A 144179-nucleotide genomic window follows, 5' to 3' on the forward strand; every position below is an offset into this window, starting at 1 on the left:
ATTCCAGTTAGACATGTTCCATCTTCGGAAATTTTCTCACAGATCTTGGATGTTCTGTTGTGTTCTTTGTATTTTGGTTTGAGTCTGCTTTTCAGTTCGGGAAGTTTCAAACAACCTGTCTTCAAGATCACTAATTCTATCCCTGGTGGTATTCAGTCTACTGATGAACCTATCAAAGATGTTCTGTATTTATGTTATAATATGTTGTTGTTGTTTTTTAATTTTAACTTTCCCTCTTAATTTTTTTCTTTGCATTTCCATCTCTGCTTACATTACCCTTCTGTTCCTGCATGTTGTCTGTCTTTTCCACTAAAGTCCTTAGCACGTTAATATAGTTATTTTAAATCCCCTATTTGGTAATTTCAATGTCTCAGTCGTATCTCAGTCTGATTCTGATGATTGCTTCATCAGCTCAGATGCGTTTTCTTCTTGCCTTTTGGCATGATGACTTGTAATTTTTTTGTTGAAAGCCAAACATGACATATTGGATATTAGGCACTGAAGTGCACATAGGCTTTTAGGGAGAGATTTTATGTTACTTTGGCTTGGAGTTGGACTGGATTTAATCTTGTTGTAATTGAAGTGTCAGAAGCATCAAGTTCTTCTAGTGTTCTCATTTTTGTCTTCCCTGTTGAAGTTGGGTTTCCCTGTTATTCCTCCTCAGAGAGAGTCTGTGTCTTGCAACTCTTTCAGCTGTTATCCCTGTGAATATCCTGAGGTCCTGTTGGTGTAGTGGTAAGGTTCAGGGGAGGGGAAGTGCCCTATCATGTTTTGATTAAATCTTTTATTTTAGTAGGCCTGTCCCTGGGCTCTGACCTTTACATGTGTTTCCTAGTCTTTTTTTTTTTTTTTCTTTCCGTCCTTCCCTTGCATGAGACAGGAAATCTAGAAGGGAATAGAGTATTCCCTTCAGGGATAAGGTCCTGGGAAGGTCGTTTCCCCCGGAGAACAGGCATTTGTTATGGGAAACACACTGGGTGTCTTTTACAAAGATTAGTTTTCCCCTCCTCCCGCTAGAGTCACTTGGGAACTTTTTGGCATCATCATTATGACAGCCCGGCAGGGTTCCTATTGCTAAAACTCATGAAAGTATGGTGTCCCACCCCCCAAGAGAGGCCCCCAAGGGTTTCTCATTCTCACACTAGTCAAAACTCAGCCTTCAGCAATTTTAGCAATTTTCCATTTAAGTGTTTCTAACAGCTTATGGCTCCAGCGGCTTCTGCCCCAGGTAAGCAGATGTCAGCTGTGACTCTGGGTTCACTTGTCTATGCAGCCTGGAGAGGGCTAATTTGTCATGCCATCTCCATTCTCTGATAAATCCCAGAAAAGTTGTTCAATATCAGGTTTTCAGGGTTGTTTTTTTTTTTTTGGTAAGAATCAGACTGATGTGTTCTAAACTCTTTGCATGTTGGAATTGTGTGGTATATGAATTATATCTCAATAAAACAGTCAGTTAAAAAAATAAGGACTAGAAAATAGTCTCAAACAGGGTTGATATTATTTCAAGTACAACAAAATGTCTTAAAAGACAAGGTTGTTTTCATTGCCTTTATGCCCTATGATATTACAATTAAGTGCTTTATGGCAGGTCGTGCTGATTTTCCAATTACGGGGGTAACATCAAGTTTACTCTTTTAATAAAAACATTTAACTAAGATGCAAATAAATAAGAAACACTGTAATGAAGGTCGTATCATAAAGACTGTGCGTGGATTGAATTTGGGAAGCCCTCATCCATGCCACACTGACCTGTCCCATTGGACAGATTTTGCAACATGACCTGTCTGGGATATTTCCCAGAATCCTGTCCACTTAGAACAGCTACTCCGGAACCAGGATAGGCTTAACTCAATCTTGATATCTAAAACCTGAGAAGGCAGTCCCATAATTCATCCTTTATTAAAGGTAGTCCCATGCCTGCCAAAGTCCCCAGGACCTCCTGTGGGAGCCGGGCCCGGAGGCAGCTTCTGGGGGCGTAGAAGCGTAAGGTTAAGAAGATTGAGGCTTCCTTTGCTTTCCCTGGTTAAAGTCTCCTGGTCTCTTGCCTGAAGGTTGAAGACATCAGCAGTGACACAATTTTCAGAGCTTGCCTTTAAAGTCCCAGCGCTAGACAGAAATGTCTTCCTAGTGCACTAAAATCTTACCTGTGACATCTCAGAAGAGCACATACCTGCTGGCATTTTGAATATCGTATGATCTAGTATATGGAGTGGGAAACCATAGGGTACAGTAAGAGGTATGGAGTCCACCGAGCTGAGGACATGCTTATGCAGAGCTTTATACTTTGCTTGTTAACCAAGAAAGTAACATTAAATATCGGCAGTCTTTATTTTGGATTAATAAAACAATGAGGTACTTGCAAAACAAATTATATTAGGAACAGGATGCTGAAGGTATCATATTTCATAAGGGTGTGGTCCCAAGATAAAATAAGTACATTAAAGGGACTCTGTATTTAGGAATTGAACAGTGGCTGTCGTTAGGACTAGGTAAATGATTTCTCCCAGAGCGCATCAACTCAAGGACAGAGAAATTGCACTGAACCAAGATACGAAGAAATGTCATTTTCAATAAATATGCCAAATCTGAGGACTTGGGACAAACGGGATAAATTGTTCATTGAAAGAAGGTCAGTTTGGACCCAGTGATATGTTGAAAGGATCTGTGTGTGGAGTAAGAGCTACAGAAAATAAAAAGCAGCGATAATGTCATGAGATAATTGCTAAAGCAGTGTGTTATGGGCTCTGGAAATACCAGCTTGGGAGTCAGGCAGGAAAGCGCACTCTGGGTTCTGCTCTCCTGGAGTGCTCTGAAGTTGAACACATGCAGAAGGCGACACCAGCCCAGGGTTATCAGGGTCACTGAAAAGGCTGGGTTTCACTCCCACCTCTGTCTCTACTAGACCTCTGTTCACAGGCATGGCTTTCAGTATATCTATGTGGCCCAATTTATGCTTGAGGGGTCCCAACCTGCTCATCGTTATTTCCTCCCTGCCTGTGTGCCTGTGGACTTGGAGCTGCAGGAGAAAAAAAAAACACCTTCAGAGACTATTAACCAGCTCCGCAGTTGCATAAATCCAAACCCCTATAACAAATAAGAGAGTGTGTGTGTGTGTGTGTGTGTGTGTGTGTGGTGTATTGTTTCTGCTTCTCTGGTTGATCCCTTACAGATAGGGGTGATTAGCTTAAATATCAATGAAAGGAATTTGCAGCAGTGCCAAGCATTCATGGGAGAGGGAGATAATTCTGGAAGGTGAGTTATCAGGAGCCACAGAGAAATGAATTGATTCACTTCAGCACACTGGGCATCGTGTTCAGCCCTGGAGATAAAGCAGTGATACGACACGGTCCTGTCCTGGCATCAGTGCATGTGATGAACAGGAAGGACTGAGTTATCATAGGACATGCCAGGTAGCTATTGATAGAGCAAAGACTAGGGTCACAGAAATAGGATCACAGAAGCAAAGGCTGAAAGATGATGATAAGTTATAGAAAAATTACATAGAACTTTATTTTTCTTATAATAAATTAAGGAGGAACCTGTGGGTATCATAGGAAATGTATGCCTCTAGTGTATATAAAACACTGAGACGTAAGAAAGACAAACCTTTTGTCTTTTCCAGCTACCTAACCCTGCCTTCATAGAAGGAGGGACCCTGGGCTATTAAAAAACCTTCAGAGAACCTTCAGAAAAGCAGTGTCAGGTGGGTAGAGGGTCATGAACATTAACTGGCACCTACTGTCACTATGCTGCCCCTTGGCAATGATGCTTTTATTTAGGGGCTATCTATAACTGCCTGAATTCAGTGGTTTAGGAGCTGGACTTAGTGTAGTGTGCTGCAACGGCATCATATAATCTGTCACCACTAAATCTACATTAGCAGGGCTTCTCTGTATTAAACCTTTGCTTCTGCCTTACTATTTCAACTCTTTAAAGAACATTTGCCCTTTTGTGTCCTCAGATGTTTGTCTTTTTTTATGGACGTTGGAAATATGGGTATCATCGTTAACCCTTCCTCTCATGCTGATTTCATCTCCTTACTTTTACATAGGCTAACGTAAACTGTAGGATTTAATAAAATGCTCATTAGGTATCAAGCACTATGTTAAAGTGAAGAAACTCGAGTTAGGTTCACATGCATCCCCATCACTTACAGAGCTTGAGCCCTCAAGTGTATCACAAACTCTGAGTTTCTGTTTATTGACGTGTAATTTAACATAGAGGATGCCTCCCTAATAATAATGCAACGGCCACATTTGCATGGGACAGAGAACTGGGTACCTCTTTAAGCGGTACAAGGGACATCTGAGGACGATCAGTGTCCTAGACATTTGTTCATCGTGAAAGCAACACAAATCCTTAGATCCCTGGGAACAATGATAAATATAACAGCACAATCACATTGATGGTAATCCGTGTAATGCTGTCTTTTATTTTTACATGATTTCTCATCCACAGCTGGAATGTGGACTTTAGAGTCTAAACACATCAGATTTGATTTCTGCTTCTACCACTTCATTTCTAGGTGGATTTAGAAAACCTCGATTAACTTTTTGAGAATGATTTTCCTTACCCTTAAATCTAAAAATAAATACTACCTGCTTCACAAGGTTGTGGTAAAGACTGAATGAGTTAGTGCATGCAAAGTACTTAGCACAGTACACACGTACCGTAAGCCTGCAAGGAGTGAGAGCAATTATTAGTTTTATTTCACTAGTTGTCGTTATTACTATAAATTCCCACTCTACGGCCATGAGCTAGAGGTGATATTATTACTCCTCTTTAGGGAAAAGGACAAGAAATGAAGTAAGTTTCCGAGTCACAGCTAGAGAGAAGGTGGTGGGGTTGTGGTTTGAGCCCGTGCCTTCCATCTGTCGGCATGCCGTGTGCTGATTCCACATGGTCCTATAAAGGACTTGAGATCTAAGTGAGATCAATGAATGGTAGTTCAGATTATCTTGAGGGTTAAAATTTGGGGTAATAGAGGTACAGGGTCTTGGCTTTCAACTTTGGTAAAGTTGTTAATTTCTCAGGATTCTCTACCATCCAGCCCAGTGGTTTATTTTATTTTATTTTTTACACCACAACTCTTTAAGAGATAACCTGACCTCACAAGCCTGAATTCATAGCACCTTCTTACATTAACTGTTTTTCTGAACCCTGCAATTGCCCTCTTCTTGATGCTTTTTTAAGAGTACCTTTTATACAGAGTTTTTTGGCTTGACCTGACCCGGTTAAAAACTACCCTCCCCCCTCCCCCTCTATTCACACGCTAGGAAATAAAGAAGCAGCAAAGTGTCTTTGATTGAATACTATACATTATAGGGGTTATCACTATTATGGTTGATCCAGATGCCTGATTTAAAGGTACAAAAGAAATAGAAATAAAAAAAGAAAAACAAAGTGCTGAGTAGCAGGATATCCTTAGGGTCTCGCATGGCTCACCATGCTTGGAACATTTCTGTCTATGCCTCTTATCCTGGTATAATTTTTAAGAGTGTCCCCTTTCACTTTCAAAACTGTTCTGGTATGGTATTCAACTGAAGGATATAGAACATATGTGCAAAAGAGAGACAAAGACTATTTTATGGACCGTTAAAAATTTCTTCAAAGAAAATGGAACAGAGAATTAACCAATCAATATACAATTGGAAATGAAAGGACTATCGGCAAGGTAATGACAAAGTGATTACCCTGGTTTGAACTCAAGGTCTAAACTTTTCTAATTTATTTTAATGAAACACTATGTTCTGCCTACGTAAATCATATATTTCTATTAAATGATTTGTTGTAAAATGTCTATTTAAATAGTTAAAAAGAATGGCAGCAAGAAGGTGCTGGTGGGGATAATTCTGCGTGCAGACTTACTATTTGCATTAACAGAGGAAGAGGATCTGTAGCATTTTAATGAAAATTTGAAATGAGACTAAATTAGGTATTGAAATTAAGTGTAATTTCTCAAGCTAAGGATAGAAAAAATATATTGAGTGGAGCTCTTTATAGCTTAGAGACATGAGAATAAAAGTTTAACCCAATTTAGTTATTCTTGATGTTTCTCTCTAGCTGGAGATATCATCTCCTTCTTATCCTAATTGAGTTTCCCTGTCTCACTCCCATTAACAACTGTTAGCATGAGATATTGGTCAAGTGGAAAAATGACTATAAATGTTTTCTTGTTCTAGAGAAGATTAGGCACTTCCAATATATATGGGATGATGGTAATTATGACCCAGTTGAACTATTCCTAAACAGGAAGATGAATAGATTTTTTAAAAAAAATAATTCTTTAAGTTTTGGATAAACATTCAGCTCGCTGAACAGTCCTTGATTAAACATTATCATGTTGAGATATTCTGCAAGTGCAGAATGTAAAAAATCAGGGAAATAAATGTCAGGATAGAACAAAATTTGTCTCTGCCTACCCACCTCAAAACACACAAACTAGTAAGAAAGACACGTAAGGCAAGAAAGAAATAATACAAATGCCATACGTTACATGATCTAGTAGACTGTGTCACAAATGAGGGAATGACCAGCTTTTCCAAGGGGCTGAGGGAAGGTTTCAGGGAGGGTAGCACTGGAGCAGGTGTCTTACAGGGTGACCAAGCTTTTCAGCGGACAGAATAACGCACCAAAAGTATCTTCTGAGAATTCTCAGGGAATGTGCAGAGTGGGTAAAAAGCACGATAAGCCCTAGGCATGTTCAGGGAATCCAAGAGGCATGGTAAATCTAGAAAAATGATGAAACAGTGTGGCCAGCACAATGCTGTAGGTTCCTCACTTACTGTGTCACTTTTTTGTGCTTGACCATACAGGCAACCACTCCCAGCTTCCTTTCAATTTGATGAGACCACATAACTGATTCTATCCAATAAAATATGTTTTATCTCTGAGCTTGTTTGGATAGCAAATACACTAAAATCTGAATATCCTTTCACTAAGAATGTCTAAATGTAGAACATGATGAAACCCTTTGAGGATTAAAAAGGAGGAAGATGGAACAGAATGGAATTTTATGGTCTGTGTTACATGAGGAATTCAACTGTAGCTTTTTGCTATTCAGTGAAAAGTCAGCTTCTTAGGCCAAGTTTTTCTTCCATGTATTGTATTTCTTTTTATAGCAGGCTTCAGAGGCTCTGCACTGACCCTTTCTCTAGGACTAGGGGCTAGAGAAGAGTTAAAGCCACAACAGTGCTACCCTAGAGAAGTTGAAGCCTTAGCCCAAAGCAGGGTTTCTTAAGCACGTATGCAAGCTCTGCTATCTCCACAAGTAGTACTTTAGCCTAGTGTGGACTAGAGTGAAACACAGCAGCCTGGTCCTGCAGTGTTTCAGATGATCTCCTCAGAGTTCCATGGATGGTGTCTAAGAGCCCCATAATGGCCAGCCATGCAAGCATTTGCTAAATTGGATGTTTATGTGTGTAAGCATATATATAGGGAATTAGATTCAAAACACACGCCGAATACTCCAGACCGTGGTCTACTTCTCCAAGTGCTTACGAACCACTTTTGCAGTGGGAGACAGACGTATAAACTGCGATTTTCAGTCTAATGTAGTAAGAACAGAGAAATTTCTGTGGTTTCCTAGAAGAGAGATTATGAGATTACTGTGTAAACAAAGGTCACTTTCTAGAGTCTATATTTTTATATATGATAACATCCTTAAATGTGTTCATGTGGAAAACATTTTATTTAAATGTTTTTTAAATTAATTAATTAATTAATTTATGGCTGTGTTGGGTCTTCATTTCTGTGCAAGGGCTATCTCTAGTTGTGGCAAGCGGGGGCCACTCTTCATCGCACGCACAGGCTCAGTAATTGTGGCTCACGGGCCCGGTTGCTCCGCAGCATGTGGGATCTTCCCAGACCAGGGCTCGAACCCGTGTCCCCTTCATTGGCAGGCGGACTCTCAACCACTGCGCCACCCAGGGAAGCCCGGAAAACATTTTAATACTTGATTTTATTATTTGACGTTTGGGCAGAAAGCAGCAACACTCGGATTTACAGATGACGCATTTTCAGTTCATTTAGGATGCCTACAGAATGATCGGCTTCTCATCAATCGACAATGCAAAGCTCCTATAGGAGGAGCTCTGCCCCGCACGCAGTGAACTCTTACTGCTCCCGACATTCACAAAACACGTGCAAGCTTCGGCACAGGTGTGATTGTTTTGACTTTTAAATCGAGGTGAGTCCCTGTGTCAAATCAGTCTCATTCTCTGCTCTGACTTATATTTCATGCTGTCCAGGTTTCCACATGAAAATAAGATATAAAGGAATTGGCAAATTGTTATCAACATTTTCATCTTCGAAGGCAGGAGAAGCCACACATGACTTGCCACACTGCAGCTGATGGCATCTTTATTCCAGCCATTCCCCTCTTCTCTGTGTCAGATGCCCCCCATTCAATACCAAATCCTTTTATTTCTGCCTTCAAAATAAATCCAGAATCTGACCAATATTCAGGAAACCCCAACAAGAACCTACAAGTCTGTCTTAATCCTCTATACCATCCCTCACCTCCACCCCATCAAAAGCTGGGTTCTGGATCTTCTCTCTTCAAGGACGTGACAAATCAGCCATCTCCATCCACTTTACGGTGGCCACAGCCCAGATCCGAGCCACCATTACCTCTCACCTGAACTGCCATAGCTATCGCTTTGTTATTCTTCTCACATCCGTGCTTTAATGTATCCATTCTCTGCAGACATGGAAAGAAACATGCTATTAAATGTCGATCTACTCCAATGGCACATGTCAAAGGACTTAGAGTAGAATTGAAAGTAATGCCGTGACCTGCAAGGCTTGACCCAATCTTTACCCTGTCTGTGTTCTCCCTAGATACATGTCATGGCAGACCTCACTATACGCAGTATACTTCTGTAATAGTGGTGTTTTCTGTGGTTTTTAAAATATTTAAACATGTTCCAACCTTACAGCCCTTGTATTTAGGATTTATTCTCCCTGGAGTCTCTTCCTATAGAACATCCCATAGCTCACAGGTTTTTTAGTTCTCAGCTGACTACACCATTTAAATTACTTCTCAGATCACTCTAAAGTGTTTCTGATTCCTCCTATCACCAGGAGGAATATTATTCTGTTCTTTTATAAACATTATTGCTATCTGAAAAGATTGTTTACTTCTTTCTCCTTTTATTCGTCAACTAGAATTTAGATTTCATGCAAATACAGACCTTGTCCGACTTCTTCACTGCTGAATCTCTACAAGACAGTAAAATGCCCATCCACGTTACAGCAGCAAAATAAGTGTTGAACAACTGAATGAGTTAGGTTGAAAGGTGAAGGATGGGGTTGAGGGAAGAATTAAGGGACTCTGGGAAGTCCTTTCTGATTTCAGCTTCTACAGATAAAGAGCGTGGTGTTCTTATAACAAGGAAAAAAAAAGCCGAGCCAAGTGAAAATGATTTTTCTTTGATCCATCAGAGAACTGAGGTTACAGGACAGACCATCACATCGAATCTGGAGAGACAGATGGATACACAGAGTAACAGCCAAGATCAGAGGCCGCTGGAGCTACTAACTGGTAGGAATATGCAGGTGGCAATTTTGATGAATTTCTGGATCCTGAATGTGAACTTAGTTTGAGAATTTAAAACCCCTGGAGGCCCAGTCTTAGAGAGGTCCACACACTTTCATGGAATTTTTCCCACATAAGCCCTACCAGGTTTTCATGGGAAAGATCAGAGAAAAGTCCCCACCTGTCTTGGGAAAAGGGACCAAAAACAAGGAAAATAAACAAACAAACAAAAACACAAGGAAACTAAAGGAAACTGAAGCTTTTGGCATCTATAGCTACAGCAAACATTAAACACCGCCCAACAGCTAGCCAGATTAACGCAAAATTACAGTAAATAACTAATTATCTCAGTTTCTATTACCCAGTACATTGTGTTGGGCTTTCAATAAAATATCCCAAGGTTTGCTAAAAGGCAAAAAAAAGAAAATTGAGGAGACAGTACAAGCAGCAGAATCAGACTCAGGTATGGCATGTATTTGGGGGATTATCAGATAAGGAATTTAAAATAACTATGACTAAGGTGCTAAGAACTCTAAAGGAAAAAGTATACAGCATGCAGGAACAGATGGGTCATGTGAGCAGAAATGGAAACTCTGAGACAGGGTCTAGAGGAAATGCTAGAAATCAAAGACACTGCAATAGATGTGAAGAATGCCCTTGACTGGACACAACCCAGGAAAGAGTCAGTGAGCTCGAAGACAGGTCGATGGAAACTTCCCAAACTGAAATGTGAACAGAAAAAAAGGGGGGAGGATAGAGGGAGAACAGAACATCAAAGAACTAAGGTATGATTTCAAAAGACAATTTAGCAGAGAAAAGATAGTCTTTTCAATAAATGTTGTTGGAATAATTGGATATCAATATGCAGGAAAAAAATCTAGACACAGACTTTAAAACTTTCACAAAAAATAAACTCCAAATGGATCATAGATCTAAGTGCAAAACTATACAACTCCTAGAAGATAACATAGGAAAAAACCTAGATGACCTTGGGTTTAGAGATGAGTTTTTAGACACAACACCAAAAGCACACTATATCAAGAAAAAATAAAAAAGATTAGTAGGGCTTTATTAATATTAAAAACTTCTGATTTGCAGAAGATACTGTTAATTAGTGAGAAGACAAGCTACAGCCTGCAAGAAAATATTTGTAAAACATATATTTGATAAAGGACTTATATCCAAAATATAAAAAGAACACTTCAAACTCAACAATAAGAAAACAACCCAATTTAAAAAATGGTCAAAAGATTTGAACAGAGCTCTCACTAAGTTGCATAGATGGCAACTAAGCATATGAAAAGGTGTTCAACATTATTTCACATTAGGAAGTTGCAAAGTAAAGCAACAATAAGATACCATTATGTACCTATTAAAATGGCTAAACTGGGCTTCCCTGGTGGCACAGTGGTTGAGAATCCGCCTGCCAATTCAGGGGACACAGGTTCGAGCCCTGGTCCTGGAAGATCCCACAAGCTGTGGAGCAACTAAACCCGTGAGCCACAACTACTGAGCCTGTGCTCTAGAGCCCACGAGCCACAACTACTGAGCCTGGCTCTAGAGCCCGTGAGCCACAAATGCTGAAACCTGTGCGCCTAGAGCCCGTGCTCCACAACAGGGGAAGCCACCGCAGTGAGAAGCCCGTGCACCTCAACGAAGAGTGGCCCCCGCTCACTGCAACTAGAGAAAGCCCGCGCACAAAAACAAAGACCCAGCGCAGCCAAAAATAAATAAATTTATTTTTTAAAAAAATGGCTAAACTGACGGCACCATATTGTGGTGAGGATGTGGAGCAACAGGAACTCTCATTCATTGCTGATGTGAATGCAAAATGTTACAGCCACTTTGGAAAACTCTCTCGCAGTTTCTTACAAAGCTAAACTTAATCTTACCCATTTGATCTACCAGTTATACTCCTAGACACTTACCCAATTGTGTTGAAAACATGTGTCCACACAAATAACTGCACACAAATATTACAGCAGCTTTATTCATAATCACTAGAAACTGGAAGCAACCAAAGTGTCCTTCAATACATGAATAAATATACAAACCATGGTACATCCATACAATAGAATATTATTCAAAGATAAAAAGAAATGAACTATCAAAACAGAAAAAGTTATGAAGAAATCTTAAATGCATATCACTAAGTAAAAGAAGCCAGTCTGAAAAGAATACATACTATACAATTCCAACTACATGACATTCTGGAAAAGGTAAAACTATAGAAACAGGAAGAAAAACAGTGGTTTAGGGAGAGGAAGGGAGGGATCATGATATGGGGCACAGAGGATTTTTAGGGCAGGGAGACTATTCTATATGACACCATCATGGAGGATACGTACCATGATACACTTGTTTAAACCACTGAACTTTACAACACAGTGGGAACCTTAATGTAGACTATATAATTCAGTTAATGATAATGTATCAACATTGGCCCACTAATTATCACAAATGTCGTACACTAATGCAAGATGTTAATAATAGGTGAAATTATTTGTAGGGGGTTGTATATGACAACTGCACAATTCACTTAGTTTTTCTGTAAATTGAAAACTTCTAAAAAATAATGTCTTCTAACTAAAAAACAATAAAAGATGCCAAAGCTCTGAGTCTAAAAAACTAAGGGAAAATGGTAAAATGATTTTGCCATTTACAGAAAGAGTCAAAGAAGGAGGAAGAATTCATGCATTGTTTATAGTCCCTTTTTCTGAACTGGATGCTTCAAGAATCAGAGCACAAGTCATTTTAGATACAACAGTTACATTGACAAGATGATGACGTGGTCTGATGCTTCCTTTTAAGATATTAATCCCGGGTCTTCCCTGGTGGCGCAGTGGTTGAGAGTCCGCCTGCCGATGCAGGGGACACGGGTTCGTGCCCCGGTCCGGGAGGATCCCACATGCCACGGAGCGGCTGGGCCCGTGAGCCATGGCCGCTGAGCCTGCGCGTCCGGTGCCTGTGCTCCGCAACGGGAGAGGCCCGAGTACCGCAAAAAAAAAAAAGATATTAATCCTGAAATGTCACATATTTTCATGCTTATAAATGCACTCACTCTCCATTTGGTTCACACGTTGAAAACTTTTTCTGAAAACCTTGACCAATGGAGAGCACAAGAGTTTTCCAATGGAACATGGTTAACAAAGGCTAAGAGGTTTTGTATCTTGAGTCGGACCTGATCTGGGCAACTATAATGAGAAAAGCTGAATGTAGTTATTGAAAAGAGTCCTGGAAGAAGGACTAGGCCTGCTCAATCAAGGGATACAGCACTGTGAGGTGGGGTCCACCAAGATGGGGCGGTGGGGCAGAGTGTGCCCCAAGCAGGAAGATGTTACGTTTTGATCACTATCATATGCAAAGAGTTGTAATTATCTCAGGCCACAGCTGCTTCCTCCCTCAGACTTTCAGGAGGCTGGGGGTTGGGATGGGGTGATCAATAGAAATCACGGCCCCTTTGTTCGCCTTTCTGACTCTATAGCAGACTCTGGCTATGAACAGCTACGGTGCAAGTGCTAGAGGAGATTGTAGTAAATGATTTCCTGGGAGTTGTGCATAATTTGCTCTGCCTCAGAAGACATAAGCTAATTTTGAACAAATCCCCTTGCTGTCATCTAGTATAACACAGCCAATTTAGATAAGTCCTTGAACTGGGATTCCACATACATAATATAGTCTCCTAAACAAAGACAGACATACTCGGGACATTCATAGTATCCAAAAGGTTGCTTAGGTTTAATGCCAAGCTCCTTTAAAAAAGTCCAATTTTTAATCTCATCTGTGCAAACGAAGACTCAGTCAGAAGATTAAGTATGTTCAAGAGACTCTTAACAGTACAAAACGGGCCTGTATTTTCACCAGCAAGTGGTGCCTATCCTTCTTGCCTGTTTTGACCAGATGATCTGGCTACTAATTAGACACGTATTAGAAGGAAAGATTCGTTTTAATGAGTTTTCCTTCAAAACACAGTGAGAAAATATACCTTTGCTAACTTTATTATCATGGCCCTGAAAGCATGGATAATGGGCCAATGGCTGCATCTTGAATCCATTTATGACCACATCTTTAGATTTAAATGAGACTGGGCTTCAGTCTTCCCAATTTATCCACAGAAATATCTCACAATCCAGTTCTTCTCAATCTGCTATATTATGCTAGTTAAGATCAGGGGGTTCGAATTCTTATATTTCTTGATTCTGGTCCAGCTTGTCACTCTGGGCAGGTTATGTAATCTTCGTGAGCTGTAGTGTCCCATCTGAAATATGGAAATAATAGAACAATTTACTTTATAATGTAAGTGGAAGAACTGAATCAAATATGCACAGAAAAAGCTTTAGCACTGAACCCACACACATACACATAGGAGCCTCTCAGTAAATGCCGGGCCTGATAAGGATGCTGATAATATGCTAATAATGGGAGCAACGTACTTAGAGGTCATGGTGCTAGAAGCTAGAAAGGCCCAGGAATAACCGTGCCTGGCTCCTTTCCCATTAAATACTATGACCTGCTATTCCCTATACTTCCTTTCCTGGCTCTTCTAATCATTGGTTCCTTCCTCAAACTCTTGATCTTTAGAAATAGAAGTATAATTGTTAAACATTTATTGAGTGCTTATGATGTGCGAGACCAAGTGCTGGTCATCGGGGGTATAGGGCTGAAGAAGAGAGATATTTGTGTTCCCCTGTGGGGCTTACAATTTGTTAACGGAAGCAACAACCATGTCTTGATGTCAGAGCAGGCTGTGCTTTATTCTGAGGACCTTACATGCATTGTCATTTTCTACTCATTATCAGGTAGATACTGCTATCATCATCTTGTACTTGAAGAGACCAAAATGTGAGTAACTTGCTAGGCTGTAGGCGAAAGAGACTTAGACCTTCCTTGCTTTGATGCCTTATTAGTAAGTGTTTAGATTTTGACATGTTGAGTTTAGATGCCTATTGGACATACAGTTGAAAACGTCAAGTAAGTCGTTGGAAGTATTTAATTAGATCTCAGAAAAAAAACCAATAGAAATATGGATATGAGAGCTATCATCTCAAAGTAGGAATTTGGAGAAGTGGGAATGAATGAGCTCACCCAGGGCTATACCTTTCAGTCCCCTCAGGGGACTCACACAAAATATCAAGTGTCAGGCTCTGCCTCTAGAGATTTGTATTTAACTGGTTTTCAGTGGGACCTGAGCACAAGTCCTTTTAAAGTTTATGAAGTGATTTGAATACACAGCCAGGATTGAAAACCTAGACTGAAAAAAAACAGTGAAAAGATAAAAGAAAAGAAGACAGAACAGAGTCCAGAGCCTCGACTCCAACATGAAAATTCATGCAAAGAGAAAAAAATGTAGGGGGCTTCTCTGGTGGCGCAGCGGTTAAGAATCCGCCTGCCAATGCAGGGGACACGGGTTTGAGCCCTGGTCCGGGAAGATCCCACATGCCGCGGAGCAACTAAGCCCGTGTGCCACAACTACTGAGCCTGTGCTCTAGAGCCCATGAGCCACAACTACTGAGCCCTCACACCATAACTACTGAAGCCTGTGCACCTAGAGCCCGTGCTCCGTAACAAGAGAAGCCACTGCAACGAGAAGCCCGCGCACCGCAACGAAGAGTAGCCCCCGCTTGCCGCAACTAGAGAAAGCCCGCGCGCAGCAACAAAGACCCAATGCAGCCAAAAATAAATAAATCGAACGAAAAAAGTGTAGCTAAGGAGACAGATGGACAGTGGGAAACAGACATACATTCCAGCTGGGGATACTGGGGTGACAGCGGTGTAAGTGAGAATTTGAACAATAGCATTTGGAAATACAGAAATGGGACTGAGTGGGCATTTGGAGAGAAGAGGAAAAGATGCTCCCATAGGAATACACTCTGCTAACCTTTCCATGGGACTGAGAAGTCACAGCAAAGACCTTCCAGATCAATCAGCCGTTAGACATGTGGGTCACCGGCTGAGACAGACTCTGGCCCTTCTCCTACTGGCCACATCTCCAGGTCACACTTGGTTCTCATCCATAATGCAGAATCAGGTGACAGTTAATTTAGGTCATCAGATATTGTCTGGGAACTTAGATCCATCTACTTTTTTCCATCATCAATTTGTACAAACTGACATCACTGTAAATTTCTTGCAGAGAACTGCCACTGACCAAGCAGGCAGACACAAAAGAATTCTCCAGATTGATGATTGAAATAACTCAAGAAAAAGGTCTCACCCTGAATCCCTTTGGTGGACGTGCCAAGAAATAATTCTCATTTAGGACAAGGGTGATTCTTTGACCCTTCTGTTTACCTATTGCTCTACGTGACATTTTTTTTTTTTCATATTTGAAGTCACAGTTTCATCCGGAAGGTAGACCCTCTTAAAATGGCAGTTACAGTGGGTTCATTATGTAGGGTAACATTCCTGGTATATGAATCCCTGTGATTTAATCCCAGTTTTATCACTTACTAGTTCTTTTATCTAGGACACATTACACCACACTCAAAGGCTCAGTTTCCAAGTGTGGAAAATAGTCGTAACACTAGAAAAAACGTTATAGGGTTTTCGAGAATTCCTGGCACATGCTTGGGATTCAGTAAATATCTCTATTCTTATAACACAGTCATTATTTGTGTTGTTTCTCTTTCACCTTAATTATCAGGAAATTCATGATTAAATGTATTTTCTGCAACTTGCATAGCCTTGAGTTAGTGATAGAAATATGAAATATAGAAATGAATACGAAATGTCCCTGCCCTTAAAGAATGTACATCCTGGTGGAATGTGCAAACACACAGAGAGATGTTGTTTGGTGATGTGCCGTGCACTATGGGACCATGCATTCATTTGTTCATCACATAAATAGTTTTCAGGGTTTCTCATGTGCTAGTGTCCAAAGTACCTGGCACATATTAGGAACTCAATATGCACAATATATGCCAAATGAATAGATATGTCAATACTTTACATCATTAAGTTACAGATGAACATCCCAGATAGAATACTGCCTCCATGACCTATGTTACATTACATCTGAGAAATCCACGTTGAAGGTCAACTTCAGAATAGAAAATGCCTCTGTCTGTTCCAGTTTTTATGAACACTTTCAGTTTCATGTGCATAACCCATCAGTCTGGTCATGCTAAAATAGAGCAGGGGGACTTAGCTTTAGAGTCAGCTTTAAATCCTCTTCATCAATATATATTTTTTTGTCTTAGAATGAAAATAATACAGATAAATTAAACCAAAGGGGAGAAAAGACACCCTCTTATTTTTTGTTCGAGTTCATTCTGATCCAGTGAGATAATGTCTTGTGCTGAGAAGAGGCACTTCTGTCTCTCAAAGGCACAGTGCCACCTGACTTTTATATTATTTATGGCTGCCTTGGGTCTTCGTTGCTGTGCACGGGCTTTGTCTAGTTGTGGCGAGCCGGGGCTGCTCTTCGTTGCCATGCGTGGGCTTCTCATTGCGGTGGCTTCTCTTTGTTGCGGAGCACGGGCTCTAGGCGCATTGGCTTCAGTAGTTGCAGCACCCAGGCTCAGTAGTTGTGGCGCACGGGCTTAGTTGCGGCATGCAGGATCCTCCTGGACCAGGGCTCGAACCCGTGTCCCCTGCATTGGCAGGCAGATTCCCAACCACTGCGCCACCAGGGAAGTCCACCTGACTTCCTTCCATCAACTTCTCAGTGCTGTTTCCTTCGCCTTCCCAAACGAGCGAGATTTTCCCTGCTTTGTTTGATGATGCGCTGTGTCAGCTTCTCCATGGCAGTGTGATGAGTGAAGGACCAAGAGGAGGGGCTTGAAATACAGGCTGAGTCTCAAAATGAAACTGATGACCTGCTTGGACACCTGCCCCAGAAATCCCCAGGATTTATGGACACGCCTCACGTATGTGCACAGACATGACAGCTGACCCTGACTCTAGCTCCCTCTCCCATTTTGCTTGGCTTTGGTTTCCTGTGATCAAACGTAAGTAGGAAAACATAGTTACCATAGAATCTTGAGGGATGGGAAGACAGATTGGTCCAGGGGTTGCCAAGAAACAGAACAGTGAGGGGAGGATGTTGGAGGACCCCAGCATCTCCCCCCCAGTGGAGATGCATTAGAGCAGAGTTAAGTGGAGCATCACGAGAGCACAACACCTCTCCCTTTGGTGTCTCCAAACATTCGGGAAACAGCAAATATCATTAAATATCAAATGTAACTCAATTTCTTGTGGGAAATCAGTGTGGGAGGTTATCAGTGAGCTTCTTTAATATTTTCACCAACTTTGATCCCCAAGTTACTAGGAGAAAATAATTTTCTTTAGATATCATGCATTTATTCACTCATACAACTAATCTGAGATCCTAGCATGTGCATTATTGTAGGTGCTTTGCTTACAGTGGTGAACAGAACGATGTCCCTGCTCACTTAGACCCCCCAGTTCTGTTTCTGGGAGACCGATAAGTCATCAAGAATGCATTCTGAGAAGTGCACTGGGCTTCACGCTAGGTGCGTAGGATTTCACACCGGACTCCAAATTTAATTAGCCACATAAACTTCTTTTTTCCAATTAAATTTTTTTTCTGATTTTTTTAACTTTTTTGGGGGAAAATAATTATAGATTCACAGGAAGTTAAAAAGTAGTACAGAGAGGTCTTGTGCACCCTTCACCCAGCATCCCCAGTGGTAACTGTAGCATGTATCGAACCCGGAGATTGATGTTGGTACAATCCACAGACTTTATTCAGATTTCACCAGTTTCACACTGATTTCTTTTTAAACGTTTTTTCTTAATTATTAATATAACCATATTACAGAAAACTCAGAAAATAGAGAGGAAAAAACATACGGTTCTGCTGTCCTGTGCAGCCACTACAATCAGTTTAGTGTCCATTTCCTTCCAGACTGTATGAGCCACATAAGCATTTTGGGTCCCAGTTTCCTTAGCTGTAAAGTGGGATAAGAAGGGATAAAATTAGCTGCTCTATGTATCTCACAGGGAGATGATGAGAATAAAATCAGACGTAGATCTGAAAACGTTCTGTAATTTGGAGTATATGATATTCCAGATTGCTGCTGCTGCTGGACTGTCACACAGCTTATGAGTCTGGGGTGGATCATCCGCGGTTTCCGTGCGTGTTTGGGAGGTATTAATTACGGTAAAAGTATCGTGGGGACCTAGGATCAGTTCAGCTCTGCAGGTAAGCAGTCAGAGTATCACCAGAGCAGCTCTAGACAAGAGGGGAGTCTTTTCTGGAATCGGCTTGGGTCCTCTCACCCCATAGGAGGGAGTGCCAATAACCAGGGTAATCAGCCTCTGTCTAATTACTGAGCCTTTACAGGGAGGTGGGCACTGTCCAAGGTCCATATTCTGTCTAAAACACGGGAATCCAACCTGGCCTTTTGACCCTCTGGGAGATCCTCCTGTTCTCAAAGCTTTCACAGCCTGCCAGTGTAGGCCAGGGCCAGGGCAGAGCCAGAGGCCTGCAATTACCAGATAAATAATTAAGAACATTTCAAAGCTAAACACTATTACATTTGTTTACCAGGGTCCCACATTTACTCACAATACACTCAAATGTGCAAATAAATTAAACTTATTTTTTCTTTAATCTGATTTTCTTCAAAAGCTTCATCCTGTGAGTAGTAAAGAAAAACTCAAATTTTGTCCTTTTTGATAAACTCTATCAAAGTTAATCATTTAAGCATAACTTTAGTAATGATCTCTTGGAATTCCACCTGCATCTCCCTCTCGTTCCCCTGATGGTGCTGTGTTCTAGTCTAGTGGATCCAGGAAAAGACAAGGTTTCTTATTCACGATGCCTCACTTGGATCCAGCTGCCATCTGATGTAAACAGCCAGGCTCGTCTTCTTCCTGTGCTGGAGGTAGAAGTGTTCCCTTGGCCCATGTGGTGCTGCCTTAACATCCAGGACTAGAGTCCATAACGCCAGCCATTTGCTGGTCTTAAAGTCCCTTTGCATTGCAGCCTCTGCACTTTGACCTTGGGCCTCTGCCAGCCATCGGCCTTCTGGTACCTCTAGTTCCTCCCAGTAGTGTGCAGGACCCTGATTTACATGCACACGCTGGAGTCAGGCCAGACATCTAGCACACCGCTCCGGTTGGATTCCTGCAGTCATCCCCTCCATGCCCTTGTTCCCACACCGTGCTGGGCATGATGCCAGGTCACCACGTAAAGGTGGAAGTGCTCCTAGAGGACATCAAGGGAAGCAGGCGGAGGGAAGGGGAGGAGGTGGAGGGCCTCGCTGCTGACCTTCTTGCTCTTTCCTGTCTGTTTTCTCAACCACTCCATCACCTGGAGTTGGGAAATACCAATTTTTTTAAAAAATTATCTTCCTTTCAAACCAAAACCTCTTCTAAATTCTGGAAAAAAATAAATTTAATCAAAGAGTTTGAAAAATTATATAATTTATAATTGTTATAATATTTGGGGGATGAATGAAGTCTCAGAAGAAATCGATAGTTTAATATTACTGGGGATAGTATTTTGGTGGAGTCAAGGCTTGTTATTTTGATGAAAAGGCTAAGTTGTGGATCGGTGGTGGTTTGAAGCCTCTACATGGCCCCAGAGGAGAGTACACGGGGCCAGCAACAGGAGAAAAGGAGCTGGGATCAGGGGAAGGACTGGCACGGAGTACGGTATGTTCAGTACTCTTCAGGGGAGTGGTATAGTGGATATCAGAAGGATCTACGTGAAACCAGGCACCTTACCTCTCTGAGCTGAGTGACTTTGAGTGAGTTCTTAACCTCTCTGAGCTTCACTCTAACACTTTGCTGTCATACCCAGCCCTTAGGATTGTTGTGAGAATTGCATAAAGTCCTTAGTACAAGTCCTGGACAGCAGATTGTTTTCTCTTCTTTTTGCCTTTCTTAGAAATGAATGGAAAATGCTAGAGATGGATAAGGGAATGATTATGAGAAACCACAAATAAGAGCTATCTGCTTACCCCCTCTTGTAACATTTACAAAATTAACACTGCCTTTTTGCAAGTACCTGGTCTAGCATAGAAATCAGGGGCTTAAGGAAGCCGGCAATTTCCATGCAGGGTTATCGTCAGCTTCCTTGTGCGTAGCGGGTGCACTTCTGAAAATTACTCCAGTGGACATCTTTTCTGTGTTCAAGTTTCTAACTGTGAGCTTATCCTGAAAAACAAGTGAAGGGCATATCATATTTCAGCTGCATCAGAACACTGACAGCATGTGCCAAATCAGTTAGAAAGTTCTGTTGGAAACGCTTTGCCTGGGGAGGATACTATGGCTTTCGGGAAAGAGCGTGTGACTTGAATTAAGTGCATTCTGACCTTATCATGGGCACTGACTTCTGGACTTTCACTTCCTGGTCTGTACACTATGGACATGCTTCCCATCCCTCTCTATTTTCTGATGTTGCAAATATTAAATGAGAAAATTACTGGGACTTTTGTAGCGGTCCAGTGGTTAAGACTTTGCCTTCCAATGCAGGGGGTGCTGGTTCGATCCCTGGTCAGGAAGCTAAGATCCCACATGCCTTGTGGCCAAAAAACCAAAACATAAAACACAAGCAGTATTGTGACAAATTCAATAAAGACTTTAAAAATGGTCCACATCAAAAAAAAATCTTTAAAAAAAGATAAATGAGAAAATTACTTGAACCTAACTTGTGAAGTTTACAAATTTCTATATAAATATTGGAGGTACTTAACACATACCTTATGCATTCTCCAGAAAAGGTCCTTCTGATACTAAACATATTACCTAAAATTTATTAGATATTTTTTGTCAACCATAATAATATTTGCATTTTTAAAAACAATGACTCTGGGCTTCCCTGGTGGCGCAGTGGTTGAGAGTCCGCCTGCCGATGCAGGGGACACGGGTTCGTGCCCCGGTCCGGGAAGATCCCACATGCCACGGAGCGGCTGGGCCCGTGAGCCATGGCCGCTGAGCCTGCGCGTCCGGAGCCTGTGCTCCGCAACGGGAGAGGCCACAACAGTGAGAGGCCCGCGTACCGCAAAAAAAAAAAAAAAACAATGACTCTGATTCCTTTGTAAAAAGGAAAGATGATGTGACAGGACTAGAAATACATTGGTGTCTTTAAAAGGGGTGGGATAGCAGAGATGTGAAGCGGGGGCATAGGTGCTAAAAGGGTTCGAAGAGGGGAGAGTAATTAAAGAGGTGTTCAGTGCATACTATTTCGTGAGCAAAAGCTAAGGGGGAAGTAGATGCACAGTGGGCTCTGGGCGTAATGAGGCCTGCCTTCCTTAAGCAGTCACTTTCCAGGGATGGAAAACGGAGAATTGCAAGACTGAGGCTAGTCAGAGAGGAGCCCAAAAAATCCCAGCTAGAGGCCTTCGTCTTTCCACTCAGCACGTTAGGGACCACAGAACAATGAGGAGACGTTGGTAGCTGTTCCATGAGGTAGTGATATTATGAAACTGAGCACTGGGGTGATAGAGCAGAGGGGATATTGGAGTCAAAATACCTGGGTGTGATGCTCAGCTGTGCCCCTACAGCCTGGCCAGGTTGATAGACAGAGAAATCTTCCAGCAGCTGCACTCAGCCAGCTGTTGGCCATGATGGCAGAAGCACCAACAACATGGAAGAGAGTCATCCAAGCCCAACTCAGGGTCAGGTTGTGTTTCCAGAAGTGGCAAGGAAAGCAGGATTTCAAAACACAGAGAGGAATTGTTTGGGTAAAGAAAGGTAGGGGTTCAATTCCAGGGGCATATATTTGAGGCAGAAATGCTTGAGGTCCAAGTCAGGAAACTGTATGAAGTGTCAAGAAACAAGGAGGAAGTTGTTACAAGGAGGGATGCAGCAGGTGGAGAAGGCTTAAATGAAATGAGGCCTGAAGATTTGTCTGCAACGGTGTGCCCACTTGGACCCCCATATCACACTCAACCTCTCTGACTTTGTTCTAAGTTTTCAAGTCAGGAAATCCATCAGCGACTATTTCAAGCCTGATGCAATTTTGCTTTCTGCCCCTCCTGCCTGAACTGTCACAAACCCAGTAGGAAACCTGATTTGTTATATTCACAGCATTTTTTTCTTAGGGCAATACTGACTGCTCAAGAAACGTAATGACTAAAAAGCACCTGCTCTCCAAACTCTCTTGTCAATAGAAGAGGGAAAAAAATGTAGAAGGAAAGAAAAAATACCTGCCTAGCATAGGTATTGTAAATGGAGCCATCAAAACCCCCTCTGGGTTTTTATGATAAATACACACACAAGGCCGGTATTTTGGTAAGAAACTATTTCTATTTTAATGCAAGAAAGACAGACCAATACATCAGCCTCCTGCCTCTTAATTCTCATAATGTGTTGCCTCGTTTTGCCCACCCTGCTCTTTGCTGTAGAAAAAACTCTTTAAATGTGTTAGTGAAGTGAACTTGGTTCAGAACCTCCAAACTGTCTTCCCCAAGTCTCTTGTTTAGAAATCCCAAGGAGCAAAGTCTTAACATAACTATTCTTCGTGGAATTTCTAGGATTTCCTGAGTTTGAATTCATAACTGACTAATAATTTATTTCCTGAGAAAGACAAATTACACCAGAGTTAGTGGGAGATCTGTGATAGACAAAGCAGAAGCAAATGATTACTTTAGAAGGTAAGGTGCTTTCTATTGGACACTTCATTTAGTCTAAGGACAAAACTGGAGGGAAAGAAGGGAAAGGGAAATTGCATATGACCTCTTCTTGTCCTCTCCCACCCTTTGTTTTATGACAGGATAGACATCCATAGGTGGCAGGGCAGGCCTGAGCAGCATTTGGTCTCTTGGAAAAGATGAACAAATGGTCACGTGCCCTTCAGAAATTACAAACGGGCTAGATTCTAGAAGGATATTTAATCTTGGAGTAACTTACTCAGTTTTTCATGCACTCAGCAGCGTGTTTCTTTGACTTCTGATGGAACTGCTAGAAGCTGGACCATTCTTTCCAGCTGTTGGACCTTCAGCTCAGACCAAGACACTGAGCTCTCCCTACATAGCTTCTTTTAGTCCTCTGGGACCCTGCCTTGGAAGATGGTCCCTAAATTCTATATTATTGATAACTTTCCATAGGGATAGTCACAGTTCCAAATTATACTTAATGCTTTTAGCTCTTCTCCATTAACGTCTTAGTTTATTCACATATGTGAATGTACCTATTACCTTAGTCCTTTCGGGCTCCTATCACAAAATACCAGAGACTGAGTAGCTTATAAACAACAGAGATAGAAATTTATTTCTCACAGTTCTGGATGCTAGAGGTCCAAGATCAAGTCCAGCAGCTTCAATGTCTGGTGAGGGCCCACTTTCTGGTTCATAGATGAAATTTTGTCACTGTGTTCTCACTTGGTGGAAGGTAAGACAGAGCTCTCTGGGGTCTCTTCTGGAAGAGCACTAATCCCATTCATGGGGGCTCTACTCTCATGTCCTAAGAACTTTCTAAAGTCCATACTTCCTAATACCATTACATGGGCATTAGGTTTTGACATACGAATTTGGGGGGTACACATTCATGCCAAAGCACATATCCTATATGGATGCATACACGTTGGATCAACAGGGAACATACACACGTGCTGACACATATATTTGTGTATACATATATGGTTGAATAGTTAGATAGGTAGGTACATCTATCTATCTATCTGTCTACCTATCTATCTATCTGTCTATCTATCTACCTATCTATGTACAGACAGAAAGAGGAAGGGGAAAAGGAGGTGTGTAACGACGAGGAGAAAAGATGCTATTCTTATAAGGTCAACATTCATGAAAACAGACAAAGGCTGTGGATTTAAGAAATATATAGCAATAATATACTAGAATTTGTTGAGTGATTAAATGTAGGGAATGAAAGGGGAAAGTTTTTACCATCAGTTGAAATAGAGAAGAGGTACATACCTGGTAATATGTATAAAATAAATTCATATTTTGAACTTTAAAGGGCTTATTGGGAAGGAAATGTTCAGATAGAGCTGTCCAGAAGGCTGTTAAATACATGACTCTGAATTATAGAGAGGAGGTCTCAACTGCAAATAGTGATTTTAGAGTTAACATAGTATAACTCAGTAGTTGAAAATAGTATAACAAGCGGTTAAAGTTCTTTCAGTGAACATAATGACCCGTGTGTGCAACTCTGAGAAAGGGAAGAAGAAGAAGACAGTTAAAGGAGATAAAAACAAGAGGGCAATTAGGCAAGAGAAATATACAACACACCAAGAAGGAAGAGAGTGCTAATAATTTGGGAAAGGTCTACAATGAACAGGAACTAATTCAGTACTGATCTTGTCTGTATTGAAAATTTTGATATTTTGTTCCTCATGCATTTTTTCATTAATTTTTATTTTTTTTAATATTGCATTAAAACACATTTGCCTTGACTACTGGGTGTTTTGGCATCCTCTTAGACGTTGAACCTGAGGCAAGAGCCTCACTCAGCTCACCGTCCTTCCTCCCTTGCCAGTAGACTCTGAGTGATTTTTGACTCTAGCAGGAGTATGTTCAGTAGAGAAGAGGGGACAAGAGAGTTTAGAGGCTTAGGTGTAAGTGGAAGGGAGTGAGAAAATGAAGTCTTAAAGTACAGGTTACAATTCTGAGAGGCCCAGAAGTGCAAAGGAAAAGATGAGGCCATTGTTGCCAAAAGAACCTGCAAGATTGACAGAAAACCAAACTGAGGAGTCACTTTCACAACCTGGCACAATTCCTTCTGGGACTATCCTTGCACCCTAAGTTCTACCATGCCAAGAAAAGTGGTAAAGCTTCTTTCTCACACATCTACTCCCACTGTTGGGCTGAACCAAGCATCTGCCTTTCCTTTTTGAGACAAGGGCAGAGCAGTGTCCCAGAAAATGCATAGCAATGGTCCCACAGATGTAGCACAGTGGGATCCTTACTGAGACACACGTGCTCTTCTGAACAGCAGGGAGTCTCTCATCTTCAAAGCCCTGCAGATGCAGCACAAAGGCACTCTGCTGTCCAAAGACCCAGCATCCATTCCTCGGATGGCTTTTGAGGCAAACAGTCAACTCACACACCCCCATGTCTTCATGATTACCCTTGAGTTGATGATGTCTGTATCAACCAGAACTCTCTCATGAAACTGAATTCTGCACCACTGAACACCTCATGGATATGTCCACTTCTGTGTCCCACAGACCCTCACCCCGACCCCCTGGTCTCAGCATGGCCATGACGAAGGTATCACCTGTCTTTGCATAGAATTACGTACACTATCCCATGTCGTATATGAACAGATAGGCTCATTGTTTACCAATTCCATTCTTCTTTCTTCCTGAACACACAACTCAACTACCACTACCAAGCTCCCCTGGGGTTTGGTGTGGACATGGAATGTTTCTGGCTAGTGAAACGTGCATGGAAGTGATACATTCCGCTTCCATGCCTTGCTTATTAAAACTAGCAACAAAATAACAAAATCTGCACAATTCTATACCTTCTCAAACCAACTGTTGATCAAATGCAGGAGATTCAGAGGATCCAGAGGCCCCTGGGGGTGATGGAGCCCCAAGGTGGAGTGAACCCGGTCCCTGAATCACCACGCGAAACTCAGATCCTGATCCTTCCCAGCCAGTGAGGAAAAAAATGAAGCTTAGATTTTGTAAAGTCACAAGATTTAAGGGTTCATCATTGCAGTAGTGAGCATACTTAATACATAGTGTTCTATGGAAACCGAGTGTCCAATTGAATGAATATATGTTACTCCCAGATTCTGTGTTTTCTTAACCCTCCACATTAAATTAATTCACTTAACTCTGTAACATCCACTCAACTTCTCTTTCCATTTTACTTATTATTTTATTTTATTACCATGTCTACGCTAGATTATTGCAATAGACTCCTAACGTATATCATTGCCTTCAGCAGCACTAATAGGAATGTAATGCAAGCCATGCAGATTATTTTAAATTTTGAAGTACTTATATTTTTTAAAGTAAAAAGTAACAGATAAAATAAATTTAAGTAATACATTTTATTTGGCTCAACGTACTCAGAACATTACTTCCACTTGTAATCAATAGAAAGATATTAATGAGACAATTTACATCTTTGTACTAAGTCTTTAAAATCTGGTGTATATTTTACATTTACGTTTACATCAATTCAGCAGAATAGACACGTTTGAAGTGCTCAGTGACCACACATGACTAACGGCTGTCATAGTCCTAGTGGACAGTGCAGGACTACACTCGTGTTTCCTTCTGGATAACTGTGTACACTATAGTCAGAAGGTAGAGTTTAATAATTACACTTCTTGCTTCTAAGATTAAAAGGGCTTTGCCAGCCAGGCTTCCATCAGATCTACCCCAAACCATCTCAAACAGATTTATAAAAATATCAATGCACTTTCTAGCAAATGTACATTCAACATGGACCTATAATCATGCTTTTTAGAAGGGCTTGCATAGACGGTTATGATCCAGCAAATTCTATAACCTTAGTTTTTTCAGTCATTACTTTCTCCTTATGGTCAATTCCTAGTGAATTTCTAACCCTTCTCATGTGCTAACCATCTTCTTTGCCTCCTGTCTACTGCAAATATAAATCCCCATCCCAGAAAATGTATCTTTTTTCCCCACGCCCATCACATGGTATTACGTAGGCGTATTTTGTTTTTGTTGTTCAGGAAATAGAATACCTGACTTAACATGGTTTAAATAATAGTGCATTTTTATCTCGCATGTCAGAGATTTCTGAAATTTCAAGACTAGTAAATTCAGCAGCTCAAGGATGACACCAGCACTCTAGATTAATTTCTTTGTTATTTCTTTTTCTTCCCCCTCATTGTCAAAGGGTGGTTGCTCAAGGTACCACATTCTCAGACAACAGCATCTAAGCCTAGGAAGTGATGACAAGGTTAATTTCCTTGCATTATTATTTTTACTGGGAGAAAAACATTCCCCAGAACCACCCCTCAGATGTGTCCTCTAGTCCTGTGCCAGGATTGGGTCACAGGCCCATAAAGTAGCTGTAAGGGAGGCTAGTAATGCAAACACACAACATCTCAACTCTGTGGTGGGAGGTGGGACCTGCAAGTGCGGTAGAATAGGGGGAAAACTGTTGAGCAATCAGCCAACAAGGCCAACTAACATATTCCTAAGCTTTGTTTGTCTCTCAAGGCTCTAATCAGGCATCACCCTGTTTGAGCCCTCCGTGAAATCTCATTTCCCCAGTGGAATTAGTGCCACTCACCTTTGGTTCATTATGCCCTGTGCCCATCATCCCTGTACCCCTCGCGACACTGTTCTGAAACTGCCTGGTTGGTGTCTATCTCTCCTGAAAAAAAGCAAGCTCTTTGAAGGAAATGAATTTGTATGACTCATTATTGTATAATCACCGCCTGGTATATTGCTTGGAATATGATAGACATTAAAAAATAGATAGTATTTAACTGATTATTTTATGATACATTTCACTTCTAATTTGACAGTATTTGGATTACACACTGAGGGATAATTTATCTATAAGCTTTGATTTTTCCAACCTGGCTTTTAAACAAAAATAATATGAAACTCAAGGGATAATTTGTTCCAGGTCCCTGCATTTAATCATTTCATTAATCTCACTAAAGAGATAAATTAACTGAGGTCTCAGAGAGAGACTTGCTCTAGCAGTTTGGGCTCGCTGCAGGAAACAAGCCACTCTATGTATTTTAAACAAAATGTGAATTAACGCAAAGAATTAAGTGTTTATGGAATCTTGGAAGGACAGGAGGAACAAGAGTCGGGGACTTGCAGCAGCCGAGACTAGAGTCCACTCCACCAGAGGGACTGGGGAGTCAGAAAGTGTGGACACAGCTGTCATGGCCACGCCTACAAGTGCGTCTTGGCGATCACATGGCTGTAACTTGAATGACCAACAGAAACAGTAAGGAAGGTGGCCTTCTCTTCACCCCTCTCTTCTAAATCACTTTTCTACATGTAATTGGCAAAACCAAATTTGCATCCAGAAACCTAGCTGCTATTGAGCAGCTGGTTGTTTTTTGCTGTTGGTTTTTGCTTTCCAGGCTTTGTGATATAGATAATCACAGAGGAAGATGGGAGAGTGGATGCTGAGTGTCAACTGGCCATATCTGATGCACTTACCTAGAGTTATTCGACTAATGATTAGTAGAGAAGGGACATAACTCCTAACCTACAGACATACGTAATATTGACAACACCTAACACCATACTCTGATAGCTCTCAATTGTCCTGGCACAGCAGACAGATTTTTAGAGGAAAAAACAACTCACAGTAAAGCCAGTCTCAGGTCATCCACATAGAGATATCTTGGCCCAGAAACACTGGCATTTCTTTCTCTGGTTATTGGCTTCGCTTCTCAGATGAGGTAATCTCGATGCATATGTACAGTCAGAAACTTTGAAGTTGGATGCTATAGTCTATTTATGACTACTAGACAAGGGGGGGAAACGTGTAAAAAAAATCCAACGGACATTTTTGGATTTAAAGAGGCATTTATGTTAATGTAACATTCTGGAAATCAAAGCTTGAGGGGAAATGGAAACCATACCTTCTAAATGACACTAAAACATATGAAATCCTGGGGTGATACAATCACCAGACTTATATCATCTACTTAAATCTCCACCTGCAGGTGACACCCTGACTAGAGGAAGCTTCCACAGTAAGTTTTACCTTAGCTCTGCAGGCTTGTCACCATGAGCTCTGGGCCACTAGGAGGGAGGGTAACGTTCAGGCACCTGATTTGTCAAGACTCTAAACTGCTGTCATATTTGAAAACCCAGAGGTGACACCTCAGAGTGTTCTGGCATTCTGCCCATTGCCTTGAGTCATAAATCTGTCAGCAAGTCCTTCTGACTCTGCCTTCTCATGTATCTACCTTCTGACATGTCCAGGCTTGTACCTACTTTGTTCAATTGTTCATTCTTTAAGTTATTAATGAAAAATCTGATAATTTAGGATAGAAAAAGAGATCTCTCTACTAGATAATCTATTCTCTATATCAGACAATCCATTCTATCAATTCCAGAGGTTTCTTCTTAAAGCTGATATCTAACATTTCAATATTTTATCTACTTACGTTGACCCACAAACTATGTCAGGGATGTAAGTTTAAAAAGCAAATAAAGGGCTTCCCTTGTGGCGCAGTGGTTGGGGGTCCGCCTGCCGATGCGGGGGACGCGGGTTCGTGCCCCGGTCCGGGAGGATCCCACGTGCCGCGGAGCAGCTGGGCCCGTGAGCCATGGCCGCTGAGCCTGCGCGTCCGGAGCCTGTGCTCCGCGGCGGGAGAGGCCACAGCAGTGGGGGGCCGCGTGCTGCAGGAAAAAAAAAAAAAAAAAAAGCAAATAAAGCTCTTGCCATGAAAAAATTCACAGCCCAATCAGGAGACGCCATATAGTATTTAAACAGATGACTTCTTGCAAAAGAATATGGGTTCACAGATTAATCCTCTGCTGAGTAGCTACGTGGCCAAAGTTACTTAACCATTGTCTACATCAGTTCTCCCATCTGTAAAATTAGGATAATAATAATAAATACCTACTGTTTTGAGTTTATAGAATTATGTAATTTAATGCATGGAAAATTGCTTGGAATCATGGCAGTCACAGGGAAATCAGCCAAAATAAGTTGCCTATAGGTAACCAAACAGTTATAACTCAGCTTGATGATTGCAGTGAGTAAAGAATATAAAACCGTACTAGAAGCATGATATCTAATCAGTTTGAAGTCCTCTAATATTTTTCCCTTAAACTGGGAAGTAAATGGTTTATTTTAATTAATGCGATTCATTTCAGTTCAACCAAAATTTGTTGGGTGCACATGCGATGTGCCTGCCATGGATGCACATGTTTTTGCACGTATTACCTGTTCAGTATTGTCCACACAAGAATATTATTATATAAATAAAATTATCCTTTATCCTAAAGTTAGAAGACTAAATCTTAAGCTGTAAAAACTAGACAGATAGCAATATAACTTAGTAATTAAGGTTATATTCTCTGCAAGTAAACGGCAAACGTTAAAACCTTAGCTCCAAAACTTGTCTCTATTACTGCAGACAACACCTTAACTTCCTGTGCTCTAGTTACCTAACCCAACAAATCTCAATAAAAATAGGACATGACTCACAGAAGTGCTACAAGCATGACACGAGTAGGTTTACGCCATTTTTTAGAAGAGTTCTTGGTACTTAGTGAGCACGATAATGTCAGGTGTTATTCTAGAACTTGTCAAAGGCCTCAAAGTTAAAATGTGACAGAGCTGGGATTTGAACCTGGGTCAGTATCTTTCTCGAGCTCCTATTCTTTTTACAACATTGTACATACGCTTCTCCAACAGTGTTTTGTTGTTTGATAAGGAGGATAATTAGAAGACACCCAGACCAAATGTGCAGGCTGATGAGTGGCTTAAATGAACCGAACTGTCCCAAATTTGAGAAGATTAGAACTCGGAAGGTCTTGAGGAAGCAGGACCCTCCTACTAGATGCTGTCATTTGCTAGACTGTCTGCTAAATAGCTACAGGCACAGTGAATATTAATTAAAAATTAATTTTAAATGAGTGACTATAAAAACAAACTTTATAAATGTCTATCAAGCAAGCAAGTAAATCAGGATTGAGAATATTGTCTGAATTATGTCATTTATGTCTAAAAATTCACTTTTCTTAATGAGTCGTTTGTTAATTCAGGATTTCAATTTTTTTCTTGAGTCAAATTTCTAATTTTTTGGAAAAATTTTATTCCATCTGAGTTATCAAATATATTGTCATGATGTTTTAATGGAAGTTTTTATTGGCTTAAATTTCAACTCTAAATAATTGTCTCCTTTCTAAATTTCTAATAGGCTTTGTTAAGGCCTATGTATATGTAAAATATACATACAGAAAACTGAAAGAAGTTTCAATGTAGAGCCCAAATCATAATTACAAAGTGAACACACCTGGTCACTAGCGTCCAGCTTAGAAAATAGAGCATTACCAACACCTAAGAAATTGTCTCCTGCTTTATCCCAGTCACTAACCTTTCTCTCCCCCTCAATATAACCATCATCTTAAATTTAACGCCAAAATTAGCATTGCCACTTTTTAAAAAATTTTTGAAATTTATTTATTTTTTTATACAGCAGATTCTTATTAATCATCAGTTTTATACACATCAGTGTCTACATGTCAATCCCAATCTCCCAGTTCATCACACACACCCCAACACCTCCATCGCTTTCCCCCCTTGGTGTCCATATGTTTGTTCTCTACATCTGTGTCTCAAGTTTTGCCTTGCAAACCAGTTAATCTGTACCATTTTTCTAGGTTCCACATATATGCATTAATATACGATATTTGTTTTTGTCTTTCTGACTTACTTCACTCTGTATGACAGTCTCTAGATCCATCCATGGCTCAACAAATGACCCAATTTCGTTTCTTTTTATGGCTGAGTAATATTCCATTGTATATATGTACCACATCTTCTTTATCCATTCGTCTGTCAATGGGCATTTAGGTTGCTTCCATGACCTGGCTATTGTAAATAGAGCTGCAGTGAACATTGGGGTGCATCTGTCTGTGTGAATTATGGTTTTCTCTGGGTATATGCCCAGTAGTGGGATTGCTGGATTATATGATAATTCTATTTTTAGTTTTTTAAGGAACCTCCATACTGTTCTCCATAGTGGCTCTATCAATTTACATACCCACAAACAGTGCAAGAGGGTTCCCTTTTCTCCACATCCTCTCCAGCATTTGTTGTTTGTAGATTTTCTGATGATGCCCATTCTAACTGGTGTGAGGTGATACCTCATTGTAGTTTTGATTTGCATTTCTCTAATAATTAGTGATGTTGAGCAGCTTTTCATGTGCTTCTTGGCCATCTGTATATCTTCTTTGGAGAAATGTCTATTTAGGTCTTCTGCACATTTCTTGATTGGGTTGTTGGTTTTTTAAATATTGAGCTGCATGAGCTGTTTATATATTTTGGAGATTAATCCTTTGTCCTTGGATTCATTTGCAAATATTTTCTCCCATTCTGAGAGTTGTCTTTTCGTCTTGTTTATGGTTTCCTTTGCTATGCAAAAGCTTTGAACTTTCATTAGGTCCCATTTGTTTGTTTTTGTTTTTATTTCCTTTACTCTAGGAGGTGGATCAAAAAAGATCTTGCTGTGATTTATGTCAAAGAGTGTTCTTCCTATGTTTTCCTCTTAGAGTTTTATAGTGTTCGGTCTTACATTTAGGTCTCTAATCCACTTTGAGTTTATTTTTGTGTATGGTGTTAGGGAGTGTTCTAATTTCATTCTTTTACATGTAGCTGTCCAGTTTTCACAGCACCACTTATTGAAGAGACTGTCTTTTCTCCATTGTATATCCTTGCCTCCTTTGTCACAGATTAGTTGACCATAGGTGCATGGCTTTATCTCTGTGCTTTCTATCTTGTTCCATTGATCTTTGTTTCTGTTTTTGTGCCAGTACCATATTGTCTTGATTACTGTAGCTTTGTAGTATAGTCTGAAATCAGGGAGTCTGATTCCTCCAGCTCTGTTTTTTTCCCTCAATACTGCTTTGGCTATTCAGGGTCTTTTGTGTCTCCATACAAATTTTAAGATTTTTTATTCTAGTTCCGTTAAAAATGCCATTGATAAATTGATAGGGATTGCATTGAATCTGTAGATTGCTTTGGACAGTACGGTCATTTTCACAATATTGATTCTTCCAATCCAAGAACATGGTATATCTCTCCATCTGTTGGTATCATCTTTAATTTCTTTCATCAGTGTCTTATAGTTTTCTGCATAGAGGTCTTTTGTCTCCCTAGGTAGGTTTATTCCTAGGTATTTTATTCTTTTTGTTGCAATGGTAAATGGGAGTGTTTCCTTAATTTCTCTTTCAGATTTTTCATCATTAATGTATAGGAATGCAAGAGATTTCTGTGCATTAATTTTTTATCCTGCAACTTTACCAAAGTCATTGATTAGCTCTAGTAGTTTTCTGGTGGCATCTTTACGATTCTCTATGTATAGTATCATGTCATCTGCAAACAGTGACAGTTTTACTTCTTCTTTTCCAATTTGTATTCCTTTTATTTCTTTTTCTTCTCTGATTGACGTGGCTAGGAGTTCCAAAACTATGTTGAATAATAGTGGTGAGAGTGGACATCCTTGTCTTGTTCCTGATCTTAGAGGAAATGCTTTCAGTTTTTCACCATTGAGAATGATGTTTGCTGTGGGTTTGTGGTATATGGCCTTTATTATGTTGAGGAAAGTTCCCTCTATGCCCACTTTCTGGAGAGTTTTTATCATAAACGGGTGTTGATTTTTGTCAAAAGCTTTTTCTGCATCTATTGAGATGATCATATGGTTTTATTCTTCAACTTTTTAATATGGTATATCACATTGATTGATTTGCATATATTGAAGAATCCTTGCATCCCTGGGATAAATCCCACTTGATCATGGTGTATGATCCTTTTAATGTGTTGTTGGATTCTGTTTGCTAATATCTTGTTGAGGATTTTTGCATCTATATTCATCAGTGATATTGGTCTGTAATTTTCTCTTTTTTTGTAGTATCTTTGTCTGTTTTGGGTATCAGGGTGATGGCGGCCTCATAGAATGAGTTTGAGAGTGTTCCTTCCTCTGCAATTTTTTGGAAGAGTTTGAGAACGATGGGTGTTAGCTCTTCTCTAAATGTTTGATGGAATTCACCTGTGAAGCTATCTGGTCCTGGACTTTTGTTTGTTGGAAGATTTTTAAACACAGTTTCAATTTCATTACTTGTGATTGGTCTGTTCATATTTTCTATTTCTTCCTGGTTCAAACTTGGGAGGTTATACCTTTCTAAGAATTTGTCCATTTCTTCCAGGTTGTCCATTTTATTGGCATAGAGTTGCTTGTAGTAGTCTCTTAGGATGCTTTGTATTTCTGCAGTGTCTGTTGTAACTTCTCTTCTTACATTTCTAATTTTATTGATTTGCATACTCTCCCTCTTTTTCTTGATGAGTCTGGCTAATGGTTTTTCAATTTTGTTTATCTTCTCAAAGAACCAGCTTTTAGTTTTATTGGTCTTTGCTATTGTCTTCTTTGTTTCTATTTCATTTATTTCTGCTCTGATCTTTACGATTTCTTTCCTTCTGCTAACGTTGGGTTTTGTTTATTCTTCTTTCTCTAGTTCCTTTAGGTGTAAGGTTAGATTGTTTATTTGAAATTTTTCTTGTTTCTTGAGGTAGGATTGTATTGCTATAAACTTTCCTCTTAGAACTGCTTTTGCTGCATCTCATAGGTTTTGGATCATCATGTTTTCATTGTCTCTAGGTATTTTTTGATTTCCTCTTTGATTTCTTCAGTGATCTCTTAGTTATTTAGTAATGTATTGTTTAGCCTCCATGTGTTTGTGTTTTTTACGTTTTTTTCCTTGTAATTCATTTCTAATCTCATAGTGTTGTGGTCAGAAAAGATGCTTGATATGATTTCAATTTTCTTAAATTTACTGAGGCTTGATTTGTGACCCAAGATATGATCTATCCTGGAGAGTGTTCCGTGCGCACTTGAGAAGAAAGTGTAATCTGCTGTTTTTGGATGGAATGTCCTATAGATAACAATTAAATCTATCTGGCCTATTGTGTCATTTAAAGCTTGTGTTTCCTTTTTAATTTTCTGTTTGGATGATCTGTCCATTGGTGTAAGTGAGGTGTTAAAGTCCCCCACTATTGTGTTACTGTCAATTTCCTCTTTTATAGATGTTAGCAGTTGCCTTATGTATTGAGGTGCTCCTGTGTTGGGTGCATATATATTTATAATTGTTATATCTTCTTCTTGGATTGAACCCTTGATCATTATGTGGTGTCCTTCCTTGTCTCTTGTAACATTCTTTATTTTAAAGTCTATTTTATCTGATATGAGTATTGCTACTCCAGCTTTCTTTTGATTTCCATTTGCATGGAATATCTTTTTCCATCCCCTCACTTCCAGTCTGTATGTGTCCCTAGGTCTGAAGTGGGTCTCTTGTAGACAGCATATATATGGGTCTTGTTTTTGTATCCATTCAGCAAGCCTGTGTCTTTTGGTTGGAGCATTTAATCCATTCACGTTTAAGGTAATTATTGGTATGTATGTTCCTGTGACCGTTTTCGTAATTGTTTTGGGTTTGTTTTTGTAGGTCCTTTTCTTCTCTGGTGTTTTCCACTTAGAGAAGTTCCCTTAGCATTTGTTGTAGAGCTGGTTTGGTGGTGCTGAATTTTCTTAGCTTTTGCTTGTCTGTAAAGCTTTTGATTTCTCTGTCGAATCTGAATGAGATCCTTGCTGGGTAGAGTAATCTTGGTTGTAGGTTCTTCCCTTTCATCACTTTAAGTATATCATGCCACTCCCTTCTGGCTTGTAGAGTTTCTGCTGAGAAATCAGCTGTTAACCTTATGGGAGTTCCCTTGTATGTTATTTGTCATTTTTCCCTTGCTGTTTTCAATAATTTTTCTTTGTCTTTAATTTTTGCCTGTTTGATTACTGTGTGTCTTGGTGTGTTTCTCCTTGGGTTTATCCTGTATGGGACTCTCTGCGCTTCCTGGACTTGGGTGGCTATTTCCTTTCCCATGTTAGGGAAGTTTTCAATTATAATCTCTTCAAATATTTTCTCGGTCCTTTCTCTCTCTCTTCTCCTTCTGGGACCCCTATAAGGTGAATGTTGTTGCATTTAATGTTGTCCCAGAGGTCTCTTAGGCAGTCTTCATTTCTTTTCATTCTTTTTTCTTTATTCTGTTCCGCAGCAGTGAATTCCACCATTCTGTCTTCCAGGTCACTTATCCGTTCTTCTGCCTCAGTTATTCTGCTATTGATTCCTTCCAGTTAGTTTTCATTTCAGTTATTGCATTGTTCATCTCTGTTTGTTTGTTCTTTAATCCTTCTAAGTTTTTGTTAAACATTTCTTACATCTTCTCAATCTTTGCCTCCATTCTTTTTCCGAGGTCCTGGATCATCTTCACTATCATTATTCTGAATTCTTTTTCTGGAAGGTTGCCTATCTCTACTTCATTTAGTTGTTTTTCTGGGGTTTTATCTTGTTCCTTCATCTGGTACATAGCCCTCTGCCTTTTCATCTTGTCTATCTTTCTGTGAATGTGGTTTTTGTTCCACAGGCTTCAGGATTGTAGTTCTTCTTGCTTCTGCTGTCTGCCCTTTGGTGGATGAGGCTATCTAAGAGGCTTGTGCAAGTTTCCTGATGGCAGGGACTGGTGGTGGGTAGAGCTGGGTGTTGCTCTGGTGGACAGAGCTCAGTAAAACTTTAATCCGCTTGACTGCTGATGCATGGGGCTGAGTTCCCTCCCTGTTGGTTGTTTGGCCTGAGCCGACCTAGCACTGAAGCGTACAGGCTCTTTGGTGGGGCTAATGGGGGACTCCAAGAGGGCTCATGCCAAGGAGTACTTCCCAGAACTTCTGCTGCCAGTGTCCTTTTCCCCACGGTGAGCCACAGCCACCCCCCGCCTCTGCAGGAGACCCTCCAACACTAGCAGGTAGGTTTGGTTCAGTCTCCCCTGGGGTCACTGCTCCTTCCCCTGGGTCCCGATGCGCACACTACTTTGTGTGTGCCCTCCACGAGTGGAGTCTCTGTTTCCCCCAGTCCTGTCAAAGTCCTGCAGATCAAATCCCACTAGCCTTCAAAGTCTGATTCTCTAGGAATTCCTCCTCCCGGTGCCGGACCCCCAGGTTGGGAAGCCTGACGTGGGGCTCAGAACCTTCATTCCAGTGGGTGGACTTCTGTGGTATAAGTGTTCTCCCATCTGTGAGTCACCCACCCAGCAGTTATGGGATTTGATTTTACTGTGATTGCACTCCTCCTACCCTCTCACTGTGGCTTCTCCTTTGTCTTTTCATGTGGGGTATCTTTTTTGTTGAGTTCCTGTGTCTTCCTGTCAATGATTGTCCAGCAGCTAGTTGTGATTCTGGTGTTCTCACAAGAGAGAGTGAGAGCACGTCCTTCTACTCCGCCATCTTGGTTCCCACTTTCCCATTCAATACATTTTTATTGATTTTCTTTCTATATCTTTCTATATCTATATCTATCTTTCTATTTATCTATGTATATCTATATCTATATCTTTCTGTATCTCCAGTGTTTCTTCATGTGAGGATATTGAGAATCAGAGAGGTTGAGAGATTTGTCCCAGGTCAAACAGCCTAGAATCCTTGACAAATATCCATTTTAGATACTGGGAGTGCTTGATAGACTTGAGAGCAAAGCAAGGCTGTGGCATGAGCCAGGAAGTCGGGAAGGGTTTGGGTTAATTTAGCATTGCCACTTTTGAAAATCTTTACATAGATGGAATCACACACCATTTAATGTTGTCATTTTTTTAAAATTAGCTATTCTGTGAGTGTTTCGTAGCAACAATTTGTGCTTTTAATTTACATTTCCTTGAATATGTGCTATTAATGGCTCTTTGGATATCCTCTTTTGATACGATTTATGTCTTTACCCACTACGTCTTTTTAAGTGCATTATAGGTCTTTTTCTTATTGATTTGTTGGCATTCTTGGTGTGTGTTCTGGTTATGAGACTTTTGTTTGTTGTGGGTGTTTGTAAGTATCTTCCCCCACTTTGTGGCTTTACTTTTCACTTCCTTAAAATATTTTGATGACTAGACATTCTTACTTTTAGCAGGGCCTGCTTTATTAATGTTTTTCTTGTGGTTAATAATTTTTTCCCCTGCTTAAAGAATCTTTCCTGATATTATTGTCTAAAAGATATGCTAGTTTAGTTTCACATTTAGATCTAGAATCAGGCTAAACTTTATGGTATTTTAGTATGAGGTAGGGTCTATTGTAATAGTCTTCAGTGTCTACATCCAGTTGTCTCTACAACATATATTGAAAACCTTTCCTTTCCCAGTGTTCTGCAACGCTGTCTTTGTCATAAATCACGTGTGCTTTACGAGTGAAACTAATTTTCAGTTGTCTCATCTGTTACTTTTATGTAATAATCTGCGCCCGTGCTGATACCACACCATTCTACTTACTATAACTTTCTCATAAGTCTTCATACTGAGAAGAGTAAACATCATGTTATGTCATTCTTCAGTTTAGAAGCAAAAGAAAGAATTCAGGTGAAGGCTGGGTGTGGCTGGTACGAGAGTGCAGAGATTCTGGGGGCCGGAAATCTAGAGGCAGTTTGAGCCCTGTTTTTAGGTTTTTCTCCAAAAACTCTAATGGGTATTCACTGCACTGATTGCCACAAATTCTGAGAAAATGCCCCTGTGTACAGGTTTGGAGAAGGGGAACAGCAGCTACTGGGAGAGGGACACAGAGGCCTGATGAGATCATTCTTCTCTGCCTCCCCTGAGGAAGGGAGTCTTAAACTACAGCCCTCACCCAAAAATCAATGTACTGTTGGAGAAATGCAAAGGCAGCAGTGCGTTGAGAGTACCCGTAGCAGCAACAAACCCCAAACCCCAGTACAACTCCTGATGAGACTAACTCAAACCCTATCTTAAGGGCTTAATGAAGGGCTTCTCTACTGAGGGCGATCTTGCCCCCGTACCACCATCAGGTTGGTTGTCCACGTTGGAAGGGGAGGGGATGTTGTTCGTGTACAGAGAGTGGAGACCAGGGAAGATGCTAAAGACCCTACAATGAATAGGGCGCTTCCCCACAGTAAACTGCCTGATTCAAGATGCCAGTGGTGCTGAGTTTAAGAAACCTTGAAATAGGTGAATGAAAACCTATAGGCAACATCATATTTAATGACGAAAATGATAGTTTTCCTTAGGACTGGGAACAAGGCAAAGATTTCTACAAAGATTTAATATTGTGTTGGAGGTTCTAGGTATTTCAGCAAGCAAGCAAAGTAAGTAAAAGTTAGGAATATTTGAAAGAAGGGTGAAAATCGGTTTTATGTTCACAACACCTAGTATATGTAGAAAATCCTAAGGAAACTACAAGAAAGCTCATAGAACTAATAAGTGATTTCACAAGGTTGTGACATACAAGTTCCTATACAGAAAGCAATTGTATTTCTATATATAAGTAACAAGCAATTTTAAAATGAAATTTAATAAACTACCAGTTCCAGTTGCCACCGAACAAATGAAATACTTAGGGATAAATTTAAAAATATATATGTGTGAGACCTGTGCTCTGAAAACTACTGAGAAAAATGCTACTGAGAGAAAATAGAAGTGAAATATTAAATGAAGATATATACAATGTTTATGTATTGGAAGACCCAAAAGTTTAAGATGCCAATTTTCTTTCAGTTAGTTATTGATTCAATGCAATCCCAGTCAAAACATCGGAAGCCTTCCTTGTGAAAAGACAAGCTTATCTAACATGTATATGATAATTCCAAATATCTAGAGTAGCCAAAACGATTTTAATGAGGATAACAAAGTTGGATAACTTACAGTATTTGGTTTTTAGGCGTATGGACAAAGGTTAAGAGCTATATATTTTTGATGCTTTTAAATATATTTCTTGAATTTCCTAAATTAAGTGCATATTTATTTCGTTGTAGAAAAGAAGTTGCAATAACTTAAATACAAACAAACTAAAACTACTGGTGGTTGGTCCACTGTATAAGGACATCAAGCACAGGGAGGATTCCCAGATACCTCTCACAGTTCAATCCTAGTCAAGGGGTCTGAGTTATCCCTTAATGCCCCATCAGCATAAAAGATGTCTGCATTCTCAGGTTCTTTTCACAGGGCTGCCAAGTGCCCAGTACTCTAGACTCTGCATCGTCCATAGGTTTGGATCAGTGACACGTGGGTGGTTCACACTTGAAAAGAGCTTGGTGGAGTCCCTGCCCTTCTCCTTCTGCCATCTTTTCTTCCCCCGGAGTTCTCTTCTCCCTCCGTATTTTCCTCTTTTCTCTTAGTCCTCCTTTCTGTCTTCCTCTCCTTCCTCTCAAGGTTAGCTAACCATTGGAATCTGTATAATTTGATCAGGAATCAGTATCTTTCTCTGCAACTGTTTTTGCTCAGAGGGTGCTCCCAGGGTACCTGTGAAAGGACAGCAGTAGCAGAGGGAAACTGAAGGACAGAAAACAAACACGATCATAATTTCAGATACAAATCTGCCTCCAAACCACAGCAAAAATCTGGGAAGAAAATGACTGCATAGGTTGTAAACCCTGCAGACACTCTCCTTTTGTAATTGTGTGGCCTTGTGAATCACAGAGGTGGCATTTGAGCTATATCTTGAAAGACACTATTCACTGCGTACAGTAAAAGGAAGAAAAAAAGTCATAAAATGTCACATAGCTAAATAACCTCAAAATTTCAAAAGAGGAATAAGAAAACCTGATATAATACCTGAAATTTTTATAGATGAAATATTGACACTGTTCATTCGTTTTTGTCTTTGTTGCTTGTATTTCAACTCAGGGAAAGAGAAAAATCCACCCTGTTTCAAAAATGTAAATTAAAAAAAATATGTTGTTCAAGGTGAAAGTGGCCATAGCGCTTTTGAAAAAGAAAACCAATATTATCATATCTCTCCTATTTATATCGATTCCCTTTCCCTTGTCCCACGGAGATGACATTTTACAACTCATCTACTTTGTGGAAATTGTGAGCCTTTTTTAAAGGTTTGGTTTTACTTTGAGTTCTTTTTAATTCAGTTTCCAATGATGGAGGTGACGGAAGATTGAAGATATTTTAAATCTAATATTTTAATATATAGGAAGCTGGGGGTTTTTTTGTTTGTTTAAGCACAGAATTTGATTTAGCTTTACCAGGAGACATTTTGAATCCTGCTTAAGACAAACAGACAAACGAAACTAAAATTTATGTTGGCTTTTTTTTTTTCTTACTTCATCTCATTTAACCCTCTGAACAATTCTGGCCTTTATATCCCTATTTTACAAATCAAAATATTTGGAATGATTTCTCTATGACATAGGTAAAAGTTATAGATAAGAGTAAACATGAACTATCTTAGGAATAATCCATGTAAAGTTTCACTTAAAATATATTCATTGTAAAATTAATAGAAATACGATAAATATAATTTTTATGTGGCAATATTTAGACGTTACTGGGAAAGCCCACCCTCCCATTAGATTCCTCCGACTAAAGTCTTGTGACTTTTTCCACATGACAGTGTTTTCTAGTGAGGAAAGGGGGGGAAATAAGATTAAAGTAGTTTATCAGATTCATTCATTCAGAAAGTATTAACTGATCTTCCCAATCATATTAAAGACATTCCTCTGAAGGACTGTGTGTTTTAACAGATATATAGTTCCCATCTGTTCTCAGTGGAAAAGCCAGAAATATCTCTAAATCCTTAGGCAGGTATGTTAGTCAGGGTAACCAGAGAAACAGAAATAATATACAAAGAGATTTACTATGAGGAATCGGCTCACAGGATTCTGGAGGCTGAGAAGTCCCCTGATGTGTGATCCACAGGCTGGAGACCCGGGAAAGCTAGTCCCAGTGTGAGCCCAGAAGCAGGACCACTGGTGGTATAAGTCCCAGTCTGAGGACCAGAGATGACAAATGTCCCAGCTCAAGAAGTGAGGCTGGGAGCAAATTCTCCCTTCCTCTCCCTTATTTTCTACTCAGGCCCTTCTACACAGATTGGAAGATGCCCAAGAACAGTGGGGAGGCCATTGCTGTACTCATTCTGCCAATTCAAATGCTAATATCATCCAGAAACACCCTTACAGGCACACCCCAAAAAATATCTGGGCACCATGTGGCCGAGTTAGTTTAACAGGTAAAATTAACCATCACATCAGGTTATATTTTGCTTCTGGTCAACACATTCCAATGGCTTCCATTCCCTCAGGAATTAGAGCCTGGGCCACTGCCAAAGTGTACACCGTGGAGCGACCAGATACCTGTCGTCTCAGTGTGTTCTGACTCCCCTTGGCTCACACCTTTCCAGCCCCTGCTTCCAAGCCTTCGCTCTGCACGTTCTTCCTCCAGGTGCCTCGGGGCTTCTCCCTCGCCTTCTACGGGCTTTGACAGAAGCGCCACGTCCTCGGCGAGCCTTCCATTAACCATCCAGTTTAAAATCTCCATCTCCCTCACCATTCGCTCTCTCCCTTCCCCACTTTATTTGCTCCTTGGCATTTACCATCGTTTTATATTTTGTATTTTGTTTGAGCGTTTGCCCCACATAGGCTGTAAGCTCTAGGGTGACAGGGAAGGCATGGTCCCTGCCCATAGGGCTGCTACTTTCTTTCAAGGAAGATGCACAATTAAGCCGGCAATGAGGACGACCTGATGGCTTTTATGACAGGAGAAGCGTGTGGTGTTAGCGGAACCCATAAAAAGGGCTGCTAGTTCAGACTTGCTTGAAAGGTAATGAAGGATCTTAGAATATTTACCATTATTCACTGTCTCCTAGGTGAGACACTGTGTTTACGCTGAAGGGACAATCCAGTTAGAGGAGCCCAGGATCTGAGTTTAGAAGATCAGGGTTTGGCGTTTCGACCACTCACAAGCAGTGTAATAGCAACTTGTTCAGGTTCCGGATCCAATCAGATATGAGAACAGAATTTGCCTGAGGGCGTGTCGTGAGCAGCAGGGAAGTGAATAACTGTGCCATGGCCTGCAAAGCATCGAGTGCCACACAAATGACAATCACTGTTCCTGGATTCAAGGGTCTTTCTCCAGCAGCTGTGGTCATTTTCTGGTCCTGGGGTAACACTGGAAGGGCAACCACAAATATAAATTGCATTAAAATATTCTATTACTCTCAAGGAGCCAATGGACTCCACAGGATAAACCAGGATAGAAAGTGAACTTTCAAAAGTTGATTGCACATCCCCCTTTTTCAAAATGCAGATCAGTGATGAGACTGTTGATGTTTGTCTTTTTAGGACCCCATTTTCTGTCATCCACTGTGTTTTTGTAGAGCTGCCGTCCTTATTGTAGACAGTCCATAATTCCTTTGACTTTCTAGAATTCAGAGAGGCGTTTAATTTGTAAGATCACAGATAACCGATATGTGTAAACCAGGAGGATGGGCATTTCTATTGGAGAGTCATAAAATAAAAGAAGCATAGGTAGAGGGTCTGTAAATTTATTTTGAAACAAATACCCAGGAAATCGAAGAATTTGTTACGGAGCGTCTTCTGCTGCTACCTGGCCTTGAGGCTATTCTGCCTGAAGACAACACAAAGTTCTTTTCTGGCAGTTAATAGGAGAAGAAGGTTAATGCTGTGCAAATATTAGAATATTTGAACACCAAGCTTCTCTGACCTCAATATGGGTTAATTACTAGCGTAGGCCTTCAGGGGAAATGAGTGTCAGCAGAGCGATTCCCTAGCTACGTATCCACTGAGCACCAGGCTTTCCTGCCATTACTCTCCCATCTATTCAACCTCCTCCCCACTCTGAAAGACGTCTGATATGAGGTGTTTTGCCTAAAATGTAGTGATTAACTCTTGATAAGTATGAAAAAGCTTCAATTATTAAAATGCTGTTAAAGCCGGCAAATGGTATCCTATGCCGAAAAGAGAAAAAGATTAATTACCCTGATTACAGATTATGGGGGAGTTTGATAAGGTATTTCTGCGCAGAGAACAAGCGGAGAGAGCCCACGAATTCCAAGAGCCCGTCTCTCTATTCCTGTGATGTCTCACTATCTCCCGTGGGTCACCAGAGCTCATGCACACACGTCCCCGGGAAGTGTAGAGGGGAACATGTGACACTGGATGCCCCTTCAAGCCTCTAGATGCCAATCTGTTTCTAAGAACCCCTCAGAATAAACCTGTTTTCAACATATGTACACTACCAAATGTAAAATAGATAGCCAGTGGGAAGCAGCCGCGTGGCACAGGGAGATCAGCTCGGTGCTTTGTGTCCATCTAGAGGGGTGGGATAGGGAGGGTGGGAGGGAAACGCAAGAAGGAGGAGATATGAGGATATATGTATAGCTGATTCACTTTGTTATACAGGAGAAACTAACACACCATTGTAAAGCAATTATACTCCAATAAAGATGTTAAAAAAAAAAAAAGAATAAGCCTGTTTTCAGGATGTGTTTGTTGAATCGCTCATGGAAGATTCCCATTTGGGTAGAGAGGTGTCTGAGGCGATCACCCCTTCTGTAGACCCCAGTGATGAAGGCTACCCACCTGCAACAAAGGAGACCTTTGCTTCTATCGCTCCCTCCAAATCTCCCATTGCTGTAACTATTAGGGTGTTTTGTCACTGCAGTTTTATTGAAAAGCCAGCCCCCTCCTGCCGTGGGAGTTGTGACACAATGTGAGTTATTAATGCCTCTTCATGTGTCATCCCTCAGATGTAGTGTTTGATAAAGAAGCTTGAATTGAGCTGATTTGAGATAAATTATCCTTTCAATCTTAATTAGAGAAAAAATGTGTTTTAAAGTATGGAAGAAACAGCATGTCTTCCACTCTTGGTTGGGAGGAGGGATGTTGGTGAACCCTTCTTGGATCTGGAGAGCAGAGCCTGAGTTCCACGGGGCTCGCAGTTACCACCTGAGAACTGAGGACAAAAGCCCAGGAATAACAATGAAGGAATCCACACATTTCTGGGCCTCTGGTCACCTTTCTATTTTTATTATGTTTCTAAGCTTCTCTTAGGCTTTGAAAGCAGTCAAATCCTTAAGGAAACAAACAAACAAAACCAAAGCATGTCATGGTACTTCTTGTTTTTGAAGAAGGGAGAGGGGCGTCGCAAAAGACACGGCTTTCCCAGGTGGTCTTGGCCGTCAGCAGAGAGAGTCAGTGCAGAAGGCTGAGTGCATCCTTGGAATCTAGAATGTGGGAGAGCAGATAACTCCCCAGGAGCAGGCCTGAGGTGGAGGGCCAGCCTTTATCATTAGGAAAAAATTCTCGGAGTATCAACTCAAGAAGGGATTCCAAACATATCTCTTAAAAGGAAAACTATGCTTTACAAAGAAAATGATGAGAAATTTAAAAAATACAGACTATGGAACAGTTTAAAAAAAGAAAGACGAAAGACTGCTGTAACTAGAGAAAAGCGTGTTTCTGCCTGTGCCTCTGCCTCTCCTGACTGTGCACATATGCTCTGATTGCTCCTCTCTCAGATTATTTACTTATTTGCTCAATTGGAGGACGTATAGGTTACTCCATCAAACATAGATTTTTTTTTTCAAAAAAGTGACTTAAACTATAGGAAAGTGCTTTGCAAACCATAAATGGTAACTTTTTTTCCCTTAATGTATAACCTAAGCATAATGAAAGCACAGTTTTGCTTTAAGTATTAAAAATAATAAATGTGAAAAACCTAGCAGAGTGCCTGAGACACATACATGCTTTCTGTTTTTCTTACTATCATCGCCATCATTATGATCTATTACTATTACTGTTTTTATTACTACTAAGCCCAGTGACGTCCCAAGCCCTTGGTGAAGGACTCCAGGTATTGAGAAGTAGACATTTATTAGGCGGTGGTGGTGAGCCTGTCCATTCTGACTGAAAACACCCCACACACTGTGCCCAGTTCAGTCTGAGGCCATGGCTGTGACAGAGTCTGTGGGCTTTGAGTTACCTCTGGGTGGTGAACAATGTTGTTCGATGGATGGCTCTCTGAAAAGCCAGCTCTCCGTCATGCTTGGAGCTATTAAACCTGAAAGCTCGTTACAACAATAATGACGGTTTTGATGTTTCCAACTGCCTTCAGTGAAGTGGTCACTGGAGGGACCTCAGTGAGGCGGCAAGCACTGGCCGTGCAGTAGGTACGAGGTCCTACTGGCCCCCTGGTTTTCATAGATCTTACCTTCTAGGGATAATGCAGGTACAGCGTGACGTGGCACTCGGCGGCCTAATTCAAAGTCACCGCGTTCTTTCCACTGCTCACACTGTGAGGGCTTGTTCTCAGATTCCCAATACCTCTTATACTACAAAGCACCACATCATAGTTATTATTATTATTTATATAACTCTCTATAGTTTAAAACACTCCGCCAAGCCCATTTTGTCATACAATCCTCAAAATAAGCTTCTAAGCACAGAATAGTTTATTATTATTATTATTTTTTGCAATTTCTGTTTGGTCCTTCTATAGTTTTCATTTCTCTGATGAGATTTGCACCTGTTTATGCATTACACCCATTTTCTGCTTTAAAGGACAGAACAGCTCACATTTAACCACGACTATTCAAAGGATGTTTCTGAATCTCAAAAAGTTATGTGACTCATCACAGATAAGCCTCTAGTAAGAGGCTTCAGGAAGACGCATCCATGCCTGTGCTGGCTGCCCTGGTATTTTATTTTGTCTTTGTGACCAATAAAGGGCCAAAAAGAAAGAGGCAGCCAAGAGAAACTGCCTAAGATTGGCCATGATAGGAAAACTCAGAGGGATGGAAATGAAAATGTCTGTATTTCTTCCTGGGATGCCTGTTCTCCTTTATCTCAGAAAGGTAGGGGAGGACCTGAATTCGGACAGAACACCTTTAGGCTTCCCCACTCTGCGACTCTTGAGTTCTTGTACATAGAATTGCATAGGGAAGAAAACTTAAAAGTCAGCAGCAACTACTCTTATGCTTTGGGAAGGATAGGATGGGTACAAACTCCCTAAATGCTCATCATTGAGACTGTGCACTTATTTCATGGTGAGAACACGGATCCTTAGGGTTGGGAAGTAAATGCGTAAGCCACGTAGAGGGCGGTGCTAGAAATGTGATTAGAATACTTTCCAACAAGTCCATGAACTCTTCTAAAAGTCTTCTAGGGAAAGGAACAGGATAATATTGAGTTGCATGATGAATGATTCCCATAAATGTACTGGCAGAGCTGGAGGAATCGGATCCCTGGTCTCCTAGCGCACTCCTCTTTGCGTTATAGCACATTGAATTGCTTCCAAGGCTTATGGAAGGGTGTAGGAAAACTGAAGTGCAGTCAGCCTCGGGTGATTAGGTAGGATGAGATAGGAAATAGGTAGCAGGACAAAGTGTAGAAGGAACTGGGGCTGCTCAGCCAGGGAAGAAAAGACTCTGTATGGGGAAATACATGACTTGTCTTGAGAAAGGCTGAAGATACTTGGATGGAGGCGTTTCAAAGTTAATCAGTCCAGCTAGTGGTTATGATCATGGCCTATGCAGCCAAATTGACTGAGGTTGGAGACCAGCCCTTTCTCTTACTACTTAATCATTTAATTTCTTGGAGTCTAGTTTTCCAGTCTATAACAGGGAGAATTAAAGTACCAATCTCATACTCTTGATGTAAGGATTGCATGAGTTTCTACCTGTAAAACATCTAGCACAGGGCTTGGTAAATAGAAACCAGTCCATGTTTAAAATATCATTACTGTTACTTCCCTCAAGATGTAGAACCAGGACCAATGTGGGGAAAATGAAAGAAACTGAATTCAGCTCCAGCTCAGAGCATGCTGAGAGTCAGAAGTATCAGGAGATAGAAGAGATTGACCCAGAAAGAGGGAATCTCTGATACCGGACTTACGCAAGTAGAGAAATCCATTTAGCATTTAATGACATCAAAGCAATAGATTAGAATGAGTCAGAAATTCTTTTTGAAATGTAAGGATATGTGAAGATGCCACGGTGTGGAATCAACATTTTGAGGAGCCATTCCACATGACCATTTATTATATAATAACTTTATTAGCTAATATTTTGGGAAACATTTTAGCCTTATATTATCAATGGTAGACTGATTGTATAATATGTTGTTCAGATAAGGACGATTTTGAGAGTGAAATGATGGTGTCATTAATAATTATGATGCTGGCACTGTCCTGGGTAAACAGAGGCTTATGATAACCTTAGTTTCTGAATTTTTATTGCATTTATATATAATGAAAAGCATAGCTCTGTATATGATGCAAGAACTCAGTGTAAGAAAAATTCTGCTTTGAACCCATCGTGAGCTAGGACCTTAAGACCAACTTTTTTTTTTTAATTTGAAAGGAAGTATTTATCTAATTATTTTTATTGAGGTGAAATCTGCATAACATTAACTAGCCATTTCACAGTCTACAGTTCGGTACCATTAACTACATGAACAGTATATTTAAAGAGTACCTCTGGGGCTTCCCTGGTGGCGCAGTGGTTGAGAGTCCGCCTGCCGATGCAGGGGACACGGGTTCGTGCCCCGGTCCGGGAAGATCCCACGTGCCGCGGAGCGGCTGGGCCCGTGAGCCATGGCCGCTGAGCCAGCGCGTCCGGAGCCTGTGCTCCGCAACGGGAGAGACCACAGCGGTGAGAGGCCCGCGTACCGCAAAAAAAAAAAAAAAAAGTACCTCTGTATAGTTCCAACACATCTCTATCACCTCATAAGTATTCCTTCACATTCATTAAGCAGTCACTCTCCATTCATCTCTCCCGTGGCTCCTAATCTTCTTTTGCTCTCTATAGAGTTAAAATTATTCCGAATATTTTATATAAATGGAATCATAAAATATATAATTTTTTGTGTTTTGTTTCATTCACTTAGCATAATGTTTTCATGGTTCATCCACATAGAAAGTATTACACCGTATTCATTTCTGTAGTTGAATAATGTTCCACTGTATAGATATACATATTCTGATTTTCCATTCATCTGTTGATGGAAATTTGAGTTATTGACATACTTTGGCTATTATGAATATCGTTGCTATGAACATAACCACACAGTATTTGTTTGAATTTCTGTTTCTGTTCTTTTGGGTACCTAACTAGGAGTGGAGTTGCTGGATTGTATAGTATTCTATGATTAGAAATTTGAGGCAAACTATTTTTTACAGAGGTTGCACCATTTCATATTCCCACCAGCGCATTATCAGTGTCCCAATTTTCCCATACACCCACTATATTTGTGGTTTTCCACTTATTTTATCATCACCATCATAATAGGTATGAAGCAGTATCACCTTTATTGCGTTTTTAATTTAATTAACAATTGTACATGCTCTTAACTTCATTTCCTTAATTACTAATGACTCTAAACACGTTTTCAGGTCCTTTTTGGCCCTTTGTTTATCTTTTTTGGCCCTTTTTTGGCCCTTTGTTTATCTTTTTTGGAGAAATATCTATTCGAGGCTTTTGCTAATTTCAGTAGGATTGTTTGGTTTTTTTGTGGTTGAGTTGTATGAGTTTTTTTCTGGATAATTGGCCCTTATCAAATATGTGATTTGCAAATACTCTCTCCCACTTTTTAGGGTTTTTTTTTCCCTTTCTTGATAGTGTCCTTTGGTGGACAAAATATTTATTGTACTTTTGATGAAATCCCACCGAATGTTCTTAATGCCCTTGCTGAAAATCAGTTGACCATAGATGTATATCTATGAAAACTCAATTGTATTTCAATGATATAGATGCTTTTTTTATTTTGGTACCACACTGTATTACAGTAGCTTTGTAGGAAATGTGTTTAAGCTATAAGGAAATATCTAATGAAAGAGGTCTGCTGCACTGCTTTAATGCAGGACCAGTTTTGACCACTTAGGCATTGATTCTTAAAGTGGAATGCAGAATAGTCCAGTTCCAAATGGTATCACTGCTAACATACTCCAACATTATCTCATAAATTCTAAATCTAGTTCATTATAAGATGTGAAGTTGTGCAATTGGATTTAGATTTTAGAAGATAATGTTAGAATATTTTAGGAGTGGCCTCATTTGGAACTGGGACTGGCCTTTCTATTCTGCACTCCGCTTTTAAGAATCCTTATCTATATAGTCAAAATTGGTCCTGGATAAGTAACGTCACAGACCACTTTCATTAGGTATTTCCTTGTATTATAAACACAAGACACCTGGTAATAATATGTAGTCCTTTATTGTCTTGATCAACTTTTCCTCTTTATATTATTTGAGATATAGAGTCTATGATCAAATGATCATGGAACATGGGAAAGATACAAAGGCCAAGATGTTGATCTGAGATATCTCAAGATGCTGAGAACAAAGATGATAGAGGATTCATTTTAGGACAACTACCTCCACATAACAATGAAGGCCCCAGTGCAAGGCTCACTCTTTCCATGACTATATGGCCTAAGTGATCATAATGGCAGAAGAGAGTAGAAAAAGGCAGGACATGGAGAACTACTGTCTCCCGTTTCTTCTGGGAGAGGCATTGGGACCAGTTAAAATGTGCAAGAAATGCATAATGCATAATGCAAGAAAGGCATAATCATAGTTGGTGTCTTCTTTGTGCCTCGTGCTGTTTATGTGCTGATTCTATCTGGGACTATCCAGGATGAAACAGACATTCTCTGTCCATTGTAAGTTCCCTGTCCCTGGAGTGTGCTAATGTGGCCTAAACGAATACCTGGAGGGCATGTCGCAGAGATGACTGAGTGCCTGACCAGGAAGGACTAGATTACCTTTAACATCTCTGAGAGTTACAGGATCGTAAGATCTGTACCTACAAGAAATCTTCCATGATACTAGTCAACCTAAATGGAAAAAAGAGCCATCTCCAGATTATATATCTGTGCCTGTATCGTATCCTCATATCCAGCTCTATCTATAGACATACGTGTGTGTGTGTATACATATATACACACGTATATACATATATGTGTGTGTATATATATGTATATACAGTCCACAAATATATATTTGTGACCATACTTTGGAATTTAACTTGAGCTCATTTAGATCTGTTAGATATGGTTTCTCTTTACCTCTATGGAGTGCATCTTCTCTAATAAGAGTGGTAATAATTATTATGTCTCAAATTCTTCTGTATCTTATACACACCTTTTTCATTTCAGATGTGTCTTACAATAACTAAATTATGGAAGGACATTCGTTCTGCAGTTGGCAATTTTCAGAATAAAGCTCAGTTTTACCCTTAGAGTGGATTAAAAAAACCTGAACTCACAATCCTATTCAATTCCGTTTTCTGACACTTTTTCCCAGATATAGCCACCACATTTTCTCCCCAGAATTACTGACGTAGAACCAGTAAACATGTCCCCTTAAGGAAAAAAAAAAAAGAAAGAAACTCACTGTGAATAACTTCTCTTTCAAAAGAAAGGCTTATTGGATTTTTACACCAGACAACACAAGCACTAGTTAAATACAGAATGATGTTCACGTCCCTTCTGGCGCTCAAAAGGCCGGTGTCAAGGTTTCTCAAGTCCAAAGGTAAGCCAGAAAAAAAAAATCTGCTTTCATCTTATTGGGATGGAATTCTGGCTGCAACTAGAAATTAACAAAGTACCTAAGCAAGAAGCATGTCTTTATTTCTAAGGTTATAATCTGGTTGTACCCATCTGGAGGTAATGAAGGAAAAGTTGCAGTTTATTAATTTTAAATTGGCACTCATTACTTTTGCAATCAGAACCCTTTCTTTTTTGCAATAAAGAAATCTTTTTTTGGTGTTTGGCTTTAAAAAATGTTAAAATCTCTGCTGACTAAATGATTTTAAATGTTTGGAAATTCTCCTGTGGTAAACAGCAATGCAGATAGAAATACATCCTAATGTCACCTTGAAACAGGTGCTGCTTGCCTGGCTGTGCCCTTTACCCCCATCAGAACCATGATTCAGATATTTAGGGATCTTCTTCTTGTTGGGGTGTTTGAAGGTACACAGTAAGCACCAAACGTTTCTCTGCCTATATTCTGAAACAAGTGAAAAATAACACTTAGAAGGCACTCAGCAGCCAGAAAATGAACAGTCCACAATGATCACTGATGAGGAGGTCGGTTGGAGGACACAGTATACCTGAGAGCTAAGATGAACTGGGTCTCTCCCAGCAAATTCCTCTGCAGTCCATCTAGGTGTGGGACAGCCCACCTAACTGAACACTTGTATTCTGCTTTTCCATTTCAGTGGCCTGCTGTGCAAAGCAGATGGAATTAGAGTCTGTTTTCCATATACATGCTCCATGTCTATGTTTATATTTTTCTTTGAGAAGTTTGGGAATTCTCAGCCAGCTGGTCCTCTAGCACTTCTGAGAGTGTTATAGCCTATACACTTTAAATCAGAAGTTGGCAAACTTTTCCTTTAAAGGATCAAATAGTAAATATTTTAGGCTTTGTGGCCATACAGTCTCTGCTGGAACTACTCCAGTCTGCTCCTGGGGCTCAAAAGCAACATTAGACAATCCATAAATAAAAAGCAGCACCCCAATAAAAATGCACTTGCATAAGCAGGTGCTGGTCATTTGCCAACCTCTACTTTAAACTGTCCCAAACAACCACGTTAAAAATGCCAGTTCAGTAATCTGCACTATGACATGAAAATGAATATAAGGATATGGATTCAGGAAAGAACGAGGTGGCTCTGAGTAGCCTCAAAGGTTTTAGTCCAAACATAACAAGATTTTCCTTTCTTTCCTTTTTTTAAACTGCCTGTCAGATTGTGAGCATCGCTGAGACTCTAAGAACAATAAAGGGATTCAGTGCCATTACTGGGAAAATGAGTGAGAGCCAATGGATGGGAATCCCGACATGCCGTTGACCTAGATAGTCTAATACTGATGCGTGGAATTAGAGCGAGATTCTTTCCCAAAAAGAAATTTTAGTTTGAAACAAATTTAAAATTCCTTCTAAAAGCCAAGCTTTCAAACTAGTATTAATTTTATTTATCAAAGAAGCCTTTTCAGAATAATAGAAAGGCATAAATGTTGGAGAAAGGTGGATTTGTGTTTTTACACAAATTTTCCAGAAATTCATTCCACACTTTTTAAAATTCCTAGGCCATATTCAAGACAGTATTCACAATACTGGGAATATAAAATTATCAACAAAAAGCAATACATGGCCTGTGCTCTCACGCCACTTGTAGCGTACACACTTTGTGCTTTGGACAAAATTAATTGACTTTTTCTAGGTTCAGCTTCTTCAACTGCAAATTGTGAAAAAATAGCTCATATTTTTTCTAGATGATAGGGATTTAGCAGTGATAGGGATTTAATGCATTTACTATTTGAAGTGCTTCACATAAATGAGGGTAATTATTTTTTAACTAAATGTATTTATTTTTATTTATTTTTGGCTGCATTGGGTCTTCGTTGCGGTGTGCGGGCTTCTCATTGCAGTGGCTTCTCTTGCTGTGGAGCATGGGCTCTAGGCATGTGGGCTCAGTAGTTGTGGCACACAGGCTTAGTTGTGGCACGCAGGCTCAGTAGTTACGGCACATGGGGTCTTCCCGGACCAGGGCTCAAACCCGTGTCCCCGACATTGGCAGGCAGATTCTTAACCACTGTGCCAGCAGGGAAGCCCGATGGTAATTATTTGATGCCTAAAAAATAGTGGTTCCCTTCCCTAACATCTGCACCTGGACGCATATCCTCTTAACTGTTACTAATTGGAAATCCTCATAGATCCTAGGCATATGACATGTTGTGTTCAGTATAGGTTAAAAGCTTAGTACATTAATTAAATCTATATGAGAAAAATTACAGATTTGTTTTTGATTTTTAAAATGTAAAAGATGTAATTACATTTTGAGACTCTTAGTTACATATAATTTATAGGCTAATGTAATGAATGATTACAAATTTATATAAGAGGTACATTTTTTGTGAGATAACCACTACAGAAATGGTAAAAAAGAAGCCTTGAAATTTGATGATAAGTATTGTAAACAGGCCCATGACAATGCAGGAAGATGCCAGATGGGTGGAACAGAGAGAGCTCTGACCATAATATGGTCATCTCTCCCATTCTGCAGGTTTAAGTGGGGGCGGGAAGGGGGACTAGATCCAGTGAAAATGGAGTTTTTATGGTTTATTAAAGGGTGTGAGCCATAGATTCTGAGTTTAGGAAGATAAGCCCTGCTCATCTCTCTTGTCCAAATAATGCTTCCAGGTGCTGCCGATCAGAATTTAAAAGAAAATTCCAAAATCTTTTTTGTATTCCTTCAACATTATGATGTTTGGTCATCATTGCCTTAATATCATTCTCTGAACAAAACCTCTTCAGAATGAGTTTCAGTCTTAGAAAGTCCCATAATCACAGAAAAGGACCTGTACCTTTTAGATACACACAACTCGCTCACAGTTACATTTTCATTTACCCTATTTATTTTTAGACCCCAATAATTTCCAATGTAGTGAAACAATAACCACAAGAGATAATTTTTAATTAATAAATTTTTAAAATGACTAACATTATCATATGTATTTACTAGTAAGCACACTCATGGCTATTAGTAAGTCAGTAGATTGTGGTCATGGAAGGAGCATTGCAGGCAGAGAAGGTAAATACCTATCAATAATATGTGTTTCTTCCAGTGAGAAAATTTGCTGCCTTCATCATGATGAAGGAGGTACAAAGTTATCAACTTGGTACCACGGGATGCTGCCATACTGAGGACTTACCATTGGTCTATGCCATTGGCAAGTTAGGCACTCATTTGTGATGGGGCCAACCCAACCTTGTTAGTGGAAGTTCAGGTTCTTAAGTCCATGGCTAGCAAGTCTGCCACCAGGACCATTTGGTATGTGTTCCTGCTGACCAAAAAAAAAATGATGGCTAGAAAAGAACATCTCAGAACATCCCACTTTGTATACCTACTTACTGAGAGCATTCTGAATTCGCTGAGAAGTCATATCAGATAGAAATATATGTAATCTCTGTGTCTCTTCCAATAGATTCATCTACACACCTCTTCTTTAGACCTCTTTGTACCAGAATTCTAACCAACTCATGAACCAATGAGGGTACGCACATCTGACCAACTTTAAGTCTAACAAAGTGGACTTATTAGGCTGCTCAAACTTCTGCCTACTGTGAGCATTTTCCATCATGCCAGTTTTTCAAGAACATTCCTGATTGGATCTCCAAGACTATAGTATTCTCCTTTTGGTGGATGCCAGCAGAGCTATTAGAGCCATCTGTAAAGTAGACCTGAGAAACATGTTATTGTTTATTTATTCATTTCTTAGGTAACTGGTCATAAGGAGCTTTCATAAAGTCACAAATGTGAATTGAGGGAAAGAAAGCAATGTCATAGGATGGGTGTCAGTAGGATCATGAACCAACTTGGTCATGTAAATATGCAACTTACTTCTGACGTCCAGCCTGGCTTGGATGTGATCTCTTACATACCAGTTGATGAAGAATCACTGCTGAGCATGCACTAACTTGATGGACACTCAGCTAAGGAAAGACAAATCAGATCATATTGACATCCCATGGTCAGAAATTCAGTCTCTTCAGGATACAGTAGCAAGTCAGAAACTCTTTTATTAAAAAGAGCGTAGTTATCTTCAAAACAAAGGGTTTGGCTTTGTGCAGAAACCCTCAGCATGTTCTGTGATCTTCTGATTGGGACATATCAAAAGGACAATTTTACACTGATACTCTGAATTTTATTGGATCTATTGAATCGTAGTGCCCAAGTGGAAGAGATGCTTAAACTGAAGCCTGGGCCTGATACAGATTCTTTTCTTTTTCCATAATCGAAAGTTGTCAGTCCCATGGATTACTTAGAAAAGAAGTTAGACTAGCAGATTCAATGAGTCATATATTATCTCCAAAATTCAAAAAGACCCATTCCATGTTGTCCTACTTTTTGTTTTAGTTGTAAAGAGTTCATTGTACAGTACATTTTCTTTGACTTCAGAGGGAAGGTGCCAACATCCTCCCATTCACTAGACTCCCAAGATCTTCAGTAAGACGTGGGACACTGAATTTTCCCATGGTTTATTACCCTCTTTGCAGATCCCCATGCATTGTACTGAGGCATCTATGTTTCCTAGTGGTTCTTCTTCATCAAGTTTAATCAGCCCGATGATTCAATGCAGTATAGCAGTGAAATGTTTCATGGAAAGTCAAGGTTATCAAGATTCCTATGGACATTTACCAAAAGAATAAAGATAATTGGCATAATCCTGGATCAGATGGGAAAGGTGACCTGTTCTTTCTACCAGGTGAAAATTATTCTTTTTGATAATTTTTCAAATTGACGTCGAGGAAGAGGCATTTTAAGAGTCAGTAGCTGCAGACCAGGTGTCAGGGGCTGTGTTGTCTCCTTCCAGTAAATACACAACATCTTGATTAGCCACTGAAACTGATGTCACCAGTTCTTAAGTTTATGACAATCTACAGCCATACTCCAAGATTCATCTGCCTTATGTACTGGCTAAATAGAGTTAAATGTGGATGTAATAGAAATAAATGACCCTACAGTTTTCAAGGCTTTGATGGTGGTCCTAATTTCCTCAGGGATGTAGTATTGCTTTCCCTTTTCTATCTTGGTGGGAAGAGCAAATCCCTAGTACTTCCACTTGTCTCTTTTGGCAGAACTGACTTGACTCAGGAGGTCAGAAAGCCTATGGGGGATTTTGACAATTGCAGATTGTTGGCTGGGTCTTCAGCTACAGTGGGTCCACTGTCAGAAGGAGTTGGACCAAACTCCGTATATCACCTGATAAACATATAGCCTCATTGCTTTGATTGCCGTAAAATCAGAGCCAGTATCTAATAATCTCTGAAAAGTCTGGGCATATTTCTTTTCCCATTGTGCAGCCACTATGGTTAGGAAGCAAAGAAGCAAACAACAGCAGCAGCAACAAACCACATACGTGTGATTAAACAGCTATTTGAGGAGTGTTTGCCCAAAGCTCATTCGGAGAATAAAAGAGGAAAAATTCCCAGCTCATTTTGTGAAGCCAGTACAATGCTAACAACAAGACCTGGAAGTAGCTTAAGGAAGATTACAGGCCCATCTTCCTTGTAATCAGAGGCAGAACACTCTCTCTCTCTCACATTCTCTCTTTCTCCCTCTCCCTATCCCTCTTCCTATCTATCTATCATCTGTCTATCATCTATCAGTTACATCAATTACAATTCATTCTAGGAATGCAGTGTTGGTTTAATAGTTGATAATCAGTTTTATCATATAGTAAAATAAAGGACAAAATCATGTAATTAGATTAATAGATTCAGAATGCACCTTAGATAAAAACTCAGCAACCGTTTTCAATAAGAAATAATCTTAATAAACTAAAAGTAAATTATTTCTTAATTCAAAAATTAAACAAACATCTCCCTTGATAGTAAAAAGTGGGAACTTTTTTTCTGAAACTGGGAATGAGACAAGCATGTCCATTAACACAGTATCCATCCAAATTTATGTTGGAGATCCCAGGAAGTACAGCAAGGCAAAAAAAATAAATAAATAAAAGCATAATGTTTGTAGGGGGAAAAGAACGAATACTTACATTAGTCCCAGATGAAAGAATTGTGTACATAGAAAATCCAAATGGAGTTACACATAAATTTTTAGAATTAATAAGTGAATTTTGTAAGATTATTGTATAGAATACAGTATACAAAAATCAGTGTATTTCCGTATACCAGCACCAAACAGTTAGAAATTGAAATTTAAAAAATTACTATCCTGAAACTCATATGGGAAAAAAAGGGTTAAGAACAGTAAAATAATGTTTGAGGAAGAACACAGTGGGGAGACTTGCTCTCCCAGATATTAATACTAAGTATAAAAGCCATGATAAAGATAGCATGCTATCTGCACAATGAAAGGCAGACAGACAATTGGAATTACAGAAAGAACTCAGGTAGAAACTCAGGCATATTTGGACACTTGATTTATGGCAAAGATGTCATTTGAGAACAATAAGTAAGAAATGTTTTCATTTAAAACATTGGAAAAGTTCGTTATCAATATTGGGAAAAAATTGAAAATTTACCTCTACCTTACTCTGTAGGTTAAATTATTTTCCAAGTGTATTATAAATTAAAATGTTAATAATAAAGTTTCTATATTATATAGCAGCATACCTTCAATACATCAAGGTATTAAAACAATTTTTTAAACAGAATACAAAAAACACTAAAAATAGAATATGTATGCTGATAAAATTCACCACCTTGAAACTAAGAATTTCTGGAAAGGTGTGTAGTAGTCAGTGTTCTCCAGAGAAACAAAACCAGCAGGGTGTGTGTGTGTGTATGGTCACATTAATTGTAATATCTTCATGCTATAAAAAATGTAAGTATCCATTGATAGATTGGATCAGTAGAATGGATTAATCCATTTTAGCCAATGTACGCAGAGAAATTGTATGTGGCAATGGAGAGGAATGAAGTCAGTCATCTCAAAAGTTTATGGCCAAATTTCAAAGCACAACATGGAGCAAAAGAAACCATACATATATAGCACTTATATGTTGTAATTCCATATACAGAGAGTTCCTGACACAGAAAAATCAAAATCATAGTGTTTGCGGTTATATGCTAAGGTGATATAACTGTATAGAAAATGAATGAGAAGCTTATCCTAAATGTCAGTTACCTTTGAAGAGGGAAGTAGGAGATAATCTTGGAAATGAAAGGCTTTAAATCTTGGAAATGAAATGCTTTACGGGTGCTGGTGATAGTCTATGTCTTCACCTGAATGGTAATTACACAGGTATCCTTTTATAATGAATCACTGAGCTGTTTAAAGAACTTGGAATCACACAGATCTCGTTTTGAATTCTGGCTTTCTTAAACTTAGGCTGATAACATCACTTCTGAGTGTCCCTTATCTATTTAAACTGTGGGGAGTGTAGGGGGTGCCTTACAGGGAGGTGAGGGACGGCCACATTTGTAAGGCTCCCCCACCCAAATGTTCCCCCAGATACAGGATTTCTTCTACGCACTTCCACCGCCTTCCCATCAAGGCACAAGCACAACTGGTACCCTTATTTGGAATGCAGTGTGTGGGGATTGGGACTACTGATGTTTCAAAGGGAAGCACGTGAAGCGAGGGGCTGCCTTTGTAGAAAGATTGCTTTATTTCCGGAAAGTTTTCCACAGGGGAGCACTGACTCCACGTACTTGCAGGGATCCAGAATCCCATCTCTAACTTTCAAGATCAGACCTCAGAGTTTTGTTCTTAGAGACAGAAGCAGTGGATTGCACGTTTTTAAACTTTTAGTTGGTGATATACAAATTGAGTAATAATGTTAAGAAACATTAAGTATTTTGATGGAAAATGAAGTATGAAAGGCGACAGAGCTAAATACAGAGTATGGAACACGATCTTAAGTTGGGGGCACGTATCAGGGAAATCCTCTAGTCGTGGGATGTCTGATCTGAGACATGACTTTTCTGAGGAGTGAGTCTTGCAGATACAAGGAGGAAAGGAATTCCAGGCAGAGGGGGAAAAAAAAAAAGACTTAGTGTGTTTTGAGGACAGTAGAGAACCCAGTAGGTAGAAAGAATGAGTGGGGGTGTGTGAGGAGGAGTGGAGAGTAGGAGGCAGATTGCCTGGCTCCCCAGATTCTCCACTAAAATGTAGACTCCAGCATCACGTAGTAATTGTCCTTACCTTACTTCAGTCTCTGTGACAGCACTTTACTTACAGTCTCTAACTGCAGTTGCCTTAAAATTTTTCTTAATGTACCTTTTGCAAATATTTTCTCCCAGTTTGTGGCTTGCCTTCTCATTTTCTTGACATTGTTCTTCCCAAGTCTTCTTTTTTTTTTAAATTTTAATGAGGTCCAGCTTACCCATTATTTCTTTCATGGTGTTGTACCTAAAAAGTCATTGTCATACCCCAAATCATCCTATGTTATCTCTTAGGAATTTTGTAGTTTTGCATTTTACATTTAAGTCCGTGATCTGCTTTGAGTGAATTTTTGTGAAGGGTGTAAGATATGTGTCTAGGTTCATTTTTTCACATGTGAATGTCCAGTTGTTCCAGCACCATTTGTTGAAAAACTATCTTTGCTCCATTGCATTGCCTTTGCTCCTTTGTCATCGATCAGTTGACTAAGTCTATGTTGTTTTATTTATTGGTTCTATTTTCTGTCTCTTTGACCTGTCTATTCTTTCACCAATACCACATTGTCTTAATTATTGTAGCTTTATAATAAGTCTTGAAGTAGAACAGTGTCAGTTCTTGGACTATGTTCTTCTTCTTTAATATTATATTAGCTATTCTGGCTCTAATTTTTTTTCAAAGTATTTGTTAGAGAGATCTTGCTGAAGCCACTGAATGTTGCCTTATGTCTTCTACCCTACAGCCTTGCTTAGTATTTCTTAGGCTACCATTGATAAAAACAGTTTGAGTAGCTTATTCCAGATGGTCTCAGCACTGACCCTTCTCTCTCAACTTGACTTGTATAACGCAAGCCAAGTGAGTATATCGCCATATATTCTACTTTTATCATCAACGGATAGATTGATTAATTCATTCATCATTCAACAATTATTACTGTTTGTCAAAAAAAATTCCAGGCTCTGTTGTAGGTTCTGCGTCACTGAACACAAATGTCAAGCTTTCTGCCATCATGGAACTTTTATTTTAATGTGGGAGAATATCATAAAGATGTATAGTGTATTATAAATAATATTATTTGGGGAAGGTATTTCCTAAAATTTCCAATACATAGGATAATATGTTGAGAGTTGGTAGAATAAGTCATTTTGCAATTATTTTCTCAAAGAAGTGGCTTACATTTAGGAAAATGTCTCCTTTCTTATACCAGTGTGTTAAGTGACCATAATTTCTAGTTTGCCAAGGACAGTCCTGGTTTATACTGCTATCTCATTGCTATTAATAAGAATGCCCCTTCATTATAGAGCTTGGAAAATAAATTACAAAGTTATTCTAACAATATGGTTCTTTTTGTAGCCCCAAACCTAATTTCATCATTGATTAAATACAATTGATAAAGAAACTTCCGCTGAACCAAGCCCCATAGAAATACAGAGAATGTGCACATTTCAAACATCAGTGCTCACTTTACCACCTGGGTTATAAACCACACCCATCCCAGATGAGAGGTAGGATTATCTGTCTGATTTCAGATACCCCCCTCCCCCCACTTCACTATGGCTCATAAACCAGAGCCCTTTTGAAGCCCCAAACAGTAAGTAATCTCCAGGGTTTTTTCAAAGTAAAATACCGTATTTTTTGTAATATTTATGGCTTTCTTTGCATTTTAACGTGTAAAACTGTGTTATCTTTTTTTATTAGACCCCCATCTTCTTTTTATTTTATGTCACTCTTTATTATTTTTGTGATGAAGCTTTCAAGTCCTGTACATCCCCAAGCACATTTTTCCTGTAAATTCTGTGGTGTTTATTGCACAGTTTTGCATAATGCAGTGATTTTGAGGTACACACGTGCCTCGTTATAGCAGAACTGGCTATATTTCATTATTGAGTCAGCAATACATTCTTTTGTTCAGCAACAAATATTTATAAAAACCTCCTTGACTCAAATCCATGAGTTTGAATATGTTGTTTGTGTCTGACTAATGAGTTTCATGATTAACTCCTCTGGTTTTCCCGGACAGCAATTAAACTCCAAACTCAGTTCTTAGCCCAGGAATGGGATCAAGAAACTGAAAAATGAGCACTGCAAACATAATTTTTAAATTCCCACTATGCTTTAGCTACTTCACTTAATCAACTTAGCATTTAATTAAACCTCATAAGATGGGTTTATAACCCCATTTTTACAACTGAAAAAACAAAGCCTTGTCTTAGTGTTTTACAGTGTACGCATTCATACATTTACGTACAGTGTACATGTTCTTACATTTATGACCTGGTGAGATCAGAATTTCAGCTATGGTCTATCACTCTATCTCCATAGTGGCTTATATATTTGTTTTTTTGCACAATTTTGCACAATGTGTTTGGATTCTCAGTAATTAACACAACTTTCTATAAGGAAAAAATATTTTTAAAATAAATTTTGTGAATGAGTAGATAATTTGTCATTTTAACTCTGTGGCTGGTTGTTACAAGTATGAATCACTTTGATAGTTTGAAAAAATAAATCCAACAACTCCCAAGTTTAAGTCATCTTGATATTCTGGTGTCTATTACAGAGTTTGATTGCAGAGAAGAAGAGAGGGAAGGAGCAAAGGAGGATGATTGAAAGAGAAACAAAGGCATAAAGAAGGAGGGAAGTGGATTCATAAATAAATACCATTTATCTGTAGTTGATATTTCGTTTCTAAATTCCTCCCTATCTGGGTCATCTGCATGTAGAAAGCAATGTACTTTCCTTGTCAGAATAAATTACCTTGATTATTCATGCTGATGAATCCCAGGACTCACTCCCTGTAATACAAAGGATTTTATGGTCTTCAGCTCGTCCTTCAGATCTAGAAAAGCATGCAGACCACGAAGGTCAATTACAATACGCGACTAATTATGTTTCCTTGTCCTGTACCACATGGAAACAATGGAATGAATGTGCCTATAATTAAGGCTTGAAAACCCACTACTGAATAGCCAATGGAAGCCTCATGATGCAGGAGGCCTCAGATGAGATCATTCTTTTCATCTTTCAAAAAATTATATATATGTGTGTGTGTGTGTGTGTGTGTGTATGTGTGTGTGTGTGTATGTATATATATATATATATATACATACACACATACACACACACAAATAGCTGTTAACAACCAGTATATTCTTAAGATTCTAGATCACACATGTAACTTGAGTTGCTTATAGAACAGTCATTGTTGGACTTGGCAATAGTTAGAAGTATGAGAAATTTGGTTTCTTAAATAATAATAATAATGACATCATCACGATAATTTAGAGTGAAATCAGGTCTCCTGGAGAGTGTACCTTGGCGCATCAGTTAACTCATCCTTTATTCACAATTGTCGTGTCATCTTGCATTACCAAAGTGAAGCTGCAGACTTATGCAGCTCCATCGTGGAACAAAGTGTGCATTAAAATTAAAGAAATACAAAATATGTGTACAGAAATAAAAAGGAGACTGATTTTTTTCATTAAATTCAATTGCATTCAGGGTCACTAAGCCTCAACAATCTCTCTCCCCATTAATGTGCAAGGAAACAGCATTGGAACTAAAGCCAGCTGAGTATCTATTGTATCCTCCTGGAGATGTCTGTTATAAACAAAAGGAGAAATGAAATTGTCCACTTAAAGAAGCCAATTATTTTTGGAGGCTCATCGGGTGAATGGAAGCCGTTTTAGCTTTATCCTAGTACTTATGTAAAGCAGCTTCGAGGCTTAAAAGAACCAACTTTACAAGTGTCCTCAAGCGAAGTGGCTAAATGCTGTGATTTCAAAAATACAAGACTGACTATTTGATTAGCTGGCTGTTTCTCATGGAGTCATTTGCTCTATCTAGCTGTGAATTCACCTGACTTCCTCTGTGAATATATGTGTTCCGTATCCATAAATAGCAATGCATAGCATTTTCAAGGTTCTTCAAGTAGTGAATCTGTGACCATTTTTGTTCTTACCAGTTGGTTGCTTGATCTAAATACATTCAGTGGTGGGTTCTGCTAAGCTAAGAAAAGTGCAATTCCAGGAGCTGTAAGAGATACTGATTGAATTACATTTCCACACCACGTATATGTATTAACTCTCCCTCTCCCTCTCACTGAGCCGACTGGGAGCGGTGCATGCTAACTGGTGAGCCGCATAATGCATTCGTGTGGTCAAAGCTGGAATCGCAACTTGTTACGATTGCATTTGACTCGGGTCTGATCCTGTGCAACAGGTAGAGTCAGTAATCGTTCCCAGTTTGCACGTTGGAAAGGAGGCTCTGAGAGCTTAAATAGTCATGATAAGTTTACGTACCATTTTCCAGCAGACCCAGAGTTCAAATCCGTAACTGTCTGAGTTCAGATCATAAGAAAGCAAAGTGGTTAGAGGCAGCGCTCCTGAAGTCAGATTTCCTGGTTTTGAAACCTGGCTGCAGTGCTTACTGACTCTTAGCCTTGGACAAGTCCCCTGACATCTGAGATCACAGTTTTCAATCCGTCAGATGGATTTATGAGTCTTACCTGGTAGGGATGGTGTGAGGAGTCACTGAATTTAGGCAGGTTGAGATCCAGTACAGTGTCCATACTTAGCACAATAGACTACATAGTCTGTCTAGCTAAAAAGGCCTCTATTCACACAACGAGCCTCCAAAAATAATTGGCTTCTTTAAGTGGACAATTTCATTTCTGCTTTTGTTTATAACAGACATCTCCAGGAGGATAAAATGTAAGCATTCAGTAAATATTGATATTTTTTAAAAATTTTGCATTCCGCATTGTATTTTAGAACTTTCAAAGGAATTTCATTTAACCCTTAAGGCAAATTTGAAATCAGTTAATATTCTTACCCCAGTTTTATACATCGCTACAAAGGGAGGAAAGTGGAGGAAGGAGGGAAGATATTCATTTTCTATCTGAAAATAACAGGTCACTGTCCCTTCTAGGTCCTTTGTGTGTTTTAATTCCCTAATCAGCTCAGCATCTGTATTTGCTAAGAAAACACCTTGAAGGTGGGAAACAAAGTCCCTTCGCTAAGGTCTCATGGCTGTATGTGCAACACAACCAGAATCTGAAACCAGTTTTGAATGATTTCAAATTCTCTACTCCTTTGGCCCATGGACCGAATTTGGCCCACTGCATGTTTTTGTATGACCTGCGACCTAACGATGGCTTTACATTTTAAAATGGTTGAAAAACGCATCGAGAGAAGAATATTTCATGACCTGTGAAAACTATCTGAAATTTAAATTTTGGTGTCTATAAATAAAGTTTTATTGGAACACAGCCAGGGTCCTTCATTTATATATTGTCTGTGGCTGCCTTTGCTCCATAACTGTAGAGTTGAGAAATTGCAACACAGATCTTGATCTCCCTTATAACGACCAAATAATATTGCATTGTATGTTTGTCTCACATTCTGTTCAGCCGCTTATCATCTCCACTTACAGAGCTGTGGACATGGGGACTTTACATATATGGCAGGTGAAGGAAGAAGGATTCAAGCCCAGGTCCTGTCACCCAGAGGCCTGCTGTTTCCCAGATGGCTCACCATCTCCCTGCAGAGGGAAAGACTCAAAGCTTCTGATCTCCCCAGGACAGTCGGAATCATGAGGCACATTTCGTCCCTTACGCCCCTTGCTTGAACTGCGTTCTTTTCCCTGGCCTCTAAAACCTTCTCTCGGAGTCAGCTGAGGATCACTGCTTCTAATGGGTCTCCCGCCACTGACTTATCTCTGACAGGAGTCATTGACTGGACAAGGGTCAGTGATGGGTTCCCCAGAGAGTCAATGTTCTGTTAAAATCATGAGAGAATAGAACTCCAGGGGACATCTGACCCCAGTCCTCATTTTACAGATGAGAAAACTGAGGCACAAAATGAGAAAATAATTCCCCATAGACACACAGAAAAAGTCAGAACTCTAAGCCAGAGCTCCTGATGGCCAGGCCTGTGCATTTCCCTCTAGATCCTCCTGTGCAGAAGAGATTCCAGGGTCAGCCAGAGGTGGTGGAAACAATAGCATGTCCGCAGGACTTACTGTCACAACATCTGCCTACTTGGATGTTTAACTAATAAGCAGTACATACAGACCATAGAGGAGAGGCTTAAATGAAGATATAAATTCTTTATCTTCATTTCTGGCAAGATTAGCTACACCTCCCACTACCCACCTCTCTAAAGAAGAGAGAGGAGGATTCAGAACACTTCTCTTGACATTCTTCCCACACTTAATTTAGTTTTCTTTCCAAACTATCAGCATCCTCTAGACATCTCTATTTCCCCTGCCATGTGCGATTACATCAGAAACTGCCTTTTCTTCTATCTACTTGCAGCCACAAAGCACAACTCAGGAACTGTGCTCTGTCTGCATACATAAAGCGTTACCTTCATCATTAGATCATCTGCAAGTGCTTTGATTGGTTGGTTTATTGTTATTATTGCTATTTTCTTTTCTGTCCTCCCTCCCTCCCCTCCCTTTCTTTCTCTCTCTCTGCCTTTCTTTCCTTCTCTCTGTCTCTCTCTTTCTTTCTTTCTCTCTTCCTTCCTTCTTCCCTTCCTTCCTTTCTCTTAGCCTCCCTTGTATATTGTAGATTTTCTATAACAAATTTTAGTAGATTTCCAATAGGGAAATACCCTCTAAATTTTAAGTGCCCTTTGTCTAAGAAAGGGTCACTGGTAATTCTCTACAGAAAGACAATATATGTGTATGGGGGTATGGGGTGGGATAGCACAGAGAGTAATTTCAGCTAAGCAAGGAAAACTAGCACTGGAAACAGGCCCAGCGAAGGGTCAGTGTGGATGATGGAGTCTGCTAATAGTTAGGTTGCACGGTTTTTAATTGCTAGCACACAGTGATAATTCAGCCTGCCTGCTGGCAGCCGATGCAAGAAGCTTCTCCTCCACCTCCTTCTCTTCTTCCTCCTTCTTTTCTCTTTCTTTTTCTCCTTTTTTTTTGGGTGGGGGCTGCTTTTTTCTCACCCTCCCACACGTCCTTTGTGGCTGAGACTAGACCTTATTCATCTCAGCCCTCAAGATCTACCCAGGATCTTGTTGGTTGAAGGAGGACCCTGTGCCCAGTATTGGTGTCTGTACCACCCAGTGCCTCTCCGGACCCCCTTTTCCCTCTCTCGCTTCCACTGTAGAGGTAGAGGTAGACACATCTTCCTTCCGCAGGTAGGGGTAGCATGTGGCACAAGTTAGGGGAAAGAGACATAAGTAGGAATTCACTGCAGGATGTCTGGAGGCTAAATTAATCCATCTTCTTTCTGCTTCTACATAAACATTATGGCTGACACATGCAGAATGACTTATGTTCGTGGCAGAAACCCCTTTGTACCACACACAAAGGTCCTGATTTTGTTCAGTCACAGCCTCTCTACCACTGTCCATCTGCCATCAGACTTTCTGGCTTGTGAGGAGGATAATAAGTCTTTGCTCAAGTAAAATTTTGGGCGCTTTCTATGTGCCAAGTGCTCTCCTAAGCAAGACAAGGAGATATTTTACTACATGCAGCTATGAACTGCAGGTTATCCTGACTCTATTTGAAAGAACCTGCTGTCCCTGAAGCAGTCTGTGATTGGTGAGCATGACGGTGAAAATACTACCGTCTGTAAAAATGTCTCCACAGAGTACAATACACCCATGGTGCGGTAGCATCTTCATATTCACAAACTATGGCCACAGCCTTAATCTTATATGAGCTCCACAGTCCTGAGGCTGACAGGGTGGGTAACTATTTGCTCAATTAACAGATAAAGACCATAATGGAAACAAAACAAATATAAATGACATTTCCCTAGTTGTGAAGACAGTGCTGGAAAAATTCAAGAGCTTCTCTCTTCTTGTGCTAAATGTTTAGTCAGACACTGAGCATGACAGGAAGGAAGCATGAGTGCCATCTGGCATAAGTGACACTGCTGGTGTCCCCTGACTTGAACGATCTGATTTTTAGCAGGAACATCTGATTCACAACCATTCAATTTCAGCTCCTGTGTTTAACACCCTTTGACAAGTATGTGTATTTTCAGTTGGTGCCGTTTGAATGAATCTCTTTGCTTTCAAACTAGGATGTCTACAGGTTCAGTCTGTGAGAGTCCAAGTAGTTTATTTCACACTCACTCAAGGTCAATAGAAGAAAGTGGGGTATTCATTTCTCATGGAATATCTGCAAGCTTAAAGTCATGTTAAGCTCTGTTCTAGAAGCTGTGTTCTCCCATCAGAGGTCTTTGCTAAAAAAAGTTCTCTGGGTAGCCACCTGTACCCTGCCATCATTGAGTATTTGTGGCATCTGAAACTCTACCAGCAGTGATCATTTCTCTCCCTCCCCCTGACATAACCTTAGCTCTTATGAAATATCCTATATTCAAATCATAATATTTTCCTCTACAATGATAATCCACTTTATATCAACCCAACACCCAGGAAATCTCAGTTCCAGAGTTTAAAGGGTGGGTTAGAACAGAATGGGGAAGATATACCATGTATCTTGCCCTGGAATGTAGGCAAAGGTTATGAGTAATAACAAAGGTGAATGTCAAAATGAAAAAAAAAAAAAAAAAAACCGAATGAGAAGCACAGACAGTAACCTTGATGAGAGTACAGAGAAAGCAAGAGATTATTGAAACTTCAAAAACTGATAAAAATCTAAAATAAGATTATAACATATATATATATATATATGTATGTATGTATGTATATGTATATGTGAGAACATTTCAGGCTTGTGAAAAAGTGTAAGCAAAGGCCCAGTGATAGGAAAGTGCATGGTGTATTTGGAGGAGTTGACATGACCCACCGAACCTCAATAGTTAATATGAAAGAATATTGTAAAATCAGATTTAAAAGATGAGTGGCAACTACAGGATGAAAGCCTTTGAATGACAGGGCTAGGTGTTGGGCACGAGTGCTGTGGGCAGTGGAGGATCTTGGGAGTGTTTGGGCATGGCGGTAAATTGCACTTAGCAGAGAGCTGGAAGCCAAGTATCAATACAACGGCCTAGGTAGGAAGCAGTGGGAGAAGACTAGAAATACACAGATCTCCCCCGAGCCAGAATACGTTTTATTAAAAACGTCTTCTTTGTCCAGTAAAAACTAACGCATCCCATAGAGGGTCTCAAGGGTCCTGACAATGGCTCCCGTTTTCAGCCCCTTTCTTCTGGGATGCAGCATGCCTCCAACTCACTGACCTCTTACTTAACTTTGAACTTGCAATTCAGAGTGAAACCCAGTGATGGGGCTATTAAAGAAAAATAAAGGAGTGTTAATGGTTCCCAACCTGCATAATGAGCTCCATAAATGAGAGGGAGGGGCAAAGGCAGCAGGAGCAACTGAGAGAAGAAAGAAGGCTCTGTAGCAGCCCTAGTGAAATTCCTGGAGGCTGACTCTAATGGAAACTTAAAGACCCTAAAAGGACTTGAGAGATTCAGTTTTAGCATAACAATGAGCGGGCTCTTCATAACAGATATTGGTGTTATTCAGGATCATAATCTTTAATTTTCCTTAATGGACTTCAAATAGTATGGAAAAACGCAAACTTTGCAGTTTTGAATTTTTATCAGAGTTTCTGTGACTATTAAAAATGCACTCTGGGGCTTCCCTGGTGGCGCAGTGGTTGAGAGTCCGCCTGCCGATGCAGGGGACAGGGGTTCGTGCCCCAGTCCGGGAGGATCCCACATGCCGCGGAGTGGCTGGGCCCGTGAGCCATGGCCGCTGAGCCTGGGTGTCCGTAGCCTGTGCTCCGCAACGGGAGAGGCCACAACAGTGAGAGGCCCACGTACCACAAAAAAAAAAAAGAAATGCACTCTGAATCTCTGGCCTGGCAATGGTACCATAACATTTATTGTAATTGGTGCTCAGGCGATTCTAATCGAATCAGAATCGAATCCATACAGATCACACTCAGAGAAATTCTGCTCTGCCCGCCACTTATTGATGTTGATCCTCACAAAGACCATTTTACAGATATTTCATGTTCAAGGAAACTCGAGGGGTTCAAAGACAATCTCAGAGAAACACATCTTGAGAGTGGTACAGTTGTTTCTTTCTATTTTTATTTTATTTATTTTTGGCCGCATTGGGTCTTTGCTGTTGAGTGCAGGTTTCTCTACTTGCGGCGAGCAGGGGCTACTCTTCGTTGCGGTGCGCGGGCTTCTCATTGCAGTGGCTTCTCTTGGTGCGGAGCACGGGCTCTAGGCACGCGGGGCTTCAGTAGTTGTGGCTCATGGGCTCTAGAGCGCAGGCTCAGTAGTTGTGGTGCATGGGCTTAGTTGCTCCACGGCATGTGAGATCTTCCCGGACCAGGGCTCGTACCTGTGTCCCCTGCATTGGCAGGCGAATTCTTAACCACTGCACCACCATGGAAGTCCAGCTGTTTCTTTTTAAATTGTTTCCTTTCATTTTTTATTCGAAGTATAGGTGATCTTCAATATTATATATTACAGGTGTACAATATAATTATTCACTATTTTTGAAGGTTATACTCCACTTATAGTTATTTTAAAATATTGGCTATCTTCCCTGTGTTGTACAGTATATCCTTGTACCCAATTTTATACCTAATAACTTGTACCGCTTAATCCCCTACCCCTCTACTGCCCCTCCCCCCCTCTCTCTCCCTACTGGTAACCACTAGTTTGTTTTCTATATTTGTGAGTCTGTTTCTTTTTCTTTATATTCACTGGTTTGTTGTATATTTTAGAATCCACATATAAGTGATATCATATAGTATTTGTCTTTCTCTGTCTGACTTATATTACTTAGCATAATAGCCTCCAAGTCTATCCATGTTGCTGCAAATGGCAAAATTTCATTCATTTTTTATGGCTGAGTCATATTCCATTGCATAAATGTATACTACAGCTTCTTTATCCATTCAGCTTTGGCTGGACACTTAGGTTTGCTTCTGTATTTTGGCAATTGTAAATAATGCCACTATGAACGTTGGGGTGCCTGTATCTTTTCGAATTAGTGTTTTTGTTGGCTTCTAACCCAAGTGCTACTTCGCCATCTACTCTCCCCTGGTTTATAGATGATGAAACTAAACCCATAATGCCAACAGTTGGATTAGTGTCTATTCCAGAATTCAAACAGATGTTTCTTGCTTCACAAGTCCTTTCTACTTCGATCAGCAGTTCTCTTATGAATTTCCCCAGACTTGTAATTTTTCACTTACCACTGTTCGGCATTGTGTTATATATTCTCGCCTAAGTTTTGCACTTGTATAAAAAAGTCCACTCCTACTGCCCCCTGAAGCCCTTGCAGGGAATCAAATGTGGCGTTTTGATAGGTGTATGTACAGGTGATAGGCACATGATAGGTGTATGTACAGGTGAAGGTGAAAGTACAGGAACTGAAGACAAGATGAGGGGAATATATTCTGGTCTCTCTTCATTGGGGGAGTGACAACCATCCCCCTGCCCCGTCCAGCACAAGCAACTCCTCTGTGGAAGGAGATGATCATGTGTGGGGCAAGGAACCTAGGTGAGGAATTGGAGGTAATTTGAACTCTCACCTCATCTTTTCTTCCTTCTTCAAACTGTAGGTTTTGAAGACATACTTTAGCAAACACCAGAGCTCTGCCTTCAAAAAAAGGGATCTTTGAATAACACAGATAGAAGTGGAGCTGCTCCAGGTGCAGCTGAACCTCAACACAGATCCTACGGTGGCTGCAGGGGTCACCTTCCAGAATGTTGACAGCTCTGAGAAGCACATGGGAAGAACCTGCAGGGCCTCAATTTCCTGGGGTGAGTAGAAAATAGAAAGAGCAAGAAGTCTGGGCCCCGTAGGATCTGGGAGAGGGTTAGTTTCTGTTCCTTTTGGACTAAAGTCACTTTTCACACTTCAAGTCACTTTGCTGAAGCTGAGTTTAACATATAATAGTCCTACTGTCAGTGATCTCTAAGGTGTCCTCTGGCTTTTCTAGTCTATGTTATAAATTATAATGCGTAGATGAGGTTAGTACTAAGGCTTAAAATTTTCTCAGTAGACTGTGAGCCTCATGAGAGCATCCACGCATGGTAGACAGTCAAGAAACGCAACAAGAAAGAATCTGAGTGGCTTTAATTTTGTAAAATGCAGATGACCCCCAGATCGTTCACACTTGGTTTGGGAATGTTTCTTATCGCTGGCTTCGTTATGTCAGAGAATGTTTTAATATGTGTGTCATAAAACACTTAAATCATTGGTATGGATATTAGATTTACATTCCTTCGTGTTTAAAATTTACCATTTATAATCTGTCAGTTTCTGTAATTAAAGTAGCACAATGCCTCACGCATGACAACTGCTCAATGAATAGTTGATAGACGTAAGTATATGTATATACTTATATTTACATTAAGATATGCTAACATGTGAATGTAGCTATGTGTGTGTGCATGTGTGTGTGTGTGTGTCTGTGTAATGATTCAACTCCCAAGCATGACTATATATGGTTAGTTAAGGAAAAAGCCCAATTAACTGATCCATGTTACAATAAATCTTTTATTCAATGCCTAGCTGACATCTCTTAGAAAGCCATGAGAAATGATTAATGAAGGCTTAAAAGACAAATGCATGCTTTGTTCCATGCTATTTTTTTAAGTAGCCCACTTTAGCTTCCAATCAAGATGTAAATTAGTGCATCAAACATTGAGAGCTCACAGGTTGAAAGCATTAGAAGGTGTATGCACTCAAGCATACATGCTCTTACACACAAACACAAACTGACAGCCTGTTGTCTGACCTTCACATCCACATATCCATAGCCTATTTTGTTTTCAGAATAAAAAGCACATGATGTATTGTCAAAGTAATTGTTGAATGTGCACATAATCATTCACCCTGAATTAATGTTCGGGCTCCACGGGCAGAGATATTTGTGTTGATGTCTCAGTGGTGTGGACATGCCAGGACAGGGCTTCAGCAATGGGCTCTAGATTCCCAGCTCAGGACTTTTCTAGTACAACTTGTAGAGTTCTGGGCATATGTAACATCTGTCTAAGTTGCTGGGTAGGCTACCCCAGAGGGCTGTGGTCCAGCCTTCGGTCAGCTGGGAATGCAGCCCTCTTCCACCTGAAGAGACCCTGACTTTTCATCACCTCTTATGCCCCACACTTCGCTCTAGAAGTTCCAGGAAGGGATCTCCTTTAGGTCCGACTTCAGCTTTCCCTTAGTGAACATGATACACACTTCCGTTTTTAGTTCAGTGGCTTTATGCCTCTCCAGGTCAATGCATCTTCTGATTCAGCTCACTTCTAGCACCCCGTTCTCTGGCAGAAGCCATGATTCCAGTCATGACCTGGAATCCTCACTCTGGCCCAGAAAATTGAACCCAAACACCTAAAAGGTCAGGGTGTGGCCTATCAAGGAACTCAGTGTGACACAGTGAATAGCAGGAACTTCAAAGACTAAGACTAAAGCCCAGAAAGGGAGGAAACGCCCAAGTCCTTACAGTGAAATGAATTCAAGGGCCTGGGTCTTCTCTCTCCTATTGACAGTGAGTTGTATTTTGGAGCTTCTTTTCTTTTTTCTTTTTTTAAGCCTGCAAATATGCTTGTATAGAAAATCCAATTTCCCTCCAGGCAAGAATAAAAGGGTAGTTCCCTATACTCACCTAGCTGGACACTCCAATGATTATTCCACAGAGAAAGCTAAAAGCTACTGCTATTTGCAAGAAAGAGGAGCTGCTAATTTCTAACTGACTCTCTCCGTCTCTCTGTGTCTGTGTCTCTCTCTCTCTTTCTCCCACCCTCCCTGCCTCCCTTTCTCTTTTACTCTTTTCAATAAAGAGGATCTAATTACTGCAAAATGCTAGATTCCATTCTCATTGACAAGTTTGAGAAAATGGGGCAAAACATCTGATTCAACCCCCAGCCTCTCTCATGGTCTGTGATTAGCATTCCACCACCCAGATGGGTTCCTAGAGCTTTATAATCAGGAGCCTGTTAACTCTGTTCATGCTGAATTCTTTTTAGAGTCTCTCTGGCAAAAAGGAAAAGGAATCAAGTCACCCAACTAAAGAATGTGGCTCAGCTCGCCGTCTGGTTCTACAAGAACTAAGTCATTAGCCACTACAGCCATGACCTTTGGCATAGCCTGAAAGGAATTCAGGGCAGGGATCAAGAATTAGATGCTCTGTGCTCTGGGAAAGCGGACAGAACGGGCCTTCAGATAGATATTTTCAGGAGAAAATTTGATGAACCCAAATTCTTGCATCTTCCTATACATAGAAAAGCAGTAAAATCATTAAATAATATATCTGTTCCTCATGACAAGCAACAGCTAAGACCCTGCCTCCTGCTGAGAGATGCTGCTATGCTACTAAATTTTTGAACTTCCAAACAATTTCAAGCTCTAGATGCCAGATTTTCCTAAAAGGCAATTTTTAAAAAGCAAATCTCTCTTCATTTCTTGTTATATATTTGCAGTTGTGCTAGATGCCTTTGGTCAGCTCAAGGACTGGTTCAGAAAACTCTAGTCAACAAATAGCTAGGGTATAATAAGCCAAGTTCAGCAGCCATGGAAGGTACAAAGTGCCAAGGAGGCCAGGAGCAGAGGGGTATTCATTCCATCTGTAACTGTGAAGGGAAAGCTCAAAAAAGACTAGAGAAGAGGAATTAATATTACAGATGAAAGTGAAAGAAGTAAGTCTTATCCTAGGAAGGGGAGAAAAAGCCTTCCAGGTTGAAATAACAGCAAGTGAAAGGGTACAGGGGGATGATAGTGCATGATTTGATAGAAAAAATGATGAGGAATCAGACGTAACTGGAAACAAACCCTAACTTGGTTTCGTTCAGCTGCTTTCCCAGTGACTCAGGCTCTGCAGACATTCTACATTGTTAGAACCATCCCACTTGGGCTTCTAACACTTTCCTGATAAAAGGGAGTAAATGTGAGATGAGATTTAAAAATAGCCACTCTCCAAGACTCAGCACCTGGTGGACTGGTCATAACAGCAAGATTCCCAGAAGGTCCCTCTCTGCTCAACTCCTTGGTCTCCAGCCCTAGCCATACCTAACACTCCAGAATTTGATGTATCTCTCCCTTTCTCTCCATTTCACATGGTTCAGTCTCTGGAACTGAAGTTCTGCCTGTCTCCTTCTCTCTGACCTATGTTTTTCTTCCTTCATGTCTTAGTCTCCATGGTAGGTTTTTTGGTTAGTTTGTTTTGCTTTTTCTAAAATTTTTTTTTCCAAGCTCCGTAAGCCTCATAGCCATGTCTCTGTTCTCTTTTTTAATTAACATCAATTCTGGAACTTGGAATAGATTCTATTTGGGGAGAAACATTGATATTTGAATATCTATTGCACAGTGGAATTTGGTGAAACCTCTCTGTTTCTGTCTCCCCTCTTCCTTCCCTCTTGCTATTCTCTATTTTATTATATTTGAAAGTCACCACAGGTTCACTCATACTTTTGGATGTTTAAGGTTGTTTTCAGCAGATTCCCCCAAGAAGGCCCACCTGAGGGAACATATGGAATTTATGAAGAGACTTGGAGTTGACCTAGATGAACCCTTTGCCCTTGTATCAACCTGATGTCTCCTTATCCTTACAGGTTATTCCTACTTTCCCAATAGGATTCAGAGGGATTTAGATGGCTTGTAAATTCAATCAATACATTTAAGTCCATGGAGATTGATCTATCTGTATTTTTTTAGATAGTAATAATAACAATACAGAAAAAAAAACACCATGCTGGTTTTCTGTTACAAAATATAATGCAAGTATTTCTTTAGAGTTTAAGTTCTCTCAAACAATCTCTGTAAATCTTTTTCTTGTATCTCAGTGGTCAAACGAATGAAATGATTCCTCTTATAAACTGTGCTGGGCTTTAATTACAGCTGGATTGGTGGTAGATTGGAACTAAATGCCTTTCACAATGAGACAGTATGTCAGAGCTGGCAGGCACTCGACGCAGGTTACCCTGCATCCCTTGCAGTCTGTGCCATGTTGGCCAAAGGCCTTGTTCTTGAGCTTGAAACATGTATTTTGGCTGCCCGTCCATGGCTGTGTGAAACATAACACATGTAAGCAGTCTCCCAAGGAATGCAAATCTATATTCATGGAGAAAATGCAGTTGTCTGCCTGAATTCCACACTGAACTTTCTTAGGTTCCCTAATTGTACATATCAATGGGGCCTCACCTATAGGTTCAAGTTCAAGTTCATTCTAGTTCCTGGCCCTAGTACAAAGTATACCAAGAGCTGGAATTAATAGAGATCTATCATCCCAGAGTTTTGGTATCTCCTATGCCTTGGCTAAGCCACACATAAAAGAGAACAAAGAAACTACCATTTCTTGAAGTTACTCAGATATATATATATACATATACATATAAGTATATATATAGCCGCTAATTCTCATATTAGCCAGAGAAGAGTGTATTTGTATTTGTATTTGTATTCTCATGTAAAGAAACTTCATGTTAGGTTAAAGCTTAGCGAGATTAGGAAAAACGCCAAATCACATCACCAGTAAGAAAGGACTAAGGATTTAAATCTGTGTCTGATTCCAAGCCTGTACTTCTCCCAGCAGAGAGCTCTGACCTGAGGCTCAGAATCCTCATTCCTCTTCAGCTTGGCCAAGTTCAAAGACAGTGGTGTTTCTCTCGGAAGGACAGTTTAAAGTCCTTGCTTTAGAAGTGACTGGAGCTTTGCTAAGTACTTGGTGTACACTGTCCTGGAGGAAGAAAATTTTCTCTGCCCTTCTAGGTCCTTCTGGCTGGTCTGAGAATTAAATCGACATGAGACAGATTAACAGGAGAAAATCAAACACAAGTTTAATCACAGGTACACTTGGGAGAGACCCAGGAAAACTGAGTAACTCACCGAAAAGGCTGAAACCCTCATGTTAAAGACCATCCTCAACTAAAGACAAAAGAGACTGTTGGGGGTAGTGGGCCTAGTGGTTTGGGACTTTGACGGGGAATCAGGCAACTCACATGGAGATAGAGAAGCAAATGTTGGGTGATGCAGAGACAGGGGAACCCAGAGTGGACTCTGATCTCTAGGCCCTGACTAGTTCTCCCACCACACTTAGCCCATATCCCTTGCAGATATCTTAGTGGTAGCTCTATTCCTGAACAGACAGACCCTCTATCCAAATTCTTTTAAGCAGTTAAGGGGAAGATCAAAGCTTCTTCCTGAGTCTTTTGTGTTCAGCTCAAAATAATCTGAATGTCAAAAAGACATGGGGGGTGGCAAATTTTCTCCCCTACAGCACCATCTCGTAGAACTGTCAGCACAGATTTATTTGAATAGCACTGCTATTCCCATTTCACAGATGAAGGGATTGAGGCTCTAGCTGCAGCATATCCCAGAGAATCACGGTCAGAGGAGGTTGCTGAGCTTCATTTACTATTTCTGTCTCCATATTTGGCCGTTTCCACCCCACCCCTTACTGCACCTCATCAGGCATGTACTATTATTAAAGCTTTTCGAAGAGGCTGTTACCTGATCTGATTTTTTTTTTAAGTTTTTGCCTGAAAGTAAAAAAATGACTCAATTCAAGGACAGTTATGCCACCTCCGAGACACAGTCTTTGTTCTGAAAAATCAAGGCCATATTCAGCTTGCTTTCCTCGGAGGACAGAAGTCTTAGAGCCCATTGCCGGCACCATCACAGCAGGAGGAATTTATAGCATTAAGTGTAAGGAAGGGTAATTAAAATGTTGTCGGTACTCATTTTTTTTTTCTCTCCCGGAGTTTGTTTTATGCGTGCTGTGCCTTAGGCATCATCTGTTGCCCTGCAGGATGTAGGAGCTTCCTAATTTGGGCTCCTGTTTCATTTTGGAATCTTGATGAACTACAACAGAATCCTTGGGCTCTGTGCCCTGCTGGGAGGCTGTGGGCACAGCTCCTCCAGAAATTTTCCAGCCAACCCACTGAACATCCAATGGGTGACAACTCACTTTTACTCAACTCTTCTGTGCTTCTTGGCAAAACTCTAAAATAGCTGAGACCTCTGGTTATTCAGGCCCCCAAATTTTGTTCTATTTTCTAAACCTAAGTTTCTGTTATGAACTGAATTGTGTCCCCCCCCAATTTCACGTGTGGAAACCTAACCCCCGATGTGACGACAATGAGGAGATAGGGCCTTCAGGGAGGTAATTAAGTTTACATGAGGTCATAAGGGTGGGACTTTAATCCAATAAGATCGGTGTCCTTATAAAAAGGGGGATAGACACTAGAGAACTCTCTCTCTGTCCACGTGTGCACAGAAGAAAGGACAGGCAAGGACGAAGCAAGAAGGTAACCATCTGCGAGGCAGGAAGAGACTTCACATCAAAAGCCGAATTCTCTAGCACCTTGATTTTGGACTTCCAGCCTCCAGAATTATGAGAAAATGAACTTTCTGCTGTTTCAGTCCCCCGGTCTGTGGTATTCTGTTGTGGCGGCCCTAGCAGACTAGTACGGTATCTACACACTTTCCCCACAAAGAAGCTGTTTTCACTTCCTCATTAGTACTAACTCACTGTCCTCTGTGAAGCATGTTTTCACACCTTGAGGACTCAGCCCAGGAAGACCTGCTGGTTGTGTGTGTGGCCTCCTTTGTGTCCCAACCACGCCTGGCATGACATCTTCACAGTCACCACGACGGACAGTAGTCTATAAATTATCTGCTTTCACGTCTCCCAGAGCCAATGGTGACCTCTCAGAGGCCTACACGAGTGTCTGTTCATTTTTAAATTCCCAATGTGAAAAGTGCTGCTTGACACATTACAGCACTCAGTCAGATCTGCATAAATAAATAGCTTTACCATATTTCATTGAATCTGCACAATGAAAAATATTGGGTGGAGGAAGTAAAGACCATATTGTTAAGAAACTTATTTGTAGAAGAGATTAGATATTGCTGGCTCAACACTACAGGAAAATAAATAACCACACGGAAATGTGAAGACAGGGCCCTCCATGGACTCCAGCGTCTTGTATCTTTCTGCATCCCTCACTGTGAGCTGTTTTCAGTAAGATTTCCAAAACTCATTCCTACTGTGCTGCGAATGACTCATAACCACTGGGTGAAGGTGGTGCCTCAGTAGCAACTGAGAGTTTGATGACATAACAAATTGCAATCAGTCACAGAAGCCCTACATCTGTGTTCTTGTTTTCTGCCTGTGAAGTGGTGAAAATAACCTCACCTCTGCAGAGCTCACGGGTGTGTTGTATGAACAACTGACATAAGAATGGGGAGTAGTTTTATTTTCTGAAATATGTCAGACAATCATAAAATGTAACATGGGGAGGGAGTTAGCTTAGATAGTCTCTAGGCTATCTTGGAAAATTCCAAGATCCGGTACTCATCTATAAAAATAATTTGTTGATACACCCAGAATGTTTGATATGTTTTTTCCTTAAGAAAGGAGAAATAACTGTAAGCATTGCTCTAAGTTCAACCTTAAAATCATTGTTATTATTAAACTCTCAGAGGTTTCCACTGCCCCACCACAGTGTCCGTGGTCCAGCAAACACTTCATCTAAAACTACATCTCCCAAAACGCTTGTCACCCATCACTTAGTTTACAACCCCCGCAATACTCAAGCTCTTGGAGATTCACAGGACACACCATGCTATCCTATGACAAATTTATACTCTCACTTCTTTGTAATATTCTCCCACAGGTGGTTTGATTAAGAACCTATACATCCTTTATATCTCATCTCACATATCATTACTCAGGGCAATCAAAGAATGTTCTCCCTCTGTAAATTATACATATTACCATCATAGCAATTATAGCTTTATATGAATCTCTTTTCCTGCCACTACCTGTTTATCTAAAGGAGTGTTTCTCTTCCTTCGAACTATTTAGCTTTGGGGCTTGACAATTCTTTGCTGTGCTGGGCTGTCCTGTGCATTGTAGGGTGTTTAGCAGCATTCCTGCTCTTTACCCACTGAATTCTAGTAGCACCCCTAGTTGTGACAACTAAAGACATATCCAGATTTTGCTGATGTCCCTTGTGGGAGCAAAACCACTCTGATCGAGAGCCACTGATCTAGAACCTTCTAAGAACAGGCATAAACACTTGAACATGACCTTGCAGAAGACAGTGTAGGCTAAACAGTGGCCCACAAAAGATGTCCACATTCTAGTGTTCACAAACTATGGGTGCTACTTGACATGGCGAAAGCGACTTGTAGATGTGTTGGGGATATTAAGATGGGGAGATTATCCTGGTGGGGCTGGTGCAATCAATGATCCTTGTAAGAAGGTGGCCCGGAGGTCAAGGGTAGAAAGAGAAGATGAGGGAAGGAGGCAGTAACCAAAGCACCCAGGTGGCTCTGGAAATTAGAAAAGGCAAGGAGATGAATAATCCCTGAGAGCCTCCCAAAGGAATTATGACCAGCTGCAACTGTGATTTTATTCCAGTGAAGTTGATTTCAGACTTCTGATCTCCTGAAGAGCTGAGATGCATTTGTAATCATAAAGTCTTAGTGTGATTGCCCAGTTAATGTCACACACCCTTAGTCTTTGAGCTCTCAGGAGAGCAGGCTCCTTGACTGTCTCCACTTACCCTTAGACCCTTAGCTTCTAACAGAGCATGTGAACAGGGGTAGGTGCTGAATGCATATTTGCCGAATGAATAAACTACCATCAAAGAACATGGTACCTTACATTTTGTTGCGTTCCAAAATACAGAGCGGGGACTTCTTTGGTGGTCCAGTGGTTAAGCTCTGCACTTCTGCTGCAGGGGGCGCAGGTTCGATCCCTGGTTGGGGAACTAAGATCCCGCATGTTGCGTGGCCAAAAAAAAAAAAAAAGAAAGAAAATTTCTTGAACTGAATAAAAAGAAAAATACAACATATCAACTTAAAAATATTATACGGAGAAAGTAACAAATTTTTAAAAAGCAAAACAAAAGCAAAAATATAGAGCCAAATACATCATAAACTCCCAGGAATCAAAAATTTTGTTTAATTCTTTTAAAGTGTTTTTAGGTCAACTACTTATCCCATGGGCTTTCACAGGTAGGATATTATAATGTTAAAACATGGGGATTCCGGAGCCAAACAGGCATGGGTTTGAAACATTATTCACTAACTGGGATATTTTGTCATATCACTAAATCTCTCTTGACCTCAATTTTTATGTCTATAGAAAAAGGACAAAAATACTTGGGGGCGTGCATCTTGCCAGGAAGTACGTGCTAAAAAAATTAACACTCACACTGATGTATATGCTAATTCCTGTGAAAGGGACACAGAAACTGAATGAAAAAGCTCCCAACATTAGAAATCTAACAATTTCAGCACCAAAAGAAAAGTACTATTAACTCAGAGTATAAAACCAATATGCCTGAGTCCATACTAATATAAATAAGTGATTCAATAAATAAATGAACGGAGGAGAAGAGACAAATCTCTCAGGCAGAAGAAGTTCAAATAATATATGCAGATACATTACTCTCAGGAGGTAGAGCATAACCCCTGACTCCTAAAATGTGGGCTGTGCACAGTGAGCTCTTCCCAAAGAGTACAGTATGAAAGAGGAAGAAAAGAGTGACTTCATAGTGGAGAAACCCGATGAAAAATACCTCAGCCAAGGGATCAAGGTCAATGTCAACAGTGACCGCCATGGTGAGAAAATGTACCATTAACTTAATATGATGAAAATGATGTTTTGCCTCTGTGGTCTTCCTCCCCCAAACCCGTAACTAATTATGAGAAAAGCCTCAGACTAATCCCAATTAAGGGACAATCTACAAAGTAGTTGACCAGTAGTCTTCAAAACTGTCAAGGTCAGCAAAAAAGGAAAGTCTGAGAAATAGTTATAGTCAAGAGGAGCCTAAGAAGACATGGTGGCTAAATGTAATTTAATATCCTGGATGGGATCCTGGAGCAGAAAATGGACATTAGGTAAAAACTAAAGAAATCTGAAAAAAAAGAAAAGAAAATGATGAACTTTGGATAATAATAACGTTCCCATATATTTTTATGAATTGCAACAGATGTACCATTCTAATGTAAGATGTTAGTAACAGAGGGAACTGTGTGCAGAATATATAAGAGCTTTTTGTATGCTCCACAACTATTTGTAAATCTAAAATTGGTCTGAAATAAAAAGTTTTTTTAAAAAGAGTTCTGGCAGATAAAGTTTCAGAGTGCCAGTTAAAAAAATAAGGACTAAACAAAAGACTTCATTTATAACACTTGACATATAGGAAATGCCCAATAAATATAATGCTGTAAGTTGCTCATGACAGAGTGAGCACTTACCACATGGGTGGACTGATGCCCAGAATTGTGAGCCCCTGGAATAAGGAACGGTGAGCTCTTTCTCTCTGTGATCCTCAAAGCCCCAAGGACTGTTTTTCCTTAATTAGATTATTATCAAGTATATTTCCTATTTCTGTTGTCTTTAAAATAAGTGGCCCTATATATATACCAAGTGTTTTCCTTAAAACTTCGATGATGCTTTACCACCTGTCAGAGCCCAATTCATATGTGAATCTCCTCATCACATCCAGATAAACAGGAATGATTCATGTGTTATCCCAACTCTCACTTCTTGTTTTCACTTTGTACTTATTGCTGTTATAAGATTCTTGAGTATTTATGCATTTTCTAAACCAAAAACTCGGTATAATATTTGAGCATAGCTTATAAAAGATGAAGGAAAAAATTGATATGTGATTGGAGAAAATAATCAAACAGATGAAATCAACAGCTGTACAACCAATATGGCAAATGCATCTATCAAAGCATGCTATTAGTTTAAACTCTGTCACTGCAAGTCCCTAAGAAACATGCAAAACATAATACATGCTAGTTCTCCACAGATGGATCATAAAAGCTTTTAGGTGACACTGCCTGGGTTGTCTAAGAATGACTTGTCTAATCAAAAGAGGCATCTTCTATTAGAATTAATGACTCAGCACGTGGATTAGAGATTCTATTTAAATTCTCTCCTCTCTTCTTATCCATTCAAGAGATACCTTTAATTTTAGGGCTGAAAATTTATGAATTGAATCTCTGGTTCATAGGTAAGCATTCTACAGAGTTAACAAGTAATATCTTTCTGTGCTATAATATATTTATTTAAAATCACAAAACAGTCTACCACAAGATGTTTTACTGCCTGTGGAATCAAAGAATTTCAAAGCTGGTGAATGAAGTGAGTTCACTCAAGTGGTTGTTTTAGAGTCAGATTATTAAGCAAATCTCTTCCTTTCCTTGTACTGTAACGTTGATTCTGGAAACCTCTGGTCTTTCTAAATTCTTTGGAGGAAGTGCTATGAATAAGTCATTTGAGATATTCAGTATTTGTGTTATAATATAGTAAATTCATAGTAATATGAGCTTAAAGATTGAATGAACTCCAAGCTCTGACAAATACATGCCAAGAATTACTCCGCCCTAGACACCCTTCCAAGACAGATGGTGCTGGTGCAAATGACAGTGAGGACACCTAGAGCCCATTTAAGTCCTGTCAGGGGCAGGCATCATGTTAGATACTCATATAAACTATTTCCTTAGACCCTCACAGCAGTTGGGAATGGTGGGTTTCATTGTTGCCACTTTACAGATGAAGAAACACAATCAGCAATATCAAGTCGCCTAACCAAATCACACAGCTCATAAGAGGAGGGATCAGGGTTTTCTGGGGAAGGATGACCCCAAAACATTTGCTCTCCTGTTGACGATACCTCTTGAGTCTATGTAAGTTCCATATTTATATGTGTTGCACATAGGCAGATGCTTCTTTAGGAGACAATGAAGCAATTCAAAAAGTTTACCATTTAAGGGTCAGGTTTACTGCACAGATTTGCATGAACAAATTTAATAAACTTGCCTGTGAACAAATAGTGTCATATAATGACATTTTGAGAATACCAGGGAACTCATTTAGTGCAACTGACTCAGTTTACAAATGGGGAAATCAAGACTGAAAGAGGACAAGTTGTCTGTGCCTTATTATCTCTACACAATTTTTGGTGGAGTTGAAAAAGGGCAGGAAAGGTTCTATTTGTGTTACTTCATGGTTGTATTAGTTTGATAGGGATGGCATAAAAGTACCACAGACTGGTTGGCTTGAACAAGAGAAGTTTATTTTCTCACAGCTCTGGCAGCTGGAAGTCTGAGATCAAGGTGTTGTCAGGGTTCGCTCCTTCTGAGGGTTGTGAGGGAAGGATCTGTTCCAGGCCTCTCTCCTTAGTTTGTAGATGGCCACCTGCCCCCATGTCTTCACACCACCTTATCTCTGTGTCTGCATCCCAGTTTCCCTAAAGACCTCATCTTAATTTAATGATTTCTATCAAGACCCTGTCTCCAGATACAGTCACTCTGTGAGGTACTGGGGTTAGGACCTCAGCGTACTAATTTTGGAGGCAGGATGTGGGCGGGGACAGGCACACAGCTCAGCCTTAGCAGTGTTTTTTATCCCCACAGAGTTAAATGGGCAGAACTTTGAACTTCGAGGCTTTCAATTTCTTCAGAAAACTAAAACATGATCCACAACTCAACAGAAATATTAAAAAACAAAACCCTCTGCTTTTTAATAAAACAAGAGGGTGAGCTGTGCCAGGCACCACGTATGACAAATCATAGAGAATTTGAAAAATACAAGCTTTGGGCATGAAAATTCACAGAAGATTTAACTTCCATCTTTCTCAGGGCTCCTTTCTTAAGTACACCTCCACCTCCTTTTCTTCTTTTCAGTGTCTCAGACAGTATACTTTTTCCCACTTTATTTTATTTTTTAATTAATTAATTTATTTTTGGCTGTGTTGGGTCTTTGTTGCTGCATGCGGGCTTTCTCTAGTTGCGGCGAGCGGGGGCTACTCTTCGTTGTGGTGCACGGGCTTCTCATTGTGGTGACTTCTCTTGTTGTGGAGCACGGGCTCAGTAGTTGTGGCTCGCGGGCCCTAGAGTGCAGGCTCAGTAGTTGTGGGGCACGGACTTAGTTGCTCCATGGCATGTAGGATCTTCCCGGACCAGGGCTCGAACCCATGTCCACTGCATTGGCAGGCAGATTCTTAACTACTGAGCCATCAGGGAAGTCCCCCCACTTTATTTCAGAGTCAATTCAAATTCCTTATGATATTAAGAACCCCTTATGATATCAGAACTCCTTATTATATCAGAACTTTGGCTCCCCATGTTGGGCTGGGTATACTATGAAAATGATTCATGCAATTAAAATTGCCCTTCAAGGGTAACTTTTAAAACAATGGAGTATTGGGATGTGGAAACAGATTCCTAGTTCTCTAAACAATTGTGTTCTTTCTTTCACATCTTGGACAAATAAAAAAATATCACCGACAGACCATTATTTTTTAGCCACATATATTTCTCAATTCATGATAATGGCTCTGAGAGTGAGGTTTTAAATGCCCACGTGTAGACGAGCACACGGAGCCTGAGATGCACGTGCAATATATTCAGTCACACAGTTAGTAAGAGGAACATCTTGAAGGATATAAAGTATCCGTCTGACTAGCTTCAAAGCCAGGTTCAAGTTTTACACCATTGCTTGTAGAACCTAAATTATCAGCTGCGATTTGAAAAGCCATTGACCTGTGAGTAACATTTCTTCCTTCTCTGTCTCCCAGCCTTCAAAGTCCTCCCTAAAATTGTTGGATGTGCTCGAGGATGACAACCCCATGGTTCCCCCTCCTGTCCTCCGGGATCATGTGTTTACTTCCGCTATCTCTGTCCCTCACCACAAAGACAGAGGACCAAACCCAGCCCTCCACTGGGTTTCTCCCAAGAAAACACAGCACAGACTTCCTGTCTGTTGTGGAATGTGGTGAAAAATGGGGAGGGCCCATCATGAACCATAAAAGAAATAATCCGACAAACGCACAAGAAAGGAAACAGGATAACGAAGGCACAGTTTATATTAATTTGAAGATATTCTTGAATTCTTAACTCCTTTCTCACCACCATTCCCCTTGTAGTTCCTCCACCCGGGATCTTTGATTTGCCTCAGAGACAACCAACGCTAGTTTATTCTCCCTCCGTCTCTTTTTTTTCTGCTCACCCATCCCCGCTTTTCTCTTGTACCCTCCCTTCTTGGAAGAATAAGCCTATTTCTTACTGTGTCTCCCGTAAAGAAATTATCTCATTTTCCTAAACCTTTGGTAAGAGGTTGGGGTGAGGATCTTACGAGCAAGAAAACATGAGGCTCAGCAATGCTGTGAAGGGGTTTATCAAGATGGCAGGACTTCCTGAGGGGGGAGGGGTGGTTATGTGGTTGGGATAATGATGACGTTTTCCCTTAAAGGAAAAGTAGGAATTGACCCAGTGAGGCTCGGGGGAGGGGAGGAAGTTGGGTAAAGACAGGGCATTTTAGGCACAAGAGACCATCTTCCAGAGAAAGTAAAACTTTTCCCTAAGGCATCTTTTTCTAAGTTAGTGCTGAATCTCTAGGAAAACAAGTTGAAAAAAAAATGCAAACAAAACAAAAAATGTTCTTACTCCCATAAAAATTCAGGGGCACCTATCCAAAATAGTTTTTTATGAAACATCTGGGCACAGCTTCTTTTCCATCACTGTGCCCGAGCACCTGTGTATTGGGGGCGGGGGTGGAGGCCGAGGGCATTTCCTCTTTCTTCCTCCCTTCAGCCAGCGCACTATGACTTCTGCCCCAGCATGCATGGTGCATCCTTTCTCTAAACAAGCTCTCTTTGTAGCAGGGATGCTTGAGAGTGTGTTGCCAGGCGCTTATATTTCTGGGACCTGTGAAAACCAGCGGAACTGTCTCGTACTCAACAATTTAGTGTGAAAGACATGGGTGCTATTATCTCTAAGGCCTCTGAAAGATTATAACTAAGGGTGATGGCGTTGAAAGAGAATTTCAGATTTTCTCTAGCAGCAAGGCTATAAGTTGAGGACAGTACAGCATTCTGGACAATTGAACCTCCACGTAGGCACTCAGTCATAATTGGCATTGATTTAACAGTCCACACCTCGCCCCCTGCATCATAAATTGATTGGAAATGACAAGGGACTAAGATGAACACCTTTTAGGGACAGCATTCTCCCCAAATAAATATCAAAAAAGATAAATGGCCAATTATATTGCGCTTTGTACCTCCCTCTGTCCCATGAAAATCCCATCAGGTGGTGGTAAACTAGAAAATCTTTCTCAAAGCAAAGCCAGGTAACCCAGGACAATCCAGATAGGACCATCTCTGGTTGAGCGCCATCCTGGAAGATCCTGTGTAAACCATGGCAAATCCCAGCTGTCGTTGATTGAGGGCCGCTCTGAGAGATGTTAACTGCCCAGAACTTCTGGTCCTTCCTCTCCACCCACAAGCAACCAGAACCAGGACTGACAGCTGGAGAGAAAGCCCTTGGACAGAGAGGGGCTGGCTCCGGGAATGAAAAGCTGTAGGCAGACACAAGATCTAGGAGGACGGTGATATGGCTGGGGCACCCCGTGGAGCTGTTGTGGAACTCAGATGAGAAACTGGATGTGAGCTCAGGGTGTGGATGCCAGGTCGGCATCAAAGGAATCTATGTGCGTTATTCTTATTAGTACTAGTGATAACAGAAGTGATTTTCCTAAGCAGTCAAGAATGAGCCACTGGCAAAAACAAACGAGATAATTCTTTGATGTACCTACAAGCAGCATAAGCCTTCCCACAATTGTAACTTATTAATGCAGGAGTCACTGCAATGCAAGGGCTTCCTTTTCATCCTTTGTTGACTGTGTGTTCTGGAATGTGGCCACTCAAGTCCAAGAGTGTTTGCTGAGGCACTTGGCCATCTTTCCCTGTGTGTGCTTTGTGCCCAGGACTTAGTAGGAAGAATGGGCTATTTATTGAATGAATGAACACCTTCACACTGCACCTCACTCTCTTCTAATACTCTGCAAATTCCTGTTCTTTATTCATTTAAGCAATGGAACTGTCGTTTCTTAAAATATATCTGCCTCTTCCTTTCCAAGAACTGGCACCTACAAACAAACTGATTTATGCAGAAGCATACTTTTGTATATTCTGTGAATAATGGTGTAAGCAATTATTAAGCTTCAGGTTTTTCAACCCTTGGGAATGATTGATTTTTAAGACTGTTTCCATCTGAGTTAGTTTTAGTCCGCTCCATGATGTAAACAGACTGAGAGCCCAGGGCATATTAATCCACGTGGCCCATCATTCCCCAGGGCTGTGTAATTCCTTCAGTTGGAAGACAAAAATAAGTCTCATGTTTTCCCTACTAAATCACTTAACAGATATCACAAAGAAGGGAAGATGGGGTTAAGTGGTATTTATTACGGGGCAAATATAGTCAGGTGCACTCCTGGGTGACTGTAATTTGCAGCGATGACAAGCATAGTGAAGAAGCAGCTCACTGCCCCTCAGTAGAGATTTGTGCAGAGTTGAGACAGTCCTGGTCATCTCCACAGGCGGGCAGCACCCTTTTGAGTAAAAGGCTCCAGGGAGAGAGGGAGCCTCTGGAAACTTAGCTCAGAAATAGAAAGTACTATCTTAGCAAACTGGTTCTAAAAATACACCTGGTCATCTTAGGGAAAAACAAAGTTACCGGTAAGATACTGTCCTGTGAATAGACTAATGGTTGCATTTTTTTTTACCTCTTTGCTGTGCGTGCTATTCATTACCTTATATTATGCTCCTGAAAAATGAAATTCTATTTAAAACGTGATTATAAGTCTTCCTTGGTTCTTTTATAATTTTGAGCTTATCGCTGTTCGTTTTAGCTATCCAGAAGGTACTGATTTGCGGCTTTTATTACTCCTGAGGCCTTTTGAATTTTTTGGATATGTGATTTCGACTTCTAATTCATGGGGACAAATATACTTAACATGCTTGATGGAATCTTATCTACCATGTTTCCTTAAAAGTATCTGAAAACTATTGGAAAACTGGCTTATTCCTATATATGAAATCACATATCCTCACATGTTCAGTGCGTATCAGGTGTCCCTTTTTAACACTTTGGTACATTTAAAAATACATAGACATATGCTCCTCAGACTAGCATATGCCTAAGGATAATAAAGATATTGTTAAGACGTAGCTTACTCCATTCTTGTCCAACGGAATCTCCTCCAACCAAAGCAAAACTCCCCATGAAAGTCCTATGTATACTCTTTTTGATGTGTTTTGGGTCCTCTAGGTTGTCATTGATCATTTTCAGGGCCCTCTCTACGAGGAGTTAAACTTTTCTTCTTTCTAAATGCAATGCTTTATGCGCCAATTTCTATCATTAGATGGTGATGTGCTTGTTCTTGCTTATCACTGAGTTGTATTCTCCTAACCCATTCTCTTAGGAGAAAAAATAAGACCATTTATTGAGCACCAACTGGATGTCAAAAGTTGGCTTTATTCTCGAGTAAAAGGCAGTTAAGTTGACCTCCAGAGAATGCACCTGGCCGATTTCCAGGGGACATGATTGATGGAGGGTCCCTGCTGCTGTGCTTGGAAGCCAGTCACTGTGTTTGCTGTCAGACCACACTTCCCATGACTGCACCCCACCTGTGACGCGTGGAGCGTGCGTGGTAAGGCAGACTCCTTTCTGGGAACCCTTTGTCAGCCGACCTTGGCTCAAGTGCGTGATGGCTTTGCTAACCCTTCTCTAGATGACACGGATGTCTAGGATGCTTCTACCCAACCCTCTCTCTTCCTTCTTCACTGGGAGTCAGGCTTCTATCACCATCTGGGAGTCTCCTGGTCTCTCTAGCTGTCTCCCTACTTCCTTACACAGTATCTCCCCTAATAAGATCTAGATACAAAGCCCTGGCGTTGGCTTTATGGGTGCCCTGGACTAACACAGCAGCCAAAGAGACGCTTGACGCTTCTACTCCTCTGGAGCTTCAGTGGGAAGGGAGGAAAGAAAGTAGGATAAAAAGGAAGGAAAGATGGAGGAAGGGAAGGAAGGGATTTAAGGCACTAATATATAAATCATTGGAGGAAGGGGTTACTGTTTTACTACAGCTGGAAAAGATATTCTGAGGAGGTCTCTGATTTCAATAATGAGAAGGAGAGTTCCACGCTAATATAAAAAAATTACCATGAGAAAAAATAAGAACAAGTTCAACAGTCTTAGGTAGGAAGTTTTACGTTATCTGAGATACAAGATGAAGGCTGGTGATGTTTAAGGAAAGTATAGAAAGGGCTGAGGTAGAGGATTAGGCAGAAGCTAGATTATGGAGGACTTTTGAAGCCATTTTAGGCAAGTGCTATCATGTGCTCTATGATCTTGGAAAGTCCCTCAGGCCGCCTGTGCAGAAGACAAGCCTGGAGTAGAGAGAGGAGTTTGGAGGCTGTTGTATTCTCACAGCTAAGACATGAATGTGCTGGGGACTTAGTTTTTAGTAGCAGAAATGGTGTGAACTGACGGACTTAGTTTTTAGTAGCAGAAATGGTGTGAACTGATGAGAGTTGGAATATATTTTGGAGACTTACGATTAATTGAATATGAGGAAACTGCATGCCTGATGGTGACATTTACTGAGATGAGAAAAGCTGCAGGGAGTAGATTATATGCAGAGAATAGAATCAGTGTTTTCATTTAACATTAAGTTTGAGGTTCTTAATATAATATTGTAAGTCAACATACCTCAATTAAAAATTTTTTGATGTTCTTGTTATTAATCCAAGCAGAGGTTTGGAGAAGACATTTGGGTATATGCCTCTGGATCTCAAGGGAGAATTCTGAGACGGGGATACAGAGTTGAGTCTTAAAACTATTTATAGTATTTTAAACCAAGGAAATGTATAGAATCACCTAGAGAGACAATGTAGTAAAAAGTGGAAAAAAAAAAAAAAAGTGGACAGCACAGCACAGAGATATCGTAGTATTTAGGTCTTTGGGGAAAGAAGAAGATCCAGGATGAGACACCAAGGAATTGCCAAGAGGCTGGAACAAAACCAGGCAAGTACAGAGTAAAATAAAATAATAAAATAGAGTTTCAAAGAGGAGAAAGTGATCAGCTCCACAAACACTGCTGAGAGGTCTAGAAGCAGGAAAACAGAGAACTGATCATTGATTTTGCAAGTAGTGACGTGACTGATGATCTGAACATGAGCCATTTCAGTGGAGAATAAAAGCGGAGTGTCTACCCTCTCCCCTAAGAAGAACGAGATAACATTGACATGTCAACCTTCAACTTCCTGTCTCCAGACCGCCTCCTTTCTGTATTTACACGGGCCTCGAAGGCCAGAGGGGCAGCGTCAGGTTAAACACATGCTTACTGCATGCCTTAACCTGGTGGTGTACTTTTCCATTTGTGACCACTTTTCACTATGGAGACAGGTCAATTTGATTACATTTGTGTGTGGTTATGGGAAGAGCCCCAGCATATGGTTTCAGGCTGCCTTGGATTCCGAATCTCAGGTAAGAACTGTGTACACCCACCAGAGTCTGGCGTATCTCTTGGCGTTGCAGGTGTATGGCTGTTCTGTTTCCACTTAACGCACAGCTATGTCTCCCCTGACGAAGGAAAAATACCCCGAAACCAGGCTGGAACCTCCAGCTCCCCTTCCTCCTCTCAGTCACAGGTTCCTGAAAAGCCCTGAGAAAATCAGAAGCTTCCATAACTGTAAACGTTTACATACTGATAGGCAAGAAATCTTACCCAAATATGGTTTTGAAGATGTCGTCAGTAAAAGCTTCAATATTTCTTCATCTACCGAACACCCTACCACTGTCCTTAGGCTACTTTACTGGCAAAGGATGAACACCAAGGCCACCGAAAGGAGAAGGGACAAGGACGTTTTCTTCCTCCTGGTTTGTTCCCTGGGTTAAAGGGTCATCCCACATGGGAAACAATGGACTAACTGGAAAGAACTCTGGCTTTGACGAGTCCCTGCTCTGGTCCGGGTCACGTTAGTTGATTTGTTGTCCATCTTATGTTAAATAGCAACAGATATTTGGGCAGGTTAACCTCTTTATCCTCATATCTAAGGTGGGCATAATCAGAGATAAAACCGTAGGCTTGTTGAAAGAGTTCAATAAGAAAATATGGATAAATCACCAGGAAGAGATCTGACTGACTGAAAGTACACAGTTCAAAAGGCAGTGATTTTGATGAACTTGTCCCTCGTTTTTCTCAGACTAACAAGACTCTGAAACATCTCAGCCCTTGATTTCACATCCATAAAATATCTAATTTAGGCTCAGAATCTGTCAGTGTCCCAGCAAGAAGCATTTGGTACCCCAAAAGGGGCTATGGGTGAGAATTCAATAAAGGACCTTGTGTAAAGGTGTGAGCAGAGATAAACAGGTAAAGGGGGCAGTGAAGATGAGATCTTAGATTTAACACCCCCAAGCTGTTGGTGAGGGAAGAGAGTAAATACCAGACTGGAGAGAGCTATGACAAATGAGATAGGGGGAAGACAGCAGTACCTGAAGCCGAGGGAAAGGAGGACAGTTCCCAGGAAACACAGCTAAGAGTGGATGAGGCAAGGTCGAGGGGGGCGTTGAATAACTATGCTGATCTCCCTTTTTTCCCCCCACCCTGTCTCCTACTGGTGCCTTCCATTGGCCCAAACCATCTGGAAGCCTAAGGCAAGGGGTCAGCTTAAACCTCACTTACTCTTCATCTTTGCATCAATGAAATGGTTCTAAAGCATGGATTCGAGACCTCTCTCTCAAGGCTCTTGAGAAGATTAAGTCAGATGCTTTGTAAACTCTAAAGATTTCCACAGAAATAAAGGGTGATTCCTGGCCTTCACTTAGGAGACAGTCCTTACAGTTTCCCTTTGTTTCAATAAATAAGATGCTTCATAAGTTATGGCCGTGATTTTCTCTTTACCCAGGAAACCACGTTCCTTGATTGTTTTTGTCTTTTGTATGGCTACTCTTCCTTAAAAGCCCAGCTCACGGGCTTCCCTGGTGGCGCAGTGGTTGAGAGTCCGCCCGCCGATGCAGGGGACACAGGTTCGTGCCCCAGTCCGGGAAGATCCCACATGCTGCGGAGCAGCTGGGCCCGTGAGCCATGGCCACTGAGCCTGCGCGTCTGGAGCCTGTGCTCCGCAACGGGAGAGGCCACAACAGTGAGAGGCCCGCGTACCACAAAAAAAAAAAAAAAAAAATCCACCAGCTGAAGGTGTCTCTTCGTATAATCCTATATCCTATCCCAGTGTGCCTTCTGAAACATTTCTATGTTGGAGTGGTACCCACAACACCAAAAACTGTATTGATAATTACTCTTGTTCTCCAATTTATTTTAATAGAAAACAGACCTGCGCAACATGAAATATCCTATTGGTGTGAAACAGTTAATTCCCTAGGCTCCCAACTTGCTCACGGGAAATGAATTAGGCTCTGGAATGAGTCCAGCTCATGTATTCTTTTACTCAGGATTCATTCATTGGCCTCAGGCTTATGATTACTGGTGAAAAATAAATATAAAACATTGAAATTCAATGTGGAAGTTAAATAAGGAAGCAGGGACGTATCCCTGTAGGTAAATCACCAATAAAATAGATTCTTGTACCATTTACTGAAGGCTGACAGTGAAGCTCCAGAGAGCAGAAAAGTGTGGTATATTTAGAAAAAGACACAAACCGTTTAGAGTTGTGCAGTCGCTGGGTCAGACTTTCTGGAGAGTAGTCAGTGGCGGTATTGGTGAGTCCAAGATAGACATTCCTATTCATGACCCATGATGGCAGCCCTGCATTGTCTCATGGGGTTTCCTCCCAGAAAGCATGCAGAATGAATGTGCGTACAGAAATGTGACCCTGCCTCTGTGATAAAATGAGTTTATCCCTTATTTTACTAAATGGCCTAACAAATTATAGGAAAGTTTAGCATACACAATAGTCCCTGTGAAGACTGTCTGCTTTCTGGTTTTCACACATGTAAGAATTGGATATGTTCACATTTTTATGCCAGGTGCATTACATTCCACTCTTATGCCCATTTCTTCTTGTTTGCAGTTTACATTCTAACCTCAGCCTCACAGCCTTTCACAGCGTGCCCTGTAGACTGCCTTCTCGGTGGCTGTGCCCTGTCATCCCCTCTACTTTAAAAGCCTTCATATAAATTGCCCTTCAGAAGTCCTACCAGCGTTCAGAAACCAGCTGAAATCTCACATTCTCCAGAAATCTTTCCCAAATCCTTCTTACCTAGTGTTTCCTCCCTATAGATTCTACACTAAAGTGCTGCATTGGGCTCTTTCTATAAAGGAGGGCATGAGAAAATACTATTTTTAACAAAGGCTCCCCGTGATTTTTATCATCAAGAAACCTGGCAAAGCAGTTCTCTAGTCAAAATCCATTGTCCAAGCACTTTATCTTTTTCCCAAATGCTGAGAAAAACTTTGCAAAATAAGGATTATTAACTCAATAAGGGGAAACTTGTTCAGCAAGGTTAAGAGGCTTGTGTAAAGCCACACAGCTAGTAACTAGTGTACATTCAAGGCTTGCTCTGCCCTGGGTTAAAGCTAGAACTCTTTCCATTAACATCACTCTGGTGCCCCCAAAATATTTGTGTTATGTGGTGCTATTTTATTTTATGTTACTTCATTTCATTTGAAATTGGCACACAATGATTTTTAGGGATCAGCATCTCTGAATTTTCCAGGAAAGATACCTGAGGCTTCTCGAAGCTAAAAGAAGTGCTGAGATCACATTGCGTGTGTTACCTCTCACCCCTAGTAAAAACCCTACAGTTAGTACTTCTTTTCAGGATGCACTCCAGGCAACTAATTTCATGATTCATACCCAATCAAACCCTGTCACATTCCTGGCTGAGATGGTGGAAATCTAACATTAGGGCAAGCAGATTGATTAAGCACTTGAACATTGATGTACTACTTAATAATAAGGCCCAGAAAGGAGCTCTAAAGTTGTTAAACTGCAGCGAGGGTATTCTGTGGAAGGTGTTTTTCTGCAGCCATTCCCTCTGCCCTCTGGTCCTTCCTGAATCACTCTCCTTTTGTTGTCAGAGACACCCAGTTGATTACCTTTTTGTGTCTCCCTTTTCAAGCTCATTCTCAAAGTCAGGAGTAATTGTGCGTTCAGCTTTGGTGTGAAAACCCACGATCAAGTAAAAGTAATTGTTGCTTTTCATTCCCTGGCAAACAAGCTTTAAAGAAACAAGAGAACATTTCATGTCAGCTCTTAACAGCTTTCCTTTTCAACCTAAAACATTTATCAGTGTTTAATTTTTGAAGAGCCACATAGCCACAAAAGGTGGTGTATACAATCATGGCAGGAGAAAGAACCCCAGGAGAAGGAAAACAAATAAATGTCAAAGAGAATGGCTATAGTACTGATGGTGACTGAGCTTCTGCAGCCTAAATTAGCAGGGAACGCAGGGACCTGTTGTTGCTAACAATGCTGGGATCCAGCTAGCCTGAGGTTGCCGAGGCAGGGACCGGAACTGATTATCTGGTCAAGCTCCCTTGATGATGGACACTGGGATGTCTGCCCTTGGCTTCCTACATTGGAATTGCCTCTCTTTCTGACAGCACTCTATCAATGAGAGAAATTGGAAGGTGTAAACAAGCTCCCAAAGTAGCCAGATCAAAAGATTCTGCTGGCTTGACTGTACACTACAAATTTCACTCTCCTGTAGTGTATTCATCTAAAGTAATACAAAAGAGGAAGAAACTACCTGTTCTGTATCCAGAGAAGTGATTTTTTTTTTTTTTTTTTTTTTGCGGTACGCGGGCCTCTCCCTGCTGTGGCCTCTCCCGTTGCCGAGCACAGGCTCCGGACGCGCAGGCCCAGCGGCCGTGTCTCACGGGCCCAGCCGCTCCGCGGCATGTGGGATCTTCCCAGACCGGGGCACGAACCCGCGTCCCCTGCATCGGCAGGCGGACTCTCAACCACTGCGCCACCAGGGAAGCCCCAGAGAAGTGATCTTTAAGATGCTCCTGTGAGCTCTTTCAAGCCCAATCAATCAGCAGCCTCTTAGCAGGCCTTCAGTTGGAGTTGAATGAATATGAATGAAACAGATATATGAATGGGGAGATTTACATTTGTACTTCATTAAAAAGATTGTTGTCATACATAATATTGGATTCTAAAAATTAAGACTGAATATCAAGAAATGTGATTAGACAAAGTATTCTTTAATGTCTAACTTTCCTTTATCCATCCATTCATTTAAAAATATTTAGCAATTGAATTCCAGATGTTAGAAACTGTAGAATTAGGCATTGGAGATACATTAACCAAAAACACCCACGTGGCCTTGGTAAGATTTCCCTGTTTCTATCCAGCCAGCATTATCAGCACAGGAGAGCAGTCGCCAGAGCTCGGTGTCCTCCTGCAGACCTCTGCTCTCACCTCCCTACTGACGCTCAGAGCTGGGGTAACACAGTCCTATTCTGGTCCATGATGTTGACGTCATCTGCAACCGTAAGGTCAATAACCCGGCATCCCTTGAACTTCAGTGATGGTGTGTAACTCATCCTTCAATGAAAACCATCCACATAGATACCCTCGACCTCATCCTGACCAACAGTTACGTACTGCTTTCCAAACTTTCCGTCTTCTAACCAGCACCTCCTATTATTTCAACTTATGTCCTCTGGTACCCAATTTCAACAATTCTTTCATCCCACAGAAGCCCATATTGTATTACCTTACCATTATTGCTTCTGTCACTGCTCATGACCCGACTTTGATATTTAGTTTCACTCAGGGTCCACAGTCCATCACTATTATCATCCTTTTAAATCGCATTTCAATATGCTATCCTCTCTTTCTCCTGAAATCACAAAATAAAGCGTTGCCCTAGTGAAAGGAAAGTCTTTACACTACTCTCTGCCAGCACCTGTAGGTCTGGACAGGGCTGAAGAAAAGTGGAATTAAGCTCGTGGTTTCATGTCAGTTCTGTAATTTCTAAACTGAAGTTGGCTGTTAGTGCTGCTGTCAACCCTATGTTATTTCATCAGTCTATTGAATCTTCCACCTCCCTAGATAGTTATCATACAATTGATTCTCTCCCCTAAACCCTCAAATGCCACCTCCAATTTTCCCTCTTAAGTAGTAAGCTTCTACCTGTTACATTGAGAAGACAAAACCATGATTCCATCACCATATTTATCTACCTGCTCTCTTTCCTGCTCCAGTGCTGAAGCAACCCAGCCTATGACCTCTTCAGTCCTTTACGAATACTTACTCCTTAGAGATTTCATCCCTTCTTGTCTCTTTTTTTTTTGAAAATGCCCGATGTCAAATTATTCCATTCAATTGTCCTGTGTTGGTGTTAGCTAAAATTGGAAGTAAATGTGTGTTTTTTTCTCCCTAAACCTTAATTCTTCTCACTAATTGAGGCCTTGAGAATTCTTCTCTGAATAAAAAAAGAAAACAAGTAGAAAGAAGATTGGAGGTAACAAATAATGTTTAGGCCCTGTTGAAATTAGCTCCCGGGCTGGACATAACACAGGTAAAGAGACGAGTACCCTGGGGACTTGATGCTGCCTGGAATGGTCATCCTCACAGCAATTACAGAGACATGCGGGACACCACTGGACCCGCTCTGCTTGAGATCTAAGCGACAGGATCTTGCACTGCAGCCTGGACTTGCTACACAACTTTGGTTTTTGACACCCCTGACGGAAGAAATTCTCATTTGAGCACTGGCTTCTAGGAAATCAAGTGGAAGGACTTTAAAAATGTACAGAAGCAGAGGAAGAGCCTTGAGAAGGCATTGCTTCTGAGACAAGGTGGAAGGGGGCAGGGCACAGCCATTAAAGAATGAAACAATTAAGAACAACAAGATATGACAGAAACTGGTTAGAACCTACTAGGTTCAAGATGGTGAAAGATTCGACTTCCAGGAGACCTTGAGCCTCATTTTTTTTTTTTTTTGAACTCTAGTTAGAATCATTCATTTTTATGATTTTAAATGTCTTATGAATTCTGAGAACTCTCAAATGTATATCTATAATCCAAACCTCACTCCCAATTTTAGGGTCACCATCCCAACCACCAGTCCAGCATCCCTAGTTTATATGCCCCCCCAAAGACCTCTAGACTTATTACTCCTACTATTTACTTGGCCTCTCATCTGACCACCTACTAGATATCTCTAGACAGCACATCTTCCAACCTTCTTTACTTCAGTTAATCACATAACCAGACACCCCATTTGGGGGCCTTCTCTTACAACCCACATTCGATACATCATTAAATTCTGTAGCTTCTACCTTTGAAACAGTTGGAATACATCCAGCACTTGACCACTTCTTACTTGCTCCACTGTCACCATCCTGACGCAGCCCCATTCTTCTCACCTTTAATTCATCATTTCATCAACCTCCCAGCGGTCTCTCTGTTTCCTCTCTTACTCTCCCCTCCCCCAGTTCATACTCAATACAGAAGATAAAACAGCCAGTATAGAAATCCAGTTAAGTCTTAAATCAGATCATGTTATTTAGCTTCTGAAAATTCTCCCATATCGTCGCATCTGTACATCTCTGTAGTTGTCTACAAAATCCCACGGGATCTGCCCCCTGTAATTCTCTGTGAACTCACCTCCTTGGTTTACCCTGTCAACCCCTCTATTCCAGCCTTGCTTGCCCCAAGCATGCATGCTTCCTCCTGTCTTCACACTACTATGACCTTGACCTCAACCTTGCATCTTCTGGGCTTGCTCTTTTCTTTCCTTTAGGTCTCTGATCAAATGTGGCCTATCTGATGAGGCTTTTGCTGACATTTCTATATACAATTGTTGCCCATCCCTGACACTTTTTAGCACCTTTTCCTGAGCCTTTTTTATTTTTCTTCATAGCAATTATCATAATATGTTCACATAAATTCATCTACCAACACATAGAGACATAAGTTTATTATATGTCCCTTCCCACAGAATGTAAGCTGTTTGAGAACAATGATTTTATCTGTTTTGATTGCATCTTAAATATCAAAGCTTAGAATAAAAAAAAACAGAAATAGTATAGAAGATTCATAAATACGTCTTTTTGTAAAAATGAATAAATGAATGAATTGTTTCTATTCTCATTGAGTCAGAGTTTAGGAGGGAAGATGGACATCATAATTCCATAAACTTCCTCACGAACAATTTAACATTTGCAATTCAGTTGCTTTAAATTAGTCTTACAAAAATTACAAAACTTAAGTATCTGTTAAGGCTATATTTAATAAAATATCTTAAATGTAAACGAGAATTTCCTGAGACACTCTGTAGAAGCAGTATGCACGTTCACATCCAGTGTACATATAGCAAATACGTACATAGACTTAAAACGTATGATCTCTGTTATTTATTAAAACTTATCACCTCTAGCTCAAAACTCAGTGAAATTTGTGTGCTACTAATTTGAAGGATCTCCAGCTCCTTCAAATTCTGCTCTAAAAGTTTGAGTTCCCTTATATGTGTTATTCCCTTGTGTTTTTTTCCTCCCCAGGATTCATGGGCTTCTGCCTGAATCCTGGATTAAGATACAAAATGTAAGAAGTAAAAATGGGGGAGTTGATAATTGGCCCAGCAGCAGCCCACACTTAATTACGATTATGAGTCACATCTTAACATAGACAAAGTTGTCCTTTGCAGAACTCTAGGCATCCACACTGTCACAGGCAAGGTAAAATAGGGGGAAAGGAAATGGGCAAATACCTTAAAATAGTTAAGAGGATTGCCAACCCTGCAACTTAGCCTTAAAGAAATTCTCCAGCTGCACCAAAAATGAGGTGTTTCTCTTTGGTTTCCAAAGCATAGAGTTAGATCAACTGCTGAGAGTGAACACGGGAATTACAGTGTGAAGTTTGGGGAAAAAAGAGAAGGTGTGAAATACCCATCTTGGAGAGTAGGAGACCAAGATGATGAGAGTAGGGTAATATGTATTCTGTGCTACTCGGAGAGTCTGTTAGAAGTGTGAAATCACAAAATTAAAGCAAAACCAATCTTCTAGGCTGTGTGATTTTTCTCCAGTCTTGTTCACAAGTTTGGTAGTACAAGCACACAGGTTTATTTTATCTAGGATTGGGATTTTGTGAAGAAGGAAGAAAAGGGCAAGTGGGTTGAAGTAGGCCATATTAGAATGATTTGAATGATGAGACCTGGGATTCAAGCAGAACAAGGAGACAAGTAAGGGCAGACATGAGGGTCAGCAGTATTTTTGGGTAGGTCACAGAGCTGCTGCGGCAAGAGTCCTTGAGCAAAGCAACCTGAAAGGATAATTACGGCGACATATCCCTGGCACAGGTCTGCTTTTGAAAATGCTATCCTTTTAGGTAGTTATGACAATCAAAATACTATTGTACTCAATATAAAAGAAGGAAAGTGCCCGGTTCCCATTAGCAACAAAGCAGTCCTAGAGCCTTGCTTTTCTCTGAACCGGCTGTTGGTGTCTTAATCGGCTTGCTTCTACTGCTAGTTGGAATCCTGGAGAGCTAATAATCCAAAGTCTCTCCCCTCAACACTTAATGCTGGCATGACCTCACCTCCAACAACACCCCAGCTCCTTTTACCCAAAATCTTAGCTCAGGAGAGTGTTGGGAAAAAGACTTCCAATGATTAAGCACCAACTACATGCTGGATTTTATGTCGGAATACACACAGACATGTATCTACACACACAACACAGTAACTTACACGTAACAGATATTAAAGACTTTGTTGACAACAAAATGAATGGATGCTATTTTATATGCCAACAGGTAGAGATTTTCATTTGTTGTTTGCTCACCAGAGCATGCATTGAACTCAAAATTAGTGACTACTTTTCTTTCCAGAAACTCTTTGAAGAAATATAGTAGTTGCTATCACTTTTGGTGTTCAGTTTAAAAAAATTAAATTAGAAATACATTTTAAACCTCTGCAGGTTAAAATGAATAACAAAAAGCATTCTAATCAAAAGCCCCATGATAAAATATTTAAGCTCACGACTGGCTTCGCTCAAGCTTAGAAATAAAATAACCTAATGGAAGAGGTGGTACCGTATAATCCCCTTCCTGGGATTCATTGCGTCTTGCCTCTCAGAGAGGACAGCTGGTAGAGAGAAAATGGAAGTATTTCAACAGCAGATTTGTCATCTCATAAGCCAGCATTATTTACTTTAAACCTTGCACTAAGAACACAACCACAGAGAATTGTCAATGAATAGTTCATTGGTATGCAAAGGAGATTGTCAACAATTTGCTAATATTTAAATGGAAGATTATCCTGAAAATAATTATAGGGACAGACTCTTCAAAGAATATTTTATTGGCAGGTTTAAAAATTAGCATTCAGTAATGAGATTTGCTTGTAGACTGGGGGAGAAAATATTAATTGAAAGAAAACAAGAGTGATTAGTGTGTTTGGGGCCCAGAGAAGGGCTGGAGAAATTTGAACATTTTTATAAAGGATGAGAACAAATGCATTACATACACTTGCTACTTTTTGCTAAAATTAAATAAACTAATATTTTTTAAAAAAAGATAACCTAAGCTGTGGCTGTCTTTTGGGGCAAAGCTAAAGAAACAGAGTCCTAGTTTCTGTATAAACTCAGTTCTCATTGTGGCCAAAGTGTATATTCTTGTATCTGCATCACTGGTTTCCTGAGTGTGTCCCATGCAACACCCATATCAAGAGACAGGATGATGGACCATGTTGAAGACCCTGTACGTTTTAACCTTCATTTGAATATTTATATAATGCATCTAAAAGGCTCTGAGATTTCCTGTAGTAAACACATCTGATGACTTTTATTTTAACGCACACACCTGCAAAGAAAACACTCAATTCTTTTCTTCACTCTCACACTACTCGGCCACAGTCACACTTCTGACACCAGGCAGGTGGGTTTATTCCCCACACCAAGCAGTTCTCTGCAACACCAGCTGGCTATCCTACAATTCATTTCAATTCTGACACTAATCCAGGAGCCCACCAAGAGTCACCTCATTATAACAAAAGACAGTACCATTGCCCAGAAAATTCCAATGGTTTTAGGACCCCTGTGCCAGGAACCAGGAGCAGAGACAAATATATATATGTTCCTATTATTGCACAATATGATTCCCATCTTATTTGACAATGCATTTATGCATCTATCCATCCATTCATTCATTTATTCACTGTATAAAACCTTTTAAATTGTGAAAACAGTGCTACCTGTAACATACCACAGATAAGAATGGACTGGAACATGCTGGGATTTTCCCTTGAGACATTTTATTATAACTTCCAGGCCACATCATACCATTTAACCTTCAATCTTATGGACCTGTGGAAAAGTAAAGTAAGAGAGAGCAAATGTGGCTGGTGAATCTCAGCAAACCTTATTAGTCACTTGAACCACCATGTGCCGTTAGAGTAATGTCTTACTTCTGATCGGATGCAGTTATTTTCACAAGCATTTTAAGATCCTAAATTAGAATAGTTTTCAAACCTTCCTACTCATCACACCTCCCTCCTAATGTGGCCTCTTCACCTTGCCCATCCATACCCATGTAATGGGATAGAGGGTATTGGGGTGTTGGGGGAAGCAGCCCCTACCTGGGAGGAAGCTGACTGAGGCAGCCTTTGACCTAGGAGGTCTCACTCTGTCCTTGGATAAACCAGACAAGCCTTGTTGAGTTTTTATGTTGTTCTCTGATTAATTTCAGTTTTGCTGGGGGGAGTCTAGATTTTGCCTTACGCTAGAGGGAAACAATGAGTGAAGCTACTCTTCACTGTTAACAGCCACATTGGCTGTAGGTGGGTCTACATCCGGAGACCTGTCTGTTGAACAGAGATGTTCTTAGTGTGCTGTGAAGAAAAGTAAAGAAAGAAAGAAAGGAAGGTGGCCAGAATTGGGGTTTAGGACTTGGCAGATGTTACCTCACCTACAGCTCGGTTCACAGTGAGATAACAGAAGGTCCTATAATGAGGATAATGCTTTGCAAATGGGAAACCGATCCACTTTCATTTACTCCCGAGTCACGCTCCTACGCAGTGATCCACCTCCTGGGGCAATCCTGAGGCCCCTATGGCTTTGTGAAACGCATGTGTGTATTTTAGGGTGAGAGAAGGAATACAGCAGTGGAAAGGCCTAGAGAGGGGAGAGGGAAAGGGACACTGGAGACGATCATGAAACCACCAGGGCTGAGGGCACTTTAGGGCACTCTGGAAGGAGGTTGTCTAACAAATCACCCCCACTTGCACCTGGGAGCGACATCCCATGAACCGGACAGCAAGGCTTGGTTAGGCGGAGGGAGGGCCTCTTTTGCCTTCTCAGAGCGAGCCCTTGTTCCTCACCACCAGAGTGTGCCAGCTACCCTGGTTTCTCTCCTGCAGTGTGGAAACTGTTGGAAGCTAGAAGAAAATGCTGAGAGGACCAGATACTGCAGATGTTGCCAAGGATTTGGAGCAAAGCTCCTTCTCACGTGGTCATCGTATTTAGGGGTGAAGGGTTTTTTCTCACCCAACTGTTATGGATGTTTTCCTTCCTAGCGTTTTCAAGTTGCATGATCACACCAGAAGTGACCTCACCAACAGGCCTCAGCAGTAAACACCAGCAGAACATCTGAAAGGGACACACTTCACTGTCCTTCAGTTCACTGGGTAGCCCACAAACAGAAGCTCCCTGGAAGCAAAGACCTGGGAGGATGCAGGATGCTTCCGGTATCACAGAACCACAGCTCTCTCTTCTCCATCAACACAAGATCAGGTAACTCACACCTTCTCTCATGCCTCATTGGGGGTTGGAGGGCTGGCAGGCAAAGCTCTGAATGACAGTGCATCTAAACGGATACTATTACCTAAAAGACGTTCCTACTCTCAGTATCTCCACCACACCAACAGAAAATCGGATCTGATCTGAGGCACTCAACACTGCCTCAGACCTGGGGACCCAGTTTATTACAAAGGAGAGGCAACAGTGAACACGATTATCATGTACTTCAAATCAATGGCAAGTGACCAGCTGAAATACAGGACATTAGAACGTTGGGCTGGTGTGTTCCAGGATGCTGTATATGCACACCAACGGCATATATAGGCAGTGCCCCAAGAGTTAGCACACGTGGGTCTGTGTTCCAAGCGGTCACAGTAAATTGGCCCTTCTCAAAAAAACAAACACCAATGTCTCATTTCTGGAGCTTGTGCTTCCCAACGTTGAAACCTTAGGCTTAGCTGACAGAGGTCTTAGTTTTTAATAAGAGACAGCCCCGACTAGGCTCCAGGGTAAGAGAACCACTGAACTGAAAGCTACAAGCCACACCCTGTCATTTAGGGTATGTGAAAGACACAGCAGACAAAGCTGGTGTTACTTTATTGGTGGTGGCCACGGACCCTGATGACTTTGATTCTCTAGGGTCATTGCTTAACCGGTGTGTCTGTAGCGCAGGAAAGCCACTGGAGTAACTCTCATTCTCTTATATCCAAGGACAGATAAAACTGAGCGATTACAGCCACCATGGCGCCCCGTGAGATGACAGTGACAGCCTCAGAGAATCATGCTCAGATCAGCCCACTAAAGACACTTCCTAGACAGCCAAAGTGCTGGATGAGGACATTTGGAACAGTTGATGGAGGAGGAGATGTTGAGAAACAATTGCAAGTTTGGGGGTAGAGGTAGAAAGGGGGTAGTTTGCTCCACTTCACCTAAATTAAATCTTATTTGGAGGTTGAGGCTGACCATGACCTTGAAGCTGACCTTTGGGGCTAAAGAGGTACAGTGAATCTGAGGCTGTGGAAGGGAAGGTCATAGGGCATGATCCCTGCCTCACACCTTCCCAGGTAAAATTGTAGGGTTTTGGTGACCCCCTGGTTTCTGTTTCATTCTCCCTTTTCCAGCAGTATCCTGGTCTGGACTGAGAAGACTAAAGAGGTTGGTTGTCACCTGACTTAGTTGAATTAGTTGTCCTGACTTAGTTGAATTCACACTGATGGGCCGTCAGAGTCCAAGGCCTCCCCTTTGCTTGTCTTTTTGCAGGGGAGACAAAGCAGCCCCAGTCAGGATGCAAGTTCGACGTTTTGTTTCAGAAAATTGAAAATAAGGCGGAGGATTCTAATGAGTGGCTGGAGTCTAAATACTCAAAAGTCTGAGCCCCGAAACCAAATTCAGGGCACAGAAATGACATTCTGGTAAATGGCATTGATTCCAGAGGTCAGATCTGTGCAAAAATGTAATCTAAATGGAAATAGGCCAAGTCAAGAAAAGTACAGAGGCCAAAAAATTAAAATGAACATCAGAATATATTATTTATATTATATATATATATAATAACAGAAAACCTCAAAATCTCAGTGACCTAAAACAATGCATGTTTTTTTCCCTTGTTTGGCAGGGACTAGTCTGATCTCATCTGAGTCCCATGAACTTGTCTATAGGCTACAGGTAAGACCTGGTTTTATTCCACACGTCTCTTTCTGAAGTCCAGCCTGCAGAGGCAGTGACCACGTGAAGTTTGTCCTTTGGGGGGATCATAGCAACATAAGAGGACCCAAGAAACCATACAAATGTTTATAGTCTCTACCCATGTCATGTTCCTTCACATTCCATTGCCCAAAGCAAGTCATGGCCAAGCTCAAAGTCAGTGGGACAGGGATATATATTCCACCCCAATTGGTGAGAGAGAGAAGTATTTGCTGAGTAATAATCTAACCTATCACTGCTGGGCAAATGGTGGCTTTCTTGACCAATCCTTAAGAAAAGATGGGCACATGGTATTTGTGTTTGTGCAATTGACTTAAAAACTATTGCCCATGCTAGATCCATCCTCAGATCTGGAGATCCAGCAACTCAACTTGGTCACTTCAACAAAAATGAATCAAACTTTCTGTGACTCAGCTCAACCGAGACCAATATACACATCAGGATGCCAGTTTATTAACTTATTAGGAATTGACTATTTTTGCTAAGTAACCTGAACATTTGTTTTGATTGATCAGAACCTTTTCTTAAAAGCAAATCTATTAGGGTGTCATTTTAATAACAGCTTCTGGCTTGGCAAGTGTGTGAATTCAGAGTAGAATTCAGTGGGATGGTGCCTCACCACTCATGACCTTCGCCTGTAGATCCCTGATACAGAGAGAAGCTGTCCCTGACTAAGCAGGCTTGTGGGGTGTTCCCTGTCTCAGCCTCAGAATACACAGCACCAACTGGATTCTGTCACTTGGACTCATGTTTACCGCCCTGCTCCTTATTGAAATGATCTTTCATTATATATCTAAAACAACTCATTAAGCCGGAGGTCATATTCCCAGCTCAAGGGCTAGTTTGTCTATTTCTAAGAACACTTTCTGTATATCAGAGCATCCACATGAGTTGCTTTCATTTGTCAAACTCTCTGAATTATAAAGGTGTCCATTTTCATCCTCCATGGTAGCTCTGCATATTAGTTGATGATTTCTATTTCTGGTATATTCTGGATCATTGAGATTTCAAATATTCTGTCTCATTGTTCTATTGTATACTTCTATTTTGGGTTTGGTAAATATGGTTCCTCAACATGGAAAGATAACTGATTTGGGGGCAGTGATTATTTTTTCAAGTTCTGACTTTTGTATGATGTCTATGCTGATATCATAAAATAGTCATTGAAATATTACTTGACATCTGGCTTAATGCTACTGTTCCGTAATATGGTACAAATAAGTCTTTGGCATTTGAGAAAGCTGAGTGAACATTTTGAGTATCTGTTTTCTAATTTGTAAATTGGGGGGAGAAATACCTGCTTTGCTTGCTCTATAGACATATTGAAAAGGAAATTAGATAATGTATGAAACACAGTTACTTGGTCCATGAGAGGACTCAATAAAAGGTTGATGAATCTGATTATGATTTTGCAGTGTTCCTATGAACTTTCAAGCAATGTATATTATGAAGTAAAATGATTAAACTCTGTTAGGTATTGAGTGTTGTTGTTTTACATGATCCCTCTGTTTCAAAGGCCTTTTTGTCAGGAGATCAAATTAGGTTTTTTCTCTGTTTCAAAGGCCTTTTTGTCAGGAGATCAAATTAGGTTTTTTCTCCTTCCCTGTCCTTTGTTTTCTAGACCTTTTGTACTTATATATAGAAAAATCTTGATTGATTTATACCTATTGTTTCATTCATCAACAAATGGCAATTCAAGCCAGCAAACAAAAGGAAAAGAAAATATCAAAGAATTGAACAATAGACCCAATTTTAATTTTACTGCAAAATCTCCCAAAGGGAGGTAGCAACAAAAATGCCACTTTGGGCATCAGCAATGTGCATTTTTCTAATTCCTTCTTCCATCATGATCTTCCCTGGTTCATTTTAATCCTGATGGAATTCTCTATAATGGTCACTAAATTTCAAAGTACTGCACAATTAAGGATTAGTTAACTATTAGACCATATAACGCCACTCTGATTTATGTAAGCTTCATTAAAATCTTTTTCAGCTAAGATCTGAGGGGAATATGAATGCATCAAATTTAAGAATCTAAATCAGTTTAATGATATCTTTTCCTTTCTTGACTTCCAGTCATGTGCTTGTGTGGTGCTAGATACTTCAGAGAATGCAAAGAACTATAAATGGTTGTTAATGATGACAAAAGGAGGGAATTTGGTATTTAGACAAGAGAAAGGAGTTTAAATGTATGGCAAGAAAGGGGAAAGGTATTTTTTACGTTAGCATAGTGGTAGAATGTAAAAGTTTTTGAGTCAGACTGAACTGGGAAGTTATGCAATCTTTCTATTTTAACCATGTATTAGTTTTCTCTTGATGGGTAGCAAATTACCACAAGCTTAGCAGCTTAAAGCAATATCTATTTATTAAATCTCAGTTCTGTAGATGAGCTGGGACTTCCCTGGTGGTGTAGTGGTTAAGAATCTGCCTGCCAATGCAGGGGGCATGGGTTCGAGCCCTGGTCCAGGAAGATCCCACATGCCACGGAGCAACTAAGCCCATGCGCCACAACTTCTGAGCGTGCTCTCTAGAGCCCATGAGACACAACTACTGAGCCTGCATGCCACAACTACTGAAGCCCGCGTGCCTACAGCCCGTGCTAAGCAAGAGGAGAAGGCACCGCAATGAGGAGCCCACGCACCCTAACCCCACTCGCCGCAACTAGAGAGGGCCTGCGCACAGCAACGAAGACCCAATGCAGCCAGAAATAAATAAATTAATTAGAAAAAGAAAAAAAAAGAGTCAGTTCAACTGGATTCTGCTTGGAGTCTTGAAAAGCCAAAAACAGGATATTGAATGACTAAGCTCTTATCTGGAGGCTGTGGGGAAAAACCCACTTCCAAGCTCATTCAGGGTATTGACAGAAGTCAGATCCTCGTGGTTGTAGGACTGAAGCCTCTTTTTCCTGAGGTCACTGGCTGTCAACTGAAGGTTCCTCTTTTTTCCTAAAGACCATTCACATTCCTTCTCACAAACCGGCCATGGCACATCCAGTCCTCTCCTGTTTCAAATCTCTCTGACTTCCCTTTATGCCTTCTTCTTCTACCACAACCAAAGCAAATCCCATGATTTTAGGGTTCATATGATTAGGTCAGGCCTGCCTGAAAATTCCTCTATCTTTATGTCAACTGATGAATAATCTTAATTACATCTGTAAAATCTCTTCACAGCAGTATCTCATTTTTGGTTTGATTGGGTAATCAGAAAAATAGATTCTTGGTGGCGGGCATCATTGGAATTTTGCCTACCACAAGCTATGAAATGGGGTTAATAGAAGAATGTAACTCAGAGGATTCTTACAATGATTAAATTACATTACATAGGTAAAGAACTTATTATTAAGACTTAGTAAATTTAAGAAAATTTGGCCATTATCAGCATTATTATTGTCATTGTTATTATCACCATTACATTATGATAATTATTAAATTCATATTTGAAAGTTTGGTGAAATCCTAAATAGGCCTTCAAAGTATATTGCTATTTTATGCTATGGTTTGATTACTCTAGCAGGGAGTTATTACAGATAGAACCAAAGCTACACCATCCTATATGTATACTGAGGATATATACATATACATATATATTTATGTTATATTATATGCCAGTTTGTACCCTATCTTTTCAGTTTTTTTAAGTTTTCTGATGAACGGAATACTTTTCATTTTTTTAAGTGAAACATACATTAAAATAAAATGATGAAGAATTATATAACATGCAAATAATAATCAAAAGAAAGCTAGAATGGCTATATAAATTTGAAAAAGAGACTCCTGAAGCAGTATTATTACCACAATAAGGAAGGACTTTCATAATAATAATAACCAAATGATAAATGGGTAAATAAGCAAAATATGAAAAATAATCCTAAACATATATGAACCTAAAAGCAGAGCTTCCTTAAACATGACGCATAGAACTGAGAAGAGCAAAGGACGAATGTCCAAAATTACATATGAGCACTGCTAACACTCATGTCTGCAACTGAGAGAACATGTTGGTGGAAATCAGTAAAAAAAGAGAAAGCTGAGAAACAGAACCAACTAAATTGACCTAATGTGTATTTATAGAAAACTGGACCCAACAATAGCAGAGTACTCCTTATTTAATTGCATGTGAGACATCCATCGAGAGAGACAATACTGAGGGCCATGAAACAAACTTGCGACAATTTAAAATATTTGAAATCATACAAAGTGTGCTCTCTGACCCTAATGGAATGAAACTAGAAATCAATAACAGAAAGAGAGCTGCAAAAAATCCTGAGTTTGCAAATTAAACAGTAAACTTAAAAAATAACACGAGTCAAAGAAGTCACATGGGAAATTAGAAAATATTTTTAACTGAACAAAAGTGAAAATCTAAGAAAGCAAAATTGGTTGAAAATAGCTAAAGCAGGTAAAACTTCAGTTCCAGCTCCAACAAGTAAAGTGCGTGGCAGTGACTGCTCCTGTCCCCCAGACAGCAACATCTTAAAGAAACTGAAAATCAGAAACTTAGCTTGGACCCATCAGGGACTGAGGCTGCAGAGCAAATGACCACCATGAACTCTGGAAAGATAAGTGAGTTCAGATTCACAACTGAGATTTGCTTAATCAGAGCGGAAGCTAGTGGAGCTGAAACTTGTAGGAATTCTTAAATGGTAATTTCAGTGAACTCCTGGCTATAGAAAAAATCGATACACCTAGCCAGGCTTAACCAAGGAAAAATAAAAGAGAAAATAAAAATTGCTAATATCAGAAGTTTGAAAAGGCATTCATCACCACCGATCCCATGGACGATAGAAGGATAGTGAAGGAATACTGTAAGTGCCTCTAATACCCATAACTTGAAAACTTAGATGAAATGGGCTAATTCTTTGAAAGATGCAAACTACCAAAACTCACACAAGGAGAAATAGCTAATATTAATAGTCCTATATTATTAAATAAATTGAATTGATAATGTCATTTTTTTTTTTCAAAAAGAAAGCACCAGGCCCAGATGATTTCACTGGTGAATTTTACCAAACATTTAAGAAAGAAATTGTACCAATTCTTCACAATCTCTTCAGATATTAGAAGCAGAGGGGCCATTTTCTAACTTAATATCTGAGGCCAGCACCACCCTAATACCAGAAACAGATAAAGGCATCCTAATGTTTTCAAGTAAGTTAATGTGTATAAACCACTCAGAACACTGGCACAGAATTAGCTCTTCACTGTTTGCTACTAACGTTCTTATTAATCTAGAATTTACTTATATCGGCAGGTATTTGGAGGACTCCTAAAGGCAAGTTGGAGTCACTGAAGTATTTTAAGCAAAGAAGTTGTGCAGGGCTATGTTTTCATTTCAGGAATAAACACAGTCCGTCTAGCAGCAGTGATTAGCGGCAGTAGAGAGGCGCAAGATGAGTTACTGAGAAGGGCTTAGACTCTAGTCGTGGTCCAGGACGGAAAGAATGAAGGCTGGCGTCAAAACCGCACCCTTGGGAGAGGGGCTGTAGCGAGGAGACAGCTCTGAGAGATGTTCTGCCCTAGGAAAGAGTAAATATTCTGCAAAGAATGAACACGCCTCCAAGGCAATTCTGTACAGCTGCAAACATCGCTGTGGAGTGACAGCTTTGTAACTCACTGCAGTGAGGCGCTGCAGGAGCGTGAATGTAAACCTCGGTGATCCCTGACGTAGGCATCCGAAATCTTTGGCATGAGACTCGAAGGTCTGCCAGGGAACACACAGAAACAGAGAAGAGAGGGACAGAGCTGCTTTCCATAGCCACGTGATTTTTGCAAATCTCAACAACGTGCAAACAGAGACCCATGGCGATCCCTAGTGTGCCCCTCTATCCTGGGCACATGGTCTAATCAGCCAGGATGGAGGTACGAAGCGAGGAGATAGTAAACACACACAACTATACTTCAATCGAGAAGAAAATAAAAAGTAAACACATATTGACGCTTTCTCTAATGCCCACTGTAGGGCTGAAGATTTCCCCCAAATATCCAGCACTGCTTAACAACGTACTCTCTTTATCAGATACACAGTGACTAATCTGAAAGGAAGCATTTGGTTCAATGCTCTCATTTCTGCGGGGAGAAGAAGTGAAGGGTCTAGACATGACTTATCCGGACTCATCCACCCTCCAGAGGCGGAGCTGGGAACCCGCCGTGTTGATGCTCTTTCTGCTGTTCCTCCTGAGCTCCTTTTTCCCTCCCTTGGCCGTTTTGCTCCTCTCCTTTCCGTCCCTTCCATCCATCCTTCCTGGAACGTCTGATAAACATTACACAACAGAAGACGTCATTCTACATGCAAGTCTTTCTGAAGTTATTTCAGACAGGATGTTGGCAGCTGAGTCACAAAAGGGACAGTCAGTGAAGACCCCTCAGGCGTGAATGGCATGTGTGAGTTTCCCCCACAGGTAAAGAAACATGGATCTCAAGCCAATCAGCATCCCCCATCACAATTCCCTGAGTATCCACTTTGGGTACCAGGAGCCTGTCCTCCCTGTATACCTCATCAGTCACTTCCTCAGGAAATGCCTGGGAGATGGGGCCTGCGACTGAACATTCCTTCCTGCCCTGTTTCTGCCTAGCAGTCCCCCTGCATGGCGTTTGCAGCCTTTGTGAACAGAGGCACATTGGCCATGTAACGTTACCCCCTGCCGGGTGCTGTCAGCACTGCCATTCCTGTCCTCAGGCCCCCAGCGGCTGTCCATCATGCCATGATCCCCCCAGACTAGCAATCTTCACTCTTCTCTTCCAGACGCAGGAGAAGCCTTTTCTCATCAGCATGTATCTCACAGGCAGTTTTCACAACAGACCTTGGGAGGCCCCGAAACAGCAGGCTTCTCTTTCCCTGGACAAGCAGGCTGAGCTCTGTGCGCACAGGAGGCCGGGCTCAGCAATGGCCCAGGACAGCCCGATAGCAAATCCTTGAGAACAGCCCCTTTTGGGGCAGTTTAAAACATTTTCTACTTTTTCACTAGTATAACTCTTCAGGTATTATGTATTATGTTTATTTTCTTTGTGTTCATCTCGTCATTTCAGAAATGATGTCCTGTTATTTATCATTCTTTCGTGAGTTCTGTCACCTAATTTCTGAGGTTTTCATAAATTCTGACATACATTGCCCTGCACGTCTTGTATGCATTTCTTGATGTGTTTTAGCCTGTTTTGAAACAGTGTTACAGTTTTGATCTTTCTGACACATTGGCTTTGTCTGTGGAATGCTATCCTGCTCCCTTTTCTTCTGTATCTTGTAGTAACTCTACAGGGATGTGAGTTTCAGATCGTTTATTTTGAAGTAAATTTCGTTCTTCTGAAGTTTAAAAGTTCAGATAGATACTCTCATTTCTCGAGCCTCTCTCTTCTGTAGTTTCCCTGTAATATTAAAAATGCAAAGTTTGCTTTCTGATCACCCAGAGAGGTCTTTGATTTTATGACTCCTCATTGTAAAAGCTTAAACTCAGTGACCCCCTCAAATGAGCCTTTTCTACATCTCTCTCCCCACCGACCTTCTCTTTTTCATCTCGCTCTCATGCCAGGCCTCTTGCGAGTGCCTTGGATGCTAAAAGAAAAACGCCGGGATGATTTTGTTCTCAACTAACCAAATAAAGGATTTTCGTCAACATATCCAATTATTTTCTTCTAGTCCTAGCTTTCCTACTTCCATATACTATTAGAGAGAGAGAGAGAAGGCAAGTAGGAAACGAGGCATTTAGAAAAGAACTTGGGCAGCATCTCCAGGGGAAGGAAGATGAGGGTCTGGGCTGAGACGTAGCAGGAGAACATTTGCTGAATCCACAAGGCGTTGAATCAGGGTGATTAGTCCCAGGTTCAGTGGCTCCTTCCTCCTCCCGGGCCTCCCTTCTCCTTTACATCCCGCTCTCCTTCTTTGGGTGTCCACCACCGACGTCTCTCCTCACTCACCCCAGTGATGATATAATTTCTTGCCCTGGCTTAGACTTTATTCTCTTCATTATCATTGTGTTTTTATCTCTTCGGCTCTCCAACCATTCAGGCAAGGCCTCCAAAGAATGGTTTGTTCTGCTTTCTGGTTTTATGTCTTTTCGTTACACCACTGGGCAGACTTAAAAACCCAATTCTTTAACATCTCTAAAACAATCTGCAATACCAGCTAACCGATTCTCACCTTGGCCCGGGAGGCTGGGCGAGTGTGATTGTTTCTGAGAGCACTGGACTGGGAAGGTTTAAGGCATGTGCTTGAGTTTGCAAGATAAAGCAGAGAATAAATGCATCATTCACAGTGGGACCGTTCCTGACAGATCGCTACCCTTGAAAGCAACCGGTGGAAAAGAGGAGGGTGGAGGTGGGTCCGGGGAAGTCAGAGGACAGTTTCATGGTCTTGGGCAAGGTACATCAGGGACATGGGTGTCATTATATGTTCATGTATCTTTCACCTGTTGGGTGATCCTCGAGGACGTGGGTGGAGATGGACTCATTTTACCATCATCATAGTCTGTATTTAGTAATAATATATGTGTCTGAAATGTAGATGGTGCTAGAAATGCAGATTTCCTAACCTTCCTAAACTCCACCTGACTAGAGCATAATGGGTAGCACTAGGTACATTTAATTTTCATGTTTATTTGTGAGCTCTGGAGTCGGCCTAATTCCACGTCTTGGCTTCATCATTTATATGCCTTGCAATCTTGGACAGATCACTGAGCCTTACTAAGCTTTATTTTCCATCATTTGTAGAACAAAAGAAAACAACAAAAATATATTAATAGTACCTATTCATGGGGTTGCTGTATAAGGGGAACTGAAATTATTAGACCAGAAACTGGTACGAGGTAAGTACTCAGTTCTTCCCTGTCTTGAGTACATGCACACAAGAAAGCATTATTCTTTTTATTTCCCCTCCCTGTGTCTAGTACAGAGAGTCATCAGATACTGAACGTGAAGCATACATGCTTTTGGAAGCTTACTGCCTCCATCAGACAGTTAAAAATAACTGATTTGTGACCACCTAGAGGGGTGGGATAGGGAGGGTGGGAGGGAGACGCAAGAGGGAGGAGATATGGGGATATATGTATATGTATAGCTGATTCACTTTGTGATACAGCAGAAACTAACACACCACTGTAGAGCAATTATATTCCAATAAAGATGTTTTAAAAAATAAAATAAATAAAAATAACTGAGTGCTACTAAGGTAAACCATACAGCAAACTTCAGGGGACAAATTTAAATTGTTTCGACTAATAAAATTCTTATAAATAAATACAAAATATTTTTGGCTGGTCGGACAAATGCTTTTTGTTGCCACAAAAGTTCTTAGGATAGGATTTGCCTTATGCAAACCTTAGAACAATGTGTGTAGCAGCAGTTTTTTGATACCTAGTAGGGGACTCTCGCCGTAGATGTTCATTAAATGTTTACCGACCATTAGGGATATTCATTTGGCAGTAGTTTTCACTAATAGCCACTTGAGAATAATAGAAGAGAAAAAACATATGCTCAGTGTTTCACATGGAGGCGGTCAGAATGTTTACATCCTATTCAGACTTGCTGAAATCTTGAGTCAAACTTTTACACTCATAGATACACAAGTTGTCCTACTGATCTGAAGATTACTTTGAATACATCAAAAGCCAATTGTACCTATTCTTTTATTCTAAAATGTATTCTTTATTTTGAAATCCACAGAATTTAAAATGTTTTATTAGTTCTCAAACCACCAGGTGTCGCATCTACTATCTTATTTTTAATTTAATTTGTTTTCTTTTTTGTGGCACCGTTTCTCCTAGAGATCCAGATGGCATTCTCCTCACAGGGTTTAAAGAGCCTAAGCATTTGGTTCAGGTGTATTTGGAGACACATGTAACACTCCTTGGAGAATGGAGGGAACTTACACTGTTGCATAACCAGAATTGGAGCTTCACTGGCAAAAGAAAAAAAAAATCAAGTGGAAAGTAGAAAACAAAGTGTATTTCTAGTACCTATATTCTAGGCTGTCACTTTGATAATTCTGATTCAGACTTCTGATACATTGCAGGGAATATACAAGAGGGCAGAAAAAACAGAGTTTTAAAGAAAACGTCAATAGTGTATTTCTCAGAAGCAGATTATGCAGGAAGTATGCAAATTACTTCTTGGATTCCTTGCTGAAGCAGGAACTGAGAATAGCAAAGGCCATGTGAACGAGGAACAATCTCTCGATTATCTCGTCCTTAGAGAAGAAAAAGGAGAAAAAGGAATCTGAACATTTAGCAAAGAGAACCTGAAATCTTTGCTAGAAGGGTCATTTATGTGGGTGTGTTCCTCTGAAACAATTGAAACAAAGCTCTTACATCTTAAATTTGAGTGCCATGATAAGATTTTACGTTGGATGGAGGGAAGTTTAATCTCTTAGATTGTTTTATCCCATTCTTGGTTTTGACATATGAGGGGTCTCATAAAGCTTTAAGGGTTGCTTACTTATACTTTGGGGGTACACGGCCACCAGGATGAGCCTTGTTTTGACTACATTTCCTTGATCTTGGTATTATTGTCTTAAACAGGCAGGCTTCCCATAGGTAATATCAAATGTTTAAAAGAAAATACATTGTTTTTATTATTCCATGTATTTATAGTTTAAAGACTCAGATTCAATATTCTCTCTGTTTCTATTATTAACTTGTACATATCTCTGTTGTGCAAACACATTTTAATTATATTTTCTGCCTGATGAATTTCCAATTCCCTGTCTTTTATTCTAGTAACCCTTGGATTTAGAAGAGGGACTGAGTCATGGAAGAATCTCAAATGGTGAGTAACTTGGTGGGAAAATAAAAATGGAATGACTTATTTAAATATCTAAAACCGTACTATTCCACAATCATCATTGCAACAATTTTACTTAACTAGACCCTCAAACACCTTAAGTCAATACTTTTTTCAGAGATGTACCCGGAGCCTCGGAATGTTCATTGATTGAGACTTTAATTTTGCTTTTTAGTGAAAGAGAGGCCATGCTCTTCCAAGCTTAGTTAGATTAACTGTCATGCTTTTCCTCGTGCATGCCTCAGACTGGCGCTGGTTGAATACTGTTTCAGAGGTGGATGGTGGGTGTACACCGCAAACCATATTCTCTATCAGGCGCCTCTGATAAGAGGCTGAATAAGAATAGCCTCTGATATTGAGACCTTTCAGTTTAGCTTGGGAATGGCTTTCACCAAAAATCTCACAATGGAAGTATGATTATTGCCCAATGGAATGTAAGGATGGAACTAATTAATTAAATGGAGCTTGGATGGCAGCTGGATGGAATCCAAGAATACAAAAACGAAAACAAAACAACCCAAAACAACCAAGAACATAATTAAGCTGGTCCTAACAACTAGGAAAGAAGCAAGGGCTTTTTCAATAAGAGACAAAAGTATGATCAAAGGTTAGGAAGTGTTGGTTTCAACCCACATGATTTATTAAGAAGAGGTTTTTTGTTTTGTTTTGTTTTTTAAACAGAAGGAGAAATCCAGAGTTTGAGCACTTCCTATTTAGATTAAAATCAAGAAGTTTGGCTTTTGACCTTGGGCCCTTCCTCCCTCATTTACTGGACACTGCAGTAGTTCCTAGCCTCATATCATTACACAAATACACCTGAATGCCTGGGGAGTAAAATCATAGCCTTGAGCCTTCTTTAAAGATCAAGGAAAGTGCTTCATGTCTATTGGTTGGATTTATGCCATCTGCCCATTTTTAAATCAAATGCAGGAAGTGGAAACGGAGCTGTTATTATTGACTCTAAGATTTCCCACTGGGGCTGGGTACGTCTCCTATAAAGAACACGGTACCCGAACAAGAAGCGGGTTCTATCAACACAGAAGGAGTAGGTGTTAGGGTGACATGGGACTAGCTACTCGGGAGCATTCAAGAATGGATGACTGAAGGGAAGGAGCAAAAGCCACGATAGGGGCATTTAAGGAGCTCTGAGCAATTCAACTTGTATAAATGATAGGATCTGGTCCAAGGGCCACATGTAAAGCGTTTGCATTCTGGGCTAAATAATGTGGGTCCCTAAATTACTTTCTCTTCCACTGGTAAGAAAAATGTGGAAGTGGTGAGAATACGATTTTAATGACCTCCTTACAGTGTGGCTGATGCCTGAGATCTGCGATTGTATGTATTCTCACAAATATTAAGAGATAAGTATTATATTCACTTTTCACAGATGAAGAAAGTGATACTCAGATGCAAAACCTCATCAGCTAATAAGGAGCAGAATCGAGATTTAAAGTGAGGTTGGTTTGGCTCCAAAGCCTGGGTGGGTTCTAGTTCTGTGTAAGCCTAGTTACCTGTGCACACTCGTTAGAGTTTTATCAAACCTAGGAGTAATGTATTGTCTGAAATTGAGATATTGCATTTTTCATGGCTCTCCTTGCCTCCGTGTGGGTGTTGACATAGAGCTATGAAGCCCTCAAAAGGGGCTTTAACCAAAGGAAGGAGGGTGGACTCCTAGTGACAGAATGTTCTCCCTACCTCCCAGGAGTCTCCTTCTTGCCCTTCACGGTGATGAAATTTACATTTGTCTCTGTCTTCTGTTTTAAGATCATCAGAGTATAAGAGTCTAGAAGGAATCAGGAAGGTGATATTCCTCAGACGTGACTATTCAAGGCACTTGTAGTCCTGGCAATCGGGGCTCTCCTCTGGGCCCCCTCTATCCTTCAGCAGCTGTGCTGCACCCACAGGGCGAGAGGTCCATGGAGCCATGGGGTGCATGTCCACACCTACTGAGAACTCACTTCCTCCTTTTGAATCACTGTCCGGAGACCCAGGTCTCTGAAATCCCTAACAGCTACATGCCCACTCCTAGGCCTGTGTGCGTCACCTTCTAAAACTCTTTTCTTCAAAAGACAGACTACCCCATAGGTGTATGTACTTTTTAGCTTGAGGGGTAGAAAAAGGTGTTCGCTTTCAAATACTGGAGTGCTGAGAGTGGAGCTCGGGTTGGGTAGATGTGATCGCTTGTCAGTGAGTACGCGCACTGACATGAGATAGGATGGTACCCGGAGTCAAAGAGAAGGCAGTAGTCTGAGACCTCTCTTGGCACCTTTGTTCCGTGCCCTCTGAATGCCAGGGGTGGGCCTAAGGCTATGGTCATAAAAGTGTAAGGCCAGCAGGTCCAGGGAAGGGCCCAGGGAGCCAGACGGAACCCCCGCCAAAGTGGCTGATGCAGCCGACACCTGACGTTGCCACACCTCTCGGCCCCGGTCTTCCCGCTCCCCGAGGGGCGGAACCAGTGGCTCTGAGGCTGGTGCAACCGACACCTGACATTGCCACGACACCCGAGAGATTACCAAAAAAGGGCTGCTTCACACAGCAAGACCTCCCCTGCGTCCGCCCCTAGAAATTTTGTTCGCGCCCGCACCCGGGCGCGACTTCTCTGGCCCCTTTCTCTCGGACCAGTGCACCTCGCCCGGGAGCGTTCCCAAATAAAGCTTGTTTAAGCTCTCCTCCGTTTTTGGTGCCGTTCCTTACAAAAAGTTATGTTGATTAAGGCCTAGTACCTTAGTCGTGATAAATAGCTAGCACTTACCTATCACTCCCTGTGGGCCAGGCTCTGATCTAAGCCCATTCAATATACCGACCCGCTTAATCCTTATATCAACTCAGTCATAAAGTTTGTGAGGTGAATAAAACCCCTTGAGTTGTACAAATTACAGCATGACTTGACAGTCCTGGAATTTTATGAATTAGGGCACTATTAAACACCCTCTTTTACAAATGAAGACACTGGGGCAATGACATTAAGCAACTCACCCACAGACACGCGGTAAGATTTGTTCCCAGGCCATCTGCCTACGGGTCTGTGTTTTAACCATCTCACCATCCTCCCATGCTAGGAGGAGGTGCATGTTTTTCTATCCATTGCCTTCTGTGTCATATTTTCAGGACCCTTGACATTAAGTATCAAGACCTAGAATTGGAGCGACAAAGGAACTTCATAGCAGAGGAACTCTTGTACGAGGCCTCTCACCCCTTGCTTAAAAACCCTCAGGGGTTCCGTAGTGCTCTCAGATGATAGAATCCCAGCCATTTAAACTGGCTCACAAGACCTTTTAATCTCTGGTAACCTGTTTCACATTTGAAAATTCAGCCACTGCTTGTCAGTCTGTTTTTTTCACTTCCTCACATAGAGCCTCATCTCCATTCCCTTTGGACGTTTGCACACAGGGTTCTTTCTGCGCAGATCTTCCCACACTTCCCAACTCCCTCCCCTCGCCGCAGTTAAATCCCAGTCATTCTTCAGTTTTCAGCTTCATGCCACTTCCTCCAAGGAAAGTACGTCCATCAACAGCCCCCTAAATATTTGTTGACAAGTTCCATATTGTAGCACACATCAAACTTTGTTGGCATTGCCTGTTTATTGTCTGTGTCTCCCATGGAATTATAAACATCTTCAGAGGAGAGATTGTGCCTGATTGACCACTGAGCCCTCCAGAGCCTAGCACAGAGACAGCAAGCAATTCAGAGTTGAACAGAAAAACCCTGAAAACTCTCATTATTGAGTTTATAAGTTAATAAAATCTCAACAGCTTCCAAATCATTAAGTATAATTTTAGTAATAATTAGCATTATGTTTTCTTCCTCTTTCTATTTCTCTTGCCAGTTTGTAATGGTAAGGATTATGGTGAAGCTTAAAAGAAGAAAAATTAGTAGGAAAAGGAACCGGGTGCTTCTCTACGTTTAGAGGATATGAAGTGTAGAATTTTAAAATTCAGGATTCGATATAACAAATTCCAACTTGTTCAGAGTTTTTCTGAAACCAGATGCTTATCACCATATTTTTTCTGCCTTTTCCTTCCCTTTTCTATTTCATTTTAATGGACACATACAGCTCACATTCCATTTTAAATATGGGTACAAGAAATTCAACATATTTTTCAAAAACAAATATATAAAGGATAATTAAATTTATTATATCTCACTGACTTTTAGCATAAAACTCCATATCCCTCACAAAAACAAAAAATAAACAAAATAAAACCATACATACACACACAGTCTCAATTAGATTGAATGGACCAGAACAAAGCCTAGGTTAGATCTTTTAAGAAAAGGTCCCTAAACAACCACAATTTCATTTCCAATTTGTAATGAGTATGGAGTGATATTACATGCCATCCTAAAGAAGGTAGATGGAAAGAGTGCCAAAAATTTTAAAGTGTTTCCAAATATGTACATTTGCTTAGAGTTTCCCAAAGAAATCACTGATTTAAGGATTAGAAAATGAATGAGCACTTTTAATAACAATGCAATATTGATACAAAGACAAACACTTTGGGAGACAGCTGCCTCCATTCTGAAAAGCATGTGAAATGTACACATTTGGCTTCCAAGAATAAAAGAAAATGCTTAGTGAAAAAAAACAGCCCAGGAAAGAAAAGCAGTAAGATGTGGAGACTGGTGGGTAGAATAGAAAGAGGACAATTGATGAACATTTCTATAGTAGTAATACCACAGAATACCGGGCCCTGGGAGCCGCCATCAGCCCAAACCCAAGGTTGGCTATCCCACTCTCATTTTCCTATAAAATTTGTACAAACATTTTAAAGCTCTAAAAATTGCTCTCAGGCATAGTAAGTAGGCTGTACTGCTATCTCTATTTCCTAAGTGCAGTGTGTTATGAGAAAGTTATTATGCAGAATAAAAAAAGAAAGAAAAAAACTTACAGAAACATGCTGGGAATTGGAATGAGCCGTGCCACAGGGGTGGAATCCCAGGCCCTTTTCAGGATGCATATTCAGGATAGCCATCTGACCATCTGTAAGATGGGGTGGTTTGGCTGCATGAATCTGTATGGTCCTGTTCAGATTCGCTTATTCATTCAACAGAGTGTTGAATGAGTCTTTCCTGCTGGAACATACACTGTTCTAGGTACCGATATACAGTCTAGATGCTAGTGGCAAGGAAAAGATACCAATCTTCAATCAATCCATCAATCGATCAATGAGTTAATACGGAAATTAGCGTTATAATAAAAATGCAATATGGTCATGTGATAGAGAGTCACTGGTTGTGTAGGGAGAGGGTGGATTGATAAGAGAAATCTCAATTAAGAGGTAACATTTAAACAATACATGTGTGATGGCAAGGATATATCGATATTCAAATGTTTGGGAAGAATATTGTAAAAAGGTAGGGCATTATGTGAAACAAACTATGAGATCAGAAAAAGCATAGATTGTTCAACAAAAAGAAAAGACAGAAAGACAAATATTATATGATTCAAGCTTTATGAAGTATCTAAAATAGTCCAACTCATGGAAGCAGAAACTAGAATGGTGGTTGCCAGGGGCTGAGAGGAGGGAAGAAATGGGTATAAAGTTTCTGTTATGCAGGATGAATAAGTTCTAGAGATCTGTGAACACAGGACTACAGTTACCAGTATGGTATTATGCACTTCAAAATATGTTAATAGGATAGGTCTCATGTTGTGTTCTTACCAAAACACACACACTTACACACACACACACACACACACACACACGTGTAATCACAAGAACACAAGAAAAATTTTAAATGCACTATGTTTAGTATCTTGGTTGTGGTGATGATATAACAAGTGTACACATGTGTCCAAACTTATCAAGATGTACATATTAAATATATGCAATTATTAGTGTATTAATTATACCTCATTAAAGCTGAGAGAAGGAAAGAAAGAAAGAAAGAAAGAAAGCAAAAGAAAGAAAGAAAAAGAAAGAAAGAAAAAGAAAGAAAGAAAAAGAGAAATAAGGAAAAAAGAAAGAGAGAAACAAAGAAAGACAGGAAGAAAATAAACTAATTGTGTATATTGAATGTGGGAGAAAATGGTAGAAAGGAAGTCTGGCCAGATGCAAAGGACCATGCTGTGTAGACTCTTTCAAGCCAGGGTAAGTAAAGTAGATTTCCACTTCCTGTTAGGAGAAGCCACTGAAGGGTTTTGCATTGGCAAGCATTAATTTGACTTAGGTTATTAAAATACCACTCTGGCCACTGCATGGGAAATCAATGTTAGAGAGGCAAGAACAAGAGCCGGCAGTCAAGGAGGGCACAATTTCAGTGGCCAGATGAGATATGAGGAAAGAGGATGCAGAGGAAGTGGTCGAAATAAATCCTCATCAGATATGGAAGATATTCTAAACACAGAGCAGATCAGAAATGTTCATGGATGGGAGGTGGATGCAGGTAATGTGAGAAATCAAGAGTAGCTACAGAATTGGGGTCCTGAGGTGTGAAAGACTTGGGAATAAGCCAGTTTGAGGTAAAGAAAGCAAAAAGTTCACTGTGGTCCATGTTTGGTTGAAGCCTCCATTTGACATCAAACTGGAAATGTGGACCAGGCTGCTGGATGTGTGAGTCTGGAGAAAGTTGGAGGTTGATATAGATGTGGAGTCATCAACACCTGTGAGGTATTTAAAGACATTGCCTTAGTGTTTGGGCTGCTATAACAAAAATACCAAAGACTGAGTGGCTTGAACAACAGAAATTTATTTCTCACCGTTCTGGAAACTGAAAGTCTGAGATTCCATGTCTGGTGAGGAACCACTCACTCCCTGGTTCTTAGACGGTCGTCTTCTCCCTGTGTCCTCAGATGGTGGAGGGGGCAAGGGAGCTCTCAGCGCTCTCTTTTATAAGGGCACTAATCCCATTCCTTAGGGCCCCACCCTCATGATCTAATCACCTCCCAAAGGCTCTCATCTTTAAATACCATCACATTGAAGATTAGATTTCAACATATGAATTTTGAGGGGACACAAGGTTCAGTCTATAGCAGACATGCACTGGGCAATACTCAAAAAAGGGAGTAGAGAGGGTTTCAGGGGTCATGAACATAAGCCTGAAACACTGGCCTCTAGAAGTTGGGAAGGGAGAAAAACAGCATACAAAGGGAATGGAGAAAATTTGAACATTCTCTAATTCTGGGACCGTCAGGAGGTAATTTTTTTCTGACCTCAGTCTCACACACCAAGAACATTTATTCAAATGGCCCCCACTCCATCTGAACAGTGCTAAACACTGAAAATGCTAAAATAAAAGAAACTCCATTTTTTTTTTCTCAATAATTATTGGGAAAAGTTATGCAAAATCAGTATGCTAAGTACAACATAAGATGCAGGGATGAGGTACTGAGATCACAGAAGAGAGATTGGCTATTTGTAGAGAGGAAGTCAGGGAAGCCTTCTTGGACGAGGAGTACTGAGTAGGTGGTGTTCAGAAATAGACCCTAGGATGATGTCCTAGGTGCCCTCTATGTATAGTTCAGGATGTCCAAGTGGGGATTCACATGTTAAAGAATCATCTGAACCAGGGGTTCCCTAGCCCACCTGTGTGCTGTCTCTACCCTAGACAGGTACTGAGACAAACATTCTGCATGGTGTGCTAACCTGCTCGCTTGTGAAAGTATATGTGTGTGTGTTTGTCATGTGTTTTTCCTTTCTCTAAATTAAAAGGGTAAAATATAAACATCGATCGTCTAAGGTCATTCAGATTGATGTGTCTTAGCTAAAAGATTTCCTCCTGGGGATCAGCCTAAATAACTCATCTCTTTGCTTCCCAATCTCAGTGCACTTCATCTCCCTGGATGGCCCAGGGTGAGGGTGTGATGGTGTCAGCTCTGCACTTGGGTAATGGTACCCGAGAGCATCTGCCCAAATCCTGAGTTAATATCTCTACAGAGCCACTGTGCCCCCATTCCCAATAATAAACAGCGAAGGCATTTAATTCCATAAGAAGTAATTAGCTACCACGAACTACCGTACAAGGATATAGGAATAGTAATTAGTATTTTCAGATGGTAATTCTAAATACAGTTTGCAGAATGAATCTGAGACAAGAGGGAAGAGGGGAGAAGATTCGTTTGTTGTTTCAGAACAAAGAGCTGAGGTTGTGATATGGAACCGCTGGGTTGCCATGGGAATCAAGGAAATGAACACAAAAGGTGCAGAACTAATATCTGTTAAGTGCACCCTGTGCGTGAAGCATTCAGCTCAGCACAAGAGCCCTTTAAGGTTGGGATTTCAGATGACTGAAATTGAGACTGAGAGAGAGTGAGCAAGTTACTCAAAGTCACACAGCAAGGAGTTGGTGGAGCCAAGCTCCCTACACGATCTGTCTAAATGTTAAACCTGCACTTGTTTTACTGTCCAAGACTGCCTCCCAGTGGCCTCTTTTACCTTCCACATCAAATCCACCCACACACCTTATTGGTTATGGCTTCTGATTCTGTCTTCATTCACTCTAAGTCTCCCTGGGTATTGCCCTAATACAGATCCGCATCATCTCTCGCTTGGTACAGGGGGCTGGCAGTTCCATTTCCTAAAACCTAAGTGAGAGTAAAATACTCAGCTTCAAATGCCCAAGCCTGCAGGAGAAAACAATGAAGGTAAGCTTTCATATTTTGAACCCAAGCCCATGAGGCCTTGTTTGTACCTTCCATAGCATTCCGTGTGGCCCTCATACAAGAGAAACATGATTATTTAAGAGTCTATTTTGCATAATAACTGAGTTAGAAATCTGGTAGCACTTTTGCATATTTGAGCCAAGAATGCAACCGTCCCGATAAATGTTTCTTTTCTACAAACATTGGCGGTAACCGGAAGATCAGAAGGTGCCTGGAATTTTGCCAGACACACACCACTCGGCTTGTTCTTCGCTTTCTATGAATTGTAGAGAAAAGTGAGTCTGAACTCTTTTTTCAATCAGATAAATCACTTCATACTTACAGTTTCCTGGTGTCTGTATATGTTATTTGTGCGGTTATTTGGAAAGCACCTGTAACTGGGTTTATGGAAGTTTTGGTCTATTTCCTTCTTCAGAAAGCAGAGAGGTGGAGCTGAGGTGGGGTTGCCTGGGAGCCATGGAGCTCTGACTGGTGTCAACCCAAATAAATCTCTCTGATGCTAAACAAATGAATTCAGTGAGTCACGTGGCTGACTGAGAGTTCCTGAAGTAATCAGGACATCCTTAAGTTTCCTGGAGGATCTTTCTAAGTTCAGTCTAAGCTTCCAGTTCACTCATCAGCACACTTTATTTTCTAAGTGTCGGTATGGATGACACCTTCATTAAAACCATTATGATTTTAATAATGATGATAATTCCAGAAAATGACAGCTTAGTGGCATTAGGAAAAGATGGACCGTGGCAAATTTACATATCTTGGTGTTCTGTCAAAATGGAAGGCTGCCCAGTCCACTCTGCTGCAGCCCCTTCCCGGCGTCCAGTTCTCCAGCTTGATCAATGTCATATCAAGACGTAAGGTAGAGCCCAGACTCATCTTGCTCTGCATCTTCCCTCTCCCCTCCATCTACCAGTTATCATTTTCCATTTTTTATCACTTGGAGAGATCTCCTCAACAATCCACTTTTCCAGTTTCCCTGGAACTGGAAACTTGGTAAGCAGACATCAAATCCCACCAAATGAGGCATAGTCCTGTCAGCTGCCCCATGTTTTTTAAGTCACCTTTAAACTCATGCTATTTACAAAACAAGCAGTAAACAAGCAACAATGAAACAACTTTAAAGGCTCTCCCAAATAGTAAAAGCCTAAGTGTCTACAAGAGCAAGATAATTGCTTCAAAATGGGATATAACAAAGGGACAAATTTGGAAATGCAGAAACACCTCAAAGTGTGTGTGTGTGTGTGTGTGTGTGTGTGTGTGTGTATCATAGTGTTTTCTATGATAAAAGATGGCATGTCAAATCTGAGAAATGGGATGGATTTATTGATAAATAATGCTAGGGAAACTGGTAAATTATTTAGAAAACATCAGGTACTTAATTCAAGTATCTACTAATGTAATTTCAAGTTTAAAATATTACCAATAAAAATTTTAAAAGAGCTATGAGGAAGATAAATAACCTTAACCACAGAATGGGAAATGCCTTTCTAAGAAAAATACCATGGGGGAAAATCATAAAGAAAAATGTACATAGGATTGATATAATAAAACTATAAAATTGGTATATATAAAAGGACATAAAATATTTAAAACCAACAACAGATTAAGAGAAATATATTTTCAAGGAAAGATATAGAATTGATATTTTTAAAGGGCTTTAATAAATCAGAAAAACAGTATGCCAATAATAAAATGAGCAAAGAAGAAATCCACACACACACACACACACACACACACACAATTAAAATTTCATGGCACAAAATCTTATATTAAAAGTAGTAAAAATTCTCAATTTAACTAGTAAAAGTAAACATAACTTATATTTGAAAAATGTATTTTTATTCCCTACCAAATAGGCAACATTGAGAAAAAATAACTAGTGCTTGTTGACCTGAAACAAATTGACTTCTAGATATTTACTCTGCAAAGATGGGTTTATTGGGGATCAGCAGAGAATTTAAATTCAGGGTCTGCAACCACGGTTAGCCATGTGCAATTCCCCACACGGCAAGGGAAGGAGAACGCTTTTATAGAGGGATATCCAGGGCTGGAGCAACTCGTCCAGATTGTAAGCCTGGATCAGATGGAGGGTTTCGGTTCCATCTCCTAGCCTCTCAGTTCTGTATTTCCCCTTTTCCCTATTACATTGCCTTAATCACATCACAATGAACTTTATGAGGGTAGAGCCTGAATCTGTCTTGGTCACTAGTGAATGCCCAGCACAGAGTGTATGATGAGTTCACAACTAGCTTTGGCCCTTCCTGAGTATATCTGCAAATTAGCTGAGCTATCAGGCATTTTCTAAAGCAGATTCACAGAGAATCAGTGTCTCACGGGTGTGATGGAGGGGAAAATCATAGCCAGAGCATCGTTCCACCTAGACTCTCCCTGTGGCTCATAACTGGGTGAAGACAAATCATAGGCATTGAGGAAAAAAAAAATCCAAACATGCTTAATCCTTTTCCAGAGCTAGGGAGGCTCAATTGGAGAACACTGTGGCCGCATCATGACCAAACAGTATGAGTGGTCTGTCCCAGCACCATCTTTGTTGTCTTAGAAGGATATGCTCATGAGGTCAGAGGATTTGCAGTTGGCATTTGTTCCATGATATTCAGAAGACACGCCGTCGTAATTGCTGTTAGAAAGTAAAATGGCCAGTGAAGTAAAATGCAAATGAGAAATTTTATCGTGGGAAGGGCCTCAAGAAGCCTTCGTTAAAACTGTCCCCACTCTTCTAATTAATATAAAGGGAAACTAATAACTGCAGAGGGAGTGTGTCTTGACTAATGTCACAGAGAAAGTTGGTTTAACAACAGAAAAAGCATCTTCTGAACAAGTGTCAGACTGATGATAAAAATATTTCGTCTTCCTCCCACTCTCCTCCCTCCCTTCCTTCTTTTCTTTCTTTAAAATAAAATATCTGTGTAATGAAGGGGAGGCTCACAGAAGTTCCAGCCTCCTCAGGGCTGGGTGGGGACAGTGAAGGAAAGCAGATATTGACATAAGCTTCTCACGAGCAAATGACATCTCTTCCTCAGACTCATGGACACCTGCTATTTGGGAATGAGAGAAATACTGTCTGTACCCTAATTTTGCAGCCTCAATGTTGGGAAAATAAAGGAAGCCAAATTTGACTATATTAGAGGCATCTCTTAAGTCATTTTTACCTCTTGTAACGTAGGTTCCAATGGGAAAATCATTTTTTATGGAGGAGAGGTAGGGACCACAACTCCCTTTAAAATGATTTAACCTTAAAAAAATCCAACATGTTTAGGAATGTTTGAAATAATACAGATAGCAAAACCACCAGGGCAACCACTGATCAGATTAGAAAATCCACCTGGGAAAGAATTCATCTTGAGTGGATTAATAAACTGTGGGCCAGTATTAAACAGAAATGGAAATCCTGCCACTGAGTCATGGCAACTCATCACCATGGACTCAAATTATGAATCCGTGGGAAAGAGGCTGACATTAAAACTGAAAGTAAAAACTAAAAGTGTCCTTCCTCTAAAATTTGAAGGCGTGTCAGAGATAACAACCTTTAGATGCAGAATAGAGTCCAAGGCTTTAATGCCGATGGAAGAAAATGTCAATGGCTTGAAAAGTTCTGAGGCATTACCTCCTGTACTGTAAATCCCAGAGCCCTCCAGTCAACGGTAATTATCCTTGACATAGACACTGGGCAAACAACAGCAGGGACTTTAAAGACCTTGATAAAACGCTTGATGATTTTAGAGTTTTTAGTAACAGAAGTTATCACTATGGCCGTGCCTAGCACGGAAAGGAGAACATGGCAGGTACTGTGAAGATTCCTGGGCCCGACACTGCAGTTAAAAACCAGACCTTGTAGGTGGAGAGGCGCAAGAATCTGCTTTTTAATGAAATCTGCGGGTGTTGCTTCTGTACACAAAAATGTTTAACTTGTAGCTTTCCACAACAATCCAGACTTAGAAAATTTTAATTTTTTAACTTCAAGTGATTTGTTAAATGCATATTTATAATTTAGGCATTTCAAAATCTTTTATTTAGACTCTCCTTAAAGTGAACATTAAGTAAAATGTTACAGGAAGTCGGAGGAAAATGCAGCCAACTCAGCTGGGGAATGTTGCCAAAGATTTCATGTCCTCAATTATCACAAACATGCTATCAAGAAAAACTGCAGCGATGAAGCAGTAACACAGAAAAACTAATGGAAAACATGCTATTTATCTAGAATGTTTAGGTGAGAGGTTTCTTTTTCCTTTTCTTGCTTTTTTTCTTTCCTCAATTAACTGATTCACAGGCAGAAATCCCAACCTTGGTTTGTCACATGATGTTCAATGTGAGAAGTTTTGTCTGAGGCAAATCCCCAAATGAGGTACTAGACAAATGCAATTTTCTTTTTCAAATGATGTTTCTGAGAACTGGTTAAATGCTGTTAAATGATCCTCCCCCACGAGAGTGTTAAAGTGATGGAAACTGGATGCAAGGGATGGATTCTGAAGAATCATTCTTGGGAGGGAGCTGTAGTGTGACTGTTGCTCACTCACCACAGAGGAAGGTGCTCCTTTCTCCCAAGTCAAGTTAAAAAGCCTTACTTGGAGCCAGGGACCACTGGTGTCTGAGTGTCGCCGGAGAGAATGAACAGTGGGGAGCTGGATGGAGCAGCAAGAGGAAGGGCTGGTTTTGGAAGAAAGTCTACCACCGAGTTTTTGAAGCTAAAAAGCATCATGATTGGGCTTCCCTGGTGGCGCAGTGGTTGAGAGTCCGCCTGCCGATGCAGGGGACGTGGGTTCGTGCCCCGGTCCGGGAAGATCCCACATGCTGCGGAGCGGCTGGGCCCATGAGCCAGGGCTGCTGAGCCTGCGCGTCTGGAGCCTGTGCTCCGCAACGGGAGGGGCCGCGGCAGTAAGAGGCCTGCGTACCGCAAAAAATAAAAAAAAAGTCAGCAAAGCCAAATCAAATCTCTCCTAACCTCCCGTCTCTCTGGTTCTGCCCTTGTGCCTCCCTCTTTGACTTTTAAGGACCCACGTGATTACACTGGGCTCACCCAGATTCTTCAGGGTAATCTCCCTACTTTAAGGTCTGATGCTTAGCAACTTTAATTCTCCTTTGCCATGTAACCTAACGTAGTCACAGGTTCTGGGGATCAGGACGTAGACATCTTTCGGGGATCATGATTCCACCAACCACAGGATCAAACACTGGTTACCAAAAGGAGGAAGAAGCAGCTCCAGATTAGGGAAGTAAGAAGGTGGTACCTCACTCACCATCTCAACGTAGGCATCCTTCCAGCTGGAGGCAGAGCTGTGTGGGGGAGTGAGGGCTCTTTAGGGGAAGTCTCAGCTGCAAAATATATTCTGAGTACTGAGTATTACATAGGCCTCGGTATTTCAGTTTATGGATTTTATACCTTAAAACGACCTAGGAGTTCTTTTTTTTTTTTTTAAAGAAGTGACTAAAGCAGTCATATAACTAGTCAAAATTTCATCTGCGGGCAGTGGAAAAATTCAACCCATGAACACATGTACAGGAATAATAGGAACCACAAACAATAAAGTTGTTCTACGATTGTATCCCGCCACTTGTGTTTGTGTCATTTAATAGTTTCATATAGGTTCCACACAGCTCCATACAAAGTAAAACATGACCCTGTTCGAATTAGTGAGGACGCTTTTCTCTATCGGAGTTTGCAAACTGACAGCATGAGGTCACTGGCTGTGTTTTGTCTGGGGACATACCGTATTTATTTTAAAAAATTTGTTGCCAACATTTTAAAATTAGAGAGTTAATTAAAAAAAATTAAATCCAGTGTTCTGATTTCTCAGTACAATTGGAAGATCTGGGAAAAGTGAACCCTGATTCCCCCTGGCAGCCGTTTCTGGAAGACAGTGGCAGACTCTGATGTCTCCAAGGGCAGATGTCCTGGGAAGTCTTTACTTATGTGGGTCACCCGTCTGGCCTCTGCAGACATTTGACCTTGGGATGCATGTAGACCAATACAATGCTTTGTCGAATTTAATTTGTCAAGTGAATATATATTTAGTGTGTTGACTTAGAAAATCAGGATCCTGGAAAGTTAGAATATTTGGTTTAGCTCCTAGCTCTGTAATTTAAAACTCATGTAAAATTAGTCAGTCTGGTTGATTCCTCTGCTGCTGAATTATTCATCCATTAGCTGGAAAAAAATCATACCTACCCCGACAGGTTGCAGTGAACACTAAGAGATTCGTGTCATATAAATCCTATGGCCTATGGCCAGGCAAGGTAATAGAATAGCAATAAATAGCAGACAATTTTAGCAACAACCTGAATTTTCAATAGAATTATCCAAGATATATTTAAAGCTATGTGGAACTGATGATATAGTTATCTTTTATCACATAAACATATGTATTTCTTCCACCCGAGAAAACTCAAATCTAGCCTATCGTGAAATGAAAGCTAGGAAGACCCCTGAAAATCACTCATTTTACAAACACAAAACAGAGGCTTGCAAAGAAAATGTGCTTACTTATGAACGCCTCTCACCTATGATGTGAGAGGCGTGCCTGGAATCTGCACCTCCTCCTACCCTGTCAACTATTCTACGTGAGAGAAATAAGGCTGATGTACAAATAATAAGAGAGATGGTTGTCCTAGCGAGAGGTTGACGCGAGAAACCACAAGAGAATAAGGGTCTTTAGGTGCAAGTATGATTTGTATTTACTGCTGAACTAAGCCTGGGATTTCACTTTTGAAGGATTATATTACAATCCTGTTTGTTGTTATTATTCACTACAAAGTCCCATAAACTTTACAGTTTATAAAATATTTTCCCATACGTGACCTTATTTGATTCCTCATAATGCAGTGAGATTCGCTTTATTATCCTTATTTTACAGATGATAGAAAATGAAAGCTGAGGACCTAAAGGGATTTCGGAAATACATAACTCCTTTTAGATATTAGAAAAATACTGTGTGAAAAACAAATAACACAGGGGAAGTAAAAGACACATGTGGCAGAATCTGGACTAGAAAACCAGTCTTCTACGTCTGAGCCTTGGCCCAGATGTTCTTCTCTACACCTGACCCTCTGCTGCCATTGAATTCATCGGGGGGTCAGGTTGATAAGAGGTAAAATACAGACAATAATACTAAATCTCTGTTTGCAATGTACTTGTCATTTACTGACCCTTGTGGTGGTTATATATCATCATTCTAACCCACTATTCCATTTAATGGTGCAAATATAATAACTGTCGATTTACAAAAAAGGCAAACTCAGACTCAACTTCATGTAGCCACAAAATGGCAGGCTCAGCACTAAGGCCCAACCTCTCTGACTCGAAAGGACTCGGCTTGAGTTAGTTGCCAGCTTTTGCTCTGTGATTCCTCTAAAGAGACTCTGTTTATCAGCCGCCTATCAGAACATGGTCAGGGCATTTTCATGGACAGTCTTTCCCAGGACCATATGGTAGTGCTTTCTCCAGTCATTTCCCAAAGGGATCTCTAGTCACTTACAGAAATGTACATGTAGAAGAAATTCATCTCCAGACATGTGAGGTTGATGGAGACAGGATCCTTGTTGACACTCATCCCTAGAAACTCAAAGTGTCCTCAGGTCCCCTGTTTGAAGGGGAGTGGACGCAGGCCAGGTAATAAACAGAATTCTGACCAAGTTGTGGCTCACAGGGGACACACTCGGTCCATGAACCAACCCAGTGATCGTTCTCCTGTCCCTAAAAATATAACAAACTGGATAGGACACGTTTGATAGTTGGCAGAAGCCCAACCTCATTACCTTAGCCTCTGGTATCTAATAACTGTTGTCCTGGGAAACGCCAGGTGAGAGCCTCTGACACTGTCCTGCTTGGGTCAAGATAGTACAAAAAAAATAAAATAACATCATAGGAGGAATGGTGGAAATTAGTGCTACTCCCAAAACCAAAAGTGCAGGGGTTGTGGCCTTTATCATACTCCCATTTAATAAACAAACAGTGGGATCCTGCAGGACTACAGAGACTGATGCAAACTCACACAAGAAGTAGATTCAAGTGTAGTTTCTCTTCCAGTATGGTATCTTGGCTATAGATCATGCAAACCCAAATCAGGTACATGGTATGAAGATATTGATCTCAAATTAAGTTTTCCCATCCCTACAATGAAGGAGACCCAGAAATATTTCATATTCATATGGAGCCAGCAATTGTATATAGTTATGGTCTTGCCCTAGGGAATGTTAACTCTCACGTTCTCTGTCATAATACAGTCTCAAGGGACTTGGGTCACCTACATATTTTGCAAAACATCACATTTGTCTACTACATCAAAGACATCATGTTAATCGGGATAAATGAGCAAAAGAAGTGACAAGTTTATTGGAGGTCGCGGTGACACACGTGAGCTCCCAAGAGTGGAGAGAAATGCTACAGAAATTCTTGGACCTACTGCACCAGTGAAGTTTAATCACTCCGGTGAGATCCAATTATCCAATGTAGAGATCAAATCATTGTATTTCATACCTCTCACCATGAAAAAGAAAGCACAATGCCGGGTCCACATTGAGTTCCCAGGCCCCAGGGGATTCTGAGAATACTGCTCAGGCCCGTTCTCTGAATGGTTTAGAAGGATGGAAGGCTAAAAGCTTCAAATGGGGCTAAGAGTAGTAAAAGGCTTTGCAGCAGATCAAAGCCTGGCCATTTGAGTCATGTGGCCCTGCAGACACTGTGATATCTATCGGCCGGAAAAGATGCCCTGTGCATTTTATGGATAACCTCAAGAGGTTATCCGTAAAATAAAACTCCGTGATTCTAAAGCAAAGTCATGCCAGCAGCAGCAGAACGTTTTACACCAGAGTGATGCCTATTCAGGGTGTCTCATGACTCCGAGTCAAGGTGTCAGCTGGAGCTGCAGTCACACCAGATTTGGCTGGGGCTTGAGAATTCACCTCAGAGCTGGTTCGCAGGGTTTTAGCAAGCCCCAGCTCCTCATGGGCTGTTAGAACAGGGTCCCCATATCTCACCACATAGCCCTCTCTGCAGGGCTGCTAGAGCATCATCAAGACAGGGCAGCTCTCTTCCCTCAGAGTGTGTGGTTCAGTAGAAAGGGTGTGCAGCCGAGACAGAAGCCACGGTCTTTTTATAACCTAATCTCAGAAATAACGTTTCATTCGTTCAACCATATTCTGTATATGAAAGTTAAGTCAGGAGGCCCAGCCCACATTCAAGGGGAGAGGATTACAAGGGCATGGATGCCAGAAGGTGGAGGTTTTGAGAACAGGCTGCCCACGACAGGTCCATGTTTTTGTCATACTCTCCACATCTCTTTTTCTCCCAGAAATTAGAGGTCAGGACTGTTAAAGGGTATGACTAGTTATTCACTGGTTATTGTTTCAGATCTTTGGGAGTTGTTTCTCTGCTCTCTAAGCTGAACGTAGTATACCTACATGACATAGGTTTTAAAACATTAATAATAGCTAACACTTAAACAGTACTTACTGCATGCCAGACTCTGTATTCAAGGCTTTCCATATTATAACTCACCTGATTCTTATAAGAATCAAGGTAGGTACTTTTATTCACCATTTTACAGGTAAGGAGACTGTGTTTTAGAGGGCTAAGTATACACGATAATAATAATAACGTCATGCAATGTGTTTGCTATTATACAGACACCAAGTAGGCATCTTATATATATGCTTAAAGGTCATGTCCACCATATGACTCAGGTATCATAATTGTCTGAGAGATGAAAAACTGATACTAAAAGAAATTAATGAGACTGCACAAGTTCACACAATTGGAATCTGATTCTGAAAACAGGTCTCGAAAAGTCCAAGGCCAGTAGGAATTGTGCTACTTCAATTTCTGTAATATGAGGTATGTAGTTTGTCTGCCTGCAGATATAGCAGGCACTCTACAGTCATTCATTTTCACCTCTCCTCCACGACAGCCCCCATTAGCAGACTCACATCTCAAGAGGAGCTCCTGACTGATATTCGAGACAAGATACGGAAATGCGAGTATGTAGGATCTCAGTCATCCATGGGTTCGAGGGCAGCTTGCCAACTCAGGGCAGGTATCTTACCTTGCAAAGTTATAAAGGTTTATTTTTTTGCATTCATTGCAGAATATTATTTAGGTTTTTTTTTGTTGTTTTTTTTTTGCGGTACGCGGACCTCTCACCGCTGTGGCCTCTCCCGTTGCGGAGCACAGGCTCCGGACGCACAGGCCCAGTGACCATGGCTCACGAGCCCAGCCGCCCCGCGGCACGTGGGATCTTCCTGGACCGGGGCATGAACCAGCGTCCCCTGCATCGGCAGGCGGACTCCCAACCACTGCGCCACCAGGGAAGCCCTTAGTTAGTTTTTTTTTGTTTTTTTGTTTTTTTTTCTTTTCAGAAGAGGCATGACAGCAAGTAAGAAGGCATTCCTAAATCCATTGGCAAGGCTGGAGTGAACAGCCTTCATCTAGCCCACAAGGGTAGATGTTTTGATTGGAAAGAGATTGGAACAGAGAAAGAATGGGTCCTTCTGCCTCTGCTCTAACCCCTTCAAATGAGAGCTGCTGCTATTGGAAAGGTCATTGAACCTTTAGCAACTTTACATTTTCTGTGTAGCTCATTTAGTATCTATAAAGCGCCCCTGCCTTCTAAAATATACTTCTTGTTGTTGATAAACAGGTATTTCCTTATCTCTAAATTAGTCTTGCCTTGTTAAATTTGTCTATAGATTACACTCAATCTTCAGGCCCATTAGCCAATCAAAAACCCTTCCCTCTGTCTGATCCTAGGACGCGTTTTACCTGTGGCAATTTCTTCCTGGAAAATCTTTCATGGTTTCCAGATATTGTGCTTGTGACTATAGTTCGTGAAAAATAAATGTAGAAATGAACGTGACCTTTCATTGGCACAGTTTTCTTTATTTTCCCTTTCTTTCCTCCCCTATGTAATTACCTTTAGAGAACTGTGCCCATAGATGCCAGGCATGCTGTTAATTAACTTCTGCCGAAAGCTGTCCCTAGAAGGAATATATGAATGAGCCAACGTTTTAATTCAGTAGTTTCACACTGCCCGTGTTAGGGTAAAGTGGAAATAGCACAGACTTTGGAAATAAGCAAATTTAATAAGCTAAATTCTAGAGTGACTTAGGGAGAAAAATTGTACCTTTTGAGACCGCAAATCTCTAAGACAAATACAAAATCTTCTAGGATTGTATTTAGATGAAAATTGGTCTAGATTTGCATAGTTGTACAAGTGAAATATTTCAAATATGTTTAGTCCTGCTTCCTGAGAGCATGATCAAATCTCAAAGGTACATCTTAGCAGAAATCTATCCTTCTTAGGCACCTAGTACCCAATCCTCAGCTTAAAGATTTTCTGTTTTGTGTGTATGTCTGTCCTGTAAGTTACATCATAAATATTGATCTGCTCTATTGACTACCTTTTACAGCTAACATGTTGCTGTGTTAAATAAAGCCATCAGGAAGAGTAGCGTAATAACTATACCCTACTCAAGCAGAGAACAATATCGCCAGTGATTAAACGGGCAATTGCTTTCAGGAAAAAACAGTTTTAGGCATGGACTTCAGCCCGAGAGTATGTATTGTAGCCCTGCCGGAAAAACAATGCAAAGAGAATAACTTATCGTTAACTAATATTGACTTTGAGTGGAATGATATTTCACGAAAGCAGAAAGTTCAAAGCCCCATGTCACAGTGTTTGAAAATTAGTGTTGACAGGCTCAGATGTCTGCATTTACATCACATGCCCTGCTGCAGAAAATACCTGTAGAAATCGCTACCGAAGCAGTGTCATTTCTATCATCCCTTGGGCCGTGTGCTCTTAATAAACAGTACATGTGTTCAGAGTGGTAAAGATGATGCATTTTTAATGACATAAGAGTTATGCCTTTTCAGAGTTTAACTTTAGGACTATAGATGATAGACATCATTTACATTCCTGCTTCATGAAAAGATAAAAAGTCACATGTAACTATTTCCCTCAATTCCTCCCCTTTTTTTACTGCAGTATCTTCACCCACCACCCACTCTTCCCATCTGTCTCTTTCATGGGTATCTTGTGAAAGTCAGTGTAAGTAGTCAAAAGAGTATAAACTAGGGTATCAAGCAGACCTGTATTCTCATGGTGGCCCTTCCCTCTACAAGCTGAATACATTTTGGTATGTTATCTAAATTGGTGAATCTCATGTTGCTTCTCTCTCAACTGGAAATTATAATAAATATGTGATAGTCTGAAGACACTCGGATATACTACCAAGGAAAACCACCTGACTTATACAAAGTGCTCAATAGTAGTGGTAAAAGCAGTAGCACTAAGAATATATTAGGAGAGATGGCTGTCCGATTCAAAGGCTCATTTGTGAGCAAGCCTCTAGCTTGCATGACTAAGCATAATTACAATTTCAAGACAGAAACCCATGAAATGCTTCATGAATTATTTTACTGACATTGATAATTTTTAAGTCTTTAAACACATACTCTTTCAGATCCTTCAGGGTTTCACAGTATTCATTATTTTTCCCTTTCCTGTGACTTCCACCTCATTCTTGCTCTGAATTCTTTGCATTCCATTTCAGTTGCTTCTTACTAACAGCAACGAAGTCTTTGAAAAAGCTGTCCACCCTGCTGCCTTCTCTTTGAATCCCATTTACATTTATTTGTTCAGAAAGATTTTATCGCCTCCCAAATACCACCCAATCGCCCAGACGAATCTGTATCTTCATGTTCCAATCTTCTACTCTTTTCTAGTAAATGCTTTCTAGTTAACAATAAATCAACAAATTGGTGTCCTATAGGTACTTCCAACTCTCCATTAAATACAGAATAAGCTATTACCCATGAGGATGATTCCTAGTATGACTGTCATCCAAACAAGAAATTCTAGAGAGTTTAGCCTTGTTTTCTCAGCTTCACAATTAGGGTCAATAAGTTCTCGTGACTGGAGTTCCCTGGTTGCTCAGTGGTTAAGAATCTGCCTGCCAATGCAGGGGATACGGGTTCGAGCCCTGGTCCGGGAAGATCCCACATGCTGCGGAGGAACCAAGCCCGTGCCCTACAACTACTGAGCCTGCGTTCTAGAGCCCAGGAACCACAACTACTGAGCCCACATGCCGCAACTACTAAAGCCCATGCTCCGCAGCAAGAGAAGCCACCACAATGAGAAGCCTGCACGCCACAACGAAGAGTAGCCCCCGCTCTCCACAACCAGAGAAAGCCCGCGTGCAGCAATGAAGACTCAACGCAGCCAAAAAAAAAAAAAAAAAAAAAATTCACTCTTGGTCATTTTGAACACCTGAAATGTGATTTGGCCTGTGGATAGAGCTTGAAGAACTGTGGGGTTACATTAAATGGAATCTCTGCTCCATACACCCCATATATCCCCATCCCTGACTGTTTTCCTTTATCCATTTTTACTTCTATTGTTCCACAACCAAGTTTATTAAGTGAAGGCTTTAAATGTACACTATAAATACTTATTTGTTTATATTTTCATTCTTAAGGTGAATCAATATTAAAATTGTATGATTTGCCCATGGAGCATATGGATAATCCAAAGAGGAAGCCAATCTGCTTATGGAGAAATGCCAGAATTCCGGAATTCTCTAGGAGCTGAAGGACCCATGAGAATGAAGAATCGTTAAAGGTCCTCATAAATATTGCCAACCCCCCCACAAGTCAACCTATACATGCAGGGGGACAGGGAAACTCCCTCCCAGAGTGTTCACGTGACCTCCCTCTAGACATTGCTCCTAGCCTCGCCTCCACTTACTGCATGCATTTTTTTGGTTTTTTCCTAGGGTTCCTAGAGTTGTAGTTATTTTGCAAAACATCTATTATTGTTTTGCTACATAACTGGCTTATTCAAGGAAAAGCAAACAAACAAAAAGATGCTGGATTGTGTCTTAAATTGAAAGAAGTAGCTATTAGGCTGTGCAGAGAAATCTGTTCTTAGGGTGCTATCTAGAAATAGCTCTTCGTTCATGCATTCATTCACTCAAAAATATATATAATTAACACGTTCTATGTCTCACCCTTTGCACTGTTCAAAGGATCAGTTTGTAGAAAAATCAAATCCATTGGCCATGTATACTGTAAACATCAAGAAGAAAGAACAACATGGCAGGCATCCCTATTTGAAATTATATATATATTTCCATTTACTTGAATGCAGTCTCTCTTCTCCACTAGATAATTAGTCCATGAGAAAAGAGATTTTGTTTCTATTTTATTCATCTCTGTACCCACTGAATAGACCAATGTCTGAAGGATAGATGCTTCAACATGTCTGGCAAATGCTGAATAACTGTACCCCATGGGAAGTTACTTGCTTTAGTTACCTCTTTACCAGATATAGTTACCAAATACTTCTGCTTTTTTTGGAAATCGTTAACCAGGTACACTCCTAACTCAATCCTTCAGTAAACATTGATCTTCTTCAATCAGTGGCTTATCTAATTCTGCCATAGGGTCCTGGATTTTAGGATAGATATACCACTACATCCTCTTCTAACTGGAGATAGTATTAAAGGTGTCAGCTCCAGATATGCTTAGTTCTTTCTTACAATACCATGAACCCATGAGAAAGTGTCACATGATGGCTTCATTGGCAGATGTAGGCCAAGTTTATAGCTGTTAGGACAAGAGCTGGGATTGCAGATTACGTTGGTAAACATGAGATACGACCAATCATCCTCCTACACTGAGGTAAATGTCCTCTACCATATTTGTTGCTAGGACACAAAAAAGAACAAGTGTGCTCACCCACACCTGGCAGCAATTTTTAAATGGATATAATAATAATAAGAAGAATGATAATACCTACACTGGATGGATGTGCAAAGGATTGTCAAATCACAATCTCTACAATTTCCAAGCCATTGAATTTCCTGGTTGAATGGCACACAAAAACACAGCAGCCTTTTCAAATGTTGTTAAACTTAATACCTATTTGCACCATTGATTAATAGCATATTGTACAAAATAAAATAGCAACTGGAGATTTACACAGAGAAAATTGTTTTAAAAAATCAGGTTCGATTGTGACCTAAACATCATCTCACCCAACCTTCAGTGACAGGCCATTCGATCTCCCAAGGGACTGTTTATCCTTGGTAGGAATCAGCAGAGTCATGAATACTATTCATTGCACTGACAGTGCTGCAAATATTGTAAAAAACCCATCAGAGTGATTTCAGAACTCATACTTTAGCCCCATGCTCTGATATGTTATCGAAGAATAACAGAAGCAATGGATTACGAGTACAGAAGAAAGGAAAATCAAGCCTCAAGGTCTATGTATCGTTAACAATTTCCCTGGATGAATTAGCTAAATGCACTGTGGCAGACTTTAAAGAGTAGAGAGGAACAGAAGCAGGTGGGCACCAGAGCAAGACTCGAGATGTGCTATTTAGGGAGCAGTGACAAAGCCACAGGTGTGTAAGGAAGTCAGCCTAAGGATACTGAGAGACGACCCAGTGGGAAAATGCAGTGGCGTAAATGCGGGTTGCTACTTGCTAAAAGCCTCTTGAGAGCTATGTGCAGCACGCCTCCTTCGCCACATGCACTGCTAAGTCAAATCAAGAGAGCACTGACATATACACACTACCAAATGTAAACTAGGTAGCTAGTGGGAAGCAGCCGCATAGCACAGGGAGATCAGCTCGGTGCTTTGTGACCACCTAGAAGGGTGGGACAGGGAGGGTGGGAGGGAGGGAGACGCAAGAGGGAAGAGATATGGGGACATATGTATATGTATAGCTGATTCACTTTGTCATAAAGCAGAAACTAACACACCATTGTAAAGCAATTATACTCCAACAAAGATGCTAGAAAATAATTTAAGAAAACAAAAAAATACATTTAACAAAAAAGAGAGAGCCTCATGGGCTCTCCCATTCTCTTCCACTGTGCTCTGGGCCCACCTCTGGGTCACTGCCATTATGATATTCCGGAGATGCATTCTGAAAACTCCTAACTGGGTGAATTGGGTGCTGGTGTGTATTAGAATATTTTGCATTGGACAGCCCCAGAGTTGCACAACAAAGCCTGCAGTTTTCTGAGTACCAGCAGGCTGTGTCCCTGCGCTGGAATTGGCCACCTGTGTGAGTTCACCTACCTCCCCCTTGGTCACAGCTACAAATGGCTATCACAAGACTCACTCCCCAGTTGCCATATTTTGGCAGGCCTTATTTTTAGAGGGACATCAGGTTTCAGAGCTATGACACACTGTTATTGGATTTGATGAGAATGAGCATGTCAGCTTTTGTAGCTTCTAGAATTTAGGTTCTTCGTCCTGAGCGCTGGGCATGAACTTCACGTTGCTGTTCTTTAGCCCAACACTCGTACAGCATGGTTTGCCTCATGATGTCATGAAGCTCACCTGAACTTGGCACATGGGCCTCGATGTTGATTCTGGGTCCATGTGTGTTCTCATCACTGAACATGGAACTCCAGTTTCATCTTCTAGTCAAAGAAGATAAGCACGTAGGTAGGATTATCATTGGTACAACAGTTCCTTCAAGGTTCTGGTTGTAATGATAAGTTTCTTTAGCCCGTATTTTATAGGCAAGAACCAAATTGATTCATTTAACTATTGCTACATGTCATACCCTCAGACTCTCAAAATAGAACTTGGAATTAAATTTTCTAACTGAGAAGGGAAAAAAGAGTAACTCTCATTTCCATAATTTTATATCCTTAAAAGAATTGTGTATTCATTTATTAACAGATGTTAATCTAGGCCCTAGATTTTACACATGTGCAAGTATACACACATATACATATAAATATTTTATGTATACACACTTATATCTGTGTGCTCATATATGCACATAATGTGTTTTTACACATATATACATATTTATATGTGTGTATATATATACATAAATAAATGTGTGTGTGTGAGAGAGAGGTTTAACATGAGGCCCTCAACAGAACAAACACTCACACATAATTTTTTCCTTGAGTTTTGGAGGAGTTTAAAGTTTAATTGATTTTTATGACATAGGGTTATAGTAAAGTCTCCTATAAATACAGAGACACCAAGGATGATGTGACTTGTAGCATGGGTGTGTGGTGAGGTACATCTTCACAAAAGTTGGTATCAATGACCCATATTTTGAAAGTTAAGTAAGAATTTGCCTCCTTGTGGAGAGTGTGGAGAGTAAGAAGGGATATTCTGGCATCAAGAATAGCCCATTTACGCAGTGGTTGAGAGTCCGCCTGCCGGTGCAGGGGACGCGGGTTCATGCCCCGGTCCGGGAAGATCCCACATGCTGCGGAGCGGCTGGGCCTGTGAGCCACAGGCCGCTGGGCCTGCGCGTCCGGAGCCGGGAGAGGCCACAGCAGTGAGAGGCCCGCGTACTGCAAAAAAAAAAAAAATAGCCTAGTTAAAGGCACAGAGACAGGAAACAATAAGATTTTATTTTTTCAGTTTACACTGAGGAATTCAGTGAAATTGGGCATATTTGGTTTGCTGTAGTGATGGAAATGGAGTAACACTCTCAGTTCTGCATCGGAAACCTAACATTATGGGACTTAAGTCCCATATAAACCTTAGTTAGGATCTAGGAAGCCTAGGGATGATATGATAGCTTTGCAGTCTTCAAGGACGGAGGTCATTTTTCCTTTGTGTTTCTAAATGACTGTTAGAAATCCAGTCATCACCTACATGTTTCAGAAAGGAGAAGAGAGAGCAGAAGTGTGTGAGCTGATCCTCTCTCAGGTCAGTGGCTTTTCAGGAGCTTCCAGGTTGTTCTCCACATCGTGTTTTACCTATATCTCAGTGGATACACCCAACTACAAGGCAGAAATACGTGTTTTTTAACTGGGATTATTACAGCCCTGGATAAAACTATGAATCTGTCAGTAAGAAAGAAGTTAGAATAGAAGCTCTTTAGGCAATTACCAGTCTCTGGAACAAATACCTTCTGGAATGGTTTTATCTCTAACAGGCACCTACTGTGTGCCATGATCTAAGTGGAAAGCCTTAGCTGCCACACCAGCTATATGATATACCATCATTACTAAAAAGAAATCTAAATTCTTTTAAAGTTTGAATATTTGCCCATGATTATATCGACTGTAAGCGATAACATCAAATTTGAACCCGGATCTGTCTGGAGCCAAACCAATTCCCTACCACATGCTACAGGCCCGGGAAGTTAATGAAAAGAAGACCTTCTGTGCCCCATGAAAGGGACAATGCTTTATAAAATTGTTGCATAGGTAATAAATTCAACATCCTGCTCTGGCGGACGGATCACTGAACAATTTAGCTAGAGGATAATGATGTATGCCTCCATTAAAAAAAAGTTTGGTATAATTATACTTTTGTTTACAGGCCACTTAGCTCATGTTCACTGGAGCATCTTTTCCTTTGCTAATTGCCACTCTGTGTTTTCACAATACTCATTTGGAAGGTTTTAGTGGCCACGAGGGCTGAAGAGTTTCCTGGGGAAGCTGGGGTGATGGCAACCCTGGTACCCCACAGAGTTTCTGGCACAGAGGTGTGACAGAGAGCGGTGTAGATGGGGTTGTCTCCTTCAGGCTGGAGCTGAACTGGGCCAAGATTTCAGATTGGGACTGAGGTTTCATTTCAGAGAGAGCAGACCATCTTTTCTATTTCTAGGAAATATTTGCAATCCCTCTTAGCTACCCCCTACATAGCAGAGGGTCTGGCTCTTCCATTACAGGGGGGCAAGCTTCTACCTATGCTCTGGAGTTTCTCCTCTGTCAGCCTTCACAGAAACACTGCCGGTATTCTCTCGATTATATTCAGCCCTTCCCTCTAACCTCCGCCTCTCCCTCCCAGCTTTAACGTGCTGAAACCTCCCCACTTTAAAAACAAACATCCGTAAATGTTTTTTCTTGGGGGGAGGTTAATTTGTGCTTTTATTTGCCAGTATAACTTAACTACAGTGGCCTGCAAACCTTTTTGATCTAAAAAATGCATTTTACATCACAGTCCAACAAACACACACGTATATAATATGTCTACATATATACGAGTGAAACAAAAGTTTTGCCAAAAATGTCTACCCTGAGTGTTAATTCTTTTGGGGAACTTTTTTAAAAAATCAGTTTTCGGTTTACAACAAAATAGACAGGAAGGTACAGACATGTCCCATGTACCCCGTCCCCTCACATGCATAGCCATTATCAACAGAATGGTACCATTTTATTTTTATTTTTTAACAAAACCAAGGATGAACTGCACTGACACATCATAATCACCAAAGTCCACAGTTCACCTTAGGGTTCACTTTAATGAAATGAATAGTGTTGTACATTCTGTGGGTTTGGACAAAAGTATGATGACATATATCCATCATTATAATTTCATTCAAAGTATTTTCACTGCTCATAAAAACTTCTGTTCTCTGTGAATTCATCTCCCCTCTCCCCGCCACACTCCAAGTAACCATTGATCTTTTGATTGTCTCCATAGTTTTGCCTTTTCCAGAATGCCATATAGTTGGAATCTATTTTTCTTTTTCTTTTTTTTCCCTTGGAAAGAGAGGTTCAAAGCCTCATAAAGCCTTTTTTTTTTTTTTTTTTTTTGATGCCACATAAACCTCCAGTGAGAACCTCTCTCCTCTGCCTCCCAGCCCAAGGCTATTTTAAAGAGTTGCCTACACTCGGGTACCCGACTGCTTCCCTCCCACTCTGATTCCAATGGGCGTTTCTTCGCATCACTCGTAAACATGGCTCCGCTGCTCAGTGTGTCTGCACTCAAAGTTACCAATGGCTGGTGTGTCATTACACTCAGCCCAAACTGTTCAGTCCTCATGCTTCCTGGGACCTAAGCAGAACTTGCCCCAATTGATCACTTCCTCCACTGGAAATATCGATTCCCTCTGCTGTTATCACACCCCAGTTTTCAGATTTTTCTCCTAGTTCTTAAGCTGCTTCTATGTTTGCCTCAGTCTTATCCATCCCCCACTGCTGATTATTTACTGGGGCCTCGGGGACTCTATCCTAGGTTCTCTCCTTTTGAGAGTGACAGCGGTTAGCATCTGTGCCACAGGGAAAAGCCACATTTTTACGTAGAGCCGAGA

This window comes from Globicephala melas, chromosome 17 (assembly GCF_963455315.2).
Source record: "Globicephala melas chromosome 17, mGloMel1.2, whole genome shotgun sequence".
Lineage (NCBI taxonomy): Eukaryota > Metazoa > Chordata > Mammalia > Artiodactyla > Delphinidae > Globicephala > Globicephala melas.